Source organism: Blennius ocellaris (genome assembly GCF_963422515.1).
Source record: "Blennius ocellaris genome assembly, chromosome: 10".
In the NCBI taxonomy this organism is placed as follows: domain Eukaryota; kingdom Metazoa; phylum Chordata; class Actinopteri; order Blenniiformes; family Blenniidae; genus Blennius; species Blennius ocellaris.
Window position 1 is genome coordinate 16182769 of NC_137659.1, and position 110899 is coordinate 16293667.

The window sequence follows — 110899 nt, forward strand, 5'->3', positions numbered from 1 at the left end:
TTGAGACAAATCTACACAGAAGTTAAACACAAAAAAGTATCTAAAGCCTTGAAGGATTTCAGGTTTCTTCAATTTCAACACATAACCAATCACATTGCTGTCATCCTCCTGGCTTGTTAACCATCCTTATATAAATCTCCCATACTGCTTTATCCAACTTTGGTTGTGGGGCGCTCAAGGCAAATTGAATCCTGGACAGGTTGAATGTCCATCACAGAGCAAACACAGGAAGCCCGAGAACCACATGTACTAACATCCAAATCTTTATGGAAAGATTTCCTGTCTCGAATTTTCAAGATACTCATGTGTTTGCACTGTGGGAAGAAACCTGAGTACTCAAAAATACAACTCAGGCTACTATAGAGAGAAAATGCAAAGTCCACATATGAAAACCTGCAGGCCTGGACTTGAACCGGGGAACATCTTGCTGTGGTACACCAATGTGCAGCGCATGCTCACAATCAGCAACCAGAAAGCAATTAGCTGAACATATTATCAGTGGGGAATAAACAATGTAGTAATTTCAAGCCCAGCTAGTCTACAGTACGTGTTTCTTCCTTTGTGAGGTGGTGTGTGTGCCCCCATTTCAGTTAAGTCGAGTCACAACAATGCAAGATACCTTTAAAATGAACCTGCTAATGATGGCTTCTCAGGGTTCGAATTACAACGTGGCTTTCGGGGGAGCCCTATTTTCCGATCAGACCTCTCAAGTTTGTAGAATAGGTATGCGTCAGTGTTTTTAGAGCTCCCCCTAAATTTTTCAAATCAGGCTTTCAGGGGAGCTCAGGTCCCTTTCAGGGGAGCCCAGTTCCCCTTAGCTCCCCCGTAATTCGAACTCTGTGGCTTCTGCTCTTTTGTGATTTAACCAGGAGTTAAGTTATTTTACCCTAGCTGGATGGCAAATGAGGTTATTTACAGACTGCAACTTTATTCTGACTGACGTTTTACTTGCCTTTCTCATTTAATATCGACATTAACAGATGATTGCAATAGTTGGTTGAAGGTGGCAGACAGAAAAAAATTCTAAATAGTTGTTCTAAATCGACTTGGAAAACTATTTCTAAACACATCCAATACCAGTTGAATTCATTTCTTGCTTATATCCAAACACTGGTGTAATCATGTTTTATTTAAGGGGTTAATATTAAAACAGTTACATAAACCTATATATGTGAACTGTTGACATGATAAGCTAATTTCTTTACAAATCTATGACATTCCAGATGAGAATACAAACGAGCAACGGGCCCCAAACACACAGCCCCATTAGGACCCCTCGTTGCTTTTAATTCCTCCTTCATTGTGAGTGACCAGTGGGGCCCCTCAGTCTGAGCAGCTCTGCTGGAGCCTGCTGTCCTGGAATTTGTTTCCAAATTTCCCACCGAAGAGGTCGATTTGAACAGGATGAGGAACACACGCTGAAAGCCTGCCCCCCCCCCCCCCCCCCGCTCTCTCTCTCTCTCTCTCTCTCTCTCTCTCGCTTCTTCTTTGCCTGAGTGCTGAAGTCGGAGGCGCTCCTCCGGTCGAGTCAGTGCGCATCTCAGCATCGCTCCGCATTATACACTGTGCGGACTGTTGCTGCGCCCGGAGGCATCTGCAAGTCGAAGAAGGGGAACGAAATAAAAGGAGGTTCGAAAGAAGTGGACAGCGACTGTCTGGAGGGACACCTGAGAGAGGAGTGGGAAGGAGAAGGGACCGGCCGGACGGGACGGCAGGAGCGCACCATGGCCTCAAAGGAGAGCTCGGCGGCGGGCTTCGTCAACGTCAGCAGAGAAATCACAGGTGAGCTCCAACCGGACTTTTTTTTTTTTTTTTTTTCCCCCACACAGAAGTGAGCTTTTAACCCTTTACAGGAACCTCATGCGGAGGGAAGAAGCGCAAGGTTAGTTTTTCCTCCCTTCGACTGCTCTTTAAACAACCCCTTTCCGCTGCGTTTGGTTTGAATTGAGTTGTTATTACGCGCAGGAAATGTTCCCCAAGGCAAAAAGCGGACTTAATGGCTGTTGAGAATTATGATCCTCATCGATCTCCCTGCGCTGGGGTTTACTTTCGGATGAGCTCAGTCTTCAAATTAATCGAGCACGCTGGTCACGTGGGTTATTTTTTGATTTATTAGGAGTTTTCAGCCCTTTCTTTTCTCTCCGCGCGTGTGTGCGTGGGAGTTATTGTGCGTCGGGGAGCGCTCGCGCTCTGCGTGCAGCAGCAGGCAGCATGGGTTCATCTGTACGCGGCCTGAGCTGCTATCTGCTGAGGGCATCGGGCGGTGCGGCAGCAGACCAACACGCCACCTGGTTTGTTTGGGTGGTAAGGTGTTGGGGAAGGTGTGTCTCTCACTGCTAATTATCCTGATGCGGCGCGTTAAGTCGCCTGTTTACCAGCTCAGCCCGGTCAAGCCCCGTCTGTCTGGCCTGGTGATCAGAGCCAGGCGGTATTAGGCCATTAACACACCTGCCAATGAAGGATAAAGATTGTGAGTGGGGGTGAAGGGGTCTCGTGAGGTGGGGGGCTGGTGAGTGGGAAGATCCATCAAGCTGTCAAAAAGCCAGTGGGGATATGAGATTGGGGGATAGAAGGGGATCTACCCTCCTCCTCCACCTCTTCACCCCTGTGGGAGCAGATGTTGAGGTCACACCAGAAAGTCTTGTGGGGGCTGCCTGGAGTGTTAAATGGTTTAAGCGATTGGGTTTTGCACAGATTAACGCCAATAACTGTTGGTCTTGAGCTGATTTGTCTTTCAGTTTACCAGTATGCCTCCCCCCTTCAACCTACTCTGGCCTCATCCTCCTTCTTCCTTCTGCTCATCTGCTACTGCCCAATCAAGTGTGAGAGCCAACTTTATGGTTGTTGTTGGATGGGGAAAGTGAGAATTGTGACTGCGTGATATAGTGAGGGAGTTGGGAGAATGTGATAGAGTGGAACATCGTGACACAGCAGGACTTGCTGTATCTCCATCTGCTGGGCCCCACGAGTGCATATTTAGCCCGAGTGGCCCTGTTTGAAATGTGGGCTGTGAATATCATCACACAGATTGTAGGCATATGGACTGCATCTCCAATCCGAAAATATAGATGGACATTGTGTTTGTGAATGGCAGGTTGTATTATCCTTGTTTGTGTTGGAGGAGATGCAAATGGAAGAGGCCTCTGGTGCGGTTCACTGAACTTCACATGGGTCGCCTGGCATCGTGGAGTGGAGGTCCCTTAAGATTGCAGCTCAGGATCCTGTGTTTGGTTCCATTGAAATGAGCCGGGCAGCTTTTTTTCCTCTCTGATGCTATAAATAGCCCAGTTATGAATCCTCTTTCACTCGAAGTTGTGTATGTGTCTGCCTGTCCTCATGTTGGTGTCTTTGGAGCTGTCTACCTGTCTAGGTGACTGTTCAACCCTTTGCGGATATCACTGATGGAACAATCCACCTGTCTTTGGCTCAGCCAAAATTCAGAGATGAAACATGACGAAAATTGTGATTTCTCTGGGATGTGGGAATATTTTCTTTTTTGATGGACAGTCCACGTCAGAGTAAACTTTTCGTGAGAAGGCTTGAACACTACCAGGGTCTCTAACTAGTCTTCATTCAGTTCCCAAAACGTGTCACCTGCTGGTGTCTAAATCCCAGCCCTAATGCTCTAATGTTGAGATTAGTTCACCGTCATTACATTGACATGAGACACAGTGTTTCTTTTTGTTTTTATGAATTCTCTCTAAGCCCAACATCCAAAGATTGATTGACAAAAACAATTTGAAATATTTTAAATCGTTGTCTTCTTCATGAGCTGCAACTGTCTCTGATTCATTTCCCATTAAATGAAATGCTAAAACATAATTGTTAATTCCTCACAATGAGCAAAGCCATTCTATTGGGTTGCAGTTGAGAGCTCCTCAACAGGAAAGCTGGAAGGCCGGAAGCCCACTTCGTTTTGATGAATATTGTATATTCCATTGAGAAGAGAATCAGGATCACATGTTCTTTGTTTTACTGCTCGCTTTGAAATCTCCTGTCAGCATTTAAGATTGCTGGTGCCTCTGAACTGTGCAGGTATCCAGAATATTATGTAGCATATAATGTGGTTCACATAGTATTTAACACAAAATAAGATTTCAAGAATATTCTTTTCAATTCTATTGGCAGTCAGGGCTTCTGTGCTACATGTGAATTCATTCAGAAGGTGCAATATTAATTATAGTTAAATCATTGACCCTTCAGCGGAAGCTAACCTGCTTTAGTTTTTTTTTTCTTGTTTATTTGCGTTGTTTTTGCTGTTGCCTGTAAGACAAGATGCACCTTGAGGAGAATGAAAATATCCTTGATGTCAACACAATTTGATACCTTATGATGCTCTCTTTAGAATCCATCAATCACTACCGTGTTGGAGGCAACTTTGGAATGTAATTAGAAAAATTAAAAACAACTGGGATTTATTGAGATTGTAATAATAAAAAAAAAAAGCTTTGTTTTCAGTAGTAAACACTGTCTTGCACCAATCAAACCTCGCAGCAGGAGCCCAGATGCCGCCTCAGTGTGCTACATGGGTTTATCTTGGGTCATTGAAAACATGGTGGAAAGCAGCGCTCTGGCTTTGTGTTTTATGAGAAGTCCGAAGTGAGTTTATATTTTTATGAACTGAAGTAAACTTGATTTAGGATGGCATTCTGCTGAAAATGCAAGGAAAATGGCTGATAAAGGGGCCTTTTGGGCTGACTGAGGCTTCGGCAGCAAAGCTGGTTGACCGGAATTCTAAGGTTGGTAGTTTGATGTCCATGTCTATCCGTCCATGTTGCTTATTGTCCTTGAACCCCGGGACACTTCTAATGGAAGTCTCACACATTGCTTGGCAGCATGCATGCATGCGTGGGTGAGGGAGGGACACTCAACATTGTCAAATGCTTTGAGACTGCAAAAGTGGTAAAAACACCAAAATGTGTTTATGATTCTGTACTCTTCAGACAAAGTTATTGCATTCATGCCATCAGTTTGTCAGGTGGTTTTGATAACGCTGTCCTGCTACACAATATTCTATGTTTTGACCAAATCTCTCACACTGTGCAATCTCTTTTGTTTTGGGTATTTACAAATGGTCAATTTTTTAGTGTGTAAGAAAGAAGTTAATTTATGCTGAGGGATATACTTTATTTCCCCACACATTGAAAATATTGCACCTATAAAAAGGGGAAAAAATATTTTAACATTTTTTTTAATGGATTTGCTCTGTATTTGTCGATTGACTGATGGGATAATTTCAATGTTTAGATCAATACTTTTTTTTTTAACATTTACTGCACAAATTAATAAAAGCACGCACAATGTCTTTCACAATAATTCTATAATTATGACATTTTCCAACAGTTGCATCACCAGCTCCTGTGTTGACCGCATTCAGGTCTGGGCTGAGCACAGTTCACATTTAAACAGATTTGTGTCACTACAGCTGACAGGTTTCACTCTTCCACTGGGCTTGTCCCTAAAGTTTGAGTGTGATGGCCACATTTTGTACGTGATTTTGTATTGTTGATGAAAATGCAACGTTTGCACTGAAAGTTTCAACTGCATTTCCTATTCTATCCCACTTCCACTTGCATGACTTTGTTGTAGTAAGAAGACGTGTGCTGTTTTATCCTTATGTTGCCTATGCATTAAGCAAAAATGCACTTTTCAGCAGAATAATACGGGAGCTCCTGTATTGGATAGTGGCTCATTATCAGCTGAGTTTAGGTGCCACTATCTGGGGAAAATTTGGTCTGTCTCCAGTGTTTTTTTTCTCTGTTCTTCAGGGTTTTCCATTAATTTAGCACCAAGTCGAATATTCGGAGTTACAAATATCCTTTTTAAAAAGTTGTTTCTAGTGTTTGGGTGCATCTCAGGGCAGTACTACACTCCCCCCCCCCCCCCCGAAATGTGTTTACGTTGTTTAATTAGCCTTCCGAGTTCATCCATTTTTATCTGCACTCTTTCTTTTTATCCTCCAGAGAGCATCAGGAAGGTACTGGACAAACAGGCCATTAAGTTTGTGCGAGCCATCAAGCAGGATACCAGGAGCGGGAAATCAGAAGACAGGATTCTGGTGAGAGATGCCATCGCCTTCACTTCACAGCACCCTCCACCCCTCATCATTCTGCCATCACAGCGGGTCACCTCAGAGAGACATTGATAGTTGAAGTGAAAGCGTCTTTACAAGTAAGGTGTTTAGATATGCAACAGAAAGACTCTGGCTAATTGCAGACATAATGGAAATCAATGGCACTTAATTGCAACAAATTGAAAGCGCCATAAGAAGTCACAGATTACACTTCCTGAGACACACAGCAGATGCGTTGAAAATCAGGCTTAGGACAGATGCTGTTTAAGCAGAGCAAAGTGGACACCATGCCATGGCCTACTGAGTCCATCCCTAGAGTTTATTGGATGTGGCAGGATGGCCTTAATGCCACAGGCAAGAGTGTGGTGTGTGTCTGTGTGTAACTCAAACATGGTGTTCAAACCGAAGCATCACGTATTGTTGTTTTTTTTTTATTGTTTTGTTTTGTTTTTTTTAGAAAGAAGAAGAAGCCTGTAAGTGTGTGTTTGCGCCAGAGGGTGTGTGGGCAGTATGGAGCCTGTGTGAAGAATGGTCCTTGCTACTATAGCAAAATTGTCAATTAGTCAGCCACTTTAGTGGCTGATCGGTTACTCACATGGTGCTGCTATGTTTGAGCGAGGGCTCATTTCCTCTCCTGAAGATAGCCAGGCAGACAAGCTGATAAGTGAATCTAAACTATTAATCGGTACTTTTGATTTGAGTTTTCCGTTTTTGCCATTATTTCTCTCCCCCATCGCCTCCCCGCCGCCGTCTATCTCCATCATCACCACCCCCCATTTTTGTCATCTTCTCTTTGTTTCCTCTGTCCCTCCCTCCTTATCTGTCCATCTCGATTATTCCCCCTCGTGTCATCACTTCTCCCCCTCCTCCTCCTGCCGGCACGACCATGTCGGTCGCCTCTCACTTTCTCTCAGTCTCCCCTTTTTGCCCTTCCCTTCTTCCCTTCATCTTTACTCAAACCTGTAAAAGGGTATTGAGCTCCTCTTTCCATCAGGAGCAATTCAATTAGGTCTTTGCCTTACGAGCTTTTTTCTTTTTTTTTTTTCCACCACCCAAATGGGCCTTGGCTGCTGCTGGTGCTGCTGCATCCTCTGCACCGTGTTTCTCGTCAGGGAGACTTTCATTCAAGCTCATTGTCACGGTCTTCCCCCTCTACAAAGCAATCTTTTCACTCTAATGGACATATTTGTTTGGATTTCTGAATGGCGAGACACTTTGTAGATTTTTTTGTTTACTCTTTTGGGCCATTGTCCAAAACACTTCATGAAAATATGAAAATGTCATATATGGTAGCTTGAGAAAGTCGAGCATCTAATGCACAGCTTAGATTTAGTCTGGAAAATATTACATTTAAGCCAGTAGGCTTAAGGCGAGTTCATCTTTTACCTTTTTCCATCCTTTCATGTGGATCGTTCCTTCTGAAGCAGATTCAGCAGGTCAATACTGGATCATAGCTCTCCTCTTGAAGTCGGTGGAAAGAGAGAGTCGAAGATGTTGCACTTTGGTATTTATCAAGGCTTTGTTCTGCATTTTCTTTTCCTTTTGCCCCCCTCTCCCTCCGGAGATTGCTGGTATCCACTGTCTGTTTGTTGACTGTACCAGCCATCATGCTGCGACACACACACACACACACACACACACACACACACACACACACACACACACACACACACACACACACACACACACACACACACACACACACACACACACACACACACACACACACACACACACACACACACACACACACACACACACACACACACACTCTCCCCCACCACCCATCTCAGACAGACACAGGGAGGACCTTGCATGACATCCAAACAACACCCAGGGCAAAGCGTTGGGGAAACATCAACATGCATGTTTCCGTCTCTGCGTCTGCTCAATCATACTCAAGAAAACACACGCATGGACAATGATGCCTACAGTTTGACATGGACGAAGGGCATTTCTGTGGACACACGTAGCTCATTGTGTCAAAAGTTGCTTGTGTGTTCTCATTTGCAGCCATTATTAGATCATCCTATTTGAAGATGAGAAGCAACTCCAAAAACAAAGCGTCTTCAAAGGCTGAGGGGGAGAAAGATGCGGATGGAGGGAGGGGGCAAGAAAGAAAGGGCGGGCGTCTTGGGGGAGGTGGGGTGGGCGTCCCACAAGAGGAAAGGGAATGAAGGATGGTGGGGGGGGCAGAGCAAATCTCTGATGTGTTGTGATGCCCCAGTTGCCGATTTAATTCTTCCGCCACTTATTTATCCCGATTGGTCGCTCGGCTTTGTCCTCTGTTGACTCTGTGGTTTCCTCGCTCCTACCTATTAATGGGCCTATTACTGGCCGAGAGTGCCACTGTTTGACAGTCCTGCACACACTTGGGTGCTTATTCCCACTTTAGGTTCAGCAGTTACATCGAGGTCCTGCTTGAGAGACTCCAGCGGGACGGAGGTCTGGAGTCAATTTAGCGCTACAACATTTAAAAAATGGGGCCGTTTTTACTTGCTTCTTCGCCCAGAGGGAAATGTTTGTAGCAGGATCATCATTCATAATCACAATGTCATCAAATGGAGTCACCCAAAACTTCAAAATCTACATTTTATTACCTTAAATGGAAGAATAATGACTTATTTGCACGAAGCAAAGCAAGTCACTGCAACTTGCGTGGCCTTCATGCATTATTTCTAGAATAAAGTGAAATAAAAAAGACATTGTTCTTGGAACAATCTCTCCTTTTGTGTACTGATCTGTAAAACAAAATGTATTCATATAAAATTAATACATTAAAAAAATGTCACAGTGGTATGTAATACTTTACTGAACAGTGTCAAACTGTGTTTTTGTAAAGGTAGAACATAATATCAAAGTGCCAACTGGCTCCCATATTTTCTCTTAAATTTTATTTTTGTGCTATTTTTTTTTTTCCTGGAAGTTTCCGCTGAATCAGTCTTTCTAATGTAAAATGGGTTCCTGCAGGCTCTCCCCACTGTTGATGAACATTTCTTCTACGATTCCCAAATTCAACTGTATGAATCACATTTCCTTAACAGAATAGACTTTTTCTCTTTGTTTTTAAATGCTGCTGTTTATTTATCTTCTTCTGCCTTTATTTAATGTTTTTAGTCTTCTTTGGTACTCTTAGTCATTGGAGGTTTTACGATATCATCTCCATAAATGAGCATTTTCAGTGTTGTCGTTTGAATTTTATCGTCCTTTGCAGTTGCTAAATTGCCTCTGTTCCTCAGTGCTCGGCCCAGTGTGGACTGCATCTTTGACTCGTGCTTAACTGACTTATGGAAACCCTGAGGAAAATTTAGCTGAGGCAAACTCAAGCCTGCATACTTACAGTATTCAGACCACTGGTATTAAAATGGCACCCCACTGATTTGAGCTGTTGGAGAGCGTTTTCTCTGGCTCCAGAAATGTCATCAGGATCATATCATGCTGCACAAAAGGATGTTAAGTTTGACAATGGCGTGAGCCTTTTCTCTGGTGGGGGTTGTCTCATGCTGACAGACCATAGATGGTGATGTTCACTCGGATGAAGATTAAGCAATACTTTTGACTGGGACTGCAACATCTAAAGATTCTTTTGTAATCTATTCGAATTCTATAAGAAAACTGAACGTATTCTATATAGTAAATATTGGTTTTAACAAATGTACTGTATTATTGCGTCATTCTCATCTGTATGAAGGCTAGTTTTGTCATGCATGTGTGTGTTGGAAAGTGTGACAGGCCAGCATATTGCACAAAATCCGGAAAGCCTTTAATACAAAGCTTATTGCACGCAATGTGGTACCTTTCCAGATCTGCAGCTGTGGGGAGGGAGACCTCTGGCTTAAGGCTAAGTGTCTTTACTCAAGCCTGACCCGAGCTTTTACTGTCCGGACTGAGTCTGCAGGAATGAGGAGAGGCTTCATGAGTCCAGCCTTTATTCCCTCTTTTAAAGCAGCAAATCTAGTATGTAATTTTTAGATAACTAAATCTTGGACCGATGTAGCCTCTTTATGGTTAGTAAAAGTAACTTAATTGGCTCCTTGTGTGGTGGTCACGTGATGTGTTTTTATCTGAGTTTCAAGTTTTCTACCGTGTATTAATTTATCCATTCCAAGTGCAAGAATTTACTTTTAACTTTAAGTAAAGGAAATAGCTTACTTTAATGAGAATTTGATGAGAAATTATCTTTTTTTTCAAAACTACATGATTGAGTCAATGTCATAATAATGCATATAGAAGATTTTCTCTTCTTGCATCAATCAATGGATTTTTAATTTTTTTTTGTAAAGCAACAAAAAAGCCCAAAAAGGGGAACTCATATAGCCACTAAATCTGAAGTCATTCCCTCATTGTATGTCAGATTGTATTCACATTTAGGATATATTGAATGTTTTATGAATGTTCTTGTTCATTGAGTCTGTTTTACTGTGTCTCAATTTACTTAATTACAGACTCGGCTCCATATTACCATATTTAAGTTGACTGTGCAAAGTACAGTAAATACAGCACACCAATCAACACCACTCAAAAAAGACAGGATTTCGAAAAACTTGTTTTTGGGGACTTTTTTTTTTTTTTTTTTTACTCTATCGGAGTTGTATAACACAGTATATTAGATTTGGAGAGAAATTGTGTATTTTTTCTCTCTCTTTCACTGTCCCAGTACAGAGTCAAAGCCAACATTTTTTGTTTTTCCTTTGTGGTTGATGTTTGAAAAAAAAAAAAAAAAATTAGCCTGCAGGAAAATGAATGTGTTGCAGCCAATGGTGGAGATGAACCAGTAATGAAGTGGTTGCTTCTGATGCTACTTTAAAAGAAAAAAAGTGCTGCTAAACAAAGTGAAAGGAAAGAGGTTTTGAATTACATAACTTGAAATGGTGAAACTTGCCCTGGTCGATGAATCCTGCTGTGTGTTGAACTGTGAATGAAAACGGAGTAGAAAACTGTAAAGCAGAGACAGCCTGCGCTCCCGGCACGATCATATATTCTCTCGCAACAGATAACACGCTTGTGTAATAGTGAACATTTCCCCTGCATCAACTGTGAGTCTTTCTTCCTGCTTCTCCCTGCAGATTTTCAGTGTGGAGCTTTTTTTTTTTATTTTTTATCCCCATAAGTATCTTGATTTAGCATCTGAGGATGCGTGACGAGCCCTCTTGTGCTGTAATTAGGACTGAGCTTTCTTTTGATTATCATAACACATGTTGGTAGCCTATGGCGGAGGCTGCGAAGTGTAAGTGCTGACCTCTCTTCCCCCGTGAGAAAGAGAAGATGTGTGAGTGGGAGCGCGTACTGTCAGAGCTGAAAGGCAACTCAGGTTATCTCTGCCTCTATTTTATCTCTCCATCCAATTCAGTCCCTTTCCCTCTTTCACTCCCTCCCTCTCATTGTCTCGATCATCCTCCATCGACAGCTCCTCTTTTTACTCTCTCTTCTTTCTTCATTCATTCAGCATTGTGCACACTTTTTTAAAGGGGCTTTTGCTCTCTCATCTCACAATTTCACATTGCTCCACCTTTTCTTTTTTCCTCCACCAATCGGTCCCTTTTTGGCTCATTCACCCGGTCCCTGCCATGTTTTAACCCCTATTTTTCCTCTTAAACACTCATCTCTTACTGCCGTCTATAGTGTAGCCTCACAACATTTCCGTATCATCTATCTCTTAGGTCCTCTCCCTTCTTTTTATCAGTTTCTGCAGAAGGCGTTCAGAGTGGTTGCTTGCCATAGATTTGATTTAGGACTCTGTTTTTCAAGGGGTAATTTCAAACAAGATGTATTTTGAAGCTGTACATTTCTTAGTTCTCATTTGGTGCTACTTCTTTTTTTTCCCCCTACCTCTTTAAAGTGCACTTATAAAATAGGACCAGGGACATTTGTACATTTGTACCCTTACACACAGACACACGCACACGCACACGCACACGCACACACAAGTTGATGGATTGACTGATGGCAGGGTTGTCTTCTAATGATGCAGAGTTCATTTGAGTGATAGTGGTTGACTCTGATGTCTGTGATCCCGAGAGAGGGAGGGGGAGATGGTAAAGTGTAGCCCAAAGCCAGCATACCAAGCCATTGTGCATCATTATGTGTAAAAACAAAATGAAGGTGCGTGTGCCGTACAAGCTTGATAGACTTATGCAAATATGTGTATTGGAATGTTTCTGATTCTGTGCTGGTGTGTGTGTGTGTGTGTGTGTGTGTGTGTGGGGGGGGGGGGGCATGCATGAATGTGTGCATTTAAAATGCCCTTGTGACCAAGCCAGAAATACCACAGGCGGTCAAATCTGGCACTGATCCCCTGCTTGTTCCCTCAGAGGCAACGCAGCAAAACACTCACACTCACACACACACACACACGACCTAGAGACACACTTTGATTTGCACCATCTCGTTTGAAGTGCAAGACCCAGAGCCTGACAGCTTATGATTAATATAAGCCCCCACCCTTACCCTGTCGGCTATGTGTGTGTGTGTGTGTGTGCGTGCGCGCACACACGCACACACACACACACACACACAACCAGCAAGAGATACGTTTGTTAGTTTTGTGCACAAACCGTACACGGACCCCCTCCATATGACACAACTCCCACCCTGTCCTTGCAGTCTGCTTCAGGGGCTGGCCGGCTGGCCGGCTCTTTGAACTAGAGCTTCTGACACTTTGCCATCACAGCAAGGGCACCTCTTTGCCCCCCAGCCCATCTTCTCACTTTCCAGCGCCACTCTCTTGCCACCCCTTCATCGCTTTCTGAGACTGTCACCTGCTGTCTCCTTGGCTGCCCAGATCAAAAAAGTTGACCATCTCATCTCGGAGGATTTCCGGGACGGAAAGTGAATCTCGATGCGGCTTTTAGGATTCCTGATTGATCTGTGGAGTGGGTTTTCTCGTTGCCACATGAGGATGGAAATAAAACGCCGGCTGCGGCTCGTGGGGTTCAAGCTGAGCACTGATTGTTTGTGCCAATTAATATTAATAGCTGTATAATTTGTCCTTATGGCTTGATGCTTCAAAAAGAATTGATTTGTTTGTTCAGATAACTTGTGTATCTCAAGAGTGAGACAGCCAAGAGCAAGTCACAAGTGAAAGTGATCCGTCTCTGTGGACGTTGGTTCCATCCAAGAAAACAAAAGCAGTACTGTGAAGATGGTCTGCCGAATCAATGCTATAAATTAAATTAACATACAAAAGAAGAAGAAAATGTTTCGTCAAAGATCAAAAATGTGGTGACAAACACATTTATTGTGAGTCACCATTGAGTTCCAAAGTTTGTTTCTATAAAATCCCGCCAACATTCACACTTTGAGTTAAAAATGACTTCTCAGAGATGAATGTGATTAGAAGAGCCGTGACTCACTTCTCTTGGATCTCTTGATAGAGTATTCATTTAACTATTTATGAAATCCTTCATCATTTCCCAGAGATGATGCTCTGAGATAACTTACTTCATCTAACTCGGTGCTTCGCAGTCTTCGTCCCGGACGACCAGGATGCCTTGGTTGCCATAACATTTGCAGAGGCATAATTCAAATCAGGCAGTGAAGACGGAGGGAGATCTTGGAAACACGCAAGGTCGTGGTGATCTCGGGTCATGGATTGAGAAACATTGCTCTAACCATCTATCTAGAGTTTAAAGTCAAACAGAAATTGAGGGAAATAAGTCTGCTGTCAACAAAGCTGGCAGTCATTTTGTTGTTTATTTATTGATTATTGCTGCTGCTCTATGAGCTATTATATTTAATGTGGAGTAATGTTCAGCAGAGACGACCGTTTGGGATTTCTGTTTGTAGAAAACAAACTTGTGCTGAGTCATGACCCACCATTAAATCTGATCAGATATCCTTTAATTTGATCTCGCTGGTAGATCCAAGTCTGAAGAATTCTGATGCAATAAGTTACATCAGCTCCACTCCAAACAGTAAGATTGACAAAAGAAAGTCTGCACCGCTCTGACTGTCTGACTAAAATATTGATGTGAGGGACTTAAATGTCACTGATGTAACTCAATGAGAACTTGGGCAGATATCTGTAGGATGGCGAGGAGGTGTGTTGACTGACGGGTATCTCTCTCAGTCAGCACAGAACATGCACCTTACTGTTTTTTATAGGTATCAAAACAATAATACATTTTGCAGAACATACAGGCGGTGGTTTATGAGGCAAGACTGAACAGCTGATCCTTGAAATGCACATGTGCACACACCTGATAAATGATAAAATGGAGACACTCGCTTCAAGCATTTATGCTATTATTGATTCCATGAGGGAGGGGCTCTAGTTGCATGGAGGTCCGAGTGAAGGGGCATTTTAGGTGTAAAAGATGGAAATTATTGAAAAAAAACCAACTGGCTCCTAACCTTATTGTGCCAGACATCTTTTATTGACTTGATACTAATCATATTTTTTCATTCACTACTGGGCATTCTCTAAGCCAAACAAGCAAAAATGACCGCAGCATTGATTGTCTCTAATGATATCCAGCCTATAATAGCTTGTAAGTGATGTATAAAGAGAGGAGAAATTCTACACATGAGGCCTGGTTCAGCCTCAATTTGGCAGCCATCAGAAATCTTGCATTATTGATGTGTTTGTTTACATGATGAGACCTTCTGTCAGGTAGCAGGCCTTTCAAGGACAAAAAATGTTTCCATCTTTCACTTTCCCATTATAAATATGTCTCGCCTTGTACCACCTTTGTGCCTCAAGGTCTCTCTTCCTCCAGATTTACAAAACAAAGTTTTCAAACTTGTCAAGGAGCTGTCATTTTTACGAACAATCTCCTGCAAAAGCTCCTTTACCAACTTGTGCTCAGATATATTTTCACGTTTTGGTTAGACTTTCATTTCATATCCCCCTTTTTAGCCATTTTTTCCCCATTCATCTCCTCGACTCTATCTCTTCTCCATGGGAGTCTGTTCTGGATGTCCATATTGTTAAAACACAGGGCTGATCTGTGGGGCCAGCTTTTCCTGGAGTTAAAGTATAGGAGGAGGAGATTCTGAAGTCTTTATTATCGGGAGGGAAATCTCGTGTCTCCGTCCTTCTATTGCTGTCGCCAACTCTCCTCCAGCGCTTTCTCTCTTTGTACATTTCATTTTCTTTCTTCTTCTCACCGCCACTCAGCAGGGCGCCATTAGCCATTCAGCTCAGAGAAGCCTTGAGGAATTGAAAGCGACAGAGCAGAAACAGAATAGAAAACCCGAAGAAGAGACAGGGGAGTTGGGAGATGGAAGGGGTGAGGTCACAAGGGGATGGACCGAGGTGTTGGGGGTGGGAGGAAACCAGACACAGGACCTAGTAGCACGCAGGGAAATGGGAGGATTAGGGATTGAAACAAGGAGACGTGGAAATGAACACTTTTCCATGGAGATGAAGAGAGGAATTAGAAGAGTGACAGAAAATACAAGGGAAGGAATTGTGGAGGAGATGGGAGCAGAAATGGAAAGTCACTGAAAATGAGCATAGAGAAAGTGTGGCTGATAGTTTGAGACGGGGCGAGGGAGGGGCCGAGATGTACAGCGCAGGCACAATGTATGCTAATTATGGATTTTTGAATTATGAATGAGATTAATTGCGTCGGCAGATGTGAATATATTCACATTTTCCTTATTTTACATGTTCCCGAGACACTTTTAAATGGTAATGGCTTTCCACTGACAGACCTCCACCTCTCATTGCTTACACTTCTCATTTTTGCTTCTTGTCTGTTCTGTTATTCTACCTTTTTGGAGCAATGAGGCATCTGTTGAACAAGTGATCCTTCGTTTTATCAACACAAGCTGGCACGATAAATCGGGCTGTCGTATGACTTGCAATCTCACCATTATATTTCTTTCACACACACACACACACACACACTCCGCACCCGATCATCATTAGCTCGCTAATGTCGAGAGTGCTTAGCATGACTTACGAGCCATTTGGATGAACTGCGGAGATGATTTGCTCTCTTTATGAGGTGTTTGTGCTGTGCTATTTTTTGCTGCGATTTGCATTTTGCATTTCCTGCTCTGTGACAGAAAAATAAATGTGTTCTCCCCCCAGGTCCTGGCAACATGGAGACTGTATCTCTTTGCTGTCAAAGTGCCCACCAAGGTAAATGTTCCCCCGCTCTCTGTGGAATTTTATGGCTTTCACTTGCCAGCCTTGATCTCATGGCAATTCACGAAAGATGTGACAAAAAGAAAAGAGTAGAAGAGTTCTCAGAGCAGGAGCAAAGAGATAACGATGATGACTGCGGTGATGATGTTATAGGAAGATCACTTTGATGATAACCGTTACAATAAAGATGATGAGTGGCAGGTGGCATAAAGCTAAAGCAGTACTTTGGCACTTTTGAAATACACTTAGAGCTTCTTGGCAAGAACTGGATGAAAAGATCAATAAATGCGCCATATTTTAACACAAAAGCCACATTTAGTTATCTTTGCTTGGGGTTGGTTCAACACTTCCATCATAAGGGAACAAAGACACTGCAAAATATTAAGTTTTACAGCCACTGATATTTAGATCTTGTCACTCTTTAACAAAGTCGGACCAGTCGTTGCAAGATAGCGATTGAAGATATGTGGACATTTGAATTTGATTCAACAATAGCTCATCTATAATTTAAATGTTTACATACTCCAGGTGCTACTTTGCGAGACACTTGTGTACAATGTAACATGATCCTATACTTCAGTTAAAAAAAATAATTTGCAGTTCGTTTGAGACTGTGAGAAGTGTTCAATTTAACATCAGTGTTGAGGTCACAGGTGGCCAAGGAGATGAGTACAATATAAATGTTTTGCCCACTCCATCACCATTTCAGAGCTCGGATAACAAAAAAAAACAACCGTCTTCATAATTTACATGAAGTAGGAGTAAATTATTTTCCAAGGGTGCCAAATGGGTAGAAAAAAGAATTGTAAGCCTTTTAGAAGTAGATTTCATGGCTGACATACTCAAATGATTGACCGCTGAGTGAAGGCTTCAATTATTCAGCTTTTGCTAGGTTTTGTCACAGCTTTAAATGTGAGAAAACCAAATGGGGAAAATGATGAAATCATTATAAGGAAGTCATAAAGTGACATTTATTCTTCTGGTGGCCAAGGTCAAATAGGTCAACTTCGAGCAGTACTATATAAAATAGAGCTATTTTCAGTCCATTTCTGGACTCTGTGTGTCATATAACTGGTTTTCCATTTAAAGCAACTTGTTCAAAGTCTCAATAGAGACATTCCCCTTCATGGTCAGAGGATGTGATTATCTTTGTCAAAAATGTAAAACTGTGAGGAAAGTGTGTCTCAGTGTGGACAATTGTCCCTATTATCTTTTAGGTGGAGGTGACATTCAATTTTTTGGAAATCAGAGCTATGAACACATATCCAGAACACCAGGTAAGCACCATTTCTGTTTTCCCATTGGTGTAATGGAAGTGTGAACTCGTAAAGGGAAAAATGTGATCTTTGCGTGCAGGTTGTCATCGACACAGACAAGACTACTTACTCTCTCAGACTGCAGTCCCAGGATCAGCTGGATCACATGGTCAGCCACATCAACTATGCCCTCTCCAGAGTCTTCAACAACTCAATTTATGCGTAAGCCGAGCATGCCCGCCTTGAGCAAAGAAACAAGTCTTTCTGTTTTTGTGTTGTACGCGCTGAGGAGCGAAGACAACTTGGCCAACGTTAACAGCACTCGACAGTGCGTTGGCAAGTTGGCAGCTTCGCTTTGTGGCTGCCTTCCTCTTCAGCGGCCAAATTCATTCTTGTCTTGCTGTAAGTTTGCATCCAGAGCGTTTCTGTGTCATTGTAGACTTTAACACCCAGCAATCACTGGGATTAAATCAACCAGCTGACACTGAGTAGGCTGTTACCTGAAGGCACTGTGCTCTTTTTTTTATTTTTTATTTTTTTATTCCCTGAAACAGTTTAAGTAGTAAAAGCAGTGAGTAGCAGAACACACAGCCACTGGAGACTCAAGCCTCCAGTCAAAAAGCCATTCTTGAAGTGGGCACTGAATGTCCTCTGCACATCATAAAAAGGAAAGCACAGAGGACACAGTATAGAATAGCCTGGGCAGAGGTGGGTTCAGGTCTTAGAAATGTTTGTCCCATGGTCATATGCATGTATGAGTTGGAAAGCCAAGTGGAGAGTGCATTTCACTCTCTCGTGGGTCTCCTCTGCAATTTGTAAGAGCAATGGGATAGACTGAGTTCTGACTATTGACCTGCACAAGGCTATCTCTGCACTCTATCATCTTTCAGAATGGCTCTTTTCCATTAGGACCATGGTGGTTGATTGCTTCCAGTGAGAACATTTAAAGAGAATAAAAAGGGATGCGAGACGGGAGGGAGGGGCATCATTCTAGGTTTGATTGTTTGGCCTTGTGACCAATTGGTGCTGCTAGATTGAAGTGCATAATGCGGATAGTATCCAGATAATGTGCGCATGCACTCATGCTTTGGGGACGGATGATGATGATGATTGTGGAGATAAGGTAGGGATTAAGGTCATGGATGTGGTTAGGTGTTGTGTGTGATTTGTTGACAAATGGGATTAAGGATTGTGTGTGTTGAATTCAACGGTATAACATTGTAATCCTATCAAAAAGGAAAAGCAGGTACAGCACAGTATTATGTATGTATGGACACAGTATTTACTTTATAATACGGGTCTTTCCTGGGTTTTCTACGAGCTGCATGTGTTTTCTTTTCTTTTTAGCAAATTTTGAAAGAACATCAGTAAGCTGAGAAATACATTTTTTAATATAATTGTAGCAGGGAGCTCTCAAACACCATACCAGGGATCCAATTTTACAGTTATTTATTCACCACCAAAGCAATGTCATAAGCAGTCTTGACACTGCAGACGTTCATGTTGTGTCATAGTTCTGACTGGAGCAGCTATAATCAATGAAGAGCCCGGCTACAAATTAGCATTTTGCCAATGCAAATCGGACAGTGTTATAATTTTAAACGTATTATGGAGCTGTATTTCATTCTGTATGCATAGGCTAATTTTAGGTTTGCATTTGCATGCCCTTTGAGTAGAAGGGAATTTATTGTAATGTATATTTATTGTAATGTTTTACATGAGGGGGGTGAGCAGGGAATGGGAGGGTTACACTCGCTTTCATTCACATCTAATTGCAGCCTTGTAACCAGTGTATCGTCCCCTGGGTACTGAAATGCACTTATGTAGCAACTGGGAGTCTATCGCCTTACTTCAGGGCACGTTGCACAAACTGACGGAAGAGAAAGTACAGTATTTTAATATTCAGTTTGTCTCCAACCTGTAACCAAGACCTGAGGCCTTCTCATTATAGCAGCACTTATCAATAAGCGAAGCATGTGCCCTTGTAAAATGTATGGATTATGGAAATAATGTAGTTTAAGTCAGGCTGCTGGCAATGTGGATTCTTTTCAGTGAAATGTCTTGGCTGTTGATGAATTGCAATTAACTGTGGATCAGATATCCATGAGGCTCAGGGGAGGAATTGAACTGTTTGGGGATCCCCTTGCTTTTTCTCCCATCTTGATTTTTGCAGATTTTAGGCCACTCTAGCAATAATGATTAGAATGATTAATGGAGATGATGCATAAGTGAAGATGATGTTTTACTGCTGGCACAGATTTCAATACATCTGTGTCCATTAAAATTACATATCTAGATCTCACCCTCAAAAAAACAATAATCCTGTTATGCATTAATCTGGATTGAATGCAGCGCTATATGCTATACCTTCCTTCTGCCAGCACATGCAGACACCTGAATATGCAAATATTCCTCATCTCTATCACGGCTGTTGTGATTTTTCAATGTTTGTCTGCAACTCAAGCATGTATTGATTGTAACTATGCTAGAAACGACAGTAATGCATCACTTTTGACTTGCTTGTGTTCTATTCTGCACGTTGGCAGAGGTATTTCATCATTTAACATATTAATCTATATTTAAGGTCATTGGTGCACCGCAGCTCCAGAGTGGAAACACTCTAACCAGACCTCAACTCTCTGTGGGCATGCAAATGTTTTTTTTTCTATTTTTTGTTAATTAACACAGTTCAATCTTTTAATTATAACAAGTAGTCTATTGGAGCTCATTGTTTAAAACTGAAATGATGATGAATTTTTTTTTGCTTTTTTTGGTTCATATGATCTCGGCAGCCAGTGTCTGCAAAGTGGATCATGAAAAAATGTCATTGAGAACTTCGTTTTCTGTGGTATATCTGCTCTCATACAAAGGTTGAGATCATTCTTTTCAACATTTCAAATAATGACTACAAGCTGTGTTTAAAACATGAAAAACATTTGAACTTTTGAAATATTAAAATATTTAATGATTAAGTATTTCCGATTTTCGAGCCAAAATTAACAATGAAGCAAAAAGGATTGAAATGATAGTCTGTGTAATAAACTCTTTATTAGAATAATCCCCGATGTCAAAGCCGAGTTCACGATACACCATGTCCTTTCTTTGTTGAACTGGCATCATGAACGCAGTGTTAGCAGTGAGAGTTAACCACACTGATGAAAGTTTAATGGTAGTCTGTAGGTGTGTTAACTTTAACGTCAAGATGATACCCGGTTGAAGTGAACCGAGTTCTGAACTGGAAGATAACAGTGCTGTTAAAGTTAATGGTCAGTTAAATGTATTTAACGGCTGGTTAAAAGATAACCTAGTTTTGAACAACCGGGACCAGGTTGCTCAGACCATTTATTTATTTTTTTTCTGGCATTCCCATGCTCTTTTTTTTTTTTCACACATTCTAACATGTGTAAATCACATCTCCCTCTTGAGCCTCGGTTGCACTCGGTGTTTAATGCTAATGAGCAAAAAGTCGGTACGCTGCTCTCGGTTGTTGAACAAGCTTGACATTATACTTTCTTAATATCAGGATGTTGGCTTTGCCATCATGACCATGTTAGTTTTGGGTCAAAGTGCAACTCCAGAGCGCTGCTGCTGTACTCCGGTCTAATTAAGTCTCTTCTCCCACCGTTTCTTTCAGTCCACCTATTTGTCGAGCAGAGGGAGATATTCCTGATGGGAGCCTCAAGTTTTCGCCGAACTCTGAGACGTCATTAGAGCCTCAGAAAACCTGCGGTGAGCCGGCCACTTCTCTGTTGGCAACACACACACACACACACACACACACACACACACACACACACACACACACACACACACACACACACACACACACACACACACACACACACACACACACACACACACACACACACACACACACACGCGTGCACACAAACAAGTTTGCATAGAAATCTCACAGAAAGCACTTCAGTCTGTCCACTCACTCATGCCAAATCATTTCGGCGATTTAAGTGGGTCAGAAGACCAAACTTACTGGATGCACTTACTTTCTGCTGGTAATCCCATTAATCTACAAGTAGAGCTCCTTCATGGTGCTGTACTTTCATCTCACCTCAATATTTACAGCTAATCTCTCCTCTCTCTCTCTCTCTCTCTCTCTCTCTCTCTCGCTCTGTCTCTCTCTCGCTCTGTCTCTCTGTCGCTGTCTCTCTCTGTGTTGACTATCTCACTCTTTCTGACTTCCTCTTTTATCTTTGGCCTGCACCCTGTCTCCTCTTCACTTCTTCAAATGTCCACCGCCCTTCTTTGCTCTACCCTTTCCAGTTGATTTGTTCTGGTCTTGTTCTGGTTGATTTGTTATCTCCGCTTCACATTTCAGGAGGTTTTTCTGAGACCTATGCTGCTCTCTGTGACTACAATGGAATCGGCTGCAAAGAAGAAGTGCAATGGGTACAGAGACCGGCTCTTCAAAACAAACCTTACTGTTTGTTGTTTTTATTAGCTTTTAGTGTATAATATCTCCTCTATAGTCAAAAAGGTGTCTTTATATTGCTGACTCCTGTCTGTCTTGCGCTCTGTTTACTGTTATTTTCTCTCAGTCTGGCTTTTGTTTCCTCTTTTCCTTTTTTAGGACGTTGACACAATCTACCACTCGCAGGACAACAGGGAGTTCAACTTATTGGATTTCAGCCATCTTGACAGCAGGTGACATAGTTTACTGACATCTTAGCCACACCCAGTCTTATTACAGAGTGCTAACTTCCACTCACAGTAAGCAAACCAACAAGCTGCATGAGTCTGTTATTGGACAAAGTTAGACTGCAGCAGAGTGTGTCGGCTCAGCACACGAGAACATTGCTTTTCCAACGGAGCAGTAAAAATGAGGTGAAAGTGCTGACTTTCACCATTAATTTGTGGGTGTTTGCATCAGCTTCAGGGGTATTTAGGGAACACAAAGTAATTGGACAAGTTAACGCAAACTCATTATATTTGATATTTGTCAGTTCTGTCGCTGTCAGTTTGGCACGCTCCTCGGCGAAACTCTGCCAGAGCAGTACTGCAGCCCCGATCATTTTTATTTCCTTTTTCGTGGCATTTCTTTAAATATCTATTTACTTTCCCATTCCAAAAAAGTTCAGAGTGGGGTCTGGAGATGTCATTCACTGATAAGTTCAATGATGGGTTGAGATGTGCAAATGTTTGTATTTTGAAAGCGTAAAAGAGGATTTCCCTGCCTCATTTAGCATTTATTGACAGATCAAATTTATAGTTTATAAAGGAGCAGGAATCACTTTCGACCTGGAGGTGACGTGAAACAATTAAACTGGAGTTAAGTAGGGAGAAACTTGTACACTGTTCCACCTTTTTTTGTATACTTGCAGTATACAAAAAACAACAACCCCAAAAACAAGTTGTATTGTGGAAGGAAATAACAATAGAATATGGATCAGCACCGTTTGTTTTATTTCCGATAACTAATTTACAACATAAAGTGCACCAGTCAGTCATCAAGTTGTGTAAGTGTGAATTTATTTTCAGTCTTACTGATTCAGTTGCTTTGGCTTTTTTGTAAACGTTGCACGTTCGCATGATTTGTATCTTGAACCAAATTTCAGTTGCACAGTTTCTGTTTCATATGAATCCGATTTTCCTGAAACTGGAACAAAGTCAGAAAAAATGCATGTGTCCAAATACTTTGGTTTTTGATTCAGTATCATGAGGCTTTGACACAGCAGGTTGCACCTCATCAGTTGCCACTTCTCAACTTGTCTGACATGAGATTGGCTACTTGTCAGACAAAGTAACTCCCTGGATAAAATCTGAGGTGCATCAGTCTCCTGTCTGCTCGCTGGCTCACTCTCTGTCCCGTGCTTTTGCTTCATTTTGTGTGAACTTTGGTGAGATCATAGAGAAATCGAGTGAAATGCGTGTCAGAGGCAGAGTGTACAGCTCCAAGACAGCTGGAAGATGTCATGTGTGTTTTCCTACCTCCCCAGTGATACTTTTTATTTTAAGACTCTCGTTCCCTTTCTCACATGTGTTGTGTATGTATTGCCAAGTGCTGCTGATCATAACACGGAGACAACCTCGCTTGTCTTGTGTTTGAGGGATGCTTTGTCTTTTTCAAAAAACAAAAACAAAACAATGCCTCTTGGAATAGTCGCAAAATCTCGCAAGATCAATCTCATGTCGCAAAAACCAAATCCCGTCCTGAGAGGACATAGGAACACTTAAAAATGCATATCTTATCACTGGAGCAAAGCCTTGCTATGCTGGCAAATCAAAAAGCCATTCATAGTAACATGATTGCAAGCAGAACTCATGAATATATTAATGCCTTTCATATTGAAAGCCAAAATCGCTGCTTTGCTGCTGTTGTTTTTTTTTTTTCCTGCAGTATATTTTTATGAACAGAGAGGGAGTTCCTTCCTCTCTTTAAGATCGACTTCAACATGTACTTCCCTTGAGCTCACAATCCGATGTTTATTCCTCTCTATTCTGTAACAAGGTACCATCAAATCAAAATTGATGGAGCGAGCAAAGATTTTTGCCAGTTGCCAATTTTGCCGAAAGCAAAATTACGGAAAAGCAATGCTGGGACTTAATCAAGAATCTACAAGTGACCTAACAAAAGACAAAAGAATGGGCCTGTTCATGATCTTATGCCAGGGGCCATTTGTAGTGCATTACTCTCATCCTCTCTTCCCTGTCCTTCCACATTTCATTCCCTCCATCTCCCCGATTGAGCTCGTATACCGTTACTGTGAGCGACAAGGCAGTGCTTTTTCTGCTGACTGCTGTCCGTCCAAACACCGCCTCCACTCACTGCTGACTGAAAGTGGACACCTTTTTTTTTTTTTTTTTGGGCCCCGTCTTATCCTCTTATCTACTTCCTGTATTTTCTTTCCATTAATTTTTTTTGGGTCAGACATGCGCACACAAGCACAGGCAGTGATTGTCATTGTTTGGCCATTGCTGGTTGACACCATGTTGCAGAATGGAAAGTGTCTCATGCAAGTTGAGGTTTTGTGCTTGCAAACATTTGCTTTGGCGTTTGTGTGTGTGAGGAAAACTGTTACGCCTTGCTGACTTGAGAACGACTTGGAGCACCTCTTGTCTTGACAGTCAATCCTCCATGTGCATGCACACATGCTAATTAATGTCAGTGGAAATGCAACTGTTGTTCGAATAAATAGGATTTACATGTTTTACGTGGCTTGTCCTGTTGCTTTAATAGACCCGAGTTATGTTCTTCCTATATCCGATAGCTTTCTATATCTGATACAGCTTTCTAAAGTGTTGATTTTATTACTGTCATGGTACCAGTCATGTAAAATATTCCCTCAATTTGAGCATTTTTAATAATTCCCACTGACCTTTATCCTCAAACAATTTTTCTTTTTTATTTCTGAATAAGAAAAAACAAACAGTTCGGGATATTTATTAAGGATATTTATTCTCCTCATGGGACAAACCACCGCTTTGTGATATTTCCTAAACTTTGCCCACTAGCTATTGAAATTAATGATCTTGGATTTGGATTCTTGCCATCACATTGTTCTCAACATGTTCACGCTCCCATTCATACTTTGATTTGTATGATTTCTCGACCTTTTTGTTTAGTTTTTTTCCCCCCTCGGGACAAATTGTGTCTTCTCTCTATGTCTTGTCAAGTGTAAGAATATCAAATGCACATTTGCATTTCGTGTGTCCTAGTCTTTTCATTTTTCTTTTTACTTAAAAAGGTCCTTATGTTTGATTTTTACTTACTATATTTGTTGCTGTTGATGTTGGCTGGACATTGTGGATCAGACTATGGGTGGAGCATGCGCACTACAACCTAGTGATAATATGAGCCTACAATCTGTAGCACACCATGCAACATCCTATGATTGTAGCATGGTGTGCTACAGGCTCCCAAGTGTATTCATTTGTTTTTGTTTGAAGAACTGAGTTCATAGTGTTGATAAACCTGAAGAACTTGATGAGAAATAATTGCAATTTCAAATTTCTACTGGAAAAGTGAAAAGTGGAAAACTTGACTTTGTTCCTCATTTGTTTAATTTGGTGAATTTAGGTAATTTTGGCTGCTACAGTTTCTCTTCAGATTAATCTGGACAGTATGGCGGAATGATCATATTTTGATTTTTATGACAGTTGGCAGATGTATGTCTGTCTATAATGAAAGACAGATTCAGATAAGTGAAAGTCCTTTATAACACTTTAAACAGTTTCTTTTCTCCAATCAATAACCCAAAAGTAACTTAATCTCTGAAATGAAATGATGATTGAAACAATGCTTCTTCTGTATAGTAAATCAATATACAAAATAATAATCACCCTCTTTTTTGGTCTCACTGGATAAATTAATAAATGAAATGGCATATATGGTAAATGGGCATTTTCTTTTTTTCAGCATTCTTGAAAGCAGCATTTGTAATTCAGCATTTAGTGGGTAGATTAGAAGCAGTGCTGCACCTTCTGTTTCTCCACATAATAGAGCCACCCACAAAGCAGTTTCTTGGGAATTTTGTCAAACATAAACAAAATACTGTGGTATTTGTGCAGATGCCTACTTGAAAAAACATGTATTATTATAGAATCTCTTAAAGCTCGCTGGCCAGAAGGTAAAAACTGGACATGTCCTTGTCCATGGCTGTATGTTTGACACTCCATGCTGTATGATTAATGTGGAGCAGCCAGAAACCAGTGAGCTCAGCAAAAGGAAAAAAAGAAGAATTCCTAAGTTCTATATCCAAGTTTATTCGATCTTTCCAGTGTATTTCTAGTGTTTAATAATTACTGAAAACGTACCTATAGTTACAGTAAACCTTAAACCGTTTTTAAACTATAACATATTTCTTCTTGCACATCTTTCATTAAACAGTGACGTAAAATATATGAAGTGCATTTGCTATTAATTAAAAGTGAATGTAGATATTCACACAATCAACAGAAGAAATACTTTACAGCTGGTACATCATTCCTTAAAGCAGCCTCATCCTATTTAACTAGGTAATTATTTGCAAGTGTGCTCCATAAATACTGTATGTGTGCAACAGAGGTGATTCATATTTTTTCAGTGTACAATAAAGGCTATTTAGGTTTTTGGTTTTTTTCATAGTTTGAGTGTTTTTTCCTATTTTTAGTTCTATTCTGAATGAATCTTAGCTGCTTCTGGTTGAAGGTTCTTTTAAATGGTGTCAGTTCTTTCATTGATCTCCCTTCATAAATTACATTGATTTGTAACAGTTGACGATGTTGACGTCCTTTCACATCTGTAATTGGATGAAAAATACATCTGAAGCTTTAATTGTCCTTGGGAAACATTCAGCCCATTTTTAGAAGTTTTGAATTGAGTCTACATATTTTTCTTTGTCTGCCTTGTCAATAATTACACCCCAAAATTATGTTGATTCATGATGAAGTTTCAAAGTATGTAATTTGTTTCAGATATTCAGAATGCTAATCCAAATATGCCTTCTGCGTTATCACTCACACGGTCAGTGATATTAGGATTTTATACACTTTTTCTCTCTTCATAGGAGGGAAAACATATTACTAGTAAGGGGAAAAGATAGCTTGGGGGGGTTGAGATCCCTGACTCATGTATTGCATGCTCTCATGAACAGGGAGATCTGCAGGATCTGTGTTGTTATTGATGTGTATTTCCCCCAGAGCTCGGTAATAAATGACTGTTAACCTTTCAGTCTGCTCCCCTCTCGATTCATGCGTGCCGCAGAGGCGAAAGCCTCAAATTGTTTTCCCTCAATCGGCTAACCTCCAGTTTAATTCACCTATGGCTGTGCTCTCGAATTAAATTAATCCATAAGAAGATGTAAACAACAACAGATTGACCTGCTGTGCTCACTTGTCGGCCAAGTAGTACTAGTTGATACAAACACCACCACACTACATGACTGAGTGGTACATCATAGAGGTCAATTACATGTCCTGCTGTCATAACACGAGTCAGTCAGCTCAGATGATGAATCTGGACGTGTGCATCATCTGCTTACACACACGGACTCAGCTGCTGGTCTGAAGGCTGCGTCGGTAATGAAAAAGGAACACAGCCTGTAGCCAATATATTCCTCTGAGATGAACCGTAAATGTTCTGGCTGCTGCAGTTACTGGCAACAGGACCCTTCCCGGCTACATGACCCTCTTTCTTCCACTTTGCATCTTGCGCTCCATGTTGTCCTTTGTTCCTTCCTCTCTCTCTATCTCTCTCTCCGGCTTCATTCTTTCTCTCTGCCTCTCTTCTATCCATGTTGCAGCTTGTTTGTCTGGTGATATATAGCAGGTGTAGCAGCAGTGTGGCTTTAGTTGGACCTTGGAGGATTTTAAAACTCTCGCTCTCGCCTCCCTCTCTTTCTCCCGCCTGAGCACACACACAGGACCGTCTGTGGGCTCCGTGTGTACAGCACTGGATATAACGGTGTTTGAGGTCTGGAGCTGGGATCAAACTGTGGCTTTATTGAGTAATCCACTGACCCTGCCATCGATCTTTGCATCTCTTTCCCACTCGTCCTCTCTCTCTCTCTCTCTGTTTTTTTGCTCCTCTCCTCCTGTGTGCGGCTGCAGTATCAGTCATATTTTATAAAGCCGGCCTGCCCATGGTGTTCCTCCTGTCACAATGATAAACTGCTTTTTAACAAACGAGGAGCAAAGGAAAAGTTTGGCCTGAGATGATGTGAATTTTGAGATCAATGACATCAGATGGTTTTCGAGCAGATGGAGTCCACTAATTTGAAGATTTGAATTTTATCTCTCATATGCGTATGTGTCTTTGTTGCAGGGACTTGGCTGTGATCGTGGCATCCATCGCATACAACACCTGGTTCACCAAGCTGTACTGCAAAGACATGCGTATAGTAACTATCCATTTCTTTTATTTAAATCTTCTTCTGCTTTTCTTTTAAAGCCCTATTACCAGATTACACAATCATGTACTTTGATTTCCCATTTTTTATCAACCAGGTGCTTGTCTGGAGAGAAATGTTATTGAATCAGCTTATTTGCTATATTGGTTGACCCCCAGGTCACTTATTTTCACTAAATTAAAGTCGTGTTCATATTTATTCATGCTTTCTTACATACAAGTAGTAAACAGCATGGCGTCATTGAGATTATACAGCGCTATTGTCAAAGGTGGCCAGTAACAAAGTATTTGTACTAAAACAAATAATTCAAGTATCTGTATTTCACTTGACTATTATCTTTTTATGAGGACTTTTTCTTTTCACTCCTTACAATTTAGACACAATTAGATATTTCCTATTCATTACATTTTTAAAACCTACTTGTTTCTTCTTGAAACCTCTACAGATGATTAAGTTGTATCAACAAGGGTTGAAAGCAAAGTCTTCTTGTTACTTTATTTGAATAAAATCCCCCTGAAATAAAAATTTTTAACGATGATACCAGTTAAGTTATTAACAGTGGCTTATGAATAAGCTGGTGTGTCCACACCGACAAGTTTGGCAGTATTTGGCACATCATACATTTTTTTCTACATATTCAGGAGCCTTTAAAAATGCAATATGTGATGATAGTTTCAAAAATCAGCCCGTGTTTAAGTAAAACTATAGTTTACAAAATTCTCTTTTCTTTCTGTACCTATACATAAGTTAAAATGTTTTTGGACAAAATGCATTATGTATTAAACAGTAAATCAAGGCTGAAGCGCTTTTGTTTTTTTTCCTATTTTTTATTTTTAAGCTTTAAGCCCTGGAAGTGCATTTTGTCCCTGTTTAAACATTTTTCTAGAGGCTATGTCAGATATATTAGCGAGTGCAAATAGTGGTCTAACTTGCAAATGGAGATTAACATTTGAAATGATCTCTGACTGGTTTAAATTCTGTGGTTCTTGAGACTGTTTTCTGTTGGCTTGGCCCTCTGCCTGGGTTTCCGTACAAAAAGCTGACAACCCTGACAATGAACCTCTCAGCGAGCGTTGAAAATCAAGTTATGAAAACAAATCTGAAAGATGGCAGTAAGTCAAGGGTCATCATCGGCACAGTCTTTATGAATCTCTTTAACGATACTCGACATGAATTGATTAACTTTTCATAATGTGCACTTAAGTAAATGCTACTTGGCCCAAGGTGAATTACGTGAATAACCTGCAGCGATAAGCTGCGAGGTATTGAAATTTGTCGTTTTCATTTTTTTTTTTTTAAGTGGTGATGTATGAAATGCGAGTTGCAGTTCATTGAAGGTTGCTTTCCAACGGTTTGTAATGCGGTTATTCTGTAAACATTCCCTTTTATATTTATTAGATATCGTAAATCTGCAGTAAGATTTTCAAATCCATAATTTCTACAATTGAAAAATATTGATTCACATTAGAACCAAAGCAACGACAATAAAAGCATTAATGATGCAACTATATTTCAGTTTAGAAAGATATTTAGGTACAGCTTACCAAATGAGCATTACAAAATAATACGACTTGAAGAGAACTCTATTTATTCATCCATTCGTTATCGTACCTCAAACATTTAATAAGCAACCTGGAGATTAGTTGATAAACAAGGTCTCGCGCTCTCTCTCTGGATTCTGGGCAGCAGCGTTGATGTGCTGTGTTTCTCCTCAGGGGTCGGAGGTGGTGGACCAGGTCCTGCACACAGTCAGCAAATCCAACAGCCTGGAGGAGCTCACGCTGGAGAACGCAGGCCTCAAATCGTACGTTTCTCTTTCCCGTGACATTATCGCCGGCTCGGCTTGTCAGGCGCCTCGGTTGAATCTAATTTCCTCTTCTGTTCTTCTCACACCTTCACCTCTCCTCCGCCACTCCTCCTTTGTTCTTTCTCTCTCCAATCCTGTCTCCCTGCTCTGTCCTTCCCTTCTCCGTGTCGCCACTCTTCTCACTTGTCTCACCTCATCACCTCAGCTCAATTCTCCCTTCCCCTTCCCCTCACCCTCTCATTTTCTTCTTTTCCGCCGCTGTCTTGACCTTTCTAATCCTGTCACTCTTCCTTTTCGGTCTCTCACCTCTGTTAACCTCCCATTTTTTCTGCAATAAAGTCATCCAGCCTTTCTGTTCATGGCAGGTAAATAGTTTTTCTGCCAAGACATTGGTGAATTTTGGCCGTCACCGGGAAGCCGTTTTTTTTGTTTGTTTGTTTTTTTACCCTCCATGCATGGCGGCGAGTGGCATTTAGCAGAGCAGATTTCTTGTCTGGGATCAATTGAGATGAATTGGCTGCCTTGGGGTGAGATGATTTACTGCAGCATAATAATTATGTTGTCATACTCTCCTTGTATTGAATTACTTACAATGGAGGGGGGCTATTCTTGTCACAGGTACATGCAGGACCAGGACTCTCTCTGGCCCCAATAACTAAACACTTTACTCTCCAGTGCAGTATTGTTAAAAGAGCTCCCACTGAATCCCACTGGTGACGGGGTCACTACTGCTGTTTCCTGAGGGAGGCCCTTTCTTAACTTCTTTCTGGGCGCTGCACTGCAGCATTTCACTAGTGTGTGAGCAGCCAATGGAGGGGCGCTTTCTGTGTGACAGTCCCAAAGCCCAGATGAATGGTGAGCATTACCTCACGAAGGGCCTTCTGCCAAATAAAACTGCTTTTGTGAAGGGAGAAGTCGAAAAAAAAACCCAAAGAATTCTCACATAAATAAATGTAAAAATCTAAATCAAATCTTTTTTTGGGGGTTAGAAAGCAGCAAGGTTGGGATTGCCTCAACTCAAGGTTGGTGGTGTGATCCCAATTCCCTCCATATTTTAAGGTCAGTTGGCATTTGTGAGTGTGTGAGTGTGAATGCAACGAAAGCACTTTGAGACTCCTGAAGTAGTATTAAAAAAGTAAAGAAAGAAACTGCCGTAAACGGTGGGACCGATTACACAATGTGCTTTAAAAGACTTTTCAAGCACATATTAAAGTATTGAAGGGAAAAAAAAAAGCTTTGACATGTTGAGTTTGCCATTTGTGAGGTTCATTTTTAAAGTTGACACTTTATTAAGTAATTTTCTTTTGAACAGTGGAGGTATTTATTCCAGTACAAGTACATAAGAGAAGACATTTTCTTAATTCTGACAGTAAAAAAACTGATCAAGGGTTATTCCCTTCAAAGAAATCACGGATTCTTGCTAAATATAGCTTTGTGAGCAATAGTAGGTCAGCATTCTTTACTTTCTTTATTATATTTGTTTTAATGGTTGTACCTTTTCTTAGTAGCTTATATAGAATGATTCTAGTTGAGGTTTTGATGCTGGAAATCCGTTCTGAAATTGTAGTGCAGGAAGTGGATGTTTTCTCTGCCTACCTGAAGTTCATTTCGAGCAGGATTTACAGTTTAATATCACAACTAGTTTAGAAAGCATCACGGTCCAGTGGACACCTTGATGTGAAAACCTGCATAACACAAACATGCAGAAGGTACTTTCATCTGTGCAGAAGTCATCTTGGAACAGTAGTTAAACTTCTGAAATTGTATATTCATGAAAACCAGAGGTTGTTAATGACCATGACTACGGGAAAACCACAACAGAAAAACTTTGCGGAAAACAGTGTGTTTTCTTATACAGTCAAACTTGCCTGGGGGGGTTTCTTTAAAGCACCTGCTGTATAATTGATTTGTTTTGCCACTTGTGAATGAACAATCCGTACAAAAGTGTTGGCAAACAGCAGACACGGATCAACATTAGCATTCAATCCGAGTTGTTCTGCTGGCATTAAATGCAGGTCCAGTTTTTAGTCTTCTGTGCAGCCACACTGAGGGCAAATGTGACTCTTTGGCAGCTCAATGCCCCCCCAGTTCAGATGACTTCATCTATCTGGTCTGAACAGGAATATTGTCAGCGTTTATCTTTTTTTTCCCCTTTCTTTTTTTCCCCATATTTGCTTTGCTCCACATAGTATCACATGTATAGTATTAGTGTAAACTAAAGCACACCTTTCAGAGATAAAAGTAAATTAATTACAAGTTAATATTTCATCTTCATTGTATATTGAACTACACAAGTTCAATATTGAAATAAATCCTAATTACATTTTATGTTTATGAAAGTATATATACACGTTATATTGGCACTTTCAGTTGAATTAACCCAAAAGTTGTGTCAAATGTATTCATTCTTTTGAAGCCATTATTGAATTAGTAATTACACAGAGGATTCAATTTTCCCTTTTAACAATGTTTCCAGGGATTTTCCACAGAAGATGGCGTCGGCGTTGTCGGAGAACCCAGCCTCCGTGATTCACTCCCTGAACTTGGCTCATAACACACTAGACAACCAAGGTACCGGCCCAGACCCTCTGAACTCTTTCTCATCCTACTGCCGCGGCTCCCAGGGCGCCTCTTATTGCTCCATTGCTATTACCTCTCTGCACCACTTGTGTGCTTTCAAAGAATTCAAACTCAATCTCCGTCCTCGCGCAACCTTTATTTTCTGTCTTTGCTCCCCCCCCCCCCCATCTATCTCCCAAGCTATCTGTGTATGTGTCATCCGTTTCTTGGGGAGAATGCTTTATTTCTTTTCTCCAGGTTGCCTCGAGCTTTGCAGCCCGAGCCACTGGCATTCCTCTACCACATACCACACAGAGCCGATGTGAACCCATTTTTAATTGTTTGCCTTGGTCTCTGTCACACATCACACCACTTTTGTGCTCTGGGTATGTGAGCGGGGAACAAACCGAGGTGTATTTGCATGTGTGTAACCCAGGGTCAGACTTTGCATGCGCGCTGGCATCACATCACTCATTAGCTAATTTCTGTCCTCCCGTCTGACACTTGTCACTTCCACTCGCTTCAATAAATTCTTTGTGCTCCCACTTACCCCCCCACCCCCCACCCCCATTTGTGTTTACGTGTGTGCTGAAAGCGTGAAGAAATACTTGATTGTGATAACAGCCAGAAAATTGCTGCAGCCTCAACTATCTCAATAATACCAATCATCACAGCGAGAGTGTGACCTTCAATGCTGTGTGTATATTTGAGTGGCGACAATGTGTGTGGTTTAATTTTTTATTTTGTGTGTTTGAAAGTGAAAGTTTAAAATACGCACATTAGGAAGAAATGACAGAGCCGGGAAGCAGCAGGAACCTGCATGCCAGCCTCTGCAATACAGTGAATTTAATTTTTAATAAACTACATTTACTATTGTCATGGCTACAGTGTGTTTAAATAAATGTGTTCAGTTGAAACGGAGTTATGTAACCTGTCTGCATAAAGAACTCGTATGGCTTTTTTTCAACAGTGTTATATGTGGGAGCTTGTGAAGTATGTTGGTGTTTTTTCTTTTTTTTTTAGCTTATTTTGGTGTTTGTAGTGAGAGGAGTTGAATTGTATCGTGGTGTTACATAGTGAAATTATATCTCAGCTCTGTAACATTAGATGATGTAAGGATCGTAATTATTGATTTGTCTATTTTCTCTCTGAACTCCTTCATCCTTTCATCTGTACAATATTAAAAAAAGACAATGCAATTCATCGACTCTTAACCTTTGGATCTCTTGTCATCGCTTTCATATTATAGATGTTAGGAAAACGGGGAACAGTCATATTTGAAAGATTAATGGCAGGACATAATTTCTGAATATAAAGAAACACAAATGCTTGTGTCAATAATTACTGTTTGTGTAATATGTTTTTTTCCGCCCTTTTTTCTCTTCCCCAGGAGTCTCCAACCTGATTCAGCAGGTGTGTCGCCTCAATAAGGGGCTTCGCCTCCTCAATCTCTCCAAGACCTCCCTCTCCTCCAAAGGTAGGAGGAAGTGCTCCTCTGAGATACAGCAGCCCCTCGTGGCTGACAAAATATATTATTTTCTCAGACACGCTGGATGCTGCCTCTAAAAATCATCTTTTTGAATGTAGGCTAGTCCAAAATTGCAGAAAACCACACTACTGGTGTTGGAATGAGACCAGAGATTGTGCTCTGATCCATTCACCAAATAATAATCAGGTCAGAATCATAAGCAGCTGATGTGTTTTTTTTTTCCCCCTTAAAATCCTACATGGGCATTAGAGTGCTGCCCCATTTTCAATGCTTTTATCCCAGAAAATACAACTGTCTGCAAGTATTACGGCAGCTTCAGTGGATCACAGTGAGACAGATCCAAATCAATACATTCATAGCCTCATTTTGATGCCATCTCTTGTCGTCGTAGTCTATTTCAAGCATATTTGCACATATTTTGCTTAAATCCTTTACAGCATTTTTGCCTGATGATGTTTAACTGATTTAGCCAATAGTTTCCTGTGTAACAAGCTGCTCCTCAAGATACAGCTGATAAGTCACATTTTATTTGAACAAATTAAATTTATGTTTCACACTAACTAAAACTAATCATAGTGCCCTGAGGGATTTTTTTCTTTTTTTTCTGCATTGACGCATCCTATTTCTACAAGGTGCAGGGGTGCGGCCATATTAAGTACATGATAAAGTAATAAAGTAATAAAACAAAAGTCCATTTCACTGTTTCGACGAAATATTGTAACGAAATATGTTTAATTTAGATCAATTGATTCAAATTCATATATTTGAGATGCATTATGCATACATTTGATATCATTTGAGTAATTTTTTTAATTATATTTGTGAAAACTAGGCCTTTCAACCCAGGAAAAAAGAAATCAGTAAATCAAAGTATTCGAACATGTCAGGATTTCTTGCAAAACATGGATTTACTTCAACATTTACATACGTGCACCAAACATGTCTGGATATTAAGTGATCACTGGGTAAAATGTAGTGCAATGCAAATGTATATTTTCAGTTTTTTTTCTTCTCCCTTTTCACCTTCATATGCTCTTCTGTTTGTAATGGTGATGCTGTTGCTTGTCAATATCCTTAATGTGGGAGCAATGACCTTAATCTGTAGTTTTCTTCTCTCATCTTCGGGGAGCAGAGCGATGTGGAGGTGAGCCGCATGTGGCACTGTGAGATTCTATGAAATTCTAGTTTTGTTTTGACAGCGGGCTTCAGCTCATCTGTACTGAGCGTCACGCCGTCGCTCATCTTCCTTTTGACAACAGCTCATACATTCATGGTAGAGTTCAGATCAGGAGAATTGGCCGGCTGATCACAGTCTGTATTACCACGGTCACCAAAGCAGTTCTGAGTAGTTTTGGCAAAGACAGGTGGCAAGTCCTGCTGGAGGGAAAAGCCTGTCAACAGTCAGAAGCATGGAGTGCTTTAAAGACTCCTGATGCATCGACTTTGGACTGATGAAACAGTGGAGGAACGGCAGCAGATGACAAGGCATCCAGATCATTACTGACTGTGCACATTTAGACTTAGACTCAGTGAATGTAGCACCTGTAGCCCATTTCTGGGACTCATCTGTGTGCGACAGTTGGTGATGCAGACTTGAGCACCGTGCGCTATGGCCAAGTTCCTAAATCAGCTTTTCTTGACAATCTTCCCAAGCTGCGGTCATGACTCTGGCTTGCATACCTTTTTCTACTACGCTGTCATTTCCAGTTACCTTTCTTTGAATACAATTTGATATAGCGCTCCACTCTGTGCGCATTTATCTCATTTGGCATGTTGATTGAGTGTCTTTGACCTGAACTTGACCTGCAGTATTTTTATATTTTGTGATACTGTTTTGAAATACTTGAGATACAACAGACATATCTTTTTTATATTTTGTTTACTTGAAGGTCGAATGACCAAAAATGATATTATTCTTAATTGAAATCATCCTAGGATATTGGTCAGCTCATTTTGCAACCACATTTCAAAATGTAAAAAAACAGTTGATCTAAAAAGTAGATTAAAACTGTATAACAAACAAGATATAGACAGAATGAATGCAGTAGTTAAAGAAAAATCTACTGGTACTTGTTGATCAAAGAAAAAAAAAAAGGGGAATATTATAATGGAAATTAAACAAATAAATCCGGACAATAGATAAAATTGTTTATGCAAGATAATACTAATTGCAATTTAAAAAAATCTAATTAAATAAACTCCCTACCTGAAGCTAATAACACATGCCAAGTGAATCTAATTTGGTAATGATAAAAATAGAAAAAAAGCTGCCTGAATATAAAAGAAGGCAGTAGTCGCTGCGAAATTCCACCAAATGAATGCAAGTGCCACCTTCCCAAACTAGCTTTTTTTTTTAATGTGCTTATGAAATCAAATGTATGTCTGTTTTTAAAATGTCAATTTTTACATATTTCTGGCTAATGCATAAAGTGATTCACATACAATTCAAATAATACTTTTTTTTTTTCTAAAATAGACGGGCAGCTAATGAAATAGTTGTTCTTAGATTTTACTTCACTTTATAATCCTACAACCACTCGTAGTTGATGAATTTAGTTTGTAGTGTAGTTTGCATTGTAGTTTTGAGGTACCCAGTGAGGAAAACTTAAATCCATAAATATATTAATGAGAACATGAATTATATGAAAGGCAGATCTCTGAGATGATCATGGTGGCTCACCAATCAAACCTGAAAAAAACTGTCTTCTTCGCATGTTCGCTCAATTATGTTAATTTTGTTGTCTTAACTTTATGATATTGTTTCTTTTTAACCGAATAGAGGATGTTTTACCTTACTGGCATATTTCGACTGCAGTCTTCCTCAGAGCGTCAAACGTCAGATGATGCTGTTTGAGTGAACATTTGAAAACAACAATTTAGTCCTTTCAATTTTCTTTTGATAGTTTACAAGGATAGTGTGCAATAGGAGTTTCCCGTCATGCACCTTGTCAAGGTTTAACTACAGAAATAGTATAAATTGAAAGCAGTGCAGCTTTCATGGTTAAATGCTCCTTCCACACATACGCTTTGACTCTGTAGTTATTGCTCTGTGGCTTTTTATGACAGTATGGACGATGCCACGTTATAGAGCTTAAGGTGTAATATATAAGCCATGGATGACCTTGGTACCTTGCTAAGTGTGTGTTATGAATGGGGGAAAACCTACTGAGGCACAATTTTGAAAGCCAGTGCGTTGACACAGTGATTCAGGGGGAATGCAGCGATGGTGCTGACCTTGGATGGTGGGTATTGGTATGACTTTGCAGGGGCTGAGTACTATTTCTTGAATATTTATAGATATATCTCGCTCCCTCCCTCTCTCCCTCCACCTCCTTCCTTCTGTCTCCGCAACGCCTCCATGTACACAGACACAAGCACACAAATACAAACGTCTTTGTCGTGATCACAGGTGCTCTCACTCCCTTCTCCCCCCACACAGGACTTGCGGCTTCCACTACTCTGCCCTCCCAGCACAATCAAGGAGCTGATAGATGGTTAGATAGATGGAGAGGGGGATTAGACTCACTGTCCCCTCTTCCCCTCATTTCCCCTCTAATCGCTACAAATTAGGGATGAAGAGCTTAACGCCTTGCCAACTTCAGGGCAGAACATGTAGGAGCTGCCTACTTCCACACAAGCTCCCCGATACGAGGGAACAATTCACTTCCTGCAGCAACTGCTGGTTGTAATCAATGTTGCATCGTCGAGTGAGAAGTGCACAGAATGATGATGATGATGGCTGTACACTTTTGTATTTGTTGCAGCTGCTGGATATTTTTCCCCATGTTGTTACTCTGTCTATATTTAATCCTCAACTTGCGGTGGTGTGCTTTGTTTTGCGTCACTGTTGGAGAATGAGGATTTTAATGAGGGGTTCCATCAGGCCTGTGGGTGTAATTGTGTAGTGATCTGATTTGAGAGAATCGTTTTCTTTTGTTTGGCTTTCAGGGTCGACTTAGAAACTGGAATGGGAGGGGAAAAAGGTGGCTGGGTTAATTTGAACGCTTGTTTCACGCAAGCCTGACTTGTGTGCGCAGAAGTTTCTGTGAGGAGATGTATTTATTTTTTTACTGCTGGGTTTTCTTTCCCTCCTCGTTATGTATTTTCACATGAATTAATTGCTTGGCCAAGTGCAGATGAAGTAAACCCACAGGAAACCATGGTGCTTTGAAGACGTTCATCCATATTCCTTGCCTTTCTTTACCAACGGTCTCATTCTTCTCCCATTAGGTGTGGTTTCATTGTCCCAGGCTCTGTGTTCGAGTGATGACTACTCCAATTCTCTGCTGCACCTGGACCTCAGCAAAAACCCTGGGGTTTTGTCTGGAGACGACGCCACTGTGAGTGGATCACCAACACATGCAACACAACTATTCTTTTTGTAAAATACACAGCCGACTGAAGACAGACATTTGTAAATAACTGATTTACTTTGCACAAGGTTGCATTTGTTTGAGGTTTGGCTCATTACATTGATCACTTTTGTTAGTTTTGTGTTTCTATCAACTGTATTCAGCAAAGCCATCTGTTTATCATGATGCCTCAAAGTTCTAGTGTTTAAAAAGTGACAGGAAAAAAAAGGGAAAGTACATGAATCCTCTTGTAAGTCTGCCTTTTGATTTAAAAACCTGACTATCATTTAATATACGCTAAACGGCACCTTTGTTAACTGTTAAAGAGAAAGCAAATAATTTCATTATGCATCCACTAATCAAAACATTGCATGAGATTCATCAATTTTAAAGGCCAAAAACTGACTCTGCGAGGCCAAAGGCTCTTGAGTCCAGTCGGCTTCAGTCTTATTTGCGCATAAGGCAGATGCAGCTGAGGTACAAAAAGTCTTTTTACCGGGTGATCTTGTTCTTTTCCTCCCTCCCATAAACTGCGAAAGGTGACATGCCCAGCCAGTTGCTATTTCCCGCACGCTCTCTTCAGACTGAGCCCCTGAAGTGTCTTCTTTAGAGCAGCTTGAGGTCTCCTGGTGGCCTCTCCAGAGTCTACTTTCTGCTGACTCAGTGAATGTTTCAGGATGGTCTCGGCAGATTTACAGCTGCTCCTTTTTTCTTTTTACATTTCTTAATGATCGAGTTACCTTTACTCCACAGGATGTTCATCAACTACTGAATGAGTCGCCAGTTGAGGTTTTGCTACGATAATATATCATTAAATTGCGAATTTTGCAGACGCATGCATGGGAAAATACCAGACGAAATGTCTGTTCATCTGTCCCATTTCTCTGCTTGCTTCATTGAAGTTGTGATCATAGAGACTGGAGCTTATCACAGACTGAACAAATTAAGCAATATGTTTAGTAAAATGAACATTTGGCAATTAGATTGAGTGATAAGTTGAAGTGATAAGATGATTGAAGTTTGCAGTGGTTGATGGACATGTGTCCATCACCAGGCTGAAGGATAAATGTGCGCGTCAGTGTGTCTGAAAGGCAGGGTGGCCATTTTGCTATGTAAAAAAGAAGAGGTAGAGATTGACTCAAAAAACACAAAGGCAGAAAGATGATTGGACAAAAGGTTTGACGTCAGACTTAACGATCATGTCAGAGAGTGGGAAGTAATGAAGAAAATAGAGCTGCTTCATTGTTTATGAATAAATATAGATGGGACACAAATGTTCTTTCTTTACCGTGTGCATAGCCTCATTGAGCTCCACCACAAGGAGCTGTTTAAAAAAACAAAACCGCATGAAAAACATGTAAATATGTATTCTGTATTTTTGGTCTGTAATGAGTTGGAATTACTTGGTAGGAATCAGTTTTACAGTAAAAAGGAGCCTCTTAATCACCTTTTCTGTTAAAAAATGTTTTCATTGTGAATGTGTGCACTTGGCTCATCAACTTTTCAAAGAAATTAATAAAAAACAAATGTATTGTCCTTGTATCCATACAGAACCTGTACCTGTTCCTGGCTCAGCCCAACTGCCTGGTTCATTTGGATCTGTCTGGGACCGACTGCACTGTGGACTCGGTCTGTACTCATCGCCTCCGTTTCAGTCACTATCCGATCATTCCGCAATGATCTCATCTCCTGGATGGGATTCTGGCCCAAAATGTAAAAAAAAAAAAAAAGAGAGAGAGAGAAAATGCTAAAATCTTGAACATGAATCACCCGCTGCACAAAACCTCAGTTTACTTAGTGGGGAAAAGCTCTTCCTTGCATAATGCTCGGGGAGTTCTTAGAAGGCACGACAATAGAAATATAGAGCTTATAAATTTTATAATTATGTCTTGATTAGAAGGCTAACAGAAGGATTTGTAGTGTGTGTTTGTTCACTTCTTCGTCACTACAGCGAGAGATGACTTTGCCTGCATTACTGCTTCTAAATTTAGCCAGTCTGTGAGCCAGTGTGACAAACAGTGCCTTGCTGCATTAGCAGACACGATAACAGCTGAAAGCATGACGGAGCGGCCATCTTGGAAGTTCAGGGACCGCGCTGCCATGTATCTGCCCCTATTAGTTTCTGATGAAATGGTTTTTCTTGTTGCTTCACAGTAAATTAGAGAGATCCAGTGCTGGCTCTACAAAGAGTCTTGTTTGTTTCGGTAATATTGCTTTTGATGGTGCTCTCTTGCTCCAGGTGGGAGAAACGACAGTAGAAACATGAAGATACGTTTTTATTCCCTTTGCTACATTATGGTGCGAGGTCAGTGCAGCTTGACTGAGGAGCATATAGACGCTGCACCATCTGGGTATCATGCAATATCGTACTGCAAGCATTGCAATATCCCCTCACCTCATCCAGAATAGCAGAAAGCAGCCACCTCTGAGCCTGGTTCTGCAAAAGTTTCTTCCTGTTCGAGGGTCTTTGTCCTTTCCAGTCACTTTATGCTTGCTCATGTGGAACAGTTGGATTTTTCCTCTGTTAAAAGCACCTAAAAAGTTTAATTGAACTCTAAATCGATATAAAGTGGATACAGTTTGGTTAAAGTTTAAAACTTTACTTTATTATCAGCATCTATATAATATTTAGTTCAAACATTGCATGTGTTCTGCAGAGATAAATTGTGTGCTTCGGAAAAGTTTCATCAGCCGATCTGCCTTGCCCTTTCGTCTTCAGGATACCCACATTCATATCTAGAATATTGAAGAAATGAAATGTCAAAGACATGACTGTCGATGAATGAATGTTTGCTGCCAGCAATAACTTTCCCAAATGAGTAACACCTCGGATGTGGTGTTAGAATAAACAGCAAGACTGATATTGATGAGATAAAATACCTAACAGATGGCAGACTCTGCCACGACTCATAATGAATACAGTATAAAGTGGCTTTTGCAGAGTGTAGATACATTGGAAGGTGATTTTAAATATAATGTAGGTATCTATCTTTGATATACCTGATTATTCGAGTGAGGATCACAGTGAGCTGAAACCATTCAGAGTTGAGATATAAGATAAGTTGCACCCTGGACAAAGCCACCAACCAAAAGTTGCTTTACCAAAGTATTTCTATATTGTATACAGAAAGCAGTAATAATGAAAATCATGTAGAAATATGTAGAAACAACGTGTTCTTAAATATTGACCATCTTTCATCTCCTGAATGTTTTCAATAGACCGGGTGAATTTCTTGCTTTCTTGGTGTGTTTTACTATCAGCTGTTGTCTGCAGTTGGGTTGGGACATGGTAAAATCTTTGTTGCCATGATATGGATAACAATGAAAATCGAACTGGACAATTGAGTAATGAGAAATGCTGGTCTGAATGAGCAAGATCACACTTATATTCAAGACTTAAATCGGAAAAAGAAAAATTCTTCATGGGGGAAAAAAAAGAAAATCTGCCATATCTGATATACCACCGAGTTCTGGTTCCCTTTACCTTTTGGAAGCATTGGATGCATGTCTGAGGTGCAAAACACAACTGAGTTATTCTGAAAACTGTGCAGCCAGAGTAAAGTCATCCATGAGCTGTTCCTGCCTGTGTTCACCACCACTTTAATGAACTTGCTGTTAGTTTTAACATTAGAGGAAGAACATTCAGAAGTCACTGGCCTGATAAAGGTGGAATAAAAGCCAATCTGCCAAATCTTTTGATCGATACTGTATACCCACATGCATGCCAGAAAAAAATAGCAGGGGCACTCGTAAGAAACCCACATAATTTCTGGCAGAGCATACAAACTCTACACAGTGTGCAGTTAAACATTACATTGCACAAAAATGTCACAAATAATCTGTAGATTTAATGACTATTAAATAGGAGTTAAAACACTATGAGGTGCCAGTTTGTAATGTAAATATCCTGCCTTTAGTTTGAATTCATTGCTCTCTTGCACTCTGTTGCTTGCATAACATTTTGAAAACATAACTTTCACAGGTGGTGACATTTTTCTACATTATGTACCTACTGCTCAGAATAGTTCCTCTGCTCCGAGTTCCTTCCATCCACGGCGCCTTTCAGCTTCACTGTGTTACTTTTGCCTTCTTCCCCTGCTGCACTTCACTTCACTCCAGCAGTTTTAAATATCTAAAAGCTGAGCGCTTGTCAAGGAGGAATCCGTTTCATGGAGGGAATAACCTCCCCTCGTGAAACCTATCCTCCTTCCTGTTAATGTGGGCCATGAATTTTCTATTGAATTATGTGCATGAATGGAAGCTGCTGCGTCTGTTCTGCTTTATTTGCAAGTTTTCAGACTTGCTCCCCTTCAGGGGGTAAAGACCTCTCTCTGCGGTACCTGCTAATTGTCATTTATCCTTTAGAGAGAAACCATCTGAGGCAGAAATAGTGTTTTTTTAGTGTTCCCTTCTTAGATTGAATTATTAATAAGTTTCTGTTTTTAATCTGGCCCGACATACACACAACGGTCGATTAGTCAATTTGTGTGATGGATCGCACTGTCAAGGGAAAAATGGATTTGTCCGATAGTTTAACCTCTCACAAGTGATGAAATTGTGCTTAAAGGCTTACAAGAAATTGGATTGTGATGCCAATTATATTTGCCTCTGTCTAAAAAACACACATATATCATCTTTATTTCAGGCTTAATTGGGTCACAGTTCCTTGTGCTTTCAAGTCAGTATTCCTTAACACTCTTTATTGGGAAAGTCTGCTGTGTCGTCTCGACATGTGGGCTTGATTACTTACATATGCTCATTGATGGATGGTAGACACTGCGAATTCTAAGCAGGAAAACTACCGTACATGTGATACAGAATACTTGATTCCCCACACAGACTCCAAGAAGCCCCCCTCCCCCTCTCTTTTTAATGTGACACTTGATGGATATGCATTCTAACAAATTGAAGAACTGTAAGTAATTCTCTTTTTTTTCCTGGTATGGGTTTGGCTTGTCTTCTGATTCAGTGCAATACAATTACACTTCTTATTGCCCATTTGGTCCTACTATCGGGAATTAGTAGACTTATTCGACAGATGAGCACTTTCCCCACACACTCTCGGAAAGATGGGTAGAAACGCTGCCTGCTGTATTTTGTTCTGCTGCAGGAGCTTCAGAGAATTAACCATTAAATAAGCAAGAAAACAGAAATTACTTAAGATGAGATGTAAAAAGTGTTTGCATGTTTAATGTTCTGGAAATTGTTTACCCCCCCCTCCTGAGCTGTAGTTAAAGTGGCGTAGGGGATGGGTGTGTGAATTAATTTCTATAAGTCTTCACATGTTGGTATATACTACTTCTGTGTATCAGGCCTCACATTTGAATTAACTATGGACTTAAGGCATGCAACAACTCTAAAATATGCTGAAACAACAATTCATTTGCATTAAAACTTTGTTTTGTAATGATCACAAATAGTCAGCTCAGCTCATTCCCAATTAAATAAAACAGAAATGCTGTTCACAAATGAATGAGTCATTGATTTTATAATATCCCAAATGGTGTTGTGATTCTAGGAGGAGGCATTCTGTTACACCAAGCATGTACAATTTTGTTCAAATATATTGTACTCAGACCATTCAATCTTCAGTAAGGGTTTTTTTTGGGTTTTTTTTTTTACAGGGCTTGTTGAAGCCCAAAATGTCACAATAACCCGTATTGTTATAAGATATATTGCAATAAAACCTGAAATGTAATAACTGGCCGATAATGTAACAAAAATGCTGAGCCCAAAATGTGTTTTAAAAAATTTTAATAAAACACAAAATGTGATGATGGGTGAATAATGTTAAAATAATTTAAATATTAATGTGTTTAATGTTATACATAATTTTGTACTGATAATTGGAGAAATAGATTACAGTTCAAGTTCAGTTCAAGTCCAATCCATAAATTATTTACTTACTTTATGATGTAATAATATTATTACAATATTAGAGGACAATTATTTTGCTTGTGCCATAATTCCATTTTAAAAGTGTTTTAAGTTTTTAGCTCAGGGTCTTGTTGCATTATTTTGGGTTTTATTAAAAAATTAAAAAAATAAAAATTTCAGGCTCAGCACTTTAGTTACAGTATCAACCAGTTATTACATTTTGGGTTTTATTACATTATATTTGAAAGCAATTCGGGTCATTGTTGCATATCGGCCTCTAACAGGGCTTTTATACACGCTACAATAGATATGTGTATTTGTATGCCTACACGTATATGGCTTTTTTTCCAAGTCAGAATCAGAATTGGGTTTATTGCAAGTATAGATTACACAATGTGAGGAATTTGTTTTGGTGAAATTCGGTGCAACATGTAGGACTTCTTGTTCTTGTGTTTGAAAAGTTATTATTGCTCAGCGTAGCTCTCATTTGTAGTGTATCCATCAAATATTGTGAAGTCATTCAATGTCTTTAATAAGTCAGTGTTTCAGTTAAGTCTCCTCTTGTTTTGCTGGCAGTAAAATGTTCAGAACAGTTTATTTTTATAACTCCATTGAATTCAAAGCAATCCAGGCATTTCAAGTTATACTGCCAGAACATTGTAAATATAATTATAGAATCTATCCAAAAGCTTGTCAAGTGGTAAAGAAGTCTTTTTTTTTTTTTTTATACCGAAGCCAAATATGAGAATGATTGCATTTAAAAACCAGAAAATGTACACGAGGAGGCCATATTATTAGGTATGCTTTTATAATCTATTGTGATGCACTGCAGCTGTTCCATAAATCAACCATGTCTTTATATTTTCATTCTAAAATATACATAATTGAATTGAATCAAAAACAATGCTCATAGTGTTTCGACACATAACTATTTAAATTCTTATTCAATTCTTGGGTTTTACAGGTTTTTTTTTCATATGGTTAATAGTTTGCCTCTACGCTGCTCACAGCTGCAGCTCTTTCTATTGAAAGTTTTGTGAATCATTAGCTTCTATTGTGAACTCTGTTGATGTCTTGCTTAAGAATACTTTTATTCGAATCTGTAGCGACATTTCTTTCTGGAATTCTGTACCTTTTCTTTCAATATTTCACTTACTGTCAACGTATTTACCCCTTCAATAGAGGCAGAATAGAGGCGGATGTGTCATTTTCCCATAACATCATGAGTTGTAACCACTTCTTTGGATTCATTCAACTGTTTACACAGAATGTGTGCCTTTCTGGCAATATCAAGTCATTTAGTCAAGTCTCCTTTTCTGATATACAAATTGGACTGTAATATCCTGTTTTGCTTCACACTCTTACACAATGATGGTAGTGACACATATCATGATGCAAGTTGTATTTTGAGTCAGAAACAAATGTTTTTTTCTCAATAATAACAAAATGAACTTTCCCTTCCATTGAACTCTTTGAGATTAAAACAGGTATAGAGCTATCGTAAAGGTTTAAAATGCTTCTTTAGATGTTATTTCGGTGTCTTTAACTCCTGTGCAGGTGCATCCTCACCTTTGCATCAGAGGCTGCACCGGCGTGCATTTAATGTACGGTTCCAGGTTTGGCTATGTTAACACCACACATTAACCCACAGATACATTACATTTGTGTGGTTTTATCTAAAGCTGCAGCATGTTGGGGAGTAATAGTGCGGTGAAGTAAATGAGTGTTTATTCACATTTATTTATATACGGAGGAGCTCTTCCCTGCTGTGTGGAGTTGATTAGAGAGTGGGCGCTAAATTGACTTAATTCTCCCATCAGTAGAATCACCTCATTTTCAGGTCTCTGAACAAATGATTGTCTGTCATGCTCAAATGCACAAATGATGTGTCATCCTCGGGACTCGAAGCAACAACTTTATAATGGCGGCATGCCCAATGTGCATGTACATAAAAGGCTATGTTGTGGAATATTTGTCACATTTGATGCTAAATACCCTTGCGAATGGATATAAGAACTGAAAAGCACTTATTCCTATTCAATCCTCGGCCATGTGGTGTGGAAGGGATGAATTTAATCCTAAACCAAATAACAAGCTCTGTCCTAATTTGACTTACAATGATCTCATTCAGTTGTGGTGCATCTTTTTACACATTAACTTGTAAAGCAACTATGAGAGTTCATTTTTAAATGTCAAATAATGGCAGCCTAATTTACCAAAGGGTATTTTTTCCCAGAAGAGGCTTCCACCACAAAAGAAATACTGTTATTTATTTAGTCTGCTCACATTGTATTTGTGTCAGCTTTAATCTGCGCTATAACCATTTGTGCAGAGCTCAAGAGCTAAAATAACTGTTATACAACACAATCGCTTTTGCTGGAGCAAACATAACTCAACCCATTTATCTCTGTGTTTCTCTGCCAGTTGTTTGGGGCCTTGCTACGAGGCTGCTGCGCTGACCTCTCCTACCTGAACCTTTCCAAGAACTCCTTCTCTCACAGGTGGGTGTTCAACTCCAGCGTAAATCCCTGTGAAGGCCTTTCCTTTTTGGAAGAAAGAAGCAACAACAAACACATTTGTTTTCTGCTTATATGACTCAGCCAAACGACTCTGGAGGAATTCCAGTCTGAAAGCACGGAGAGGACCAGCATAATTATTTATATCCTGCTGTAGATTAGTGTTCAGCCCTGGACCGCTCTGACAAATTAGCGCGCGCTTGCATCACGTCACTCATCTTCTTTGCCCTTCTGCATATGTGTACGCAGAATGTGTTTCCAGCCTGCTTTACTGTACACATGTCACTGTTTGCTAACAAGTTTTCTCTCTGTTGAGCTCCTGTATGTCTGCCCACAAGTGTTTCGTGTTTTTTTTTTTTATTTCATTTAATTTAATTATTTTTTTTATTTTTTTTTACATGTCTTGTAGTATGTGTGGTTGAATGAGCCCATCGTCTTTGTTTGCTTAGCAAGCAGACAGAGGCAGTGTTGGCTCTCATCATGTCTTGTCCCACAGGAACCCAGGAGCTTCCCTGTTAAGCATATTACATTACAGAATCACAGACAAAGAAGTTAGTGAAAAATGAGCCTAATTTTAGACGGGAATTATTGTTCCAATCCCCAGGCTGCTTCACCGGTGTTTTTTTTCCCTCTCTCTCTGTTTCGTTGCATCTTCTGTATCTCTCCAACCATCTTTTACTTCTTTGCATCTGTGTGGCAGCACTTCTTGAACACCCCCTTCCTTTATATCCCTGCTTCATCCACCTTTACCACCTGATTTTTATCTTTACCTTCTCTCCTGATTTTTCCCCCCCCCTTTAGCTCTCCTGTCACTCTTTCTCTTATCACTCTTTCCTCTCCGTCATATTATCCACTTCATCATCGTTAATGCCAGTTTCTCCTCACATCTCCCTTCCTCCTCCGTTCCTCCCTCTGTTCAGAGTTCGTACCACCTCCTGCTGGTCCTCCTACATTAAACTCACACTGGCTCAGTGCTGTTGGTCAGATGGCTGCGGTGTTGTGGTGACAACACGGAGCCACAAAGCTGAACCGAGCTGATAAGAACCGCCTGACTGCTGCTCATGAATATGGAAGGGGCTGCCTCAGACCACGCTTTCAGCCGCCCCACATGCACGCATACACAGATGGTGGCACTTTCTTGAAACAATGGACGGCCCAGCATGTATACTGTTACAGAGGCGTGCACGTGTGGTTACGAGTTGCTGATGCAGCTCTCTGGAGAGGGTTTCGTGAGAACGGCAGTGACACCATATCTGCTTATGCGACAACAGCCAGTCCGTATCTGCAGAGTCTGACAAGCTATATGCTCATCATTACAAATGGGTCAAAGGAGAAATGACGGCTTACACGCTGGGAGGTTATCAAGCTTGCAAGAAAAGAAGCTTGTAATGAAGCTACATTGCATCTTCTTTTTTGTTTATTAACCTTTTTAATATTATACATCATACCTTTAATATTCCTCTGAGGTTTTAACCTTTAAGTTACATTTTGTTTCACACTGTAGTTTTATCTTGTGGAATGATTATTGGAGCATTTAAAAGATACGAGTCTTATACATCTAATCGCCAGGAAAAAGCAATGTACTGTGGTTAACACATGCAGCGTTGTAGTGGTGCTGTGTGCACACCAGCGTGTGAAACAAACCCACCAAAAGTAGTTATTTGTGCTGGATAATCTTGCGAAGTTGGAGGCCAGCTTGGCATGCGCTAAATCATTTTGTAGCGTTCGCATTTCAACCGTGGAGTCGTAACAATCTGTGTGAAATGCCGGGTCATATGCACAAGGACAAAAAGGGCTCATAGTCACGGAGCAATATGCAAAAAGGAATCTATTGAAGTGGAACAGAAATTGTAGGAGTTGTAGTGATTAGTCATTATATTCCCAGCCAGTCACATTACTGCGCTCATATCTATGAAACAGCTGTGCGCAACACATGGGCACATGACGAAATTGGCTCTGCAATCAGAGAGAGCAGAGTGCAGAGAAGAGTTTTCTTTTTATGATGTCTCTGAGGTTCAGGCTGTATTTCTGATATGTTGCTGGAGGCAGGTGATGTCTCTCTTGAAAGATAATTCTGGTTTATAGCTGGCACATTTCCAGTAATTGTGGGTATTGGTGTTGTGTAAGTATTATTACCTCTGTTGTTGGGAGGAAACAAGGACTCGCACGAAACTAGGTTTGCATACACCTGCAGTAACATATGCTAATGAACGAGAGTTTTACATTTTAGGTTGACACATCGTAGACCCGGTTGCAGCCGAAAGAGCATCGGGTGTGATTCTTGCAGATGAGTCAATTCAGTCTGGTTGCATTGCCGAGTAGACACGGCTTCAAACCGATGCCACAAAGACCAACTCGGTAAAGGTAAACAAGGCCTTGATAGAAAACTTCTATGCCAGGTGACGTGGTGACATTGGAAATGCTTCCAAATGTGTGGAAGTTAAAACGTAAGCATAAAAAGGAATTGATTGACTAGGAAGGTCTTAAAAGTGCTCAGGTTTCGCTGAAATAGTGCCTGAATCTGCTGCAATCAGCTGAAACATAAGTGGTAAACGAACCTGAGCAGATGGTAAAATAAATTTTCTCCGAGGAGTTGATGCATCGCTTCGGGAAGAGAACCACTAATGGTATGAAGCATGTTTGAACAGTATTTTTGTACAAGGACTGGACTAAAACTACTGATGCGTAAACGATTCGACACGCAAACCTTTGATTTCATAATAAATAGATATGTAATATTTTCAGAACGAAAGCATTTTGTAAAATCAACAGTTATTTCAGAGTTGGTAGGATTGAAATTGTAAAGCCTATTTTATCAGTGATAAACGTCATTACGTCCTGAACAATCACCCTCACATTTATTCAAGGAATTTTTTGTCACTAACTGACCTCCAGTGCATCTTAATGGATTCTGGGGAACAAGAAAAAAATTGGATGAGGCAGAAAGCCCATGCATAGGGAGAATCTCACTATGCTCACTGTCAGGTAAGAGAGTAAACCACAGCTACTCCATAATACTCCTAAAAGACCACACATAGCCAGCTCGCTCCATATTCCACAATGAATCTTGGTGATTCCTTAACCCTTCTGTCGGTACGTCAGGCCAAAATCTTAATTTGGCTGCGACTTTGATTCATGAACATTTTACCTGCAATACTAATTTGTTCCAGACAGTCTCATGTGATATGTAGCACCCAGCAGGGAATACAGCTTAATGGCCTTTGACTGGTGATGCCATGTTTTCTCAATTTCCCCTTGATGTGCGATTTAATTTTGAAAGAGTCCGAAGCTGTTAATTGATTTTGGAGCAACCGGAGTAAAGAAACACACAATTGCAGTTGTTAAATGCTTCATTTAATGAAAAGAAAAGGGAAAGAAACAACATTAACATCAGGTACAGGAGCTTGTCCAGTATTGATGACTCAACGTTTCTTTATGAGCTGATAATACAAGAAAAGAGTGAGTGTAAATAAAGGATAAAGAGAATAATAACTGACTCATGCATTATAGTTCACCGGTAAAATGACTGGCCATTATGTATAATTATTGTTTGATTCTGTAAAGACTAAATTGTCTGTAGAATTGAAAAGGTAATTTCTGCTGGCCATTCTCTGTGCGAGTATTTGTGTTTATATGTCTGGATCTAAAGTCCTTTATCACAGAAAACAAAACTCGCTTATCAGACTAAGGGTGAAAATCATATGGGGAAGCAAACAGGCTATTTTGTTCCCAAGTAAACAACATATCAGCTGCCTGAAGAGTGGTAGCAGGTAATCTTTTCCCTGAAAAACAAACTTCATCTTCCTGTAAGATGAATTCCCCCCCCCCATGTCTCCCACACTTTATCCTGTTCTCTCCAGACGCCCTTCCTCATCCTTCCCTGTGGTGAATTATGGGTACAGCGGGGGCTGAGATGGCAGATTGGCTGTTATGACAAGTGCTAAACACGGATCTGAACCGGTGTATAACTTCCATCCTGCGGATGCTGAGCGTAGCCTCCACGCCGACTCTGTGCATGTCTACAGAAATATTCTTTGTCCTCCTTCTGATGACAGGCTAATGTAGAGTGTACGCCAAGCAGATGGCTGGATAATTGGTCAGTGTTACCTTTTAACTGGTGGCAGTAATTAATGCCAAAATCACCTTTTCACGGCGTCTGGTTGATATAATACTGACCTAAATGTCACAGCCGGCATCTGTCAGCTTCAGCCTTCCATCTTTTTTTTTTCTCTCCCTCACCCTTTTATCTCTTTCTTGCCACACTCCTTTTCTCTCCCTCATCTCTTCATTCCCTCAGCCAGTTCCCCGCTTGTCTACTGCAAACTTTCTGTCGCTCTTTATGAGCAGATCATGTCCCTGCGTCATCCTCTTTCTTGTCTCGATCGGTCTCTTATCTGCTCTCGTTGATCTCTCTCCACCTTTCACGTTCTGTTTAGCTGCCCGGTCGTGATCTATCCATAGACGCTCGCCCTCTGCTCACTCGCTCACCGCCTACCTCTTATTTTAAAGTTGTTTTCTTTTTTTCCCTTGTTCCCTTTACTTTTCCTTGCCCAGGAAAGCGAGAGACTCTCTGCCAACCTTTCGCCAGTTCTTCAGCTCAGCATTCAGCCTGACCCATGTCAGCCTGGCCTCTATGAAAGTCCCTCCGGATTCACTGAGGTGAGTCACTGTCGCAGCCAAAGATTTAAAGTGACCTTTGAAACTCGAGCCTCGCCAGCATCTCTTTGGATGCAAATCGCTTGCATAGTTTGAAGAAATGTCTATATATCCTTAACCTTTTTTAACTGACCTCCTATTTAAATTAATATATATGCTTATCATGAATAATTTATTATAACAGATAAGAGAACTTGCTTGAATTTTTTTTTTATTTCTCACAAAGCAGTAACTGACGTCAGAAATCGGAGGTCTATCATTTCCCAAACATGAATTAAAAATCGATGCCCAACACAGTTGTCATGAAGCCACTGATGTATCAACTGAAGCAAGACTGCGTATTAAGTCCCCAGTTGAAGGGCATCACATTGCACCTTCAAGTTAATATCAGCTCACAGTGCAAATGAAAGGAGGATCTACAAATGTCATCGCATATTGACTCGAGTTGGTTCAGACGGCAACACATGGCCATTGTCACACTTGGTGAATTAGCTGTTGACAATGAGCCTGACAATGGTCTCATGGGCCAAACTTGAAACTGTGACACGACAGCCTTTTTCATGTGGCATGTGAATCAATCCAGGACAGATTTAGGATTTTTTTTTTTAAAGAAATATCAAATCATCACATTGGTGTTGGATTGAGTAGAAAATCCTGTCATTCAACTATATATCTAGGGTGCAAATTGAAATGTTTATAGATTTCTATTGTAGAAATAGGCTATAGTACATCTCTAAATGGGATGAAACGTGTACTGAATATCTCCACATCTTGACACAATCCAATAGTGACATCCTACAGTGCACTACTCTGTATAAAATACATTGTTTGTATAAAATAGTCCTGAATTGGACTTAATAGACACATGAAGTTTATATTTTCAAACTGACACATCTGAAATATTCTACAGCCTCAAATCTTGCAAAAGTATGACCTATCTCAGTGTTTAACGCAACAATTCAATGTTGTTGGAAGACGGGAGCAAGGTTAATAGGAGTTTGACTGATCAAGGTGTAGGATGGATGGCAAATAAATCCAGTGACATCTGACAAACATCCAGTGATGCTTCAGCAAATAGTCTGTGTACTGATACATCTGGTGTTGTAGTATCATGAATATTCTGCTGACTACGTTTAGCTCTGAATCATGTATCACCACGCATGACGGCAAACTGGCAGCCAAATATCTGTGCCTTCATTTGGAAAATCTCTGGACATGATTCATATACTCAGTTGGCAGAATAAACTGCAATTAAAGCCAAGGTGCCAAGAGGATGTGGTAATATACACATCAACCAGTGCCTGTGAGATTTTTCCTATATTTTCAGAGAAAATGCAGTATTTTTTAACATTTAGGAGCCACAGTAGAAAGTGTGTTACGCCCATTTTCATGTTTGTACATCCAATAAGTATGAATGATTCAATTTATTTATTTTTTACTGTGAACCATTTAGATGAAGTTGCCTTCAGCAATATTTCAATTGATTGAAAGTTATTATCTAAATGTTACTTTGGAAATGTATCTATATCTATATCAACAGATCACTTCCAGCATTTATATGACGAAATTCACGTGCAGCAGGCATAATGAAATCTGTATAGTAATCCAATTAAGAGTTGAAGTACCACAAATAAGCAAATGGCAAAATGTAGGAGACATGTTTTCTTGGTTTAATACTGGAGACATGATTTCCCCTCGGGTTACAGCCCAGCAGCAGTGTTATCATGTAAATGTTTTTTTTTGTTGTTTTTTTAACAGAATGTTGTCCAACTGAAACAGATCAGTTTTTTGTTGTTGGTTTTTTTTTTTTTTTTTTTTTCAAATTATGTTTGCCCGTGGTGGAGATTTGTGATGAAAAGTAGCTCGTGAGACAACTCACGGATCTTATGATTTGTAACTCCCAGATCATTCCAAGTGTGTTAACAGCAATTTTCAGTGATACCACCTATCTGTGTCAACAAGCATTTGTACTGCTGTGACTGTTTAGTCAAACTTGAAGCCTCAGAGTGGTGGAAGATGAATTCCCACCGGAGGCCACTCAAACTAAAAATGTTTCCACTTTAGTTTGAAGTACTGGATAAATTGAGCTCTGGAAAAATCACCACTGAATGCATGCAAATGTTGCATCCAAGAGGAAACTCCTTAAATGTAATATGTAGTATTTCGGTCTGTAGTCCAACTGTAATGCATTGCTAATGCACAAGAGCCTTGAGAGGAGCACAGTCAAATCTGCCCTTGTTTCAAGCAGAACCACTCAGCATACAAGGGCGTTATTTTTCTGTTTTCATTGTCTCTGGTCTGAATACTGAAATAGCTTACGCCATATGGACCGGCGTTTGCATCCAAAGCATCAGTGAGATTTAATCATCAAAGCACACATTAGGCTTCAAACACTTTTCCTTGACAGCAGAGCCAGTCTACTGTTATGTTAGTAGTCTGGCCTTCAATCAGAGGACACAGAAACCGAAGCCCCCGCGTTGGCGAGCTGCCATGATGCTGACGTGTCTTTTTGCAGGGCTCTGTATCCTCCCCAGCTTCAGAAGATCTGTAGTTAAACCAGCTCACCGAACAGCCAAGCACAAAAAGCGGGTTTCCCTACGGGGATAAATGGAACATCGCAATATTACAGTTTCTCTGTAAGGTGTATAGCCCGCTGTTAGCTTCCCCCAGCCAAAAGAACACAATCAATAATGAAGGAAACAAAGAAAACTGCCAGCAATCGAGATGATTGCCTGCTGCAGGATGGATCCCAGCCAAGCTGGACTGAGCAGACTCCCCACTTAGCACTTCTCCTCATTACCACCTCGTGGTGCATAACTCTTAAATGTGTATTCATTGCGCAAGAACAACCTCCAGCAGAGCTTTGATGTGCAAATGCAGTGTTCTTCTGCATCCAGCTGGGCGAGTGTGCAACAATGTACGATTTCTTCTGGATAGATGGAGAAAAAGTTGGGGTTTTTTCAGAGGCGATTGCTGTTAAAGACTGAGGAAGCTGTGAATCTTTTTCTTTAAGCTACTTTTCTCTAAATCTTTTAAGATGGCTCTAAAATGTTTAGGTGTGCCCTGGAAAATGTGGCCTTGTGGGAAGATAAACCGGGTGAGGTTTTTAGAGGGTGAAAGAGAGCCAATTGCATTTTAGTAGGAGTGATCTTTAATTTTTACACTTTAGTTTTTATTCCTGTCTTTATCTCTTAATTGACCTTTGTTTCTCTTTGTTTCTACCCATCTACCTGTTATTGGTCTCACTCTTTCTTCTATGTGTTATCCCTTCCTGCATGCTGTTCTTTCTCTCCTCGCCATCCTTCCCTGATTGTGTTTTCCTGCAGGGCTCTGTTCCTGGGTTTGTCCAATAACCCTCATATCGCTGATTTACACCTGGACATCAGCAGCTGTGAGGTACGCTCTGTCAGTCTGTGCTTCACTTCATCATCTTCACAGATTAACGCCCGTGGCCATCCCGTCATGTTCCACTCCTCTCTGTCTCCCTCCTACAGTTGAGGTCGGCAGGTGCCGGCGTGATCCAGGAACTGTTTCCTCGAGTTTCATGCGTGGGGACTTTAGACATCTCTGATAATGGTAAGTGACTTGTCCGTGCGCACGCATTCACGAGGGGCACACTGGTGTGGGCGTTGGGTTTTTGTAAGCCCTTTGATTGCCGCCATAACAGACGGGAGCCCGACACCGATGGCTTTTGATCATGAAGGCGTCTTTTTAAGCCAAGCTGGTAAATTAATCCTAATGTGAAATATCTATGCAGCTTAGGCAATATCAGCATTTACAATGAGGGAGGAAACTACATGCTTCAAACACACACATTTGCACACACACGCACACACACATACATATCAAGGATTATCTCAGCATGAACTTGATTGCCCTGTGTTCCACTGTCTTAGCTGCTTTCTCCACATCAATAGAAAGACATTTTTTGAGTTTTTAATACCAAAAATTAACTTGGTACACTTTGACATCTTGTTCATTGGATTTCTGGCTGCAGTTGTACAGAAAACTGGCTGTTCTGTCTCTGTGTCTTCAAGGAACATTAGTATCATGAACTGTTTCATCTTGTTGGCTGTGTCTTTTAGCTGTGTAGCTCCTTAACTGAGGATGACTGTTGTTTTATTTTGTTCAACATTTTGGGGTTTTGGCACATGGGCTAAGTGCAAATACGTCATGTGACGTTTAAACCGCATTTAGAGGCAGTCGCTAAACACAGGCAAACATTTTTGTGTTGGCTGTTTGCCGCGCGTGTGTGTGCGTGTGTTTGTGTGTGTGTATATATGTGTGTATATATATGTGTGTATATGTACGTATGTATGTATATATACACACACACACACACACACACACACACACACACACACACACACACGCATATGGGCTAGATCTAATTTATATCAAAAACAAATCTAAACCTCCTTTTTTGAAATATTTAACATCAAGGTGGTTTGACAGATTGTTGATTACATAGAGGCGCAGTGTGTCTATTTAAAACGAAGCAATATTTTTAGGACCTGTATGATCCAATTGTATTGGTCTTAGACCTGAGTGTTTTCTTTGGCTGGTCTGTTTCAGTGTCAAGTCTCGTCTATATTAAATTGTTGGATCGGCATTAGCAGTGTTGGAACAGGAAATGTATGAATAATAGGGACTTACATTTTCACCCCAACCCCTCGGCAAGTGGGTCCCCACTTAATGTGATCTCATATATCTTATTTGTGTGTCTTTATGGCTACATTGTAGTTCCATCATGGTTAACTATAGCTTTAAACAGCGAAAACTAAAAATATCTTGGGATGCTCTTGGTTTTGATTTGATTGCTTGTTGAGGCATTTTCTGTACTGAGACACAGACGATATAGCTGATACTAAGCAATTATATTGTAGTGTTTACTATATTCATATTTCATCCTGGCAAACACCTCCTACATACAAAGCACAACAAGTATGATGGCCACTTACCAAATTATTTCCCCAACAGCCATTAATCTACGGTAGTTTTAATTTAATAGAACCAACTGTATTAGTAGAAATATATCTCCCCGTCTCGAGTCACATTTGGTGCTACTCTCCCCTCTCTCTGTTGCGTCACATACTACTTTGATAACATAACCTTGCTGTCCTATTATTTGACCATGCATAGTTTTGCTTTCCGAAAAATCCATTTTAGTGTTTGTTCCGTCAATACTTTTCCATGGTAACCACTTCCTCTTGGCAGCACCCTCCATCCTCGAGCCTCTGAAAAGGTGAGTGGGTGTGAGTGCAGGGTTAATTAGGTGCATTTTGGAATTTCTATGGCCAGTGATGGTTTGAGCCAAAAATTCCCCATGAGACAAAACTGAGCATTTTCGGCCAGAAAAGTTTGCACCCTGCAGAGTAAAGGATGACTCACTGCAGTTGCAGCCCACAACCAGTCCATTTTATGTGGTAAAAAAGTGACTTTTCCCCGTTTCTAAGATATCCTTCAAAGCCTTCTTTGTATTCAAGATGTACTCCCTTTAAAAGTTTCAGGCTTGTTTACTACATCAGTGCTTGCATGGGTGTAATTAAAGATTCACTTGAAAGTTTGTTTTCACAAAAGGTCCGTAGAGCATAGCAGTGCTGGGTTTGCTCTTGTACTCTACAGATGTGGCTGTTGTGTGCAGGTTTAGATGCCGACTTGCTGGCTGTCATCCCGGCGTTCTCTCGGCACCCCTCCCTCAAAAACCTGATGCTGGGAAAGAACTTCACCATCAAGGGCAGGTACAGTCCAGACGGGGAAGCAGCAGTGCAGATGGTTGTGAGGATGGTGCCGATGATGAATGTTTTCCTGTTGTTTCTGCCTCCTCAGGGTGCTGGATGAAATTCTGCAGAAACTGGTTCATTTGGTGCAAGAGGAAGAATGTGTGAGTTTGATTATGTAATATATTGTACATGCACGCACACTTAATTCTCTGTGGTGTTATGCACAGATGCACGCCTACACGTGCCTCGCGGATTTGCCGCCACTCGCACGCCTGCGCATGCACAAATACATCACGGTTTTGCATCTTTTTTTTTTGTGAGTGCGTGCGTGTGCACATTTAGGCTCAATCTCCCACCTGCGACGCACACAAAGTGCAAACATGCTCACGAGTCATGTTGTCCGTGGGCCCGACCAGTGATTCATTTGGTCTCAGTTTATTCTCGAGACTCCTGAGGCTCTCTCTCTGCTCTCTGCTCTGCAAATACAGCATGACAAGTAGCTTACTCAATTATTTACCACTGTTGATGGTGATAGCTCACAACCCGCTCCCGCTCGAGACTTGGGACAGATGCATTTATGCTCTCATGGCAGGTGTAATTGTGTGCATTCAAAGGAATTACACCCAGTTTGTTCGAGGTCAGTCTCCTACTCGGCTTAAGGAATGACGACACAAACATCCAAATCATCTGAGTCTCCCCTGCAGACATTTTTTTCATGATGTTGGCTCCATGTTAACACTTCAATACATGAGTCATAGAAGGTTGCGAGTTTCAGATGTGAGGAAATGAGAACTCCCACCAGGCGAAACGATATGTGCCAATTTCAAAACACATATTAAAAAAAATAAAAGACCTGTATTCAGTCTGAAAATTATTAATTCACCTCACTCATTAGCAACATTAAACATTAACTTCAAAGCCTGACAATGAGTGCTCATAGTGAAACTGAATTTTGATAATTACAGCTCCAAGTTTCTTCTTGTTTTTGGTTTCTTACTTGATAACAGACTGGCTGCAAGTGAGACGTTTATATTTTCCTTTATAAACTTGAGAGTATCGACCTTCAAATCTAACTCTTGGCAAGAAAGTGAATGACTGTTTTTCAAAATGTTATTGAAGTCGTATTTTAAACTGAGCCTGAGTGTCGGCTCCTGTTTCCTCAAGAAACTTTCATGCTTATGCAGTCTTTTGGTGTGTTTTTTTTCTTCCTTTTAGATGATATATTACTCATCTGAAACGCATTCAGAAATTCACAACATGCCATTGTATTTATTCAGTGTTTAAATTGTGTGAAATATATACAATAAAAGACTTTCACCTTGCTTTGAAAAGAAAGAAGAATAACAATGAATTAGTTAATAATGTGCGCATGGTTGAGATTAAGGTTGGGTTTCAAAATCAGAATTGTATCTCTTTTATTAAATTATTGATTGAAGGAATTATGTATGACAGAAGTCTAAATGATGAATAAGCATGGGTAAATCCACAGATTTCTTTGAAAATATAAACTAGCATTAATAGCCTATAATCTACCTGCATTGATAATAGATTAAACATTTGCTTTCATCATATATTGAGCTGCCCATATTAAACTCTCAACCTCCACACTCTCCTGCATGCTAAATGCATCCCACCAGCGTTATCTTGTGTGATTTTATGTTCAGATATTCTTGCAATGCTCTGTGCATCCCCCAGGCTCTGCAGTCTCTCTCCTTGGCCGACTCGAGGCTCCGCCAGCGAGGCACCGTGCTGGTCAACGCTCTGGGCTCCAATGCTTGCCTCCGCAAGGTGGACCTGAGCGGGAACCTCCTGGACGACTCCGGGGCCAAGATGCTCAGCAAAGCTCTGCAGATCAACACAACACTGAGGTGCGTGCAAGTGTGTATGTTTTCACCAGGGTTCTGATGCGGGGAAAATGGGAATAGTGAGATTTCATTGCAGATCTCAGAACTCGTAAACGCAATTTTTTTATACAGACGGATGAATAGGGCGAGAGTAAAAATGTATATATTGGGTATCGTTCACATTCTCTGAAGTTGCTGTGAGACGGTGAGTTCAAGGCTGCATTTTAAAGACACAGAGTAGAAAGTGAACCATGTACGAGATGTGAAGGTAACTAAGCACTGCGGAGTCTGAGGGATGGATCGGCAAATCAGGGGGAGGAAAGAAAAGGCCTTCAGGCATGGTGTGTATTTTGCCACCTTTAAGTAAGGGAAAATAAGCCAGTGAAGAGAAGATTGTTTTTTTTGGTCGTGTGTAAAGGGTGGAAGAATAAATAACGACTAAAAATGTGGGATTGGGGCAAAGGAGGACAGAGGCAGGACTGTAGGGTGCATGATGGGAGAAGCTGGAGACCGAGGAGGTTGGATATGGCCTAGTGAAGTAACGAAGAGATGGGAAAGGGAGACCACCTATGGAGAGAGATTTGGATTTCACCGCTTGCATTTCTAGGGCAAAACGAGTCGGGGGAGGAGTGGGTGGAGGGTGGTGGAGGAGGAGGGTGGATGAAAGGAGAGAGAGCCTCAAAATGACTGGATTTATCAAAAAAAAAAAATGTTAGACTGAGCTGGGTGTAGGTGGAGAATCTGCAGTGGAATAACAGAAGCTCATTAGTTGCATGGCAGTTGTTCATGCATCCCAAATCAAGAAATGCAGACTCACTTTATGCAAGTCGAAGAAAGTCCTGACGAGCGTCTTAATTCTGACGTGCAGCTTCATTTTGAGAAAGCAATGCAGCTTTGATGTGGTGTGAGAGAAAAGAGGGAGTGATGCGTGTGTGTTTTGAGCTTCAGAAAGCAACTGAACCTTTTCCCCCTCTGTGCCCGTCTCACCCCATTTCCTCTCGGTTTGATCCCTCTCAGGAGTGTGACGTGGGATCGGAACAACACCACAGCGACTGGTTTCCAAGATGTGGCGCGAGCTCTGGAGCAGTAAGACGAACACAATAATCACCCGCACTTTAAAGAAAAAAAAAAATGGGGGGGGGGGGGGCGATAAACACATAAAAAGGATCACTCACACACCCGCGTAAAAGACGGATAACCATCTCTGTACAATGTTTACTATTACCCATCGTTTCATCAGGCTTCTGACGTGTGTGGGTGGGAAGTTTGCTCTCTGTGTCGCCGTGCACGAGATGTGTGGGTGCATATGCATATTGGGGAATAGGAGACAATGGTTATGTGCCCTGAGCATCTTCCTCTTTGTTCTTGTTAACATCCTAATCACTGCAAGGTGAATATTGTCTCTCTTTCTCCGTCCAATCTATTCCTTCTTTCTCCAACAACCAGCAACTTCACTCTGCAGTACATGCCCATCCCGTTGAACGACGTTACTCAGGCGTACCGCAGCGCCCCGGAGAAGACCGACCAAGCCCTCACCAAGGTGAGGAGAACTTCTCCTTCCTCTTTGATGTGTTATTCTGCTGCAGCACTTCATTAAGATCCAGATGGTGCCTGACAGCATCACCTGACAATTAAGAGTAAATTGCATCAAGAGTTTGACAAATGGGTTTTTTGCCTTTAAAAGTAATCATTAAATCATTAGATATGAACATTTTTATGAGATTCTGTTGTGTTGCTCTGAACATTTCACTGTGCTTTCTGAATGTCTGAATAACCTAATGTCCCCACATCTACGAAAAACACCTTACAAATGCCTAAATACCTGCTGTAGCTGTGCCGTTCATGGCATGTTAACAAAAAAAATAAAATAAGAAAAGACATGCATTAGTTTAGGAAGAGGTTTAACCGCTGTAAAATAGAAAATAAAGAGTTTTGCTGACATTATATAATCACATAAACTATTAATAGACGTGTACTTCATAAATTTGGAGTCTTAAACAAAAGACTGGGTTCACTAATGTACATGCACAACGCTTGAACTGAGATTGTTGAATGTTTTGGGATGAAGTTTTTCTTAAAATGTTGTTTAGTGTACTACAAGGGTGTTACATTGGTTAGTATCACTTGTGCTGCTGTAGTTTGCATATCAAACAGTAGTGCACACCAAGAGGCTCCTACTTTGATCAGTTTAGTGAGTCACTGTTCCACACTGCCTTTGTTTTGTTTGTCCTTAGTATTCTCATTAGAAATTGTTTTATTTAGGACCAGTTTTCCAGCATTTGTCACTGTGATGCTGTTTGAGAAACTACAAAGAAATCTTTCATAATTAATTGTACTACTTAAAATGTTGTACCATATAAAATATATACATTTTATTCACTACCAAACGATTAAAAAAAATATTTACTATAATAATATATATATACATTTTCATCTTAATTTGTTTTTAGTATGAGACAAACACTTTTTATCTTGGCATATTTTGAAGTTATCATCAAATAACCCAGTCAGACAACAATAATTGACATTCCTCTGTTTGCCCGATATGCAACATGACCCAAATTGTTATAAAATATAATGTAATAAAACCTGAAATGTAATAACTGGTTGATAATGTAACAACAGTACTCAGCCTGACATGTAATTAATTTTTTTTATAAAACCCAAAATGTAACAACTGGTCCATAATGTAACAACACCCTGAGCCCAAAACCTAAAAAAAAAATATTACATTATGGGACAAGCACAATATTTCCCTCTCAAAAATTGTAATCGTTTTATTACATCATCAAGTGAGTCAATGATTTATGGGTTGGACTTGACCTGCTTCAATTTGAATAGCATTGAAATAATGAGTTCTAAAATGTTTAACTATTTGTTTATACGTATGTCTATATATACAGTTTATGGTATTCATGTATGATTGCTGTTGCCATTCATTCATGACTATCAACTAATCAATAGTCTTCTGTTCTCTATATTCTGTAACCTATTTCTCTAGTCATCAGTACAAAATAATGTATATGCTTTAAACATATTAGAGCACATTTAAATTCTTGTTACATTATCAACCAGTTATTACATTTCAGGTTTTATTACATTATATTTCACAACAATTCGGGTCATTGTTACATTTTTGGACATTGTTTCACATTGGGCTCTCATATTCCTCTTTTTGTGCATCGGCCCTTTTGAGATTATATCACTGTTATCAAACAAAGTCCTTTTCTGCAACAGTACATCTGTCTCAAATGTTATATCGCACTCATACACATGTATATCAATGATAAGGATGTCGTTGCCACATGCCTATATAAACTTCCACATTCCTCTTCTTGAAAAGTACATAGAGATTATTTAACAGACTCATAAAAGATTTGACCAACAACTGCAAGGAACACAATTCAGTACTTGATAATGTATGGGAGGTGTGTGTCTATAGGACTTTGTGTCCTGATGAATACTGGAAACCTTAAAGATGTCGCACAGTTGCTTTTCATTGTCTAACGATTGCAATGTAGTAGTCCAAATATAATACAACTCCCTCTTTACAAAAGGTTTCACAGACTAAATCTTATTTTTGTGAAAACATTAAATGTGTTTCCCCAAATCAAGATCATGAAGAAAACAATGAACGACATGGACATGCATGCAGTTGTACACATGTGCTGAAAAGTGCCACTCTTCTAGACTTGTCAGACATTTCCTCATTTACAATTTTTTTTTTTTTTTTTTACTGTCAAGCCTCTCCGGTGTACTCGGCCTATTCCTTGCACAGATCTCCTGCCTCACTGGTTTCACTCTCGCGATGCGCCTGCTCCTCCCACAGCACGTCGTCCTCGCTGCCATCCAAAGCATTTGAAAGCTTTTGAACTGCTTGTTAACAACAGAGACCAGCATGTGTAGCTCCCTTCTGCCCTCCACATTATGATCACCAAGTCAATGTTCATTGTGCGCGTCTTGTGTTTTAACTGCCTCGGTCAGGTGTTTGTACATTGAGTTTAGCATATTCATCTAGTTTCTGAGGCCACAGTGATGTTATAAAGCAGAGATAAATGCCAGACCCTGAATAAATGACAGCTCCATTTTTTCATATCTATTTCAAGAAAACCAAAATTGGTCGTTTTAAGATCAACACACTCGAGAATCTGTAATTGTGCACTGGTGATTTCTTGGGATCAAACACTATTGTCATTGGCAAACATGATCGCACCGTGCTTTGTCGTGCTTTGTATATAGTTTTTCTATTGTTAAAAGAGACATTTTTGATGTCACAATAACTGGTGGACTTTGTTTAACATAACAGTGAAAGTAACTGACAATAACGACAAAGAAGCAAAGGAATGACGGCCCGTTTCCAAACAGCACGCATTATGTTTTTTGGCAGCGCTGCCTTTTTCTGTGACAAGTCGCATATCCTCCCTCTTGCATTGGCCTCATGAAATCCATAAACAAATATCCATATGCCAAAGTGTGATTTGGGAAAGGTTGTAGTTAAATATTAATATCTCAGCACCACAGTTAACCTAAATGGTATTTGTCACTTGGCTTGTAAGCTACAGTTACCACTGCAAGTCTGTTTGCATTGCACGTCAAACTGCATTTCCCTGCCGGCTCAGCTGTCAGTCAATCAGACACAGCATCTTGCCTCTCTCGAGACTGCTGATGCACGTCTAGAAACCTCGCAAAGTGAAAGCATACTGTATTATGGTGTGCATACATACGACATGTTCTGTTGCTGCTGTGGCACTAATCTCGTCATGTTCCTGCTACTTAACAAAGATTTTCACCTAAGAGAGATTGTTGCATGTAAAGCTACTGATTACGTGAGGGTTTTGTTGGCTTGCACATTGTCTGTCGACCTGTAAGTCCTATAGTAACACTTGATTCCAGCTTTCTTCCGCGGAGATGATGTTGCAGTCAACACTTCCACCTGCTGAGTCAAGAGAATAAATCAAAGGCATCCCTCTTATTTCTGAGGATCAAAATCCTCTCTCCAGTCTCCTTATTACCATGCAAATGGACTTGTCTCTCGTCTCCTGCACACAGCACTTTGTAAACACCTGTCATCTCCCCTCTTCTCCCTCCTTGTTTGTTTTCTGCGGGTGTGTGTATGTGTGTGTGTGTGTGACAGATTCAGCGTGCCCTGCTTAGGAACAACCAGACTCAGCGTTTCTCTCAGAAACAGGCTCTGAGGCTGCACCAAGGCCTCGTCACCAGCACCGCCGAACAGGTGTGTGTGTGCGTGTGTCTGCTGATATGTGCTCATGGCGACGATGAAATCAGCATGTCCATGATGGCATTGAGACAAATGCCTTGTGTTTCTGAACTGTATGGAATCGCGCCTGTGTGCAGGTGATGGAGCGTCTGTGTGTGCGCGTGCAGCAGCAAGTCGGTGTCCTGAAAGGCTGCGAGGAAGGAGAAGAAGTCCAGACAGCCAGACAAATTCTCAAAGAAGCCAAAAACTCCAGAGCTGTAAGTGGATTAGCTACAGAAAACATCCTGTTTTTATTACATTACACAATGATCTCTCTCATATTTTATCAGTAAATCATTCTGTGTTTCTGTGCATGGTGCAGTCATTGATGGAAGTTTGGTTACTATATACTATAATTGTGGGTGTTTTTACTTCTTTACCATTACAGTTGGACTTTACACGCAATCAGATTTAACTCTTATTACTAATGGATGCTTTGCTGATTGGTTTTTTGCACTCTATTAGTACATGTTTCCTCAGAGGAAAAATGTGTTGGCATTGTCGAATCACAGAGCAAAAGCCATATCCTTGTCATCGCTCGTGCATCAAAATAGATTAAGAAAAAAAAAAGGCCAACAGCCCATTGCTGGAACAATAAAAACAAATGAAACTATAACAGAATTAACGTGGATGATAAAGATGGTTAAACTAGCCTACTACAAATATGCACTGCATACACAGCAATAAAACAGGCCAAGTTAAAATGCTCTGTGGCCATATAAAGTCCCATTAATACTGGAGTAACTGCAGCAATCTGAAACCTTAACTTTGTAATCTGAGAAAATCCATTATCACAAACTAATCAAACATCAGCCAGAGGTAAATTGTTTATGTTTCAGCTAAGAAGATTATCAAGCATTTGATTGAGTTTTAAATCTTGACTTCTTTGTTGTAACTAATTGCCTGAAACCTTTGGTTGATGTCATTTTAGCGATTAAACTATAAACATTGGCATTAATCTTTCTAAGGGATTCCTTAACTTTTGAATTTCTTGAATGAACAGTGATAAGCTGAAAGAAAGTATAGGACATATCTTTATCAGGATGTTTTGTTTTATTTAATTATAGCATAAACACCAGCTCTGTACACAGTAAAGCAAGTGACAATACTACAATACAATACTATTAAATCATATTTAGTGTCAACGACACATTGATTTGTCAGATATTAGTTCTCGATAATGTTTGCACAATCTTTTAAAGGGAGGCTAAAGTGAATGTTTTAACAACCCAATATGTAATATGTGTGATTTGTTAGTTTTCTGGCTCTTTGCGACAAATGTGATTCTCTAATCGTCCTGTAAGGGTGTCTCCCAGACATTTCCAGACATCTTATTGAGCCCTCTAAAAGGTTGAAGCATTTTCTTACTGCCTGGTGGGCTAACACTTGATTAACATTCATTGGCGTGTTATTATCCTGTTATTGACAAGGTTGGAGTTTGACAACATTGTTTATTCTGTACATTACATTTGATAGAAGGCATCAGCCATATGCATTCTTTCATTTTAAAAATGTTTCAGACGGCAATCCTGATGCAGTCACTCAAACATACTTTAAAGTGTATTTCAGTCAGTAGCACCTGTGATAATAAGTTTAACCCATGAAACATTTCTGATGTATTATTAACCCGGCTCCCTCAAAAACACCAACAATCCAAATATCCATGAAGCTGCATGCTATTCAACATTCAATTGTTACACTGTAATGAAGACAAAAAAGTAAACCATATATCTGCTATTTTACTCTCTACTAAAAATGACTGGGAAGGCATGATTTCAGAATTTAGTACTTCTGTGTTTTGTGTTTTCTTGTGGATGATAGTACACTTTATCTTTTTGTTCATTTTTCTAGTTTGCATTTCTACACTAATGCTCCCCCACTATCCAACACCCACACATAACACACACATCAGCAAAGAAGTGAAGTGGTGCAGTGCTGCCGGTTTGAACCTTTTGCAAAATTGAGTCCCACGTTTTGATGGATAGCAGTGCCTCTTGTAATGTATATTTTTTCTTTTGCATATGCTATTTATGCATTTTGATCTTGCACCTTGTTGTTTAGCATTTGTTTTGCTCCTACAGCACATCTGATTGAAATTAATGGAAGGTCATCGCACTCTGTATAACCCTGAACACATTAATTTAATCATGTTCAGCATGAAATAGATAATGAAAATATTCAAAACCAACAAACACTGCTTTATGGTAAAGGTATATAAAAAATGCTTCATGGAGAGGAGTCAAAAGGGCGTAGCAAGTTTTTTCGTCAAGAAAACCGATGAAATGAATTCATTAATTAATGTCATGAAGCACATGGAGGTACTGGGTAATAACAAAGAGGATATTAGATGGCACCTTTACAATCTTCCTACCGAGTCAGTTTCTTTGATCCTTATATTCTTAACGTTGCAGCTGCATGTGTACTTTTCATAACCATACCATCTAGACTGTGTATGATATGTAGAAAAATCCATATCCAAGTCATTATCTTGGCCTGTAGGACTTCAGGAGTATGACTGTCTGATCGCTGACAATATTATCTTGGGTAAAGGGACAGAATCACTCACTAATTACTGTATTTTTTCTGATGGTTCTTTGGCTGTAAAATAAAAAACAACTCCAGTCTTTGGAAGTTTACCCCATGAAGGGTGGCAGATTTCCACTTCTGATGAAGAGACATGAGCAATGAGGAGATGCTTGCGAATGTAAAAGGAACATATTATTTTCCAAAACATTCGAGCTTATGAAATATATTGATTTTGTTGTAGCGAATGACACTTGGAACATTTTGACAAGCCAATCAAGCACTGATTTAATAAAGTGCAGTTTATTCAATTACAAGAGTAATCTCTTCAAATGTATGAGATGAGCTGTAATGGAATACATGTTTGTTGTGGGACTGGTTGTTTTATCTGAGAAAATTACCTCCTCTGATCCTCTTCTGTTTACTCTCAGCTGTATCCGTCTCTGTGCGAGTTGGCCCACGTGTTGTCGGTGGACGGCCCCGTCAAGCAGCGCCTGGACGCTCTGGCTGGAGAACTCGCTAAAGCTGCCGACAAAGAGCTGCAGGTGGCTGTAATCGCAGAAACACTCATCGTCTGACGCATTAGGTTTTTTTGGGGGGTTTTTTTTTAGTGGCGGCGGCAGCAGCAGCAGCAGCAGAGCTTTGGACTAGTTGCATTTAAATTGCCCATTAATGGCCTGTGACTGTGTGTACTGCGCAGGTATGCTGACTTCAAAAGAAATGTCGCATTTAAATTAACAGGGAATGAACAGTTTAACATTTTTGTTCCGTTTTGCTCTCATTGAGATTCAGTAGCACAACATGAGCCAATGATTTAAAAAAAAAAAAACACCCCGAGGAAGAATCTGGGGTTCATTTGATTGAATTTCAACTTACTTAAGCATAATTCACATCTCTGTGCTGCCCAGCCTTGTTGTTATGCATGAGGCTGCAGTTTTCAATTTGCATCAGTCAACATCTGGTTGCTAAAGTTACTAAAAAAGTGAGCAGGGGAATTTTAGCGTGGACTCTTGACAAACACAAACATCTTAGCTTGGTGTGCAATGATGAACATAGTAGTAGTAGAACATCTTGTGGAGATCTGAAGCAAATAGTTTGGGATTATTGGAATAGCAAGTGAGGTTGTTGCTGTTGCAACTGGACTTGTTGCAAGTTGCACATAACACACATCTAATGAACGCAACAATGTTTTCATCCAGGTGGTGGTGGACTCCATGGTGTCTCTGTGCCGTGAGCTCTGCCCCATGTCCTGCTCGGCTGCCGAGAGGCTCAGCCCACCTCTCTCGTCCATCTCTGAACAAGTTTCGATCCCTCGATCAGCTATTCGCAGCGCCCTGATGGAGAGGGCAGCTGAGGATGTCAACAGAGCGCTGGAGTAAGACGGGCTGCAGGTTAAAAGGTTCAAGTCGCGTTGGGAAGTTTAATGCAGAGAGTGATTGGATCGGTTTCTGCCTTTGTCTCGCTTTCTCCCAGGGAAGTGAAGCTTTCTGTGGTCTCCTATCTGACCAACTCCATCGTGGATCAGATTCTACAGGAACTCTACACTACACATAAAACCCTGGTACTGGTAATTACGCTTTTCTGCATGACTTCTTCTAGATTGTAGTTGTTTTTTGTTTTTTTTACCCAGTATAAAGGTATGTCAGAAAAAGGTTTATTTTTGATACAAGTATACGCTGAAGCAGTTTAGAACCTTAATAAAACTTATATATATAAAATAAAACTATATATATATCATAATTAATGTTTGTGTAAACCCAAATAACAAATTCTGCTTAATTTTCTTTTAATCTTCAAAAGCAAAATGTTTAAATAAATGCAGTAAATCCATCGCTGGAGCCATGAGAGAGTCATCTTAGGTCTGCACTGTGAACTTGTCTTTCTCCAAAGATGAATAAATAGATGAAACACAACCACCTTCCAGTGCCTTTGAAGCTCACTAATTGGCATTACATCCAGTTTATTCTGTCAAATCTCACTTTAGTATTTGTCTTCAGGGAGATTTCACCGAGTTCAACATCCAATGTGTACTCATCTTACTGAAATTCCACTTTATTACTTTAACTTGGTCATCACACATTTGTTAAAAGTAATTATAAGGAAGGGTTAGTAGGAAAACCATGTGCGTCAATGAAATTGTTTCAAGATGTGCAAGTGAAATGTGAAAAAAGAGAAATGCATCCACACATGGGGTAGATCTGTATCAACTAACCCATTAGAAGTCTGTTCAGAAGAGTATCAGAATCAGAAATACTTTAATCCCTCCTGAAATGCTTCTGGCTGTACAGACCGAGTTTTTTCTACGACGCTTTTTTAAGACGCTTTCAATGTGACGCTTTAAACAGCGTCACATGAGTGAGTTGTTTCAGCTTGTCGCTGTATGACCCATTGGTTTAATTTAAAACATTTGCCCTGGGTGCATTGTGGGTGTATCTTGTGGACTAGTCTCATTATATCTATAGATAAAGTCACACAAAGGTTGAAAAGATGTCTTCAAGTATGCACACATACGCTGTAGACTTTACAGTACCTCAATTAAACTCAAATGTCCTAATAATCAACACTGAAAACTGTGAAAACATTTACTCAACATATCATTTTGTACATTTAAACACTGAAATGTAGACAATGTAGTCAATTTGGTTCAACGGCAACAACTTGAACTGCAGCATTTTATGAAAAATGTTCACTCTATGTCCAGAGATCCATCAAAATCTACTGTATTGAAGGTTTCTGAGGCACATTTTTCTAGTTGTCAATCTCAAAGTTGTAATATGAGCAATTAATTGAACTGGATGCTTTCGTTCTCATGTCATTACCAAACTTGGATGAAGGCGTCCAAGTCTTTTAAGGTGAATATTAAACTCGGAGACAATAACAACTCTTGAGTTGAGCAAGTTTAGGATGTGATTAAGCCCTGTAGTTTTCTTTCACTTGTTAAATTAAATTCTTTAAGATTAATCCTGTGGAGAAGCAGGCCAATACAGGCTTGTGTCAGTAAGCCCAGTCCTGTTTTGCATTCAGTTCACTGTCTGCACCGTTACATCTCTTTCTCCTTTCTGTGTTGCGCTGCTGCGCCGGCTTGTCCTCTATCATGCCTGAGTCTGCTTTGATAATCTATAAATTGTTTTCAATTTCTGCCCTTCATGGTCTTTGTGCACCACACTGGTCACGTTTACTGTGCTACTGTGAGTTTCTTGGATGAGAGGATGGACAAGCATCGAGTCATGGATGGTTTCTTGTGTCACCACACCGTATATGTGAGCACGTCTGTGTTTGAGATAATGTAAGTTGCTTCTTTTTTTTTTTTTGGTGGGGGGTGTTTTGTGCGTGTGGTGTATCAGCTGCGGCAGGTGTCTCAGGCGAAGCGTTGGGACGACGCGGGAACGGGCCGACGCACCATCAGACAGTCCAGGCTCATGGAGTCTCTGGAATTCCCCGATGAGGACTTTGGCGTCAACCTGGGAATAGTAAGCATCGAAAGCATATGCTCATATCACGCTTGTGTAAATTTAGTCAATTAATACAGAAGGTGTTTTGATTGTTACCGAGCATGAATATACAGCTGAAAAAAAGTTTGAAAGTTGAAAAAAATGTCACTGAAATGATGACAGCATTTTGATCATCCACCACAAAAGAAAAAGTTTTTCCCTGTGAGAAACTTTTCCCTGTCTTTACTATCTGACCCAATAAAAGCTGATTGATTTATGAGGAAGGAAAAGTACTTACAAACAATACCACCCTAAGCTGTTGGATATTGACACTCGTGTGACATATTCAGAAATTATTATTTATTATATTGCTATAAATAGAATAACATTTTAAGAGTCAGATATTTGCATAAATTCAAGTAACTGATTGAAAAGGTTTTGCACACAAATAATTTAAAAGCAATGACTATTATACTCCCAAATCTTTTTGCCAAATCTTTTTTTAAATGGAGAGAACAGGGCACAGCTTTTATTTTGTTTTTATTTCAAATTTCAGAAATCAAGAATAATGTATTTAAGATAACATTTTCTTTCCCAAACTTTTAAATCTTCAATTTTTAAAGAGGGTCAGACCAAAAGTAAAATCTGTCTTTGTGTTGGACAGCAGCAAGAAAAAGAACTGAAGTTTGAAATCAACAGGTTTTCTGTATAAAAACATCGTGGAATATAATTTGATCTGCATGTGAGTCACAAATATTGACAATGTGTAACCTAAAACTACACAACCTTCTGAAAATCTTAATTTGTTTCTGTCCCGGGTTGTAAAATCTATAAAACAATTAGTCATAAAGGCCATATTTGCCTCTTGTGTTCTTCGTATTGGTTTATTGAATTAAAATGCTTCCCATGACTCCCGTCACTTTCCACTGCAAAGTACATGCTCGAGGTGCAAACCCCCCCCCCCCCCCCCCCCCCTTCAACCCATCATTCTTCTTTAGGACTCTGCTTGATTTGACAACTTCATCAGTTATGTTCTACAAAGCTACGTGACCAAGTCATTATTATGAATATTCAGGTTCCAGTTTACAGCGGGTGGCATACTCCACAAGATGCATCCTCAACCCTGTATTTTTTGAAAAATGTCTATATATGCTCTGTGACTGTTTTAGAAATCTAAATGAATGTTTTTTCTGACAAAAGGACACCATGGCTATTAAGAAGCGGAGCTCCAGAACAAGAAGAATCCGTCCCGTTTCTACCAGACTGAGTGAGTTCTCAGCTTCAACTCACAGCTAATTGCCTTCCGCTGCTCATACACGAGCATATATAATTTAACATTGACCACTTAATTAGTTACATTTTGAAACTCTATTATCAAGTACTACAGATCCTCCATAAATTCTGCCTTTACAAATATCTGAATTCTCAATGCAGCTTTAGAGAGCCAGAGAGGTTTTGATTTAACTTTGTGTTCAATAATAAGGTTGTAGATTGCATTGAAATGGATATAGGGATGAGTATGTCTAATATTCTGTCCACCTCACTAAGATGCATGAGAGGGACTGCATATAAGAATACCTTCTTAATGTGATGCACTCTCATGTTACACAACTCTGTATAACCTTAATAATGATAATGATGATGACAATGATGAATACTGAGGGACATTTAATCATGGAAGTGGCGAACAAGTATATCTATAATTCAGTGATGGCTGGGCAAAAGGCAATTACATTTCTATCTTTGGTTAAATTAAAACTAGTCATGCACAAGTTGTGTGCAGTAATAAGGCCAAACAATTATTAGATGAGTAATGTTTAATATTCACTCCATAGAGACTTGAATCATGCACGTTTTAAATTATGATCGCTGCTTGCATATACTGTATGTGGTGAAGTTAATGCTGATATTCATGATTGGCAAGCTATACACATTCTGTCTGCTTGGCATGGGTGTTTTTTTTTTTTTTTTTAATATGTTGAAAAAATGTCATAGAAAGATTATTTCATGAGTATTGAAATGATTGCCACTTAATTAACATATTTAATGAAACTCTGAGGCTGCAGGTAAAAAATGGTTAAAAAAAAGAGTAACTTGTCTCCTTCTTTTCCCATGTTGTCTTCAAGGTTTAGGTGAAGAGCCCAGTTCCTCTCCGACACCCTCAGCCCCACCGCACTCCGCCACTCTCACCCACTCGGCATCATGGGAGTGTCTGTCTACCCTTCCCACCAACGGCTCGCCCTTGCGTCATGTGACTCACGTCAGGCCCCGCCCACCGCGGAGACACCGAGCGGGACACCTCCCTCCTGAATCTGTGAGTTTATGAGTGACGCAGCAGTGAGCTTTGACTTGGCGTTCAAAATCGAGTTAAAAAAAGTGTTCGAAATCGATTTTTACAAAGAAGTCTTTGGAGACCCAGCTACATATCGAAAAGAAATGCATCGTGAACCTGTTTTAATTTCCTCTTTTTTTGCTTGTGGCGCCACTGTTCATATTAAACTGCCCTTTTTTTATTATTTTCATTTACGCTATCATACTGAAATTCAATCTGTTTGCACTGAAGTGTTCGCACATGGGTTGAGGTGATAAAGTAAACCTGACATGTTTAGTTCTTAGGCTTTTTTTAATCTCTTAGCTGCTTTGTGTGAACCTTCGTTATCCGTCTTGTTTTCATTGCCGGTGGCACTTTCTAAAAATAGCTTCCTTTTAAAGGAGGGAGCTGTCGCATGTGTGTCTTTGTGACTCAAATCATCAAATCATGCAAAGCCATCTCCCAGGGGCGGCAGGGCAGTCGCTAACTTACCAGCTTGTTTGTTTCCAGACTTTGTAAAAGCTGTTTTCTAAATCAGTACAAACTCAGTCAGAAGTTATTTCACAAACATCCGTCTGTTGGAAATGTATTGTGGGTTTGCCAGCCAGTCATTTGAAATGATAATACCTCTTGTCAGCCTTTCAGCTTCTCGTCGACATGGCAGATTGATCATTGTTATCCTGTTACTCCCATTTCCCGTTTGTGTGTGTGTGTGCGCGCGTGTGCGTGTGCGTGTGCGTGTGCGTGTGCGTGTGCGTGTGCGTGTGTGTGTGTGTAGCATTGCTCGGAAAACGGAGGAGTCAGTATGCTGGAAGATGGACTGCCCGATTTCTACAGCAAGCGAGTCCTACCTGACAGGTATTATCCATGATCAGTTCCATTTTTGTCCTGTTATCCAAACATAAAGCAATTATCTTCTTATTGTGCTGCCCGCTGAAAGCAATGCTCACTCGGTAAAAGCATCGATTGAACTGAACTGTGCTGTTGGTCAGGAAAGCATGACCTGTCGTCATCTCGCTTCAGATACGTGTAGGTTCAATGTCTATGGTAACAGGTTTTGACTGATGCTCCCACTGGCCAGAACTTCAATATGAGAAAATAGCTTTTGACATTCCTTGCTATTGTGACAAAAGAAAACAATGAGTTAAACAAGTTAAATATGTTTGATGTTACAGCAATCATAATTGATTTTAATTGAATTTCAGATTTTTGGTAATTGTTCACATAACTCAATAGGTGAGGAAGTGCTCTGCTTGTGGGCCACGAGTCACCAGTTCTTATCTATTGTTGAGATTTTGACCAATAGAGCTTCCTTTTAACACATGCACATGTGTGTGCGCGCACACACACACACACACACACACACACACACACACACACACACACACACACACACACACACACACACACACACACACACACACACACACACACACACACACACACACACACAGGCGATAGCAGATCTTCCTGCCAATTGGTTTCACACTCTTTCATTGATCTCAAGTGGAAGCAATGTGCCAAATGCAGTAATTGTCCAAGTACAATTTCACACTTTATTCTTCCTGGAGGAAACATGGTGCATTTAGTCACACTTTAGTAACAAAAATGTCCTTATAAGGCATCTCTGCAGGGCACCTTTGACAGCAGCAAAGCAAAGTTGGAGATTAACTGCCAGATTTTGGTGGCTAGTTATTTATTTTTATTTTATTCAAAAAACCTTATTGAGTAAGCTAAGGAGCTGTCAGAAACCCTAATTCGGGGACCATAATTCATTCATAAATGCAACCAATTCACGGTGGGGTGTTCCAAAGCTCTAGAAGTCCTTGTCCTGGGACCTTGGAGTCAAATTCAGATGTCTTCCTGTAACTTGTTAAGGTGTCAATGAGCAATAATTTACTAACTTGAAATCTAAATCTTATGATGAAAAATGGTTTTGATCATATTTTTGATGTATAATATAGAGGTTGTAATCCTACTGCCCCAAGAAAAAATTAATAATTAGAAATGTTGATTGAAGCTGAACAATATTTATACTGCCAATGATTCTTTATTATGTCATGTGACTGAGTGAAATAGTGTTTCTCCAAGCTTTAATGATGATAGCGGGTCTCAAGAATAGTCACTGATCATTACCATTATTGATCTTGAATCTATTGCTTTATGCTGATTTTTTTTAAAAAGGGGGTTTGACGGATGTCATTTATAATATGTTAAGTTTTAATTAGTGAGCATGGATTCATAGTTTTTAGATAATTTTTCATGAGCCCCATAGATGAGATTTGTCTATATCTGCAAGTTTCTATTTAATCGAAGACTTCATATATCGTATTATACTTCTCCACCCCAAAAAACCCTGCATGAAGTCAGTGCAGGTTTTTTTTTATTTATATATGCTTCAGATGATTTGTGTATGGGGATATGAATCAGATGGAGGGTACTTTAGGACACATACGCTCTCCACTGCAAATACCGAAGCACCAATCGACCTAACCAAAATAAACGTGTGTTATGAATATGTATGAAGCGAGGGTTTCTCTTGTATGCTACTTAGTGTTCAAGTGTAACAACAATATTGGATCTCTTGTGCGGCACTGCTTCTGTAGGCTAAAGTTAATGATAAATGTGCAGCATGTTCCTCGAGCGATTGCATGCATCAGTTTGTACTGAAATTGCACCATAATTTGATCAAATAACAAGGAGAGGGTTTTCAAAATCTGGGGTGGGTCTACCCAGGGGGACTTCGGGGAGCAGAAGCAGGAAAAAGCTGTGAGTTGGGAGGGATTCCCGCTCCCAGCCTGCTTTTTGTTTTAAAAATAGGATTAGAAACAATTAGGTGGATGGTAAAATGATAAAAAAATTTGATTAAAAATGAGGGGGTTAATGTGGATCAAGCTGTGCAAGGTGGGCTCACCGTCCCTCACTTTGAAAACCTCTCAACTAAAACCTACAACCAATGCTTAAAGATGGACTATAGATCAAATCATATCGTACATTATCGCAGTAATATTTACTGTTTATGTAGTCACCCAGTGACCTCTGTGATTAAAAAAAAAAAAAAAAAAAAAAAAAAAAAAAAGCATTTGTATATTAGACAGAAGGGGGTTACTGGAAATAAAGCTCTTCTATTATTAGCAGCAGGATAATAAACTGTAGGTCAGAAAGGAGTTTGAAAGAATTTTTGGATCATTATCTCTAATTGAGTAATCAGGAAATTATCTGCATCCTGAACATATTTATTTGGATTAAATGGCTGATTTGACCTGATTTGCTGCTGGTTTTTAGAGCACACTGCAACCAGAAGCAATCAAATTCTAGCTTGAGCTTCTTATTAGTACTGTGGTCGACTGATGCATGGATCTCTTCTTGGTCCCTTTTGAAGTCACTTTAATCAATGCATCCAGATTGAAAATGGGTCACATGGCTGTGAAGATAGCCACTTAAGGTGCCATGATGAACCGTGCAGATCCTCCCAGCTTTACAGAGCATTTTACTGCTCGTTTGAGTTTCTACATCAAGAGCTGTGCTGTTTTCTTTTTCTTCCAACTTTGAAAGTTTCTCATGAAAGAAATCTTCTGAATTAAACAATATGGGACTGCTTCAGTGGCGCACGCACGCACGCACACACACACACACACACACACACACACACACACACACAGGAATATGTTGCAGCAAAAAACAACAACATTATCTCCTCATATCTTGTCTTGGGTTGATGCAGACCAAAGGGAGAGTAAACACATCAAGGCCCGAGGCAACATTTGTGTGTACCACTTTAAGGGTTGCAGCGCTTTTCTCATTAGAGCTGGGTGTAAAGTAATTTCAGCTTCAGCTCACATGAATTTTTTGTAAATCCTAAAGCATTTTATTGATCAGGAGCGTTGGAAAATGCAGCCTGAAAATTGCTCGCGTTGCAATTTGCGCCAACGGTAGAGGTGCACAAACTATCTCTTAATGGCAAAAAGAAATTGGAGGAAACAATGTGTATGCGATCATCATGTGGACATACAAATGTTGTAGCATACGCGCTGAATGTGTACATTTATTTTATGTCAGAGTTTACACCACATCTCAGACGAAGAGTCTTTGATCAACTCTTAAAACCCGTGGCCCTAAAACATGCAGCCATCGGGGCTCATGTATGACCGTGGTCTGTCGTGTTACTCAGATACAGAAATGTTCATGTTCCAGCTCCAAAAAGGTCCACCGGTTATGTAGATAACTTACAGTACAACTTTATTCCTGCAAACCGACGTATGTTGTGATTATTGTTGTAGATTTGCTGTAACGTGACAAAGGGCAATCAAACATACTTTTGTAAAAAAATACCTTTAATAATGTTGCAAAGTGTAGCACGTGATCGATGTTTTGGACTGCCAGAAGCATGTAGAAAACCTCAAAGTAGATATTGTGCTTCTATACATTTATTTTTTGTTTTGAAAATGTCATCTCACAAGAAAAGTGACACAGACAAAAAGCTCTCCAAACACTTACACTTAGTAAATTAAAGTGTATAAAACACGTTTTTAAAGGTTTTAAAACATTCTAACCATTTGAAGCAAGTCTTTAGCACCTTACTTTGAGCAGGATTCTAAGATCATCATAAATTTGCAGCTGAGAGCAGTGCCGTCTACTGGAAACACAGCGATTTGGTAGGTAACCCTCTGGGGATTATAGGGTGACATGTCGCCATGCGCTATACACACACCAGCAGTGCATAAAAAAGATTCACTGGGGCAGCAGAAACTATTCTTTCTCTCAGATATATTAAATTGGCTGTACGCTGATGCTCAGAATAAAAAGTATGCTGTCTTTTATTACTAAATGGCCCATACCAACAGTGTAGCAGTTAACCCTAACATTGTGTCAATGCAGACTTGTACATAATTTTGTTCAACAAAGGCTGACTGAGGAATATAACCCCACAAAATATGACCTCTAACTTGATATCTTCATGATGCACTAACTGTCAAACAAAAACAATCTCATCTCTTCTTTCTTTTCTCATCCTCCTCTGTCCTTCAGTCAGTTGTCGTCCCTCCATCAGGCTCAGTCTCTCAGGAGAAAGAAAAGACGAAGCGTGTTGTCCATTTTCTCTGGTTTCCGCAAGAACCGGAACTCTACCATCTCCAATCAGGACTCGGAGTAAGTACGCAGCACAATAGCGGAGAGAATGAAGGCAAAAGTAAAGCTAAAGTGCACAGAGCCAGAGAATGAGATGGCTGTTAGATTAATCCAGTGCTGGGCATTAACGCCACTTCATAGCTTCATTAATATTTTAATGGAAGAAAATGTTTTCCTACCTCCAACTGTTTTCCTTTGCTCGGAGTGTGTTTCACCACATACACAATGGTGCCGCAGTTAAAAAGTAGATATCTGTGTTGCAAAATGGAAAAAAGTTTGCAAAGTTATTTTGTAAAAAAATAATTACACACAGTGAACATTTAGGGGGAAGGAGATGAGGCACCATTTGCAGACTTGACCATTAAGCTGCACATTTACCACAGAATAAGGGAAAGTGTCTCTTGGTGCTCCGGTGAGTGTAACAGCTCGCAGATGTCCTCACAAAACCGGTGCCCTCGGCTGACTGCCAACCTTGCTGAGGCGCTGGAAATAAACATGGAGGCCAGCGTCAGTCCACACCGCTGTGAAAGAGCACAATGAAGGCGAACGTGACTCATCTGAAGGCCATCTCTCGACAGAAGTAGTGTTTTGTCGGCATTGTTTTTTTTCACCTGCAGATTGTTGCTAAGCAATCAAAGACATTTTTTTTTTCTTCCGCATTCACTCAACCACTATCTATATGCATTATTTTGTCTTGGAACAATGGCTCTGTGTTTAGAATGTAGCAATAGCGATAAGCCTTTCAAAAGTTACAGTTCCCTCACTGCAGTGTTTAATGAGATGACGCAAGGAGCGTATGTTATCGAAAAATAGCAGGTCAATGTTTGTATTGTTTATCATTGTTTGTCCTTATAAAAATACAAAGTCTAAAGGAAGTGAGGCCTGAAGCCAGCTTACTCCCACACCAATTAAACAACAAATGAACAAATAAACCCGCTCCAACGGAGAGAAATAAAAGGTTGAATGTAATAAAAAGCTAATCAAATGAGGAAAGTTAATATTGGCTACAAAACACCTGCCCATCCATCATCTATACATCTTTGTCCAACTTTGTGTAACAGAACTCTGTAACTGATCATAGAGTCGTGGGTAGGCGGTACATCACTGGGCAAACACAGGGAGACACACATACTCACACTCATGCCGATGGGCAATTTAGAATCACCGATATTGCCTCAAATGCATGTTTTTGACCTTTGTGAGAAAACTAAAGCACCTGGGAGAACATGCAAACTAAACACAGGAAAAGCCCCATACCATTCAAGAGCAACTCAACTGAATGTACTGTAGAATACACATATGGGAAAGTGGGCTCAAGATGATTAAGGGGTTCCGAAAATTAGTTTTTGACATTATAAATTGCATTTTAAGTGTCTTGTGTCTGTGCCTCAGCAGCGCCTCAGAAAACGTGTACTCGATGATCCAGCACCCTAAAGACGCAATGAGGCCAGAGAGTGCTGTCCCTGGTGCAAATGGGGCCATGCCTTCACCTCGGCCTATTCAGGGTTTTCCGGTTCATGGGATGAGAGCTGCCAGCCCACCCTGCCTCATCCAAAGACAGGTACAGTTATTGGGGAAGTAATTTTTGCTTTCCACCCATAATGTTGCCATGTATAAAGTGTGTGTTTAACTTCAAAACCTTCTGGGTAATTGCATACATATTATTTTATGTAGACACTAATGATGGTGCAAGCATGACATATTAAGTCATAACGAGTTTCGTTCAAATCACATCATTTGTGATCTTTGAGGCTGCCTCCTGTCTAAATTCATCAGGACTTTACTTGTGAGCATCCTACTCCGAGTCGTCCCAGATGACATGACGATGTTGCTGCATGCTGTGCCCACCACCTGCTATTTTCAGCCTTTTTGTGTGTGTCTGCTTTGTGCTGCTTGTCTAAGGTGTGGAGGACTATATGGCCTATTTTAAATCTGCTCAAAAAAGCACACTCACTCACGCTGAAAGCATCAAACGGATTTTGATGACTCCGACTCTCTCACTCTCTCCCTAAGTAGAGTCCTTGGATCATCACTTAAGGATTTGAGGACATCCCCTGGCAAATGAGGGCTAATTTGATTTTGTTATAGCTGAATGCAGAATTCTGAATCTCCTTCTCTTCTCACCATTATTACCATTGGTCAAAAGAGAGTTGACACTTAATTACATCAGGGACGAAAAGAAAATCAAATAAGTCACTTTATTAATTGTGTCTGCGGGATTTGTCTTTAGTCCACAGATCTGGTCAGCATGGTGTACAGCTGTATCGGGGCAGAAATCGAGGACTCGGATGGCAGCAGCACCTGTGACATCAGATCCACTGACCAAGATGCTGACAGGTCGATGACCATTTCAGACGCCCCGACCGATACTCGGACGAATGGCCACGTGGCGTCTTCCAAACAGCAAATTGACAGACAGATGGAGAGAATCGTGCCCTTGACTGACTCACGATCTGAGATGGAAGAAGACTTGCTGATCGGCGGCGGCGGAGGGAACGTGGCCCCCTGTGGCCCGAGACCAGAGCCACCCCCACAGAGCACCAAGCCCAGTCTGGCTGTTATGAGGCAGAGACACCTGCAGGAAAGTTTAGGTACTGCAACTGGCATGTGTTCAGTGTCTGTGTTTTACTGACGTGATAAAGTAACTCAAAGGATGAATAATATGACTTAGTCGTCGTGAACAAATGAACAAAATCTTTCTGGCTTGAAGATCCCACTTGTTGACGCTATTGTAAAAGAGTGAGTGCATTTCGGCTGCACTTTTTCAGGATCGCCACAGTGGATTATGTTTGATTTAGCACCAGTTGTACATCAGATGCCCTCCTTCACACAACATAAGCAGCTGGGCTCACGGTTCTGCTCAGAGACCCACGGCAGTGGCCTTCCAGCCACAAGCAATCATATGGTTGCAAGCTTGCTTCTCTAACCTCTAGTCTGCCACTGCTCCACACGTTGATGGTTATTATTGAGTATGATTGTAATGGACTGAGAGAAAAAGCTCATAAGCCATGTAAACGCTCTTTAAAATCAAACATGAACCATTTAAAGCCTTTGATCAACATGAGATGCTCCATGAAAGTGGACAGTGATTTGATTGCTTTCTCCAGTTGTAAGTGTGTTGACGGAGAAAGAGCCATCGTTAAAAGCTGTTGTTAGTTTCAAGTCTAGACTTTTTTTTAATGAGCAAAACCTTCTCTGTATTTTATACTACAACCTGAGTCAAAGGGAATTAAGAGATCAGCCCAGCAGCCAAAGGCGAGAACTGCTTCTGTCATAAAATCAATAATGAAGTCTCCAGATAGACATTAAAAATGGAGAACAGGTCCAGGAATGCATATTTCTATTCTCTGATTGAGAACCTTCCTGCAATGTGTAGATGGCTAGGAGGCGTTAATACAAACTGCAGCTGTTTATCTTCATTAAATGGACTATCACCAACATGCTGTAAACACAAGCGTGTAAACAGGTGGCATGCACAATATGCTTTTCATTTTTCTCCTCTGGAAAGTTGCAGGGAGATCCTAACAAACAAACGGAATAACTATCCAGTTTGCAATTGTAGGCTTTTTTTTTTTTTTTTTAACAAACAAAAGTAAAATATAAAGTAAATGACAGTCTGTTTTCATTCCCCGGGCTTATATTTCCAGGTGCACATGAAATATATACTTATGCTACTTGCCAGCTTTCTTGCTTCAGGGCTTTTGCTTTTAAATTTCAAAGTTTCAATAGATCATTGTAAGGATGCGTCGGCTGTGTATTTCTCTGAGCAGAAGAGGCGGGGAGACAGGAGAGAGAAGACGAACAAAGTGAAAGAAAGCGTGAAGAAAAGCAGAGAGGACGGGGGCCAGAGGGACAGCGTCCTCTCATTCCCAATAAGGTGTGTTTACTCTCTGTAATAAAAGAGAGAAGAAAACAAAGTGCATTCAGCGGAAACTTTTTATTCTGCAAAAGTGTCATTCATGGCATAAAGACACACTCTGCTCCTCCATCAGCCCGTCCTCGACCTGTCAAGAGATAAGACTTCACCAGAAAACACCAGGGTTTCTCCAAAAGTGTCTCCTGCCACTCCAGAAGAACAAGCCAATGAGCTCACCTCTGAAGGCAAGGAGACCACTGAAAGAGCGAGTCCGTCGCCGTGTGCCGAGCCTGGGCTAGAAGCTGCCGAGCCTGGCCTCATAAATCACGGTACTGTTACATTGTTACATCCATGAAAGCCAGACATTATAATATAGTGGCGAGTTCAAAGCAAAAGCCGCACTTACATGTGTCCTTATGTTCTAATTAAAGCCAGTTTAAAGGCTTAAACTTTTACTTTAAGTCTTGTTATGAAGAAGTCATAAAAACAAAAACTGTTATTTGTAGTTGAAATATCACTCTATTGTATATTGCAAGTAGATGTTTCCCTTTTCTTTATATTTTGTATTTGATAGACAACAAATTATGGACTTGCCATCCCCAATTTGAGTCTTACAGTGTTAACACTGCTGTTAAAGTAAAAAGTTCATGAATTGCAGGATGTAGTTTCACTTGCATATAAAGCAAAATGTGCTGGAGCATGCGTGTAATATAATAATGAAATTGGGATATTTTATCTGTTACATTTTAAGTGTCCCTTTTTTTAGATATTTATTGTAAAGAATGTTTGTGTTAAAGCTCAGAATCACCAGTTTATGTGGTTTCTATTCTCAAACTGCTGCGGCCCTTTTGAGACACTTCCTTCTGAAATTGCTGCATTATTGCCAGACTTCAGTTCATCAGGCACAATCAAACAAAAGAGAAATGGCAGAGAGGGGGCGGCATAATTGATTCCATTGTTCAAATTCTGGTTATTTATGTACCATGTTGGTGCCTATTGTAGTTGTGTCCCACTTTAAATCTCAATAATTAATCATTCTGATTATTATTGTAATGATCATCAAGCTATTTGGGTGCCAGTACAGTGTGTGACCATTCATCACTTCAATCACACAGCTGCTGCAATTAAATGCGTCGGCACACACAGACAATATTAGATCACATCTATGTAAACAGTTGACCTGAAATCTTCAGAGTGAATTTAGTTTGAACTACAAACACGTGTCTGTGTAACAGCTGCTGTATTGTACTGTGTTTTTAACATAAACAAATAAGCTGTACAGGTTGAAATAAGCTACCAGCATCTGAGAGTCAATCTAAACAAACGAAATGAGATGCAAATGATGAGTATGATTATTCCAACACAGATGAGGAAGAGGACCAAAATGGGTTTCCAGCCACATCGCATCGCACCAGGAAGTCCAGTTCGTTCGACATCGGTACTGTGTGTCTGTCTGTTTGTTTGTTTGTGTTCACACCCCTGCTGTTGTCTCTGTTTTATGATACAACACAGTATGCATGCAGTTGAACTCATGGATACATACGCACACGTTGCTGTTTTTCCTTCATAATTCATAACAATGGCACAATGCCTTTGTTATTTTTTATCCAGTGAATTCAGCACGAGTCTCCTATTTGATGTTGCTCCCACACCTGTGCACCTTGTCTTACCTGCTGTATCCCCATATTCCCTTTTTTGAGTTCCCCACCTACCCCCTCTATTTGTGGATGTGTGTGTCTCTCATGCCATTTCCCCCTCAGGCATGGAACGGGACAACCCCTACGATCTGGAGAGGTCTTCAGATCGCAGATTCCCTTTGAAAAAGCCCTGTTTTCCCCAGTACAGAAACAGATCTCTGGACTATCCTGCTGGGACCAGGTGTATGTACCTTCTCACTTCCGGCAAATATGTGTGGTATGACTGGAAAGTGCAAGGAAACTTGTTTGTAATCTTTTAATTCTTTCTCATCCTATTGCTTCACTAAAATATGAAGAAATTTTACAAAATCTCATTGGTTGTTAAAAATGCCACAGAAAACTGAACATATGTACTTTATTACACTGTACAAGGATGAGTCATACCCTACATATTGAATGCATGTTTGATATTTGATGAAAATCTGAGCCAAGAAAGATCATAAAATACAATTTAAAGAGATAATTTGGCTGTTTTCCAGAAAAGTCTCAGTGCAGCTGGCAGATAGATCTGACTGTCTGGATAAGTGTGCTATTAGATGAGAACTTTGCCATTTCTGAAACAAGGCCCTTATTTTTATCACTCTTGCTTTAATTGGAGCTGACGTTCTTTAGACGCTCTATTCCATTATTGTGATAATTGGCAGCCATATTTAGCTGATTCATCATGATTTTGTATGTGGAGCAGTTTGGTAGTGGAGATAAAACCCCAGAGCAGTGGATTTCTAGGGCCACTAATGACGTGGCAAAAACCACTGCCAACCACTGTGTTACACAGAACAATATATCAAAAAAACCTGCTGCCGGGGACTCAATTACCATCACTGTGAGAATGATAAAAGGGTCTTCACGTCACAAATGGTGGTATAAAAGCAAGTTATATAGAATATATGAGCTCTAAGTGGCCCTCTGTGACCTGTCGTGTTGAATTGAAGTGGATTGAAACTTCAAGCGGAGACTTCATATCGAGGACAATAGGCTCTCTGTCGGTCTCCACAGAAATCTGAGTATCAGAGGACTGCTTGTTTTCGTTTGTGGTGTCAGATCTTCACTTCAGGCATATAAAGCTGCATTTGTTTTCTGTTCCAGTTATTTTGACATATTGACACTTTTTTTCACAGCCTTCTGCAACATTTGAAAGCGCAGCTTTGCAGAGCAAGACTTTCAACTTGAAGCAATTGTTATTGGACACAGTGCAGCTTTAAAAATTCCCCTAATCACATGACTGCATTTTCTGTTTTTGTTGGATAATTTGGTGAAAGAGGACTGTTTTTCTTGTTTTCACACTGTTTGGAATCACCAACAGTTTAACAATTCATAGACCAAATGTATCAATCTTGTCAGTTTCGAGCGAGGCGCATTGTCAAGCTACAGGCTCATACTTTTAACATGAATCTCTACTAATGACATGCACACTGACTTGTGAGTGACCCTCAGCTGACTCTGAGGTTTGGTGAAGCCTGAGGCAGGAATAATTTCATATGAATGAGCATTTATTTCCTTTAAAAAATATCTAAAAATGTAGTCTTGGTGAAGAGATTTGGGAATTAATCACAGTGATGGGAGCTAAACTTGCAAAAAGTGATTTATGTCAATGGGGCAACATAAACAAGCAAGGGACACCCATATACTTTTGAAATTACTTTGCACTGAATTGGAGATGGTTTTAATATTTTCAGTGTAGAACTAGATATTGACATCTTGCAGTTTGTAATTTCAATGTTTTTCTTCTGTCAATAGGTTTGTGTTTAACTGTATTGACATACGATTTTAGTTTAGGTGAAAATGTTCCATGTGAAAGCTCTAAATCCTATACTGCATATTACATTGATCCATTGTATCAATTCTAAGTATACAACTGCACCTTTTACATATGGATGTATTCATTTTGTTTCTTTAGGTTTTGAAAACCCCCAGCTTGGAAACAGAGACGCTTTATGACGTTACCTGTGGACGAGGAGAAGTGTGCTGGGAAAGAACGACTGGAACATGGAAGACTGGAGAGAGACAAGCTTTTAAAAACTGTGAATTTCGCCGACAACGATTCAACAGCACCTCGGGTTTCTTCTTTCAGTCCATGTCGACATTTGTTGCTGAAAATGCATGTACTGTACGCTTTGTTTTTAACTGCTTGCACTTACTATCGTTTTTCTCAGGCACAAAGGAAGCTCTACTTTTCATACAAACACACAATAGTCCAGTGTCTCTCCAGTATGCCCATGAGCTGTTTTCTGCATTAGTGGAAAAAATATATCTAATAAGTAAACATGGTCTCCTCCCTGTATTTTACTGACAATCTGTGACTACTAAAAGTGAATTTGTACTGTATTTATTCTAATGGGATGTATAAAGTTAATATAAAAAACTGCACTATCCATTGTGATAACTCCACCAGTTAACAATCATGTTTTATTTGTGATGATGTAACATTTGATTACTGTATTAGTATGCTTTTGTTGTATGCTGATGTTGATGATTGAGAAACGTGTCACCATTTAATTAGCATTCCCATCTCTTCAAGAGTGTTTAAGTCAATCATTGGATCATTTTAATCTGATTTTATGGGCCTGAAAATGGATATATTTTCTAAAAATGCTTCTATCAATCCGATAAATAAAAATTGACTTTACAAAAAGGAAGTGGATTTCAGAATATTTATGATGCCTGGCATTGTCTTTGTTTTCATTTTAACAGGATCTGAAAGGATGTCCACCCATGCTATGTATGTATTTAACTCTATTTTTAATGTGCTGAGTTGAACCATTCCTTATTTACTTTCATGTCAGTCGTGTGATTTCGTTGTTTTACTCTGTAGAATGAATGCTAAGCCAAACAAATGTCGATTTAAAACAGGAAATGATTGCTCCTTGTCTGGCTTCATCGTTCATTTTAGTGTGCTATTCGTGTGTAGCCTAAATACAGCTCATAAAGCATTTTAAAGTCACTGATCTGGACTATTTCTTGGTTAGGAGCAGAGTTATTTATGCAATGTGAGGTTGCCATCCAGCCAGTTTATCTTATTGGGTTTAGGGAGTCTTCCTTTGTGTTTGTGTGCATCTCTTGTGAAAAATCTCATTGAAAGCCAACACTAGATTGATGCAGCATCTTTAAAATTCCAATCAGAAATCAAACCAATAAGAAATCATAATGAAAAAAAGACGGTATGATAAAGTGTGTTAAAAATAGGATTCTTTCAAAAATGGACACACATCTTGAATTGTCTAGACTGTTTTGAATGACATGTCAAGTAATGGTTTCTGTAATGGATAACAAATGTGAATTTCCTAATGCAAAAACACTGAAGAGGTGTATTATAACTTTTGTCCCACCAGAGAACAATTGTAGAGCTGCTGTGTCTGTCCCAGTATTTGAGTCACCAGCTTATATTTGCATTGTCCAAATCTGCTGCTCTGTTGTGATTTCACTAAACAATGGGTGAATTAGAAGCACCTCTTTAATCCCAAACAAGCTCAGTCCCCTTGAGAGATTTGATCAGCTTGATTTCATAAAGTTGTCTGCTGCTGTCTACTTGTTTGTAGTTCCTATCACCTGTTCACCTGCTTTATTCATTTATAAATGCATTTGTCAAGAAGTGACTACATCAGATTTTAGCCAACTTGTGTAAGTAAATTGGATATTATACCACCACAGCTCAACTAAAATGTCATGTTAGAGGTAACATATTTGTAGTATAAAGTAATGCACTACTTTAAAAAGAAGGCATTGTTTTCCATAGTGACACGATGAGCATGTAATTCTTTCAGTAATGTCACAATTGTGCATGCACAGTCTTGAATGTTTCTTTACTCTTTTAGCAGCAGATGGCAGCAGAGACTGATCCCTCCTCTGCTCAGTCTAGACTGACACCTTCCTGCCTCGTGGAGATGCTCTGTGATCACCATAATCATGGGTGTTCACGGCTGTCACAGTTGAAAGCACACTGTGCATGTTTATACTGGTTGTTATGATCATTTCCATGGCTCTGGTCTTCTGAAGCCCTTGCCAGTAAGCAAAATCAGCATTACATTGTTAGTAGAAGCATGCTTCTTATGAAGTCCGTCCAGCTCTGGCATGGAAATGGAAGATCAGGTCTCTCTGGTCAGGCTAATTCAGGTGGCATAAGGTTTGGGACGATCCGTCAGCATTTTCCAGACAATGACGAGCCTGTTTGTCTTGTGACAATGATAGGCTTTTAATTCCCCCCCTGTCGTCACCTGATCTTCCTTGTGCCAGGACAGATCACAGACAGGGTATTGCATTTACATTCACACGGTCACTGGATAAGCTCTAATTCTCTCCACACACCATATGCTCAGCTAAATGTTTTATCACAGTCGATGTAAACCTATATCAGCCATACACGTCGTGTGTGTGTGTGTGTGTGTGTGTGTGTGTGTGTGTGTGTGTGTGTGTGTGTGTGTGTGTGTGTGTGTGTGTGTGTGTGTGTGTGTGTGTGTGTGTGTGTGTGTGTGTGTGTGTGTGTGTGTGTGTGTGTGTGTGTGTGTCCTGATGGGGGATATTCCAGCTCAGTCATCACGATGTGTATCAGATGGTGTGAGGTGCACACACATTTATCTGCATGATTGTAACCTTGCTCATTCATCTGTGTCTGCAGTGTTTGTGGAGAGGTGTGTGCTCCATGTGTGGAGCACCAGCAGATGGGTCAGCAGCAAGCCGTTTGACTCACTGCGACAACAGTGGAAGACTGGTAATGAGTTTATACAAGCCACTGTGCCTCCCCATGCGCCTACTGAGCAGCACAGAAAAAGGTAACAGCCTGACAAATGGAGTGTCTCCTTGTATGCATGATGTCAAGAAATGATCTGGAGTGGTGGCTGACGAGAGGTTTTTTTAGGCAACATAATCCCAAAAAAGAGGAAACCACAGTGGTTTCGGAAGAGTATCTCTGTCCATCTGTTGCCTTTGGAGTTTTACACCTCAGGTAAAAATTGTCCTCTTACAAACATCTGAGCAGCAGTTTATTTGCTTGAAAGCACAGCATGTTTTACTTCAATTTTACGTCATTATTCTGATCAGTCAAATAAATAAAAGTAAATTAGTATGCACATACTGACTGGCATGTACACATAGCAGAATATAATGACGCTAATTGATTTGACCTGAAAGCATGACACACCCCTGTACCAATTGTTAAGCGTTGTGCAATGTGGTGTAAAAAAGGATGACTGCACTCTTTCTATATCTCAGGGCCAATGTATGCAACATGATGCTGAATATGCTCTGCCATGGTTTAGACGTTCTTCAATGGTGGCTTGAGGGAAACAGATCAATACAGTTATCTGCAAGGTCAAAGCCATCATTAGGCAGGAGTGAAGATGTGGAGTCGACAAGAAACAGAAGGTCAGTAAACAAACAATTTGAGATAAACAATCACATCCATCCGTCTTCCACACCGCTTTATCCAACTTTGGGTTGTGAGGAAAGAACCGATCCCAACCGAACAAAAGCTAGGATACAGTCATGATATGTCACAAACAGTCACACACACTCGGAGGAAATTTAGAGTGACCAGCTCACATGCTTGAGTGTCAAACATTTGGCATAAGAGACAACCAACATACACATGGGGAGAACATTCAAACAAGAATACTAGTCACTGTGTGGCCCTCAATAATGTACCATCATGGGGACATTTGTAACCAAATGCTTAAGGTCCAATTTTCAACCTTTTTCCGGTTTTGTGAAAATGTAGACTTCAAAATGTATTTTACCCCCGGGGACTGAAACAAGCAGAACTTTTGAAACTGAAACAGCGAGTAAATTGGGCTGTACGTGACCCCTGAACATTTGGTATAACGCTACAATGTATTATGTAATGTATGATTTTGGACCAAACCCAGATTCAAATCTGGGATAGTTAAGTATCTCACTTCAAGGTGAGAATGCTAACTCCTAAAATGTACCAATTCTTCACCCCGCTGTCTATGTCTGTCTGAAAAGGGCAGAAATACAACCCATTAAGTCGTCATTCTTTGGAGTAGCAGCTTTGCTTTTTAATATTCTTGCAGCTTTCAAAAGCAAAAATGCTGAAGTTGAACAAAATAGTCAGCAGATTGACTAAGAACTGGGAAAATAGAAAGACGTGCCATACACTAAGCAGCAAATCATCAGAGAGACACTGTTAGACATACGTGATGAAAAATAAGAAATCACATTGACAATGAACTGATGCAGTTAAAGCAAGCCAAACTTTCAACCCGATTTTACGATTAATCTTCTCTTAGGAAATCGCAAGCCTGAACTAGTAACCCCATAAACTTTATTGCACATGTTTCCCTGCCATATCTCAAGTTGACACCTTTATATATCTTTCAAAAGAATGAAAATGACGTAACAGAGTGCCACACACTTGACAGACTCCTCGAGCTCCATCCTGAATTCTTCACGACTCAGACATCTCCCACCAACGCAGCTGTCGCAGTGTTTTTCCTCTCAGGTTCATAAAAGACTTCTATTCACGTTACCTCCATCTCTGCAATCTGAGGAGACGTGTTTGACAGTCTCCACGCTGCCCTCGGTGGAAGAAGTCATTCATCCTCCCTTTATCTTTCTTTGTGTCTGCATCTGTTTGCTCTTGATGCTCTCTCACCCTGTTCCTCCTTTTTTTGCTGACTTACTCCCCTCCATGCCTGTTTGTTTTCCCTCAAAACAACCGAGTTTCATAATACCTACCGCCGGCAATTAGTGGAGATTAAAGCTGTGTGTATCTGTCTAGGTGTGCTTGCACTTGCGTGGGTGTTTCAATGTGTTTGCGTGCTCCTCTGTTTGTGAGGAAGAGCGCGTCTATGTATGAAGGAGGAAAATAAAGTGATGGTGAGGTCAATGTTAAAGGAGATAAAGCAGCATTAAATGGTGTGGGAGTGAGATATTTTGCAGACCGCGACCAACTGGAGGGAGAGAGAGGCCGGCTGAGATAACCAAACCATCCAGGGGGGGGGGGGGGGGGGGTTAACTTCAATGTCATGTTATGCATCTTGAAGATGCGTAACACAACAGCTCAATGCACCACATCCATTATTTTTATCCATTGTTGCCAGAACTGTTGCTGCTCTACTAGATTATTCAACACATCACACAACTTTATCTATCAGCAGGTATCTGATTAAGAGATATATTGTCTCTCGAGGAAGGAACCTGTTAAGATGTGGAGCTCATGGCTCAAGATTAAACTCCATTATCAAGTGAGAACAAAGAACTGATGTTGGATAGTGTGGTTGTATTAATGCTGATGAAACCTTCAGAGGCTAAAATGCTCAGATAACAATTTGAATATCCGCCCGACCAAAGCACCTTAAATCATAGAGGCGAAAGGTAAAACTGTTTTTTCAGCAATGTCAAGTCATTTCCAGCCCAATTTGGAGATACAGTCTCTACATGCTGTAATGATCTGAACCTCTCATTACTTGGCTGTGCCTGGTAAAACAAAATCTACTCTAAGGCACTTTGAGAGTGGTTTGACTGGCTTTATTGGCTCATGTCAGTGAGCTTTACTCAGTTCTTGCGACTGACTGAGCAAAGCAGGCTGCCTTACAAAATAAATATCTTGTTGTCACTCGTTGAGCTTCATACTGGTAGGGATGGGAGACTGATAGTAAACAGCACTTTGATTTACTTTTCAGAAAACCATTTTACCTCTGCAGTAACCGCATTACTTGTGCTGTTTCTCCCGGCCTGTTGTTACAACTTCAAGGCTACAGACCCGGATGCACAAAACATTATCAGTTAAAAGCAGAAAGGTGTGCGAGTCGAGACCAGCGAAGCAAAAACCACAAGAAAGACAACATATAAATGGAAAAAATAATAACTGTAGAGTAACATGGCATAAACATTTTCACTGAGACAAAACTGACCAGAGCTAAGACCACGAGTATGAACATTGGGGGAAGGATACATTTTAGACAAGCGACACACAAGAGCACAGCGGATCAAGGGCGGTTGTTGTCGTCAATATCTCACTTGCACCTTTCATTCAATTCCCTTCTTTTGATTTATATGTGCATTTTATTTTTCCATTAAAACCACCCCCAATAAAGTCAGGTTTGAAGGAGTTTACTATCTTTATTGCTTTCTGTTCCGGTGTGTTTGCTAAACACCCTCCATTTAATGGATCCTAAATGGCAACATCGACAATCCAAGACGTCACCCTCCTGCTTGCACACACATTGCCAGCCTGACCTCAGCTGTGCCTTGATACTCATTTCATGATGAGTGTGAAATTTAGCCAAGAGAACAACTGGGTACTTTTTAGCTTTGGTTTGAAGTTGCCTGCACTGATTCGCTGCCTCCAGTAAGAGAAAACACCAACTTGATATAAGTTGGGGCTCAGTTGTTCAAATGTGCTGAATTGTGTTGTTTGGGTTTTTTGTAAGGGATGTTTATCTCACTAAAACAAGAATCTTCTTGCAATTATGAGGCAAATTCCAATTATTAAGGTAGCTTCAGACCATAAATGCACTAAGATAACAGGAGTCATCAAGTCCACAAAGGTAACATTGAATTTGTTCGTGATCTCACTGATATAGGTAGTGGTACACTGGGTCTGTAGCTTATTATTCTGACACTTTGTGAGCCAAAATGAGAGTAGAAGTCGTCTACCAGGAATTGGGCAAGCTTGTGTTCTTATTTGTGGATTTGTGGTATTCAGTGTTAAGTGGACCTAAATCTACTGACTCAGTCGCATCACGGGGACTTGATTTTGCTCCGGGAACAAAAACCAAGTCCAATTAAAAAATGCTCATATCGTTTGAGGTGAAGACGGGTTTTTCAGGCCTGGCTGAAGTTACCATTAGATTCTGGACAGGGGGAAGTAGTACTTATGGTTGAAGTGTAAGCGGATTGGAATAAATTGAGTGTGACTCCATCCAAGGCCTGAGGAAAGCAATGAATTCACTTGTTTGTGTATGTAGTCTTCCAGCTCTTTCTTTGTGTGGATCAAAAGCTGGGAACACTTTATGCTTGTGCAGCCTGTGCTAGCTTGCAATTTAGCCAAACTACTTTACTTTATTTGAAGGTTCAGATATATTTCAGGTCTGAGATTACAATTCATTTCAGGTTTCGGAAAGTTGCCTTAACCCACAAACTATATGTGGAAGAGGGGGGAGGGGTCCCAGGTAATGCTTATTTTGTACAGACTGACATTTGTTCACAGACACAATGATTGGACTAAACCACTCTGGGCTCCGATATCATGAATCCTATTATGCATGTTTTACATTACTGAATGCCTGGTACTGATTGTTGATATTTTCACCCTGCACATTTCTGATGTCCACAGGTTGTGTTGGCATTCCTCAGCTGAACCTTATTGGGGTTGTCATTTCTGGTGAACGACACGACACTATTCATTAAACTCATTTGTCTTTTCTGGTATATGTAGGTGTTGTTCATGCAAGCAGATTTGTCCCATCTTTCTGATGAGGGTTTTCACACCTTGCTTCTCACTGATGATGATTACTTGTGCTGAAATACAATTTTGAGAATAGAAAAACAAAGTGATAAGTTAATAAATTTGATGGAAAAGTTTGTTCAAATGGATATAGGTTATGAACTGATACTGTGCGTGCATGTTTGAGCAGATCACATCATGAGAAGTCAAGAGGAGGAGTTCATACAGGAAAGCACAGGTGTGTGTCCTCTTTCTCTCTCTCATCTTTATACAGCTTATCAGTTCATGGCGAGCAGAGGGCTTTTTCCCAGGAGCAGGTCACAATTCACAGTAAGTGAGGCGCATACATTTAATATCCTCTTCCTATTTCCCTCTGGCTCTGCCCTGCGTTTCAGACCTCTGCGGTTCCTTGTAAGTTCTATCACACCTGGGCCATTTGGTCAGCAAACTAAAGTCTTCTGTTGTCACCCACTTGGGGTTTTACTTTATTGTGTTGTTATGAGTATTTTTAATAATTTACCCAAATTCTCTGGTGAGAGATTGTGTGAGAGAGTCTTCCAGGTTGCTACACTCTCCAATTTTTCCTCCATCAGTGTAGCAGAGTTGTATTAAAATGCACTTTGTGACTGCTGTTGGACTAAATTTATGTGGAGTTATTGAAATTACATTTGTCATTTTTATTGACTAAAGTAATGACTCCGACATTTTCACAGAAAAAAAACATGGAAATAAAGCTGAGTCATGAATTAGTTCAGCTATACATTGGACTGAAATATTTCGGTACAGTTTCTTCAAATTACTGTCTGCCCAGTTTAATGGAATGTTGTTCCTCATCAGCTTTGCTGTATTTTCCACTAATACTTTAAAGGATATTTTGTAGGTTTCTCTTTCACCACAGAACAGCTCCAACACTTTGATATAAACTCCAAATAACTTCTGATGGTGTCTGGAATCTTGTAACAAACTGGAGCAGATTGATATCTTGGGAATTCAGAAGCTTTATCAGTACTAACAACACCTTGTCATCAGTTAAACCATATCTCTTCTATTTGTGCAAAGTGTATAATTTTTATGAATGAGGGCTTTAGTAATAATACCATTATAACATATAATACAAATACCATTGTCATGAAAGGGTAATCTTCAACACTGACCGTGTCAAATGACTGCATTTATAACTTGCATATGTTTTTCTGGTTTACAAACCTGTGAGATGTAGCTGATTGCATCATTTAACTGCAAATGGAAAGAGAATCTATTCAAACATAGGAAGCTGTGACATATTTGATCAGATGCACTGAGATTGTAAAGTGTGTCCGTTTTTTTAATCAATCTTTTTTTAAATTATTAGAACAGTAACAACTCCACTGAAAGTTGACATTGATGTGGCTGTTTGTCCAGCTTTATTAATCCTTGCTGATGGTGATAATTTAATCTTTGTATAGAATTAGTTCCCATTGCTGGATTACAATATTCTTGGCTGCAGTTACACCTGCCTGCCTCATTTTCTGTGCTGTCTCTATGAGGGGGAAATCGGAATTGAGATCTACTACAGGATGAGTAGTGCCCTTCAAATTAGGCCTGAAAGGGTATAAATAAAGACGAGATTATGCCTATATTGAATCCTAATGCCTATTTAATGGAATTGTATTTTTAATGATAATGTATTTTGCAAGTAAAATGTGAATTCCATTAGCCATGGTTTCAGTGCCGTCCTATATCATCTCTTCTCCAGGTGCACAACACACAACCATCCACATGTTGCAAAGAACAACATGTTTTCTATCTTGTATGTTTTCCTTCTGTTACAGCTTCATGGTCCAGTTATCATCCAAAGCAACCATCTGTGGGATCGGGCCACACCAGTTAGCCTTCACTCCTTTTGATCATCAATTAATCTTCTTCTCCTGTGGGAATAACCCAAATGCTCATTTTATAACCGCTTCCGTCATGTTGATTCTTTCATAACTTCACATTTCTGCATTTGCCTGCCTCAACCACATCTACTTGCTATTCATGCTCTGCCTTGAATGTCGCATCCCTTGACAGGTGTCACTTTAATGAGATTACTTCAGCTGTGGTTTTGATCACTGTACGGAGATCTACTCACTGGGTGAAGAGGAAAAATGCTGACACTGAAAATGGCTTCAAGCCATTAACAATCTCTGAATGTGTTCTGCTTAAGGTCAATGTGTCGAAAGTTAAACACAATTGCTTCGCCTTCATGCTTTTATATTCCCCATTCCCTTCTATTTTCTTGTGTGTCTCCCTTCATCTGTCATGTTTTCTTTTCACCCCAATTTCACTGTTTGGGCCTTCACACCACGTCCAGTTGCCGCTGCAAAAATAAAATCAGTGTCAAGGAAGCTATAAATAATGTGTGAGGCAAAATTTAGTAAGGCTAGAAGCAGGCTGCTAATTTGTTATTTCCCTTCTAATAAACATTTCTTCCTGTCACTTGTAATCAGGGCCTAAAAAGTTAGTTGCCAGATTTCCTTTGTTGAAAAACGCCAAATAAGCTTTTTCATTGACCTTTTTCTTTTCGCATTACACCCACTGCAGTAAGTGGAGTTTAGACAGGGATGTTACTCTTGAGTGAGATGCTGCATGAGAACGACAGATGGACGAGGGAATGAACAAATGGTTGATCACTTGTGCGTCCATCTGTCCTCCACACACAATACCGTGGACACAGATCTTGATAAAGTGGGTGTAATGAAGCATCCCACTGCCATGCTGACCTTTTCAAGGGACATTGATAATACCACAATTGTTGGTTAAAGAGTAGAACTATAAAAATGCTGAGAAAATGACCCTACCTTTTTAAAAAGACATGAAAATGCCACAATGAGTAATGTTATTATTCTCCAAAAGCACAACCAGAAGAAAATTATCCTGTGAGCAAAATGATGCTCCAGACAAAATTATTGTAATCCTTAAACTAATATTGAGGTCTAGAATTGTGATCCTTAAAATCTTTTAAATTGTTTATTTCTCTATAATAGCAAAGCTAAGATTCATCATTCATCATTTTGAGCCATTGCAACCAACCTTCCCTGTGTACCATTTACCATCATCACTGTCTCACAATTCCTAAGTAATAAAATGCTAAATAGATCAAAGCATCATTATGAGGGTGATTATAATTTTTTTTTACTTTGACTCTAGCACAAGGACATTTTTAACGTGTTTGCTTTCTTGATTTCTTGTAAAATCTTGTCTTTAGTAAGATTAGTGCCATGTCATGACCACCAACTTGAATTGAATTCAAATGAGCAAATAAGCATTTCAGATGAATATCATCCCCAGATTCCTCATCTCAAATAGAAAAGACAGCACCTTCACATATTTTGCATAGAGTGTCTTGAGTTGAAGGAAAACCCAAGACACTAACTGATTTAATGAGTTTGTGGTTTTAGGTGTAACAGTAATTACATTTGTTATTTTTGATATGCTCAGTAAACAGGTAGGAAATTAGTATACTGTCAATGTTCTTGGTGTTGAGCTTTTTGTCTCAGGGTCGGAAAACAATCCTAGAGACACAACTTGGATATGAAGCATTTATAATACACTCTTTTTCTTTCAGTTTAGTGAATCATGACTGTTTCAAAACACCACTATACACCAGAGTGTGTTAATATGAATGTAAATCAGTGTGCAGTCATATGAGGGTGTAAACTCCTGTGAGTTTGTTTTATTTAATTTCTTAGTACCCTGAAACAAGGAATTCGTAACAAAGTGAGAATGTCCTTATCCATGCAAGACACGGCAACGAGCAGATTAATCTCTGCAATAGCTTTGAGCTGACGAACAAAGCGATGGCTCCCAAAAGAGTCTTTTGTTGTTTCTGCAGATTCCGTGGCCACAGTAGGTTCTCTGATGAGCCTGAAAAGAAAGGTTGATGGGAGCAGAAAACAACTGATAATTTCTTGCTTCAATCAAAAGTTAAATGCACCTCTGAAATAGTGTTTGCTCTCACTATGATAAAACACATCATTGGGGGAGCCTAGCTCTTTTGATGATATATGTGGTTTGACAGAATACATTAAAGTAATAGGACAACTGATGTAAATAGAAAACTGCTTCGATATACATTTCGGATAGACGGCTCCTCGTAGTTTAATCGGACTTCAAAGTGCCGCTTTATCTTCACTATGCTGTGAAGAGTAACCTGACTCATTTGTAAAGCCATTATTAGCAGTAAAAAAAAGTATAAATGTGACTGAAATAGTCCTGTTTGTGCAGTTAGAGAAGAATTATGAAGGCAAATGCTCTCTGTTCATATACTCGTATGAAATATAATTTTCAAAACGTCCCAGACCATCCATTTGTACAGCCAAGTGGATTTCTTTCTAACAGGAAGTGAGTGGCTTGTATACCCGTGGGGATGAGTGCTTTGTTTATTTGAGGGACTTTGTTGTGGTCAACTGCCTGCTCTTTAACAAAGACTGCACCTCTCTCTTCCTTTCACACAACTAGTTTGTTTGTTGTTTATCCCCCCGTGAACAAACAAGCTGCCTTCCCCTGTCTGCGTGACACGTCCTCCTGTGCCCGCCGTGGTCACTTGTTTGTGTCGTGATGCACTCAACTCACTGATGTCACTCCGAGTATTTGTCCCTTAAGTCTACTGAGAGATGGACGGTTTCGTCTGAATCATCAGGACTGTCAGTCACAGAAACAGACCTGGTGAGCTGTGAGTGTTTTTACTAGCTACAAGAAGCAGCTACTAGAGGCATGAATAATACATTGGAGGAAATTCATTATGAAAGAGGTATTATTATAATTTTTAAAAATCACAATTGCTCAGCATGTCTCTATGAATTCCCGTTTTTGTCGTTCTCACACAAAAGCTCCTTCCACCCTTCCGTGTGCAGTCCCTCATTCACACCCTGACATGTTTCTCATGCATATGCTGTGCTGTGAGATTTGTTCCAGACATGCCCGCCATCGTCAACCTTCTCTTCAACGTTGTCTCCACCAACACCACCATCTCCTTCACTGTGGTGCTGCCAATGGTCAGCTTGTTGTCTCTTCTCGTCGGGGTCGGAGGTCACCTCCTGCTGTGGCTGGTACTGGTGAAGAACCCCCGCAGTCGCTCCAAGCCCAGCTCTATTCTGCTCCTCAACCTCAGCCTGGCAGACCTGTGTGCCTTGCTCACCCTGCCCTGTGTGCTCCTGAGTGCGAGTTTCCAAAACTGGCAGCTGGGAGGCGGGACCTGTGTACTCCTGGGATTCGTGACTTCAGTCACAGTGGGCGTAGAGATCTTTAGCCTCTCGGCATTGTCTGTGCTGAGGTATCGTATTGTTGCACCACGGACAAGACCACCTGCTACCCTGCTGCAAGTGTGAGTGTCGTTTGTTACTCGCACTTGCAAGAGCTTTTCTTCCAAAGTTTTTTCTCATTGAATTTTGCAAATTTAAATTTAATTCAACAAGTACAGGAACACTTAGCTCTTACTTTCCTCATTAAAGCTGGGTAATTCCACCAAACTCAAATTAGACAACTATAATATAGATACAGTTAGACCATAATTGTTTTCTATTTGTATTATTTGAAAATGCAAAGGCAATCCAGGAAATTAATCTTGAGAGGGGAAACATGTACACATGTACACATGCACATATTTACATATTTTATGTTCATGATTCATTAATAATTGAAAGATATTTGGACACATGATCGAATGCAGAACTAAATACCTTCTAATCAGTAATATGCAATAAGCATACAGTATGTCTGTGTTGATAATTATTCTAATTGAATTTATAATAGCTATAATAGCACAGTGATGAAATGAATAAAGTCTAAGCATATTTCCTTTGCGTGACTACTGGTGATGAAATGACTTGGCGGCTAAAAACACAAGTCCAGATAAATACAGAATCTACTGAATAGTGAGAAGAAAACAAAAGAGGATTTTATTAACTTTATGGTATTTGCAGGTTTATAGAAAGTTTCTGGTTGACATCGTGAAACATTTTACTCAGCCTTTCTTTGACCTGGTTTAATTTGTTGAGGAGGAGCATGAAATCTCACACCAATGTTTAGGTAACAGAAGTTGATCTTATGCTTCAACTCAGTCAGTGCAATTATGAATGATACTTCTATGTGTTGAATGTTTTGTCTCTCTCGTTCTTACATAGAGTTTGTACTGTGGGAGCCATCTGGCTGGTCTCAGTTACGATGGCGCTACCAAAGGTCACCTACATCGACTTCGATGGCGGCTGCACGTGGTCAGTCAGTCGAGACGAGTGGCTGTCTTTCCTTGTTCCCGCCTTCCTGGTTTATTATGTGGCACCTCTCCTCTGCATCGCTATCAACTGTGGCCTGATCATCTCTCACTTGCACCGCTGCAGAGGCACGCTGGCTGCTGACAGACGCAACAAGAAAGCCACGGCACTGCTCATCGCCTCAACTGTGGTTTTCGCAGTAAGCTGGCTGCCCTACTATGCCCTTGAGTTTGTTAATGTCATGTCCCCTCATGTTAGCTCAGCAGCTTCTCCCATTAGCAGGCCCAGCCTATTGCCTTCTTCCCCTCCATCATTTTTCTCCATTTCGCCTCTTCCAAGAGTGGAAACGAGGGCGCAGGTGTCCTTGTTTTGGGAAGTGGCATCTCTTACTGCCATTTTGTTGGTTTGTCTGGCACCCTGTTGGAACCCGCCACTGTACTTCCTGCTGTCACGCCCGGCTGTACGCCAGCTCCGAGCTCTTCTGCCCTCTTTCTTTCAAGATCAACTTGGGAAAAAACCTCTGCAGCGCTGGCGTATCGCCCCGGCTCCTCCCGGGAGCCTGCCAATCCCTCAGCTTCCTGCACTCTCACTTACTCACCAGTCTTTGACACACAGACTGACTCAATAAAGTTAAAACAGCTGTGCTCACTCATAGACCCCCTTGAGAAATAATCCAATTTGCCATCCCAACAATTACAAAAGCTATGATTACCATCATGCTATGGACATGGTGTCAGGTTTGCTATATTCCCGTGTAGTCATAACTACATCCTGCTTGCTTTCGTAACACGTAGTGTGAAGCTGAAGACAGATGACAATATGTCATAAACAGAATGCATTATGTGCCATAAAAACACGGTTTATACTCCCCATCACAATGCCAGAGTCACCAAGCAACTCATTGTTGTGGTCAAGGAGGAAACTACATATCTGAACTGATTTTAAAGGATTCACCAACCAGACAAAGAGGTTTCTCTTTATTAGAAAGCACACATTTTCATTTTACAAATCTAGGTCGCTGAACTTTAGATGATATATATTTAGGACTCCCGTGTGGGACCTGAACCTGAAATCTTAACATCCCATTTTCAGAGGATTGAAGGACATCTGCTAATCCCACTCTCACTGATATAATCCACCCAAGCACATATAAGTTGAACTCCCCACAGAGTTTTTAAACAAGCATTTCCTAACTACAATAAAAAGAGCATCTGCTAATCATGGCATATACAGTATATATGTGCACACTATAAAAAGAGCTTTGCTTTGTTCACATGGCCTCTGCAGAACGTCATTATATTGCATCTCGTAGATTACAGCGAGCAATACAACCTTGTAACCCCATTACCAAGCCATCCGACAGAGCAAAAACTCTGGGGAGGCAGTGTGCTGTGTCTGCCCCCTCAGAAGCTCAGTGAAAAGCTTGCAAACGACATTGTCTCAATTCACTGTCATCCCAATAACTTCATGAAAAGAGACCTCTTGATTTATGATGAGCATTAACAAAAGCAAACTTGTTTTGCCCTGAACTTGAACACAGGGAAGCTCCTATTAAATAGGGATTTTACATAAAGGATCACATCACACGATGACTGCTTGTGAAAATGACTTTGTCACAAGCAGAGCCCATCTGCATCTAGAATGGTTTTATCATCATAATGTAAAGGGTATGCCATGTACTCGCAGTGGCCAGGGGCTGTCTTTGACAAATTTGCTAAGGGCAAGTAATTAGATTTATTTTATTTCATTTTATTTATTTATTTATTTATTTATTTTTTTTTGGGGGGGGGGGTTGTTTTCTTCAGCCTGTTCATTTTTGTGAAATTAGTAAAGCAGTGGAGTACATTTATTGTGAAACTTGAAACGCTCAAGCTGCCCTGAATGTTTTGTGAGTTATGTTTTACAGTCAAACAGTTTAAATGTTTAACCTCAAACAAATATTGATATTTAATGACATACTTCCACGTGTTTGTGTATTCTCATTTATATTGTTGCAAAGATTTAGATGAAATGGTCTCTCGTATCTGTCTCTTCAAGCTTCTCTCTCCTCACTTTCACACGCCGACTGTAAAGGGCATGATGCCATTAGCTCCATGCTAAAGTAAATTAACTCACAAATAAAGGTGTTATTGTTTTAGGCCCCATTTACATGACAATGTTTTCAGTGAAAACGCATAATTTTTTGTATTTTACGTTTCACAAAAATGTTATTTTAAATCATTAAAGCACACATTAAAGCTTATAAGTTAAAAATATTGGCCAAAACTGGAGTGACTGTGTGATTGAGCCACCAATTAAATGACAACATCTATACAAAATTAGTGGTCATCTGGTTTAGTGAACTTCTTCCAGCACGTAATTAATTTTTTTATTGGATGGTTAAGCGTGATTCAGTTCCAGCTGTCTCATCATCCGACTGTGTCAATGGCTCACATGATGAGTGCCCGTAGAAACATCTGACCTTGGAGGTGTCATCTTATTGGCAGCCATAACTCTTGCCTCGGTTACCTCTTGACCTTCCGACAGGACGCCTCCCAGACGGGTGCACATTCAAACGACACACTGAAGGGTTTCCATTAGTGGGAAGCAGGCGGTTTGTCGTCAATACTGTCTTGTGGGGGTAATGAGAGCACTTATCTGTCATCTGTCTGCGCTGCGATCCTTTCATGCAGTGCAAGAAGCTAGTGAGCTCTGATGTCCTGATGAGACTTAATTAAGTCTGCAGATTAGTGAAAGCCTCAAATATAAGTCATGCTCGGCAGGCCCATTGAGAGGATCCTTTCCATTTTCCATTCAGAGTGTTTACTGAAGCCCCAGACGTGTCTCGAGGCCCACTGTATCACTGAAAGTACCAAGAGCTCAAACAGGGAAGCTAAAAAGGTTGAGAAGATTAATGTCCAAGGGATTTGGAAAATAGTTATTCTTATAGAAAAGACTTCTCAATTGTCTAGATAGGCACTATGGAGAGGTATTGATTCTGTATGTGACTAGAAAAACCACACACTTCCCACTTAATGGTCTTAAAAGGGTGTGAAGTCATTGAGTGTCACTAAACACTACTTGAATCCCAGAAGGAGAGTGTGTTTAAAAGAAAAGAGCTACAGTCCAGGACTGATTCAGAAATATATCCTTCACCAGCCCCGTTATGGAGTAGAATATGTCACAATACTTAAGTACAGATTAAAGAAAAAACTTTTAAGGTTAAATCTTAGCAATGATAATTGACTGGACTTTTTTAAATGTTGGCTGGCTGGGGGATTTAAGTGATGGTTAAGATAAGACAAACTGTTAATTCTGATGTGTTTTACTCTTTTTTTTTCTTTCTGTGGCACTTCAGATTGAACATTTTAAGACCTTGAGTCATTTCAGGACAGAAATATCTCAGACAGAAATGTCTCAGACAGATCATTTTAATTATTCCCAGGACCATTGTAAAGTTTTGTTTTGGGAATATCTGCAAGTGTGTCATTTTTGCCACTGCACAAATGTAAAATGACTGTGGTAGTTTACCACTAAAATGATTATAAAATCATTAAATCTATATTTGTCATACGTCCCCAATTCTTTGAACCGCAATCAGCATTTGGATTGCAAATGAAATGATAAAATCCAATTATGTTTCAGACATGTTACTGATATGTTACCATTGTATCATAAAATGTTTTAAGTTCATTCAATTTGATTGACTTTCTATTCCAGTAGCTCCTCCAGCAAAACTTTCCTTGAGACTGAGAAGAGTGACACCCCGATAGTTGGCACAGTGTCTCAAGTCTCTGCTTGGGAAATGGATGAGGATGTCTCTCCTGTGGAGGAGGATTGTTCTCCGGGTTGATTGTCAAAGTGCCCTCCCCACCTCTGGATGGCATCCCCATGGAGGTCAAGTGATGCTCCCACTTGCTGAACATAGCTTGACCAATAATACATCTCTGACCCTTCCTCAGCTGCCAATGGTGCCCCAGAACTGTTTTTAGCCCGACCAAAAACCACCTCTCCCTGGCCTCCACGGAATAGTTTTCATTCTGTGACCACCATCGCCGTGCTCATCCTGGTCTGTTGAGTCAAGTGTCCTCTGCACCATCCAGGCCGCAAAGGCATCCCCCCCCCCCCCCCCCACCGCAGTTTGACAGCCCTTTGAACTCCTGTCCACCACTGTGTCTTTGGATTGCCACCATGAAAGGCACCAAAACGCTTCTGGAGGCTTGTTCGGGCATTGGCCCACTTGGATCCATGAGAAAAGACATGAGAAAAATTGTCACAGAAGAGGGAGTTGAAATCCATCCTGATTCCTGACAGGGTCTTTTACTAGCCTTTACCAGCAGTGTGTCCACTGCCTTTGTTGTCATCTGATGAATATCTGTATAATTTAATGTAATATTGAGTTCTTTCAGATCTGCCGGAAGTGCCCTGCTTGTTTTCTACAAGCTGCTTTTAGAACCGACACATGTAGAAATTGTTCTGCTCACTATTTTGTGTTGTTGGTAAGTTAATCACCACAAAGTTGATATAGTTTTGTCACCTTTTTTTCCTCGGGCAATAAAAACCCATAAATCACCATAAATATAAGCAATTTGAGAGAATGTGAGTTTAATCTTATGCCTGTTTTTGTATAAAACATATGTTTAAATTCTGAACCCAAACTATCAAAAGCCAAACATAAAATTCATCCAAGTTATGAATGTAAAGTGTTTATTTGACTGATTGAGTTGGGGCACTGCATGGCAGTATTCATATTTGATTTATATATTTAAGAAATTATAATTTCATCCCAGTACATACTGAAAGCTGGTTTCTGTCGCTGTCCTTTGAATTAAAGCTCTGAAAAAGGGAATAAGTGGAGCACTTCTCCTCTGTGCTTGATTCATTTTCTATTAAAGATGGGAGATATGAGTCAGGTCAGCTTCCAGATGGCACTGGAACCAAACATGAATGCCTGCATCTTCAGCACAGCGTGTCACCGAGTAATAATGGGGTTTTTGACGTGCATCTCGAGATGGTAAAGTCCTACTGATTTGGAGTTTGGAGGAATAGCTTTGGATTGAAAGCTGAGGCAGAAAGGGCTTTCTGAAGGAAAGAGAAAAGAACTGTGTAATGTGAAATGTGGGCATAACCTCAACTTCAAGACATTGGAAATATCTGCACGACATAGTCCAGCTCAAAGCAACTGTAAATGTAAGTCTTTAAATGCTTCTGGCAAAATCACAACAGCTTTCAATCTATGTCGTGAACCCCATGTTATCAAAGTACCCATGACGTTTTTGTCAATGTCCGTTGCAGAATGCTTGAGTGGCAGCAGGAAGAACTGCTGGGTATCGTATGACCAAAAGCAGCTTTCAGCTCAGGGACACAAAGCAGATAAGATGTGGTAAAGGAAACATGATTTTATTTCTCCTACCAGCTATGTTTTTGATGTTGTGATAATGAATGAATTGATTGTAATCGACTTGCAACCAAAAATCAGCTCTATCATGCTTCGGGGAATCAACGTCAATATTAGCTAATAGATGGATGAGTTGTATTTAGCAGATACCTGAAAGTAGCAATAAAACTCAATAACTGAAACAGAACTGATCCCTTCATTACCATTACTGCTTTTATTCCTACCGCCATTCACTTCATGTGTTATGCAACATATACTTTTAATCACCCATTTCAAGCATGTCTTGGAGATTTATAGGCTTGAAGGAACTGCAATATCATGCATCTGTCTTTATTCCTGTCAGGTCTTCATCTTTATAACTTTCTCCTGTAAACACAGTAAATTATTGAAAAACAGACAACGTTGTGCAAGGAATATTGTTATTTTCAGCCTTGTCTATCATGATCCAGTGATGTGCGTTAACCCCAAAGGTTAGAAAAAAGTTATGGTTAATCTATTTGGCCCAAAGATGCACTGATGTCTGGTCATGCATATATGCATATAAGCATACTTAAATATTCTGGGTGACATATTGGTGGACTGTTATGTGGCTTTGGCCAGGTTTGTATTTTGACTGACTCAGTCTCAGAGCGGCGTTAAGAAACTAATTTATGCATTCTTTTCACTTCTAGTTGGTCTGCACCAATGCCTAATGTGTGTCTTGATAGCTCTTTCAAAGCCTCCAGCTTATCCAAAACCTTCCAGCATTTATAACACACAGATAAGTCACACAAGAGTCCATTACTACATTATATCTGACAACCATGCGATGGAAACACATACAGCAGCTGTCAGCGTGAAGGCTGTCTTGAAGTTCCGCTATTTTCCAAAGTAAAATAAGGCTATTGGGCTGTTCTCTCCAGTGGATCTTGTCTGCCAAGAACTGTCGTTATGCATTAAACAACTCTCATTTCCTCTCTGTCACACTTGCATTTAAAAACTACTGCTATTGAATGTTGTTAACACTTTGTCTTCTCCCTCCTGTGAGTTTTTCTCTGATTCGCTTTACATTAGTGCGGCTGTTTTTGGCCAGTTCCCCTGTCTCTCTCCTTGACTTGATTGGTCAAAAAGGATTCCTGTGTCTCTTTGAGTCTGCTTCTGTCTGAGACTTCTTCTCGTGGGAGTTTTTGTGCTCTCCGTGTTGCTCACATGGGGTGATGGAAATGTGTGAAGTGTCCAAACATTACTAGTGCTGAATTAACACTGGATTATCTATATAAAATTGGACTGATTATGATTGAGTGGCTGATTTAACAATGCAATGTCAGTAACCTGAAGGATTCAAATATGCATTTATTTTGTTTGGTTTTTTAAACACAACTATAATCCTTTGTATAAATCCCTGGTATAAACTTGATAAAGCTACCTGCTGCTAGACTCAGATTTAGAAGGGGTTTTCTGCTTGCTCCCATTGGGATTAGAACGCAGTAAATAGAAAGGGCAGGACAGAGAGCAGCAAACACACAAGCCGACATCAGTCGGCAAACTAATCCACACCCTTCAGACTTGATGTGGCAATAGGAAGTGCAGTTCATGAACTTCCAGCTGCACAACCAACCAGAATGTGCAGCAAAGGAGAGGTGAGCACACACTACAGGACAGAGAGAGAAAGTTGTGATTTCAACATGTGAATTTATATGGGAACTAGAGAAAGGAGACAATCCCCATGCATTAAAGAAAGTCCTCCAGGCAACAGAAGGTTTAGCAGAATAATTAAAAAAGGGTCCTGAGAGATCAGCCAACTTTAAAGCTGATCCAAAAAGAAAGTAAAGATCAGCAGGATTACTATTGCAATAATGCATCGCCAGAAGGGTAAAACAAACCAGTCTCACTATGGTCTAAACCCAGCTTACGTTATTTATTCATGGGTAAACAATTCAATGCTTGGTGAATTCTGTTTCTCAATGATAGGAAGATATGACATTGAAGGATCAAAAGGTGTCTTTATCGTTATGCCTGTGGTAACTTTTCTCGCACTTACTGCTTAAAACCCCAAAAGTCAGAACGATCACGAGGCCCCGCTTTCAGAGTCTGTATTCATACTGAAAGTCAAGATAAAATTATGGAAGAATTTCAGATTTTCCATTAACAATTTTTTTTTTTTTTAAAGCAGCGGCAACAGTAATTGTGAAAGCTGTTTTTGTCTTAGTAGTGGTGCTTGTAGCACAAGAAACCCTGATTGGTCTGCACAGAGATATACAGTATCTTTAGCTCCTCGAGCGGGAGACGTCTCTCGGGCTCCCTCTAGCGTCCAACGACAGAACACTGCTCTTCCACCGTCTAATCTGAATGAAATGTAGCGGGAGAGTGCCAAGTGTTTGATGAAGCCACGTGAATGAGGGGTGTTATGTGCATGTGGCTTGATGTGGTCGCTGGATGGATGAGGAGAAGGGGAAATCTCTCCCTCCTCCATGAGCCCCCAACCTCCCACCCAATCCTTACAAAGATCGTTCTTCTCTGTGAAGGACGCGCCCCTCAATATACACTTTGCAGACACAGGGAGGGAGGGAGGGAGAGAACGAGATGCAGGTATTAACTGGAGGTGGGGAGAGGAGTGCCGTAACTGCTGGCCGCTGGGACGCCAAAAGGACACCGGGGGATGTGTTTTAGTGCCGATGTCTTTCTCTCCCTCTATGAAGTCGCCCCCGATTCCAGACGCAGGTGTAGCCTCTGCATCCACCTTCAGCGCGCCACGACCAATCCCAGTTTTCCACCTCTCCCTTCAGGCCAGCCGAGCGGGATTTCTTTCTTTCTTTCTTTCTTTTTTTTTTTTTTTAACGCGCCTGAGAGGGAAGAATTGACATAGTAAATGAAACGTGGCGCGTCTCTTCTTTTGTGCGCCGTGCGTCGCCGCCGCTGTGAACGTGAAGCCGGGTCCGCAGCCAGCACAGATGACTTGAATTGCACAGCACTTGTTCCATAGAAGAGAAGACTTATTGATCACCATGGCTGACCAGGTAAGGCGTCGCATATTGTCCACTTCTCTCTCTCTTTCGCTCTCTCTCGCTCTCTCTCTCCACAACCCGCCCTGTGCGCCTCGCACAATGGATGAGAATACAAACTCATACATACACGCGCCAAGAACACTCTCCACGAGATCGAACCATTGTTTTTGATTTTTTTTTTAGGTTTTAAAAATTGCATTGTGTCCATCCGCAAAATAACAATCCCTTCCATCCTCTTTACTGTCGGGATGTGTTTTTATTTATTTATTAATTTCATCATGGCATGGACTTTTGAGTGTAGTGACCGCTCCTCAGCACTGACTTTAAAGTAATCCCATGTTGCCTAATAATATTTCAATCTCTCCAGATTGGATTTTCTGTCATACTGCATCATTTTTGACTCCTGGTTCAGGGCTCTAATGTTTTTCTCTTCGTGTAAATGATCAGATGGTGTTACCGTTTTTAAAGGTGGCACTGTCATCTCATCCTCTGGACCACTTAATATCAGATTATATCCTAATCTCAATAGTGTATAATCCGTGTGTGAACCCCGTGCATGAAACAGACAAATGTAAACAGAATCTAATCTAACCAGGCTGCAGCTGCTCAAGATGCAGCAGTGTGTAATTGGGCTGTAAGATGCAGGAGTGGAGGGGGGGAAAAAAACAAAACAAAAGAAAAACATTGCCTGTAGTATTAATTTTGTAGTGTGCACAGTTGTTTGCCCCAGTTTCTCGACAGCCTGGCGAGAGAAAGAGATTAACCCTTGAACACTGCCTCTCAGCCTGTGATCACGGTTTCCTGTCGGTGGAGCCCCCCTGAGTGCTTCAGATAATAAAGTCACGCTTAATTGATTAACTAGTTCAGTTAACCTAATTTAGATACCGGAGTAATAGTGTGTGTGTGTGTTTGTGTAGTAGAAAAATTCTATCCCTGTTCAAGGGAATACATGCATTGTTTTTACAGTGAAGACACTCCAAGGTAGGGTTAAGGCTGGGTATCCAGTAATTATGGATGAGTTTAGAGGGTTAAGGTTCAGTAAGCAGTAATTATGGATGAGTTTAGAGTAAGCCTGCAGGGTATCCATGTGACTCAAGGCAATGTCCCTGCAAGACATGAATGTAGCCATACAGTTACCAGCTACAACTCCAATGCCTTTTATAAACATTACAAATATTCCTCCATGCAACATCCATCACCCAACCACACCACTTTTACAGGATATGTCTCTCTTGTTTTCTGGGACTTATTTGCTAAGGGATGTCAACTTTTTTTAATGATAATAAGGAACTGATGTAATTACATATCAGTCATCCCATTCATCATCCCGCAATGATTTATCAGATTTTGAGAGGGCTGTAGTTTGTCGAACATTGGGTAAAGAGCAGAATACAGACCAGGCATGGACCACCTACTCACACCTACACCCAATCTATAGTCCCCAGTTACACTAACATACTTGTCTCATGTTGTTGGATTATGGGAAGAAGCCTGAGTCCTTCCATTCATCTTCTATTTAGCCTCATCCATAATTTGGGATCTTCACCCCTGGGCAGGTTGCCTGAAGTCTATTGGTAATTTTAGAGTCACTATCTCGCCTCTTGTTTTTTGACTGGGGAAGGAAATTGGAGTACCCACAGACATCTCATGCAAGGACAGGGAGAACATGGACATTTACAGACCCAACCACAGACTGGGTCAACCTTCATGTACCTTATTTCATGACTAGATAACCTTCGAGTGTGTCTAAATGATCAACCTCTCATCTATTTTACCAATTAGCAGACATGGGTGAAGTACATTTGGTGCCAGTCACAGAAGTCAGACAGATGTCTGACATCCATGACATATTGGACATAGACCAGGTTGAACTCTGTAAAGCTGTTGATGGATTATTGAGTTGACTCAATCACTTCTACTGATACAGTTTAAATCACTTAATTTACCTCGCATTATCGTGAGCTGTGATGTTATTGATTAGAGCTTTTGGGAGTTGTTTGGCAGCAGGTCAACTCCTAGTCAATATACTCAAGGGTCATTGAACAGCTCTGATAATTGTTTTGTAACCTAAAGGAAGGAGCCCAATGTAAGTCCCATTTTTCCGACAAATTCTCTGTCTCATATTAAAAGGCCTTTAGGTAATTGGGCTGGTGGCAGGTGGCAGGGAAACATTTACAATGCTTTGGCTAAAGCTTCAATGTTCGCTCTGCACGCGACAGTGAGTACAACAGGTAACAATCGTGCCCAGATTAACAATACATAATCCCAGGCAGCAGCTTTACTGATAACATTGTGCTATTTAGGCAATTTTAATCAGATTACAGTCAGTCTCCAGTTTAAATGCTGTAACTTGTTGCACAACTGTCTGAATGAGAGAAGTTGTATGATTTTGCACTACCATATTTACGTAGAGTTGTCTGAATTTTGTGTTTTACAACTGAAGAATAAATTTGAACGTCACTGCTTTGATGAAAATGTGTAGTTAGCAAGAAGACAACAGCACTAAGTTTAAGAAAGTGCTTCTTGTAATGCAAACAAATGTTATTGTGACGTTCTGCTCAAAATTTTTGTTTTCTTTCAGTATAAATCATGGAGTTGAAAAAACTGTACGCATGTAAAAGTATTGCTTATTTCCTCTTGCGTCTTGTTAAAGATCTTTTTACTAAATTCCCTTGTTAAAGACATGCTCTTGGTGACCTCATACCCTGCATAATTGATATGCTTCACAGCTGTCACACATTCAAGTGTGTAGTGATCACGTGCTGGTGAAGTCTTATATCAGCTTTCTAATTTGAATCAGATGTCATGGAGGAGGGTGACACACATGATGGCAGAGGTTCTTCAGGACTACAGTTAGAAAACATTAGTTTCAGTTGATCTTTACATGAGTATTTATCATTTGTAAGATAAAAACTTCAGAGACAAGAAATACCAAGACCTCTGCTATAATGCACAATTTTCCAAACCACATTTTGCTTTTCATTGACATAATACAACCTTCTAGTAGTTACTACCCACTGTTTTGCAGTACATTTTACTTTACATTTTACATTTTACATTCTACTCTTCACACCGTGTGACACTCAACATCACAACTTATCAGACACCAGCTTGTGATGCCTTCTCATCTGTTCATTTTGCTATTCAACGGGGTGTAATTTGTGGCACTTTCCCGTATGGTGCCGCTGAGTTAAATTACATTATATTCTGGCGTGTTCCCGTTATCGTGTCAGTCGCTTTTAATTAAGTGCCAATACTGTAGTTGCCACAGGCAGACACAGAGACACAGATGCCCAGCAGTTCTGCTGGAGAGTGAGATTAATTGCTGTATTAATATGGATGAGGGTCATCTACGGCTGACCTGCTGCGACTGCAACACACACGCCTGCACACGTCTCTCTCAGGCAAACCACTGTTGTGGAGAAAATGACTGGCAAGCCTTCATCACAGATTTCCCCCTTTTTAAATAACAAGGGGATTGGGACTTCATGTTTCTGACCTAATTTCCCATGAATTCATGCTTCAGTCACTAAGGACACTACAGTATAGAGTCACCTGACCATACTTGATGTTCTTATTACGCACAGCTGCAGCCTCTCCCCCTCTGTTGC

At 40.3% G+C, this 110899-nt stretch overlaps 2 protein-coding genes across 2 annotated transcripts; both read left to right on the top strand.

Annotated features, from left to right (window-relative positions):
* Nucleotides 1-1724: 1724 nt before the first annotated feature.
* On the top strand, nucleotides 1725-87973 carry carmil3 (capping protein regulator and myosin 1 linker 3; the record flags this gene model as incomplete). The annotated part of the gene is made up of 40 exons (XM_080503076.1): nucleotides 1725-1782; nucleotides 5964-6058; nucleotides 16113-16163; nucleotides 17387-17446; nucleotides 17526-17647; nucleotides 21060-21154; nucleotides 21762-21832; nucleotides 22014-22087; nucleotides 28185-28260; nucleotides 29985-30073; nucleotides 32553-32647; nucleotides 34026-34112; nucleotides 38355-38464; nucleotides 40028-40105; nucleotides 46778-46854; nucleotides 51424-51528; nucleotides 54852-54921; nucleotides 55020-55101; nucleotides 57170-57266; nucleotides 57355-57409; nucleotides 58944-59116; nucleotides 60110-60178; nucleotides 60539-60632; nucleotides 64227-64325; nucleotides 64448-64567; nucleotides 67304-67417; nucleotides 68072-68247; nucleotides 68346-68433; nucleotides 70217-70342; nucleotides 71504-71570; nucleotides 72430-72617; nucleotides 73393-73472; nucleotides 77643-77762; nucleotides 79137-79302; nucleotides 79972-80332; nucleotides 81512-81618; nucleotides 81734-81926; nucleotides 82964-83035; nucleotides 83358-83511; nucleotides 87907-87973. 40 exons carry the CDS (start codon nucleotides 1725-1727, stop codon nucleotides 87971-87973), a joined length of 4281 nt encoding a protein of 1426 aa, XP_080359202.1.
* A 9661-nt stretch (nucleotides 87974-97634) lies between these two features.
* On the top strand, nucleotides 97635-99555 carry LOC308135526 (somatostatin receptor type 5; the record flags this gene model as incomplete). Its single annotated transcript, XM_080503575.1, has 2 exons — nucleotides 97635-98041; nucleotides 98841-99555. The coding sequence occupies 2 exons, from the start codon at nucleotides 97635-97637 to the stop codon at nucleotides 99553-99555; spliced, it is 1122 nt and encodes a 373-aa protein (XP_080359701.1).
* Between the last annotated feature and the right edge of the window lie 11344 nt (nucleotides 99556-110899).